Here is a 121,896-nt window from a genome sequence, read left to right as displayed (position 1 = left end):
CCAATTAATTAGCATGAAGGAGCTACGGTCAACCAATCAAAGATCAGTAGGCTTAGCATGGGCCAATCAACGTGTGAAGTGGGCGGAGCTAATGGTGGCCAATCAGATGGCTTTGGATTTGGCTTGTGTTGGCTTAGAACTGGATTGTGTTGGCTTAGAATCGGCCATCTTGGATTAGAAAAAAGAGGCCGTTATAGCGCTCGGTTCTTGTGCCGCTCGGTTCTTATGCCGCTCGGTTCTTATGCCGCTCGAAAATTATACAGTCTATATCTATACTACTAACAGCTCACAATATTGGTCCAATATTGGCACTATGCCAATTTAATTGGGCTTAAGGAGGCCAAATCAAGCCAGTGAAAAACCAAGAAATGGCGCTTTATTAGCTCTATTGATGTTATCTTTGCTAAACCGGAAGTGTACAAAACTGAACATCCATGTTAGAAAATAACCAGAATACCATTGTTATTGCAGTTTGAGGTCATGCCACCCATATAATGACGTTCTGGGGTTGCTCAATGAAAGATGGCGCTTCATTGGCGTTACATCGGTTTGCCACTAAACCAAAGTGCCAATGGAGCCAGCTTTCAACCAACGCACCTTCACTGGCACTCTATTGGTAATCCCGGGTGAAACATGGCTGTACTATGATATTTCCAAAATGCGTTATGTGAGTGAAAAAACCAGAATAGTATTAATAAAATATAACTTGTGGTCCCACGAAATATTATGGCAACAACTAGTTCTGATTTGTATGGTCCATATGCTGCTAAAAATTACTCGAGTAACACGCCTCACGTCACGCACAAAAATAATCGGGTTTATGGGCGGCGAAGCAGATAACGACAGTGCAGGCGGCAGTTCGAATAAAAAACACAATTCTTGATGGGGATGAACACTGCTGTTGTACGTTAGCGCCTCGAATAATTACAGATCGATTGTTAGTTGCTAAGACGTATGTCCCTCACCGTCGCAGGAGAGTTACGCTCCCTTTTACACCAGGTGCGGGTTATGCATAAAATTTGTTAACATTGCCATTGATTCTGTCTTACTATCTTACCACTGCGCTCCGCCGATGACAAAGTTTGAGTATCTACACAAAAATATAACAAAGTAATCAAAAGCAAAAATGACTTGTAATATGACGCGTTCCTGTCGTCGTGATGCATATTAAAACCAATTAAAACAAGGGTGGTATGGAAGTTACTATAGCTACAGATCATCCCTATTTTTCATTGGCATACAACGGGCTTGCAACATTGGACCAATATTGGCAGTTTATTGGCACAATATCGGTCTCTGTTGCACGGCCAATATTGGACCATATGTAACTTATATTGACTGCCAATGTTGGACCGATACTGGACCAATGATGGTGTGCTGCTTGGGATGTCTCGTGGTTGACAAGAAGTTTCAGTAATATTCGTTCGGTCTGCTGTCTTTTTAGTATGTTCTGTGGTTCCCACATGTAGTTTCCCCTCATTTCGACACTTCTGCAGCTCATCACGTTCAACCGTTAATTATTGTAATGATACAAGCAACAGGGAATCAAGGTAATGAAAAAAACGCGCTCTTGAGGCGTTGGAGTCCTTGTGACGTCACACTGCTCACCCTCATTTGTTAACCTATTGCGGCACCGGTTGTTGTCTTTGGTTGTTCCCCTGGAACACTTCCGATGTGCTAAAGCTCCCTAATGTGCGGCTTCTTTTTGATTCCCCTGCCCCGCGCGCTGCTGCTACTCTCTCATGCCACTTACCACCTATGTGCGCACCTGTCACTCTATCTTCCTCCAGATCCACAGGCACGACGATCTCCTGAAACCTCCCCGTAACTCGCGTCAGCGAACTTCTTTGTTGTTGATAAGCGATAACTGTAGTGAAGGTGTGATTTCTTTACTTTTGCATGGTTTGCTGGAGAAATAAGGCAGCACACGGTGCTCTCACAGAACCATCTGCACTCACGGAGCTCATAAGGTGGATGCAATAGCGAGTCTTATCAGAACGTAGAAGTTTTACAAAGTGTTGGAAAACACGATAAGCCAATCGTCCGATTCCTTTGGAGTGGCTGATGTCACGTCGCTGATACCAGATTGACTGAGAGCGATACGGAGTCAGTATGCAGTACTATACTACTGCAGATACACACTCTTAAAAATGAACTTCACCGCACAGCAAGCTCCTAGCCAACCATCATCGCGAATGATATCGTTATCTGCCCTGATTTGTTGGAAATGGGAGGTGTACGCCTTTTCTGTGACAATTATGAACAGCATAAGTGTCACAAAACAAGGCGTACGCCTCCCGTTTTCAACAAATCAGGGCAGATAACGATATCATTCGAGACGATGGCTGGCTATGTGTGTGCTATGCGGTGAAGTTCATTTTTAAGAGTGCAACCTAGTATCATTCACATAACACATAGCTGAGATAAGGACTACCTCGTAGCGAATGGAATCACAAACGTCTAAAGTGTCAAATTTGGTACCGACAGGATCGCAGAAACCAGCTTTGAGTTCTTCTTTACTCCGATCTCCTGTGAGGGCGACAGCGCGCCCTGTCAGCGGAAATTATGTCACAGCCTCTATTGTCCAATGTACACTCTTAGAAACAAGGGTGGAGCAGTTACACCTTTCAAGAGGTAATAGTTGTCGCATATGTTGTGCCTAAAAGCTTGCAAAGTTCTACCTGCTACCTCACTTTCAAAACAGAACTTCACAGCATAGCACGTTGTCCGCCAACCGTTGCCACGAGTGATAGGGTTATCGCTTCTGATTGGGTGAGCGAGGGAGGCATACGCCTTTCTGTAGCAATTTGGATATATGATGATTGCTTTTACCACCCTTTTACACCCTTTCTCAGACGCTATGGTGACCTTGGTGGTAACTACACTGTTAAAACAGAACTTCATCACATAGCACGCTCCTAGCCAACCGTCATTCCAAATTATATCATTCTGTGTCCTTATTTGATGAAAATGGGAGGAGGCGCCTATCTGGGACACATTATGCTTGTCCCATATAGGCTGCTCCTGAACAAATCATGACACAGAATGATATCATTCGGTATGGTGGTTGGCTTAGAGTGTGCTATGTGGTGAAGTTCTATTTTAACAGTGTATGGAAGTTACCACCTTTTCACACCCTTTATTCTTATAGAGTGCATGGATGTACCGCGTACTGCTCGGAAGTGGAAGCTCGGCTGCTTCTGAAATCCTCCAAGCCTGTTTACTTCTGGTAGATATTTGCACATGATAGTTTTAACTGTCCTTTTACCTTTTCTTTTAGTCTGTACACATACGCACCTGCCCGTTTGAGAATTTAAAAAAATAGAGATGCTTTCATTCTGCTGTCTCAGTTTTGCCCATAACCTCCTATAATCCATGAGTTATTTAACGAATTTTAGGTAAGTAGTCACACAGTAGCTACATACGCTATTCGAGAGAATGTTCACCAGAATGCCGTATAACCCACCGGCAATATGGTATCTATGCTGTTCTTATAGCTAAACAAAAAAAAAAAAACAAAAAAAAAAAGAACAGCCTGTATGTAGTCTGCGTTGATGAGAAGGTAGGTTACAGATTAGCTCGTGAAGTTGAGAAGGTAAAGAGCCATATTAAGGTTGAAATTTGGTAATTTGATGGCAAAGGCAGCTAAATGCAATGAACAAATTCGCAAAGATATTTACAGATAAGCTAGCAGGAACATCTGAAAGCGAACAGGTTATGGAGTACTACAGGCACGCATAGTATGGACGTAAGTATGGCGAAGGACTTCTTCGAAGGACGCTCATCCCCAGAATACATGCCAGTAGGATAGAAGGGAGTTCTACCTATCACGGTCTTTTATCTACCAATGTGAGATACCAGAGCAATGACCCTCGCCATCAGACAGCCACCTGAGCGCCGACATGCACACATGCAAAGATTAGTCATAAACAAATGTACGCTCAAGATATTTTATTATTGCCAATTGTAATACCAATGGTGCTGGGAAGAGTGCCATTTGGAATGCCAATTGAGTGAAGGAGAAAAACACAAACCTTCACTGGACAGAAACCTTCACACTTGAAAAAGAGAAAATGAAAAACACGAGACAAGACAGCACACAGTCCTTCGAGATAGCATGAATAGCTACACATAGATTTTGGGGAAGTATTCCCATTTTATTTTCGATTTACCATAATTGTAGATCATCCAAAACACATCATAATTATAGTCTAGGCATCTAGGCATCCTCTCCTGCAGACCTTCATTAACTCCATAGAAGTGGCCTGGAAGATCTAGAGAAGGAAAACATTTTCGAATGATTTATAAATACACTATCAAAGATTACCAATGTTGTGCGAGTTGGGATCCAACCACGCTGGATACAGAACGAAAATATTTTTTAAACGATTCGTAGGACACAGTATCATCGCTTACACTGCAAACAATAGCGTAAGTAGCCACGCACATCTGAAAAGAATTCACATACTATTATCCAATCAAATAAACAAATTCGCAATACATACAACTCGGCGGTGGTGACTGAGGAGCTGAAATAAGAAAAAAAATTAGACATCGTGAATGCCGTGAGAGAACAAGTAATATGCACGACACGCAAACAGATACCAAAGCTAATGAATACTATCATAATAGTTCCTTAATTAAAGCTACAAATAGCCTTGATATCAAATCATTCACAAGCAAGTAAACAATTATTCCGATTTTCACTAGAAACTTTACAAGTGGTACACTAGTGGTGTTGATTTCAGTCGAAATCAGAGGGATTCTTAACATCGAGGAACAGTCATATCAACCGAATTAGAAATTGTGCTCATCTCAACGTCGCGAGCGTCGCTCATGATAATAGAGAGTTTTTGTGCATCGTACGCTATCGCCTTTGCGTACGTAAGGGATAGCGTTGGTGGTTCTGCGCACGCGCAAGACAGAAGCAGAGCTTTGCGCATTGCGCAGAAGCACCACGCTGCCACTTATGTACGCAAATGCGATATAGCGTACGATATACCAAAACCACTAGTGTTGGTGGTTCGGCGCACGCGCAAAACATAACGACCCTCTTGCAGTGCGTAGAACCACCACGATATCCCTTATGTACGCAAAAGCGATAGTGTACGATGTATCAAAACTCTTTAGTATCGTCGTCTCTCGTCGTCTCGCACTCTAAGAAGAAAAAAAAGGCTGTGAAAAGGTGGTAACTTCTGTAGTTACCACCTACACTCTTAAAAATGAACTTCACCGTATAGCACACTCCTAGCCAACCATCATCTCGAATGATATCGTTATGTCGAAACGGTTGGTTTGTCGAAAACGGGAGGCGTACGCCTTTTTGTGACAATTATGAACAGCATAAGTGTCACAAAAAAGGCGTACGCCTCTTGCGTTGTTGCTCTCAAAGACTGTTTCCGAATGTGATGAATGGAATAGTACAATGTATAGTGAGTGCAAGTGGGATTAAATGTTCGTCATTCCGTCACTTTCTACTTTTGACATTATAAGATTCATTTTTTGTTTGGTTTACAGGTGCATGTTTGTGGTTTTGTGAATGATTATACTGTAAATACGAAAAAATCGCATTCACTCACGGATTTACGATATTGTGAGACAGACGATTGCTATCGTGATCATCGTATCGCGCTCGCTCGCTCCCGCTTCGAGTTCCCCCGTTAGCTGTTTCCTTGACACAATATGACGGCTTTCTGGAAATGTTGGTACGTTGATGTGCATTACCTTCCGTAGTAACATCACTTTAGCACAAAGAACAGGTGCAACAAGTGAGCTTCTATGATGGGAAAACATGAGTGATGGAGCAGACGTTCTGAGTCCCACTGCTGCATATGCCTTTCTCAGCTTTTTGGTAGCGAAACTGCAGTTTCGCTTCAGATCGACGTTCTAATGACCGCCGTGCATTTGTAGTTCGTGATACCTGTAGCACACTTTGCGTCGCATTCTATCACTTCGTTGTAGTTTCAGTCCAGGGATGCATGCATCTGAAACAATCCTCTGTTCCCACAGCTCGTGTGCATTTCGCGTCGGGCCCCTAGTTGCAGCCACCTGTCCGTTGTGCAATATAATGTGAAGGCTGCTCACTCTGCCTACAGTTCCGCCAGTCATACTCTGCCACCATTCTGCGTGGCGATTGCGCTAACAGTACAGGCTTGCAGTACTCTCATCGGGTCCCCAAATCTTTGTCTTCCCGATTTTTCGGAAACTCCGGGGATTTCAGGACGCGAAAAACAACCAGGATCGCAGATTCCAACACCACATGTCATCACGTGCATTTAACATTTTCTTGCAGTATCGTTAATAGTTACATTATTTGCGGTGCTTTTCATTTGGTAGAACCATTGAATATGTCTCGTGTGACCCAGTGGCTACCGAGGGGATGGTGTTCCTCAAGAACAGATGTACTGGGCACTTTCTACGTGGCAGTTTTTGCACTCTTGCTCCTTGTATACATGTATAGCTTCCCAAATAAGCTATTTACAGACGTTCCAGAAACCCACTTTTTTCAAGATGAAGTCAGTTCAATATAGCATACGCTGAAGGGAACTCCTTAAGAGGGCACCAGCAAACTCCTAAGGCAATGTCCTAATTAACTTTCAATAAATAACTTTTGAATTATAAAAGCTACGAAGTTGCCCCAATGAGAACATCTGGTCCCTTCGGTTACCTGATACCGTAGCAGTTTTCAGAACAAAAATCCGTCCGCAATAAATTCGTGAAGGAGCACAATTTTTTTCTTTATTTTGTTCATTGCGCATTTCCAGAGAAGAGTCTTCCCTTCACTCCCAATGTGAGAGGGTGAAGGAGCACAGGGCCCCCTCATGCGTCGAAGATGATCTTAACTTGCAGAAACAACAAAAACAAATGTATCCGGTGACGCTATCGAAACTGCCCTTATCTTGGGCATCATTTTCTGTTTTGCGATCTTTTTCCAGGACGCAAGAGACGAGTGTGATCCTTCACCCTATCACATTGGGGGCGAAGGAAAGACGCGTCTCCGAAGATGTGCAAAGAAAAGATGGTGTTCGTTCACAAATTTTTTGCGGACGATCTATCGAGCGGATTTTTGTTCTGAAAACGGCTACGGTATCAGGTGACGGAAGGGACCAGATGTTCTCATTGGGACAACTTCGTAGCTTTTCTAATTAAAAGTCATTGAAAGTTAATTAGGATATTGCCTTAGGAGTTTGCCCTTCAGCATATATTATATTGCAACTGACTTCATCTCGAAAAAAATGATATATGGATTTTTAAAAAGCTGTTCGCATTTAGCTGATACACCCTGTATGAACGAAGAACGTTTATGCAAGTCTATCGCGAGATTATATTTGGCACGGTAACATTTGCAGGACAACTGCTGAGCCCTCTTGCAGCTTGTCTGTCCATCTGTTTAGGCTCTGCAAAGAAAAGAATAAATTCATGTAGATCAAACGAATACTTCAACTAGTGCGCACCTCTCCCGTACGCTGTTCTGGAAATGCACAGGTGCTGCGCATTTCTGCTCCACTTCGGGGATGGTACATCATCCAGGAATGTAACCACCACGGTCTTATATATTGCTAATGAAAATATTTCGGCACACAACTGAAGGCTTCAATCCGCACAACCTCAGCTGAGTGGCATATCGTGTCATTGTCATGTTGTATAAACACTGCTTTGTCATTCTATACCAGCATTTACCGCTTCGGATCGTGCGTGCCTGCAGCGTTTCCGGTGTGGTGCTGCGCAGTCTGCAAACTTGCGACTGCGACGTGCGGAGGTTTAAATGCAGCAAGATAGCAACCTGTTAGAGGGCCATTGGGATTCTCTGTCCGTGAGTGGCACAAACGCCACGTCAGCCAGCTCGGTTCTCTTCACCGTCCCGTCTGGAAGCTTGTCAATTTGCTCCAGTGTCTGGCTGAAGCTTCCGCGACCAACCGGACAGATCATGCGACCTCCAGTCTTCAACTGCTGCAGCAGCTGTGAAGAAGGCAAAAGCACAGTTCAAGCACGTTAAACAAAACTAGAAGTCCGGCTACCTTCATGGGCAATTCCGGGGCGGCCGCTCCAACATGAATGGCATCGTAGGGACTGTCCGGAGCGAATCCATCTCGGCCATCTCCAACTGTTGGGTGACATCGACAAAAAGGGAGTCGTCAGACGCGTCGTGTCCACGTTATGATGATTCGACATGTCCGAAAGCGATGCGCCCGCCCGCAAACCCATACCTTTTGCAAGCGACGGACGGATCGCAAACGCACAGGTTCAGTGAACGCTGCTGGAAGGACGCGTTTAAACGCAAATAGGCAACGTTCCTTTCCAACCGCAAAAAGCAAATACGTTACAGTAGGAAACACTCGAGTAAATATCTCACACGAGTGCTGACAGTCAGGAAAGAGCAGCAGTCCCTGTTGGACGTTCACGTTCCGCGTATTCATATGAACGAGACTCGCCAGATATGCCCCACACTCTAAAGACTGAACATCACCGCATAGCACGCTTTGCGCCAACCATTGCAACGAATGATAGGGTTATCTCTTCTGATTCGAAAACAGAAGGAGGCTTACGCCTTTTTGTGTCAATTATCATGTACAGAAAAAAACAGAACTTCACCGCATAGCACGCTGTGTGCCAACCATTGCCGTGAGTGATGGGGTTATCGCTTTTGATTTGAAGAGAGAGGGAGGCGTACACCCTTTTGTGGCAATTACCATATATCCAAATTGCCACAAAAAGGCGTACGCCCCTCTCTCTCCTCGAATCAGGAGCGATAGCCCTATCATTCGTGGCGATGATTGGGACACGGCGTGCTATGCGGTGAAACTCTGTTTTTAGAGTGTATCCAAATGGACACAAAAAGGCGTACGCCCCCTTCTCTCTTCTAATCTAAGAGATTACCCTATCATTCGTGGCAATGGTTGGCGCAGAGCGTGCTATGCGGTGAAGTTCAGTTTTTAGAACGCAGGGGAAGATGCCCGTGATGAAGAACGTCATGACCCTCTGGCGCCGCGTACACTCTCAGAACAGAACTTCACCGCATAGCACGTAGTACGCGAACCATTGCCACGAATGATAGAGTTACTGCTTCTCATTCAAAGAGCAAGGAAGGCGTACGCCTTTTTGTAGGAATTTCGATATATGGTAATTGTTACGAAAAGGCGTACGCCCCTCTGTCTCTTCAAATCAAGAGCGATAACCCTATCATTCGTGGCAATGGTTGGCGGACTGGTTGCTATGCGATGAAGTGTAAGCGCTCAACGTCACCTGTTTTTGCGCACTGGCAATCATAGGGAATATGCGGCGCTGTCACAAGATTTTCGACAGCAGACGACACGAAAAGGCGCAGATGGTGTCGTGTGCTAAGTGTACAGGGTGCCACTCCTGATGTTCCGGCACAGTACGAATGCTCAACGAAACATGCGGCGAACCTTCTGCCCCGTGAGCAGTGTTTTTTAGCGTTTACTTCCACTAGAATGTTCCGTATCGCTCTTGTGAACACACGATTTGTGCCACGTGCACTCTCAGAAAAAAGGGTGGAGCAGTTACACCCTTTAGGAGGTAATATTTCTCGCATATGTTGTGCCTAAAAGGTTGCAAAGTTCTACCTGCTACCTCACTCTCTGCCATGAATGATAGGGTTACCACTTCTGATTCGGTGAGCGAGGGGGACGTACGCCTTTTTTGCAGCAATTTGGGTATATGATAATTGCTTTTGCCACCCTGTTACACCCTTTATCACACTCCAAAAACAGAACTTTACCGCATAGCACGCTGCGCGCCAACCATTGCCACGAATGAGAGAGCTACCGCTTGTGATTGGAAGAGGGGGGCGTACGCCTTTTTGTGGTAATTTTCATATATCCAAATTGCCACAAAAAGGCGTACGCCTCCTCCTCTCTTCGAATCAGAAGCAATAACCCTATCATTTGTGGCAATGATTGGCGCACAGCGTGCTATGCGGTGAAGTTCTGTTTTTAGAGTGCAGACGCTATGTTGACCTAGGTGGTAACTATAGAAGTTACCACCTTTTCACACCCTTTTTTCTTAGAGTGTGTTCTGTAGAACACGATGCAAAGTAACCGTTCTGAGGCTGAAAGTGAAACACAGAACAGACGAACACAACCGGTGAGTCGTTAGATTCTGCCATATTTGAACTGTGCGCGTGTTCTGTCATACTGAAATATTATGCCCGTTCGTTTGTCGGCGGAGTGTACGCAGAAAACTTCGTTGTTGACAAGGGTGAGCGTCATTTGCAGTAATTTCCAGGCAAAAAGGACGCCGTGTTATGACAACACGAATTCGCTGAAAGTGACAGTAAATTTCTCAGAATTTTGTTCAGATAATTCTAATTTTCGTACAAATAAGGCTGACATCTGCTGAAAAGATTGTGGTGGGGATCGATGTGCAGTGCGGATTTGGTTCGTAAGCAGTCGTGTAGGTGGAAGAGCCAGAACGCTTTGGCCAGCTGATTGCCAGTAAGCTTTCGCTTCGCCACAGTCGCGGTTAAGGTACAGCCACAAATCTTTACATTTCCTGGCACATTTCCCCATGTAGCACAGTGCAAACATTTACGTCAGCTCTTCCGTCTGCCTACGTCCTGAGCACTAACCAATCATCTTGATCCTCTGGGACTCGATAAGGCCCGGTTGATCCTTCTTGATGTTCTTGATAGACATGTTCACCAACTCTGGAATGTGATCGATGCCTACAACCAATCCGTTGTTGCCGATCTGGGTAGTTTAGCATGCAATGGTAAATATTTCCAACTGTCACTATAATGGCGCACAACAAACTGGAGCCTCTTCCTTCTTACGGCAGAAAATCCGGCTCACCATCAAAGCCATGCAAGCCGTTAAGTAGCCGCTGCCGGATCCGACATCTAGCGCCCTGGCACCATCGTGCAGATGATCCTTCAGGGATTCTAGTGCCTGGGCGTGCTGCATATGCTATTATGTAGCCTCTATATAGTCCATAGAAACCAATCCATACCATGTGCGGAGCGCTGATGGTAACAGCGTACCCGATTTGCTGTGGCGAATCCTCGTACGGATTGTGGCTGGTGTAGTTTCCGCGGTCCACAGATTTCATGACGCTTTCCACTCTGTCGCTGACAACTATTCCAGCCCCTGTAAAAATTATCGTAAATATTGCCCCTTTTTCTAAACCCGTCAACATTTTTCCCCATCCATCACAATACAATACAATACAATTCCGTCCAATACAATTTTGACTGCCGTTGCTACGACATAGTGAATGAGATCTATATTCGCATTGACCGCTTGCCAAGCGCTCATCTCACTACTGTCTATGTGTAAATGCCGTTGTATACCCTTGTTTTGAGAACATCAAAGTTAGCAAAATTGCAAGCTAAGACAATAACAACAAGCGCTTAGTGCGCGTCTGATACATTCTAAGGGGGGAAAATTTAGTAGACTGGGGAGCAAGTACAGCTTCTATAGTTCCCCTACATTACGGTTACTCCCCATTTTAGACATTCGGCCCTGGAGTCCTTTTACTCCTCAACACTGCAAATGACCCTTAAGGGGGGAGGAGGAGTGTCGTTGGGAGGAACCCGAGAGGTCTGCCTGCCTGATTAGGCGGCATGTTTATCGGGAAGGGAAAGGTGGTGGAGAGGAGGAGAGGAAAGGGTGAAGTGGAAGACCGAGCGGAATCCGCTCGGGGGGAGGATAGCTGCGTCCATGGGCCGACTCCAGGGGAACTGTGCCGGCATACGCCTATTACACATCTGAGGGAAACCCAGGAAAAACCCCAGACGGCACAGCCGGCCCGCGGATTCGAACCGCGGACCTCCCAGTCTCCAAGCGCACGCGTTACCGCTGCGCCACCGGAGCTGGTAAGGCCCTTAAGCTTCTCAGAGTTCCGTGCATTCTCGTGGCAACACACCTATCCACCGAAAAGACTAAAATTACTTTTCGTTTCCTTTTACGCTCTTAAAACAGCAGTAGCTTTGTCACTTTTGTGTTGAGGAAAGGGCGGGGCGTGCGGCTTTTTGTGACAGTAACAAAAAGGCGTGCACCTCCCGTTTTCGACCAATCAGGGGAGAGCGATGTCATTCGGGATGGTTTGCGAGGAGCGTGCTATATGCCGTGAAGTTCTGTTTCGGTGAAGTAGCCGTAAAACTTTACCAGCTCTTTGACCTAACATTATCCCTTCAATTAGCATAAACCCAAATTGCCACAAAAAGGCGTACGTTTCTGTCTTTCAACGAAGCAGGGAAAGGAACAACAGCATTCTGTATGGTGATTGGTTCAGGTTTTACGCGCTTTTGTTTCAGAGTGTAGGGAGCCTCCTACACTCTTAACCACCACACCACCATACCACACCACAACTTCACCACACAGCACGGTCCTGGCCAACCCTCATCCCGAGTGACATCGTTCCTTCCCTCGATTTGCCGAAAACGGGGGGCGTACGCCATTTTTGTGTGGTATTATGCAGTCCATAAGTCCGCAAAAATGGCGTACGCCCCTTCTTTTCATCAAATCAAGAGAGGAAACGTCGTCATTCGGGATGAGGGTTGATTATAGGAGCGTGTTATGCCGTGAAGCTCTGCTTTAGATTGTACAAACAGATAGACATGGACCTGTTGCGTGAAGTGTAGTCTTCCCATTGAAGCAGTTGCTACACTGATAAAACAGAACTTCACCACATAGCGCGCTCCTATAGCCAACCATCATTCCCAATGATATCAATTGGTGTCCTTAGTTGCCGAAAATGGGAGGAGGCGCCTATCTGAGACACATTATGCATGCCCCAGATAGGCTCCTCCCTCTGTTTTGAACGAAATATGACACAGAATGATATCATTCGGAATGGTGGTCGGCTTGGAGCGTGCCATGTGGTGAAGTTGTATTTTAGCAGTATAGTCTCATTCTGTCCGGTGTTGTCTCTATATCGCTCGCTGTTTTTCGCCAGAACTTCATCGCATGCCGCGTCCTGCGGCGATGCGTCGAATGATACCCCGTCGTCGCTCCAGATTTAAAGAGAGAGAGAGAGAGAGGGGGGGGGGGGCGTACGGCATTTCGTGGCAATTGAGGTAGCGTGGAAAGCACTTCGAGCACAATTTTTTAGAGCTTGATACGAACACACTACCTACAGCAACTGTCGCTCAAAATATTTCATTTGGGAAGGGCGAATTTCCTGAGGAAAATAGTTTACAATGAATGCGCGCAGCGAGCGGTGATCCCCTCCCAGCTATACACGACATTCTCGGGTAAGCACCGCCGCAACTTCCGGTGCCACGAAGACTTCCGGTCCTTCCGCGACTAAGGACGCTCGGGACCAGCCGCCATGTAGAATTATGTGGTTTGCTTTCTTGATTTGTTGAAAACGGGACGCGTACGCCTTTCGTGGCAACACGCTGTTAAAATGGAACTTCACCACATAACACGCTCCTAGCCAACCACCACACCGAATGATATCATTCTGTGTCATGATTCGTTCAAAACAGGAGGAGAGGCCTATCTGGGACATGCATAATGTGTCCCAGATAGGCTCCTCCTCCCATTTCCAGCAAATAAAGACACAAAATGATATCATCCGGAATGATTGTTGGCTACGAGCGTGCTATGTGGTGAAGTTCTATTTTAACAGTGCAGTTCGATTTGGCACAAAAAGGCGCGTACGGCCCCATCTCTCCTCAAACTGTATCAATCATGACTGTATCAATCGACACAGTGGTTGGCGCAGAGCATGTTTGCTGTGAAACCGGATGTCGTTTTGCACCAACCGGAAGCGGTGAAAACGACATGTATATTCCTCGCGGATTCTGACATGAGATCTGCGCTCTGCTGGCGTAGCTGGACGAGTGGGTTGTACTGGCCATGTCACGACGAGACTGGGAGGTACTCGGTTCTGAATCGCGGTGCCGGCACTGCGCTGTCTGGGTTTCTCCTGGGTTTCCCTCAGGCGTGGTCGGACATATGTCGGCACTGTTCTCTTAGAAGTCGGCCCAGGACGCACAATCCCGTGACGTTGCCCACCTCGGTGAGGCCGACAACGGGCGAGCTCTTTCAACAGTACCACCATCTCACGGTATGCATCCCACAGGTTGTAATAATGAGTTCTACTCCTCCTGACACCTTTTTCGGGTTCCTTCCATGGTCCTTTAACATGCATCCAAACTGACATAGAAAGGCGTGAGACTCAACTTAAAAAAAATCTGAAGAAAAAAAGAAAGAACACGATCATTCAGGATATGGCAGTTGGCTCCGAAATGCTTACGCAGTTAAGTTGTCCCATTAGAGTGTACATTGACTGTATACATCGCTGGAACATAATGCACCATATCCCACATAACATCGCCATCGTCCTGAACGAACTGTCATTCCAAATGACATCGCTTTCTTCTCCTGACTTGTTGAAAAGAGAAGGTTTGCGCGACACAAAGTTTCAAAAAAGGCGTATATGCTTCTTATTTGCAACAAATCAGGTGAAAGAACGATATATTATCGTTCTGTGATGAGTTCTGTGAATAATGTACATCAGTTGAACCTCCTATATATTGCCCGCCCGCCATCCTATGCCCGCAGATATAATGCTCGTAAAAACACACCACTAGACGGAGAGGACGCGGCACTCACTTTTTAAGTAGTTGACCAATTCATTGTTATTGAGGCCATGAAAGGATAGCCAAGCCATTGCTGGACATGCGAGAGATATCGCTAGAACGGAGGCGACGAATGCTTGACGCAGCATCGGGTTCTGTGGTTACCTGGACAGGTTTACCGAATCGTGTATTGTCAGTAAGTCGGACAAGATGTCTAAGCTTACCAAACATTCCGACGAGCGTGCGCTGAGCACGAACAAGTAACAGCGCGCGCTTCGCCATCTTGGTTGTGAAGAGTAAATAATAATAATAAAAAAGAAGAAACGAGAAGAATAAATTCAATAGTTCTTCCTGCACTTAGTTAGCCTATTGTATGTCAAAACTTACGCCCACGCAATATTATTAAATCCATATGATTGTACTGAGGTTTTTTACGCCAGACACAGCCTTTTCTGTACGTAGAACTTTGCTCTCTTCCATTGCAAAAACCTTCCTCTCTTCTGACGGTCTCGGAAACACAAGAAAACAGGATCTGCTCCAGAAATCAGGGATTATCCCCGCTCTATAGAACGAGTACAATGTTCAGTAGTGGCGACTTGGAACGACACTGAAAAACTAATTAGCTCGCACGTAGTTTATGGTTTGAAAGGACGCGAAATCTGCTGAAACTTACATGTCGCCTGAACTACGCGGGAACTTGCTCCATAGATCATTTCTCCACTCGAAGACAATACAGGCGCCTGTCTAGCCGTATTGAAGATTACCTCAGTCCGCGCTTTCACGCGGGGTGGATCGTTTCTGTTACCAGAAACCGAAAGGGAAACGGATTTCGTGCTTCACAGATTTCGTGCTGCAGGACGTCGTCACACTTTGGTTAGCTGGTACTTCTCTCGGGTTTGACTTAACCAGTCAACACACAGGCAAGTTGCTGGAGAGGTACACTACACGTCAGTCAGCATAACGAACGGCAATTCTATAGTACAAATTGTGCTCCACAATAGAACAAGACAAGAAAACGGAAGAACCGTGGCAATGAGCGTCGTACAGACGCTAACAGATGGAGAGATGACAGCAGTAAGGTGTGAGGGACAAGGGGGGTTAGTATGCGTCCTGGACCGACTTCAAGGAGATCTGTGCCGACATTCGTCTGGGAAGTCTGCCGGAAAACCCAGGGAAATCCTCGGACAGCACAGCCGGTGGTAGGATTCGAACACACCACCTTCCAGTCTTCGGCACGACCTTCGCTACCACGTATACGAGTAAACACGCAACACGCATCCAATTGCTTGGCTATTCTGTTAACTTGTTTAACTGAGTATGCAGCTATATCCGGCTGGTGCTGTATCCATAAGATGTCATATGGTGTGTGGCAAGATGTCATATCATAAGATGTCATATGAGCAGAGATCGTGGTTATGCTGAAAGCCTATGACTTTACCATATACCGTTCACAGTTTTGGAAACGAAAGGGTGAACATAAATACTGACATTCTGGCACGCAACTTAGGCAGACTACCAAGCAATGAAATACAATCCGCACAAATCCACAACTGTTGAGCGCACGCCAAAGTCGTTGCCGAAGATCAAGCACAGAAACGAAAACAGAAACGACGTACTGCTTCTGGGAATGGAAACCGGTACTGATTATCTTACAAACGAAAACAGAACCGGAAAGAAATAGCCGAGTTTCTCATGTACCAGAAACTGAAACATTACTTTCGGTAGTAAACCTTGAGAGCTTGACCGCAACTCATGCTCAGAACCAGAGTTCGAGGTAACTCGTTACTGTAACTAAGTTTCTTTTTTTGGTAACTTGTAACTTAACTCGGTACTTTTGCACCGTGGTAACTTTCAGAGGAACTCGTTCCTTTTTCAGGTAACTTTGCCTAAGTAACTTAAGTTAAGTTCCTAGTTACTTCTTACTCGCTTTTCACTCACATCCACATATTTTCTTGCTTTCTCTCCGGTTCCTTCATGGCATTTTTTGCCATGAAACGAGATATTCAATCAATGACAGTATTTTATTCAGAAAGTAAGAACCGCTGACATTGAAATGAAGCTGAACCATTGTGTACCCACGGGGAGTAAGATGCAAAGCATTCGAATAGACCTCTACCAGAGAAACGCCATCATGACATTGGTAGACAGACTGAAACCGAAACAAATCGGAAGGAGAGGGCTGGGTTCCACGAATGGGCAGTTGTTCTCTGCCTCTCATTGAAGGAAGGGGAACATATCGAAGTCGCCTCAAGACCGTGGCTTTCGCGCGCGACTTTGTTCACCTCTAGCTTCGAGCGTAGTTCAATTCTACCAAATTTGTGGCGCTCTCGAACACTATGACGTCATTTGTTTACAAATAGGGAGAGGTCTATTGTTGGACATAAACGACAACCATCTAAGCGTGTTGCACTCCTCCGCAGGCAACTCAAGCTCTAACTCAACTGCTCATGCGCGCTGCACCTGCGTAATGCTATTTTGTGTCTGAAGTAACGTGGAAGTAACTCGTTCTTTTTTTAAGTAACTCAGTAACTGCGAGTTACGTTTCAGGCTGAAGAACTTAACGTTATTAACTTAGTTACATTTTTCACACGGTAACTTAGCTTGTAACGAGTTCTTTTTGACGGGTAACTTCTCAATCTATGCTCAGAACCAACGAACCAAAATAGGAAGTGTACGCCTTCTGTATCCGTTATGCAGTGGATATCGGGAGTCACTCTGTACAACTGTCCCAACAGATTACGAGTCCTGGACTGATTCAGATAGGATGCATTAGGTCTGACCTACGCCTGCAAACGAGCTGTTTCCCGTGTGTACTGTGGTAATGAAAAGTAAATCAGTTCGGTACCAACTTGCCTGATAGCCACCTAAGTAAACGAAAATGGACACTAAGGATACTAAAACACGGTAGAAGTCCCCATAGCCCGCTGCCCAAAAGCACCATACACCACGACCACGCAAGCAAATAAATATTTATGTGCAATTACTTCAAGGACAACTTGGACAACTGTATAATTTCCCTGGCTCGTAAGAGCCCAATTTAGTTATGTACTCCTATAAAGGCCCGAGATATTGCTTGAAGCCACTCTCGTACAAAGCCTTCAAGTACAATGCAAGCACATAAAACAAGTAGACGCAGGTCACGCACGTCATGGTTGTGCTCATAATCATCACCAACAGTTTGTGGAAAGGTATTTTTGTATCGGACCGCAGATCTGTCGACGTAGATGCGTCCACATCGGACAAGTCAGTCTGTGTCGCACAGTTAGAAAGGAAGCGCAGTTCATGCGTGACCGGAGTATGTCCGGATCCCATCCCTGACATCGAAGACTTCGGTGAAGCTGACAGTGAAGTAGTCGATGAAGACTTATCAGCCATGCTAAGTTTCGATGTGCCCAGTGAGTTCTTGAAGTCACGTTCAGAAACTTCCGGAATAGTAGACAGGCCACCGGTCTGTTCCGACAAACAATTCTTATGAGTAGTGTCGCTGTCACTGGAATGACTCCTTTCTAGAAATATGAGACGTCTTGTGAAGTCTGCCGCGCTGTGCTGGAGACCGTGCATGTTCAACGGGCTTGACGTCCTTTCGGGTTTATCATCAAAGATGTTCTGCGTTTTTTGAACTTGAAGGTGTGGAGGTGGAAGTATTACTTCAGAAACGGGAGGTACTGCTGGATGGACGTCTGAGACAAGTGATGCTAGGTCACGTGATGGCTTCTCGCTGCGTGGCGCGTCGTGTTGGAAGTCCCCGACTTCTCCCACAGGTTCCGTCTTTTCAGATGCGAAGGATGGATCGATGGCCAAGTGATCGACGTCGAGGCTGTCTGGCGACCCAACATCTTCCCGTATAGATCTAGGGGTTGTAACACGCTCTTTGAGGTCGAGGGCGTGCTCTCCTGAAGCCCTAATGGCCTCGTGAGATGGTTGCCAATAGGGTTTCCAGACGGAACCGTCGTCTAGCGTCACGATGGCGGCGTCGTCCTCAGAATCTCCGTCCAGCGTAACCTGCGGAGTAGTGGTAGACATGCATAAAAGTAACACTACGTATAGCGCTTCACTGCATAGAACGGTCTTCCACGGCGTTACACAGTGCCACATGTAACATGTTGTGCTCAACTTTACGGGCGACAACTGTAACGGTGGTACACCGATCGCTTACCACTCAAATGAACTGGGAGCACGGTCTACTAACTCGCTTCCTATAGCTTTTTCCTTCGTTCTACCAGCGTCTTAACTTTAGCTGTAGTGTCCAACATCACTGGGTGCATCCCTAAACTTCACACATCCGAATTCGTGGTTCTCCATCGTTCTGAACCCCCTTTGTATTTTGTACCCCAACAGGTACTTGGCAGTCTTGGCGTTAAAACATCCCACCATCGCTTTCCAACGCGTTCTTAAAAGAAGCCGCATACTGTGTACCTCGAAGTTGCACATATTGAAAATCCCAAGAACGGCATTCACTCATCCGGTTTTGGAGTGACGTATTTGTGACGTATGAGGCACGCTTTTGCGCGCAAGTCAAATGGCTGTGATGATCCTACATGAATGCCAACCAGGAACTATAAATATTGTTTTGTACTTGTCTGAAATATTCCGCTCTGAAGTTTGGACATGGCAGAACGTGGAAGCAGCAGACGTTGACTACAAGGGGGACAGCTAGTAATAATATTGGGTGGGAATTCCCTTGAAACATTTTTATGCCGATTTCATGCAGCATAAGGAAACACGCAAAAGAGTCTTGCAGTTAGGACGCGTTGCTTTAGGCTGTGCTTCACTACCACAAGATTTACCGACATTAGAGCAGGCCTTAACCGATACAAGTCGTGCTTGGCAACACAAAACAGTCTCCGCATTACAAGTGACTGTACCTGCGACTCCTTGCGGTCATGGAACCCGAACTGTATGAGGTCCGGGAGAGCTTCAGCCACTGCCGGGTCTTCGACGGGGGGCATCACCTGAGCCATCTTGAGATGTTGTTACACAAGGCTCTAATAAGGCTGTCGCGTACAGAGCGGTGCTCCCCCACGCCCCATGTGAAGGATCTCCCTCCCCGGCGTGCCGCTGAGCAGAGAGCTCCAAGTCCGCTGTGGAATCGGGTTGTGCGTGCCTCGCGCAGGTTGGCACGCTTCGTCGTCTGCTGCGGAAGATAGAGAGCGGAAGGCGACTTCGTACAACCATTTTAAATTCCGCTCTATAATATCATCTACTTTCCTCTGAAAAGATGTTCGTGGAGAGAATACGAGTCCTTGGTATAGTGAGGAGAATTACGAAACATTGTTTAGAATAAAATGGTTCTAATGTATAACCGTGATCTACTCGACTGCGTTGAGTGTGTCCACTATAAGCAAGAAACAGAAGTTTACAGAAAGTTTTTCCAGACACGCCTCGGGGCTTGTCCTTTGCTGCCTGAAGTGGTACTATGGAACTATACGGACATGTCTTGCTCGAAGACGTGCTTCGTCCAAATTCACGAAAAGGGTCATACGAAGCTGCCATTCAAGATGCCCGCAGTACTGGATGATCAGAACAATATGGTGCATGATCCCCTTTCCAACAGCCGCTTCCCAATATCTGCCCATGCTCCATACTCTTATACATGAACTTCGCCACATAGCATGCTGCTAGCCAACCATCATCCCGAGTGACATCGCTGTCTCTCCTGATTTGCTGGAAACGGGGGGCGTACGTCATTTTTGTGGCGTAATGCAGTTCATAATTGCCGCAAAAATGGCGTACGCTCCCCGTTTTAATCAAATCAAGGGAGAAAACGTTGTCATTCGGGATGATGGTTGGCTAGGAATGTGCTATGCGGTAAAGCTCTGTTCTTAGAGCTTAGGCTTCTTCAGACGCTGTCAGAGATATGTCGGCACAGTTCCCTTAGAAGTCGGCCTAGGACGCACATTCCCCCTGAGCGTTAGTCGTGACGTTACCTACCTATGTGAGGCCGACAACGACGAGGTCTTTCAGCACCACCGCCACCGCCACCACCTTTTCTAAGAGTGCAGAATTATGAACGGCGACTTGTCAACATTCCCAACGGGGAAATAAGACGTGCTGTGTCAAAGGAGAACAACTCATCGAATGGCTGAATACCTTGAACCTAACTCTACTGAACGACAATAGTCCAAAGTTATTTCGGCCTGCAAATTACAAAAGGGGCCTGCATCTCACACTTGGCTATCAACCTTTTAACTATTGGGTGACACTGGAGCTCGCACTCGCATAGTGCATTCGTCCGCGTCTTTTCTTCTCCTTTATAAATTGTGAGCTGGCTATGCTTCTGTTGAAGAAAGCCCACTAACGCTCTGCCATCAAAGCTCTTTTGACCTTTTTGGACACCATAGGGCTTCGGTCCTTATTTTGAAAGGGTTCATTATTTCATTCCTCAGATCACTTTTCAGGCTTTTTCAGAGCCGTTGAAAAAGAAATCGAACCATCACGGACCTCCCGTCGTAATCTGGACGGGAGGTCCAACGTCTCTATGACTCTTACCACAGGTCAACAGGTCCCCGTCAGCCCTGCCAAACGCCAACGGGTAGGGAGCCCTTCCTCTGGTGATCCCAACATTCCACAGATCGTGAATGTTCCCGATAACACAATGGACACTTCGGCACCGCCAGCTCCTCAGCAGACAGATGCGATGAACGATAGCAACCTTACCACTTCACTTCATGACCCGTTCACCACTGTCACCTACAAGAAGAACCGAGCCGGCGGTATTCCCATACTGTTTCGACCAGCAACTACTGACTACTCCTTCTGGAAGGTGAATCCTAATGCGGTCGCTAGTGAGATACGCCTGCTAACCCAACAACAGGTTATGCACCACCGTTTCCACCGAGATGGTTCTCTCTTCGTCTCCGTACGGTCCGAAGCAGCCGCCCGCAACCTTTTGTCTGCTAAGTGCTTAGCTGGTATTCCGGTGATACCATCCATACCCCAATCGTACGCCAGAAATATGGGCAAGATATATGATGTTCCAAGAGAGTATTCGAACGACGACCTCGTGCTCTATCTTAAAGACGCAGGGGTTTTATCAGCACGGCGACAGGTTCGGCATTCCCTAGCAGAAGATGGCAGTGATGTGTTCACCCCGTTACGGAGCGTTATCCTGACTTTTGAACTTACAATCCGTCTTCCTCCTCGAATTGCCCTTGGGTTTCAGACCTTCACAGTCCAAGAGTACATAGAAGGCCCCATACAGTGTTATAACTGCCAACGATTTGGCCATATTGCACGAAATTGCCGAGGTTCTACACGGTGTGGCATCTGCGCCGGACCTCACCGGATATCAGACTGCAACAATAAAAGAGAGCCAAAGTGTGCTAACTGCAAATCCAGCCATCCCGCATCATTTTCTTTATGTCCTGTCAAGACCGCCGCCACCAAGAGGCACCAAGACCGAACCCTACGACTTCCGTCTGACGCTCCTAGGGATGCTAGTGCCACACTCCCGTCTCGTACAAATGCACAAGAATTTCCTGCACTACCCCCTCGATCTGCACCAGGTAAACGAGGGTCGCTGAACACAGTCGCGGCTACGCCTATCACAAGCGCACCGCCTCCTCGTTCATCAAGACAGATTACAAACACCTACGCCAGTGTGACGGAACCAGCACCCTCATCAGCCCCCCAATATATGCCTCCTCTGGGACTCTTCTCAGCGGTACTCGCTGCCCTTAAGGCCATTGTCTCTGCTTTTCCTGGTGCGTCGCAACTGCCCGAGGTTCAAGCGCTTCTGGCACTGGAGGCATTATCTTCGCATCAGCATGACGGAATTGTATAAAAACGCCCTGGCCATGCAGTGGAATCCTCGAAGCCTGCGTAACAAGCTCCCAGATTTTAAATTACATCTCCAACAGTACAAGTTCCCTTTCATAGCTATATGCGAACACGGCATGGATTGTACACATCGTGTTAGTGGATACACAATCTATCGCTCTCATCATTCCCCTGAGAGTAGAGCAGCGCTATACGTTCGCAATGACCTCGTTGCTGCACCCATCGGCTCAGTTTGTCATCGCTCTTATGATTACGTCACATGCAGGATCCGCCTTGGCCCCATGCTGTTAACGGTCGTCAGTATCTATATCCGTCCCGCGGTACAGGTCCCGTGGAGTGACCTCGAACGCTTACTTGGTTCTCTGGAAGCCCCGGCGCTTGTGCTAGGGGACTTCAATGCACATCACTCGGCCTGGGGAAGCCGAAGGACGGACAGTAGGGGAAGGAGGTTGTTAGAGGCAATGGAGAATAATAACATGTGCCTGCTGAACAACCGCGAGCCCACTTACATGCGATCCCCAATGTCACTTGATGTATTGGACCTCTCGTGGTCCTCAACCGACATAATTCGCCACTTGTCGTGCGCTACGGACGTCGACACTAGAGGTAGCGATCATTTTCCTCTATATATTTCGCACGACAGACTGCCCCTCTCAGCAACTGCTGGACTGATTTCTTTCACAAACTGGAGACGTTTTCGTGCGGGCCTCAGAACATCTGTGCACACCAGTATGTCCCCAGAGGCTCTCTCTCAAGCAATTACCCGCGGTATTCAGGACGCGGTGGTCATGTCTAAAAGGGTAACAGGCCATATCGGCCATTCCCCCGCTATTAATCACCTTAGAGCATTACGTCGCCGAACAGAAAGAACGGCTCGTCGGACAGGGCAACTTACGGACATTGTGGAATACCGCCGGATGAAAGCTAAAGTAACACGAGAACTTAAAAACGAGGACAGGAAGCGTTGGCGTAAGTTTTGCCACCGTGCACCTTTCACCGTTCGATCCGGCCACGAAGATCTGGCGGACAATCCGATCTCTGAAGGGGGCGCCCCCTCAAAAGAATCCTCTCGCGGCCTTGGCTATCGTTCAGCGTGTAGACGAGAACACGCTTGCGACGGACTTCTGTATGGTACTAACGACTCCGGCGGCTGCCTCGACCACGCCCCTACACCGCAGTTTTGTCCACAGTTTGACGGCTGAACTTCACCACGACTGGCCCCGTCCCCCGGAAGTTATGGACCGCGACTTCACACTAATCGAGCTAAAGGCAGCGTTGAAGCTTGTGAACGCCAACTCGTCCCCTGGGCCCGATAAAATCACCTATGCCACCCTACGAAACCTTGACGGGCGGTCACTCCAAGCTCTCCTTCATGTCTATAATACGTCTTGGCAACAAGGATCTTTACCACATACATGGAAGGAGGCCTTGGTTGTTCCCATCCTGCAACCAGGCAAGCCCCCAAATGCCCTATCCTCCTTTCGCCCGGTGAGCCTGACAAGCTGTGTGGGGAAACTGATGGAGAGAATGGTTTTGCATCGCCTCGACTGGTGGCTCGAAAAACGACGTGCGTTCCCTCACGAAATGGCTGGATTTCGTCGCCACCGAAGCTCCATGGATCCAGTTCTCGCCCTAGTCTCTACAGTTCAACATGCTCGAGCCCATCGACGGATCGTCCGATCGGTCTTCCTCGACATCAAGCGCGCCTATGATACCGTCTCGCACATTTGTGTGCTGCATGCCTTGCGCTCGTTTGGAGTATCCGGTCGGCTCTTCATCTGGCTCCAAGACTTCCTTACGGACCGAACTGTCGCTGTCCGTACGTCCCAAGGCCAAAGCCCTCAGCATCCTGTTCCCCAAGGAGTCCCCCAAGGAAGCATTCTCAGCCCGACACTCTTTAACGTGGTGATGGCCGGCCTACAATCAGTAATTCCTCGCAAAGTGTCGTTCTCCGTGTATGCAGATGACGTCGCCCTTTGGACAGTAGGAAAATCACGCCCGGCTCTCCAGCGCCGCCTGCAGCTCGCTTTAAACAATATCCATACGTACCTGACGCACCTCGGGATGGACCTTTCACCCGAAAAGTGTGTCGAGCTCCCTTTCACGCGTAAAGCTATGGCCAATTTCCCACTTTGGCTTGGTTTAAAGAAGCTAGAACCAGTACGCTTTCACCGCTTCCTTGGCGTGGTAATCGACTCGGACTTGCGCTGGGCTCGGCACATTAAACACCTTGAAACTAAAGTGCAGCGATGGCTCCCCGCAATCCAACATCTTTCTGGCCCAGGATGGGGCTGTGATCAGCGTTCCCTGCTCGCGGTTCACGCGGCATTGGTGAGGGCAACTGTGCTTTACAGCCTTCCTATTCTGCAGAGGATATCAACAACTTCATTAAATACGCTTCGGTCCCTGTTTGCTCGAAGCCTTCGTCGATGCCTCGGAGTTCCAAGAATGGCTGAAACACGACAAGTACTGGCTGAAGCTGGTGAGCTCCCGATTGAAGTTCTCCGTGAACGGGAAACGGCTCGGCACTACCTCCGTTTGCGTGCCCACATTCCCCGCCACCCGCTACTCAGGAAAATTTGATACCGCCCTGGAAGCGACTTCTATCGAGTAGCGCAGAGGACACGCCAGACTCTCACTGGCTTCATAACTAAGGACACTATACCGCCGGAAGCCCCCTGGTCTCTACCGGTACCGCCCACTTTTGTACGCCTCCCAAACCTTCTGCAAAGAAGAGATCAGGTCCCCCCTCAAGTCCTCCGAGCCCATTTTCATGCTCTGGTAAACGAGAAGTTTTCTACGTTTACGGCAACATATACTGATGGCGCATCCCGAAACAACAAGTCCGCCCCAGCCTTCGTCATTCCATCCGAAGGTGTCGTGCACGGAAGACGCCTTTCACATCCAACCTCCTCCACAGCTGCGGAACTCTATGCCATCCTTTTCTTTCTACAACACATCGCTGATTTTCCACCCCGGGAATGGGCAGTCTTTACAGACTCCAAATCTGCACTTCAAGCAATTGCAACTTCCGGCATACGAGGCCCATCCGCACCCCTAGTCACAGACGTGTTAATGGCTTACCACACTATCTACGCCGCAGGCCACAGGCTAGTTCTCCAGTGGGTTCCAGCCCATTGTGGTGTCGTGGGGAACGAGCAGGCCGACAGCGCCGCAGAAGCAGCACTCTCGTCTCGGAACCGGAGCCGTATTGTTCTGCTCAGAGGAGACCGCCGTTCAATTCTGCGACGTCTAGTGACACCCCTGGCTTCCCGCCAACGGACAACCGACATTCTTCCCCCCTCTATGTTGAACAGAGTTGATCCCACGCTCGCTTTCCGCATGCCACGAAACACATCTCGTCAGGATGCTGCATTAACCCACCGCATGCGCCTCGATGTGGCCTTTACAGCTCAGTGGCGTTACCGCTTGAGACAAATTGATTCTCCCACCTGCTGCCACTGTGGTGCTCTTGAGGATCTGGAGCACATTCTTCTTCATTGCCCTCACTACGAACCTTCCCGAACCACACTCTCCGAGTCTCTTCGTCAGCTGGACTCTCGCCCTCTCTCCCTACCGAAATTGCTTGGTCCCTGGCCCAATCCAGCCCAGCAACGCTCTGCGCTCAAAGCTCTTCTGACATTTCTGGACACCATCGGACTTCGATCGTTATTGTAAAGGGGCTCGTTATTTTATTCCCCCCATTCCACCACGCACTGGGGTAGAGTATCGCCTGTTGCGATGAAACTCCCCACTCTCCAAGACCGAAAATAAAGTTGTTGTTGTTGTTCCTCAGATCACCACCAGTACTGGGGTAGAGTATCAACCCTGGCGATGAAACTCTCCATTCATCATCTCCAAATAAAGTTGTTGTTGTTGAAGAAAGAACGCCGGCTATGACCTCTGCTCATGCGTCGCTACAGGCTCGGATGTAACGTGCACTCGTCCCTTTTGAGCTTCTTGATGGAAACGTCCCAAAGGTGAGCAGCGTGACTACAAGCCGACACTGTGAACAGTTCTTTAGCCCTTTAGCGGAGCACCACGTGACATATCCTCCGACCGCTACGACATTCGAGAAAACAGGAGGAGGTTGAAGATATCTCTCACATTTTCCCCCTCTTTCGATCAGCGTCACGTGACTTCTCCACCACGTGACCCGCCCACGACGCTGGCGTTGTTGCAAGGAGACGAGCGCTCTCTCCAGAACATGACATCACTGTAATTTGTGGGCACGACATGACCTCATCTGCTCCACGCGTCATCGAAACTTGTGCAGATCAGCAGATGTTCAAAAATTGTCAGAAAGGCCCAACGTTCCAAACAGGACTGAAATTTCGCATATTGAGCCCCTGAGGTATCTTCTTTTCATGGACTAAATAAGATAAACGCCGTTTTGCGAGCCTGGAGTGGCACTTCAGTGCCGACACCGCTCTATACCGCCTGAAAGCTGTCATGGAGTGTGGTAAGGCAGAATTTGCTTCCGAAAAGCCAGCGTATTAACACATGAAGCATACTTTCGGTCAGAGGAGAAAAGGTGCCGTCCAGACGCCCCGTAACCTAGAGTCACTAAATAAGCTACGCTTCAGAGTATCGACACTGAGTTCCAAGAGCGAGCATGCGCCATCTTGTTTCCGCGCCACGCTGCCCATGCGCACGCGCACAGCGCACGTTAGCGCAGGATGCCATCTATCGTGCGCAGGTGAAATGTTCCTTCTGTTTACGAGTAGCAGTTGACGGTCTTGAGCTCACCTTGACATGTTCTGGACGCTCAGGTGGACAATACATGGATTATCGCACAACAATCATACACGCTTCTCTATCCTACAGGGAGCATTATGTTAGCCATCTTTGATCCTCAAATGGGGATGATACAGGTGTGGTGCGGAAACAAGATGGCTCTCCTGCTCTCCTTTGGATCTCAGTGTCGATACTCTGAAGCGTAGCTTATTTAGTGAACAAGAAAGAAACTGATGTTCTGAGGCTGGAACAACATAGAAGGGACAGATACAAACAAGCCTCAAATGCCTAAGAAATCAACGATGAAAGATGAAAGTCACTGAAAAGATGTGGGTTCGATCCCTACAGCTGGCTAACCTTTTCAGTGACTTTCATCTTTCATCGTTATTTAGTGACTCTACCGTAACCCTATGAGACGCCCACACGGCCGCTGCATTCCTTTTCTCAAGGTCGCGTCCTCGTTGGATCTCAGGGAGTGACGTTGAGGGGACTCCGGAATACTCTCAACATCTGACGTCTGCTCTTGTCGAATTTCGTCGAATAACAGTCAGAATAGACAACAAGCTTGTTTTCAACCTTGCTTCATTGAAAGTGCGACGATATACGTTTATGATCAATAATAACCCAAGCAGCACAATGCACTGAAAGTCGAGTGCAATAGGGGTGGACGGTATGTGTCTTATCAATGTCTTTTTAGTTTCACGAGCCTGTTCAAGGCCTTTCACCTACCCGTCCACCCCTATCGAACTCGACTTTCAGTACATTGTGCTGCTTGGGAAGGTATGTCGAACGTTCTAGCCGTGGTCTAGATCAAAGCACGTACGGTTGCGAGTGGTGGGTAGTGGTGGTGGTGCTCGTGAAAAGGCTCGCCGTTGTCGACCTCACAGAGGTGGGCAACGTCACGACTGACGGCCTGGGGGAATGTGCGTCCTGGGTCGACGGGGAGTGGTGGGTGCGTTCACGTACAAAAAGACACACAGGCCCAATCGAGTAGTGAGGTAGCTGGAAAATCACTCCCTCTTTCGGTATCTGATGTCGATGTTAATATCTCGATTCCCGTTTTATTGTCCAACATAACTCCCGGTACCTGCCGTCCGGTGCCCCCTCTGGCGAAGTAGCCCGGGGCGGCTGCCCCCTCGCTCCGCCTCCTATCGGAAATTCTCTGGCGTATCCACTGCACCACGTAATGTGGCGTACGTAACTACGTTTCTGCTATGCTCGCTATAGTTCGCTATAATCACCATCAGTGGTGCAAAACCTCCCTGGTAGAGCTATCGCTGTAACACCTCAGTCGAAAATGTTTGTTTTGTTTGTTTCATTTGTTTTGTTTCATTTATTAGTGATCTGCAAAAGGGAACCAAACCCCCGTCTAGGAAGAGCCACAACAAAATACACACAACACAACATCATTAAAGCAGCACGCGAACAGCAGCAGCAGCAACAAAAAGCACGCGACCCAAGCTACTAAGAACCAGAAAACGCTCACAATATAACTTGGAGGAAGGAAAACTAAGGAGGGAGCACGACCGTTTCTTTCCGAATCACAAAAGTGTAGTGGAAGTGACGACATATAGTACGCATCATGAGGACGTCATATCGATCAGGTGACTGGAGGCAGCCAATCTGCGGTGAGACTTCACCACAACTGGGACAAACAAACTGGGGCAGCTGCCAGCGTGGATGACGTTTTGTCGCGCCCGGCGTGATGCTAGAGAGCTGGGAGAGGAGAATTGTTTGTCCCAGTTGCTTCTCCTCACCCAAACTTCCGGAATCGTGCAAAATGACGTCACACTCCCTCCTTATTTTTCCTTCCTCCATGCAATATAATAACAAACGCACTAAAACATCACGTCCCTATGCATAGACTGCAATAACAAACACATCAAAACACGACGTCCGTAAGCATACGCAGCCACTATAGAAATGCATTCCGTGCGTAAGCATACTAGTCAGATAACAGACGTTGCTTTATATCCTTGAGTGACGTGCATGAGCTGACGAGCTCATAATGTTCATTGAAAAACGACGCCACTAGAAAACTAATCTTTTGGCGTCCGTAATCTGTTCTGCACTGAGGAGTCAAAAGTCTCAGCGCATGGCGTAGACCATAAGGTGCACAATGGTCACTGATACCAAAGGTAGTGGTGAACGTATCTGGACGGTATGTGAATTCAATAAATATCTTAGTAAGCAGCTTTAACTTGAAGATGACAAATACACTTAGAATACTATACCTATGCAAAATTGGCTCAATTGATGCGTCAAAGCTGGCGCTACCTATTGCGCGGAGTGCCTTGTTCTGCATGCACTGAATGATAGAGATAGTGATCTGATAGTTTTTTGGTGTTTTGCTATTTTTTGCCTTGTGATTTTGTACATATATTCTTGCCTATTGTACCCTATGGGATGTATCACGTGCCTGATTTTCTCTTATGTTCATTTGTCTCCATTATTCTGCTATGCTCCACTCCGTCATGTTGTACCCGCTTTGCGGGCTTTGACGTACAATAAATAAATAAATAAATAGTGATGATCAGGCAGTAGACGATGTCATAGTAGACAACGAAAGGCAGCTAAAGGCGCGCGAACTCAAAACTCTTTATTTGATCTGCCAAATGATGATTTGATCAGCTCCACAGGTCTGCGGCCTCCACCTTTCTTTCAAGGCCAGAACTAGCTCACCATGCGCAGCCATGGATCCCCCTCCTTTTGGGTTCGCGTCGGATGTTAGTTTTCCTACACTCTTCCGCTGTCGCGTCCCCCCCCCCCCCCCTCAACTTATTTCTCTGCCGCATTCCTTTCCTCCGTTGTCCTATTCGTTCCTATCCGTTGTCGCTATTCATCTTACCATAACACCTCCTTGGTCACCCCCTTCCGTTCGGAAGGCATCCCCTCACGCTTTCTGCCATCCTCTCGTTTGCTCGTCCTTCTGGGCGCTGCTTGTCTCACACTATCCTTTTGTCAATAATCTCCTATACATATCACCTACTCAGCGTTTCTCATAGTGCGCTAATCTCGTGATTAAATCAGTGTTCTGTGGCCAGTGAGCTATGCTCCACGTTTCACGACAACGACGAAGAAGAAGGAGCTTGGGGCCATAACATCGTTGGAGCCCTTCTGCAGCCTGTGATGGAAGGAGTCCTCCAGATGAGGGGTTGTCAGGTACGAGCTTGTGGTTCGTCGATTTGTGCGCCATAAAGTGCAGCCCAGCGTGATGACGGTCGCAACAAAGGCTCAATCTGTGGTTATCGTCGGTGACTTGCCCATAGACGACGAGGATGTTCACGTACGGGACCCCTTTCATCTTACTATGCACTGTATGAAGCTGTAGTTGTAGGCTTCTAGAGACGTGTACTGTCAAGGACGGCCTGTAGAAATCAAGTACCTTACCAGCATTGCAAACGCGCACTGTAATGCGGTGCGCACACGGGCTATTCATGCGCAGGGGTCGGAAGTATTCGAAGTACCAAGTGCTCAAGTCGTACTTTAAGTACATTTCGAATCGTGTACTTCGTACCGTACTTAATCTACTTTTTTCCTAGTACCCTCTCAATAAATAAGTGCGCAAGATTATTACGCGGAGTTGAAGGGAGACCTGAGCCAATCCAACCAACAAGTAATCAAGTACCCAAACTTGGACGAATCGAGACAAATCACAAAATAAAGTGCCAAAAACAATTTTTGTGCCTTTAAAGAGCATATTCAAAGAGTAACATCTATTGTTGAGAGGCTTGAAATGTTGAGAAAGAACTAGTGCATCTATGCTTTTGTTAAAAGAATGGAATGCAACGACACGCACATATTATGACAGTGCAGCCGGCAGCAAGATGACTTGGTCTTGTCATTTCAGTTCCCCCAATGCACGGTTCTAGTGTTTTTTGTTATTGTTTCCTGCATTGACAACTAATAATCATTATATATCGCAATGTGTGATTGGATTACATCATGAAGCAAAGGAATAGTCAAAGAGACGCATGCTTTCGCTTTTCATTTTACTTTTTCTAAATTGGTCACATGGATTACACTGCTCCAGGCCACAGTCATATAAAAAACGAAGGTTTACATTGTGCTTCATCCTATTTTTATTTTCTCCATGTTCTTTTTTGAAACATACTGTATTTCAGAAAGCAGCATGGGGGGAAAGTTCAGAAACGTATAATCTCTGTTGGCTTGTGCTCTTTTCCCCCATCAGATTTCCTGGCACGTTATCTCCAAAGATTAGTACGGGAACATCACACTAGGCGGGTTATCTCGGATCAGTCAGGGTATTGGCGCCGAGAAGTTTGGGAATAGCCCCCTGGCGTTCACTGAACGAACCGTGTCATGGGGATATTCCCGGGCAGTATTCGCACATTGCATTTCCAGGCAAAAAACTGGACTGGTCCCAGAATGGTTCCAATTGAATCTGGACTGGTTCCAGTTCGACGTGGATGAACTCAGCGTGATCCCCAAGTGGTGTGGCTGGTTCCACTTTGGTGAAATCAGTGGTACCACTCTGGCCTCGGATGGTTCCAGAAGTTTGAACTGGAGCTTCAGTACCATTTTGCACCCAGAATGGTCAATTAACCCACTTGAGATCCCAAGCTGGCTTCCCCTTTTGAGATCTCATGGGGCAAGAGTCCACTCTTGCCAAGGTTTTGATTGGTCTACTACTTTGCTCTGTTTTTGCATATGCATGATCTTTTTTGTCACTTTTTATCCAACCGCCTCGGAGATAAAATATGTGCTGTAACTCCATTCGTGCTCGTATTCTTGGTGAATATCATAAGCACCAGCAAAATGTCAGAAGACATGTTCAAAAAATGACACAAACTATGCTAAATAATTCGGAAAAGAAAAAAGGAAGAAAAGGTAATTGCAGATGCAATAACTATGAGGGCGCCACGGTATGGCGTGCGGCTTTGAATTCAAATCCAAACGCCCAGAGGACGAAAGTGACAGTTTGAACTTGGAAGCAGCGTAGTGTCGCATCGTGTTCCAGCAAGTTGGTTTTGTCTTCTTTACGTGTATCTCTTGTGCAGTGTATGCGTGCGTTTTAGATCACTTTCTAAGACAGTGCGATGACAATGATTCCTGGAAACACATCCTCGATATCTCGGAAGAGTTCTGACGATAATACGTACTGCTTGCGACACACTTGTCTGATATCTCTAGACCCCGTAAAAGCGGGTTACCGAACCAAGTTGCTCTGCTACCGTCGCCTTCGCGTCATTTCCGTTCCCCTGGTGGCGGCGGGGCTGCACAGCGCCACCAAACGGGAGAGATGGCGATCCGATAACCGCGCGTCGTCTGCTACCCGATCGAAAAATCCATCAGAGCCAATCCTAATGGAACCATTAGGCCAATAGCCCTATCGTAATTTCGAACATCTCCAATAGGACTAAAGGTTTAGCGGTTTGATGGGACCATTAGGACCTAAGGGTCTAATGGCTTGATGGGAGCTCCACAAAAGTAAAAATAGCAGTAAAAAATTAAAATGTTTTTTTTTGTCTTTTTTCCGACACCTGCCATGACACAATTTAAACTCTCTTTGCTTCAGTTCTTTCTTTTGATTTTGTGTCCAAGACTTTTCAAAACATGCAGTGCACGAAACGTTTCAAGAAGTAAACAGAGAAAGCAAAAAAGAAAATTAGAGAAAAAGCTCTCCAGAACTGAAGGCCCAAAAGCTCACTTCGGATGCCAGTGTCCATTTCCTTTGAAGTACTGGTATCAAAGTGGGAGTGGATGCAGATAGCACAAATACTATACTTCAAGGTTGTCGTTCGTGATTTGGCGAATCCGAGAGTCCTGTTTGCTGCCGCGGTTAAATAGAAGGGGTGAGGTGTCTAAATTTATTTCATTTATTCGCACAAGCCACATTGAAGTGAGGAATGGTTCGGGGTATTAACCCAAGACTAACACAACGTTTGTGTTTCTTACTGCTTTTGGTTGAGACATTCTGTAGGTCAATCGAGAATCGAACTTTCGCAGTGCAATCGCGCGTTTTTTCTCTCTCGTAACACTCCATTCCATCAGAGAACTCCGTCAGGACCAGGAAAATTTTTTAAACTGCCGACATGCGACATCCGGCGGATATACGGAAGGGGGCATTCAGATGTGAAGCTCCCGGTCGTGTTATGGATGCCTATGGTACTGGCGCATGGCACGTGGCCTTTTATAGGCTGCGAGTGTCGCGCGATGTTTAATCGTCTTTACACGATGGGGCGTTCGCAGTGTGAGTCTCTGAGCGCTGATCAGTTTTAGGGAAGTTTTATGGGGGTCACATGTCAGGAACCATATTTTACTGAATCCTGAAGCAATATTAGAATATTCTGAGTCGCAATGGGTCAGACGGCATAAAACATTAGTAGCTTGACGGTTGGAGGTCTATCGGCCTGTCAGGACAATGCGAGCAGCTGCAATATCGAATACTGCAGGAACGTCGGCTACAGCGTTGCTGATTTATTATAACACATAGAACTTTCGATACAAACAAACACTAAAGGACAAAACTAGGACAGGACGTAGTTTCCGTTTTATCTTCCGCAGTTACGTCCTTTACGGCATCTTGCATGGAGTGTTTTAGCGATTATACGCTATGCCATATATCTGATGTCCCATTAAGGGCTCCTGGTCTACTATGAGGCATCACCTGTTTGACCGCAAAGCCTCGTTGATGGACCATTGGGTTCTCCTGTAGGGCCACTAAGCTCACCTGCTGGGCAGTTGGATACCTTTGTTGGGCCGCCAGCGGCCATCAGGTCTTTTTGTGGGGCCATTCGGCAAACCTGACGATCTGTGCGACAGAATTTGTCGGACCACCAATAGTCCTGTTGGACCTCTAGGAGTTGTTAATGGGCCGAAAAGCTGTTTTGATGGTCGTTCAAATATTCTAATGGACCATTAGAATTTCTGTTGGAGTCTTGTCGGATTCTTCGATCGGGTAGCTCCAAATGCGTCGACGGGGCAGCGCTTTCCTCGGATTGCGGAGTGGAATGGGAATTGTAACCTGTTTTCTTTTGTTCCTGTTTACTGTTTTTGAAACATAAGCGAGGAAAGCGCTGCCCCGTCGACGCATTTGGAGCTAGCAGACGTCGCGCGGTTATCGGATCGCCATCTCTCCCGTCTGGTGGCGCTGCGCAGCCCCGCCACCACTAGGGGAACGGAAGTGACGCGAAGGCGACGGTAGCACAGCAACTTGGTTCGGTAACCCGCTTTTACGGAGGCTGGAGATATCAGTTAAGTGTGTCGCAAGCAGTACACGGCGTACGGCGAAGAAACGAAAGAAAAAACGCCAAACGGACTGCACATACTGCTTGTTCTGATGTTAGCAGGTGTAAGTGCTGACCGTGATGCTTTGATTACTATTAATTAGATGTTCCTTTTTTGAAACTTAGGATGAACTTGAAGAGAAACAGGATAAGAGTCTAAAGATTCCGAACCTATGGTGAAGAGAAAGGTCGTACATGTCGCGATCTGCATCCGATGAACAACGCCGCTTCCTGCTCGGTCGGCTTGCCGGCGCCGCGACGCCGGACAAATCGCCAAAAAAGAAAGAAAAAGACGGCGCGGCCACATGACGTCAGCGGCTGGCAGCCGAGTGAGGGGGCATTTCTGCCGCGAGATTCAAAGCTTCGTCGCGCGCCAGGATTGCGCGCTACGCTAAAACTTTTTGTGCGAATATGTATCGCAGGGCTCAGGGAGCGCGCGAGGGAGCTTTAAATCTCGCGGCAGAAATGCCCCCTCTCTCGGCTGCCAGCCGCTGACGTCATGTGGCCGCGCCGTCTTTTCTTTCTTTTTTGGGATTTGTCCGGCGTCGCGGGGCCGGCAAGCCGAACGAGCAGGAGGCGGCGTTGTTCATCTTACGTCGTGGAAAGGACATGTGATGAACTGAACGCTCTACAGGCGACACGTCTGCTCTTCTTGGCAAAACCTTTTATGGAGTTGGAGCCGAAGCACCGCCAGCTTTGATTTCGAAACACGAATGTCCCGGAGACTCGTAAGTGATGCTGCTGAAGTGTGAACAAGCATTCGGATTGAAATATAGTGCTTCTTCTTGGTTACAAATGCATAGTCATGAAGACGCGGCGCAGTGGCCTGTGTTTTCATTTGAAGAGGTCGTTGACCATCATAACTTCTCCGTGTTGTGGTCAACACTATGGGCTCTGAACCGCATTGACACTGGCATCTCCGAGGCGAAAGAGCGGACCGGTGAATGCACAGTTGTGTAACATTGCGATTGCCATATCTTACTGATACCAAGAGGGCAACATCTCCACAAGCACAACAACATAGATACGAAAGTAAACTGGTAGAGTTCATCTGCTCGCGATCTATGGGAAACCGCAAAACACATGGCCAAATAAGCGTTTTCTTTTCTTTATTGGTCATACGCAGCATACAACAGTGGCACATGGAATAAATCTCCAACTGACAGGAATGTATTTAGTCGTACCATACAGGGTGTTTCAAAAAACGTGTCATTCGGACTTTATAAAAAAAAAACGGGGCGACGGAAAAATACGGGGTAAACGGCACTTGTGTGGCAACTGAATTTGCCATCTTGCAAAAATATTTTCATTTGATTTTAATTAAAATAAATTGAAGTTCTTTAATTGAACTCCAAAATTTCCCAAGTCAACCTAACGTTTTTTTTTTTTTTTACAGAATTTGAGAGCCCGTAGCGAACTTAGTCAGATCCACCAAGAAATCCGCTCGATATTGCAAATGGAACTGCCCAAAAAAATTCCCGAAATTGAGGCTTCAAAGTTTCGGGTATTCAACGGCGCACGAAATCAGACGCAACGATTCGTGGAGAGGAGGACTTGCTCCTGCCCCCATGAAAGATAGAAGGCCGAAAAAAAAAAAAAAAACAGGTCGGGAAAAAAGAGGCGGAATCATTTTTGTTTGCCGCTTATCAACGTATGGTGGAATGTCACCCGCCTTGTTATCGGCGCGTCTTGTGCTCCACGCCGGTCCGGCGATAAACTGTTATAGCTTCATGGGGGCAGGAACATGCCCGCATCTTTGCGATTATGAACAGCATAAGTGTCACAAAAAGGCGTACGCCTCCCGTTTTCAACAAATCAGAACAGATAACGATATCATTCGAGATAATGGTTGGATAGGAGCGCGCTATGCGGTGAAGTTCATTTTTAAGAGTGTGAAAACGGCTACGATATCAGGTCACCGAAAGGAACAGATGTTCTCATTGGGACAACTTCGCAGCTTTTAGACTTAAAAAGTCAATTAACGCTTTTTAGGTAATGAGTCATTTGACGATTGAACAACATATGCCCAAGAACGTCCGCCGGCCCAGAGACGATAGAAGTGAAAACAGCATGTCTCTAGCCTTATGTCTCTAGCCCTCTTATGAAAAATCTGTCTCAAAAGAAAAAAAAAAAAAAACAGTCTGTATACTTTTTAGTTCTTGACCTTTCTATAGTTAATTCGATCTTGAAAACAGCATGTCTCTAGCCTTATGTCTCTAGCCCTCTTATGAAAAATCTGTCTAAAAAAAAAACAAAACAAAAAAAAACAATCTGTATACTTTTTAGTTCTTGATCTTTCTATAGTTAATTCGATCTTGATCTCACAATGGGCGATGCAAGTCGTTTCAAAACAGTTTTGATATACAAAAACTATGTGAATATCTGATAAGGCGAAAATAGTCTATATTTATGTGCTTTTTTAGGGAGGGATTGGACGATTTTGATCTCGTTATAGGTTCTAGAGTTTGTTCTATGAGTTGTCCTCTACGCACATATCGTTCAACCGTGCCAAGTTTTGACCCTACTACCCCTCTGTCATTATAAGTACACTGCTCGTCGCAAAGGTGAGCGACACCTGAGCCTCCTAATGTACGGCCAAAACAGAATTTGTAACGTTCACTGTGTAACAACGAGGCAGTCAGAACCGCCGTGCACGCTGCCGTCGTCTCAAGTCACTATAGGGGAAGGAGGAGGGGTGGGAGGACGTAGCTCGCGATGTTTGTAGACTAGAATCGAGCGAAAGGAACTTCGAACTTTCTCCTAGTTACTTTGACAAAATTACCTAAAAAATACACGAGTTCCTCATGAAGTTACAGGTCAAAAGCAACGAGTTAAGTTAAAAGTTAGAGAAAAAAGTAGCTTAGTTACACAGTAACGAGTACCCCCAACACTGCTACGTACACGGAGACGCATTGATTATTTGTTACCATAGATTGAGAAGTTACCCGTCAAAAAGAACTCGTTACAAGTTAAGTTACCGTGTGAAAAATGTAACTAAGTTAATAACGAAGTTCTTCAGCCTGAAATGTAACTCGCAGTTACTGAGTTACTTAAAGAAAAGAACGAGTTACTTCCAAGTTACTTGGGAGTTGGGACACAAAATAGCATTACGAAGGTGAAGCGCGCGTGAGCAGTTGAGTTAGACCTTGAGTTGCCTGCGGAGGAGTGCAACACGCTTAGATCGTTTTTGTTTATGTCCAACAATAGACCACTCCCTGATTGTAAACAAATGACGTCATAGTGTTCGACAGCGCCACAAATTTGGTAGAATTGAACTACGCTCGAAGCTAGAGGTAAACAAGGCCGCACCCGAAAGCCACGGTCTTGAGGGGATTACGATATGGTCTCTTAAAGGAACGTGGCCCTCGGTCCTGCTTTTCTTTCAATGGGAGGCAGCGAACAAGTGCCCGTTCGTGGAACCCAGCCCTCTTCTTCCGATTCGTGTCGCTTTGAGCCTGTCAGCCAACGTCATGATGACGTTTCTCTGGTAGAGGTCTATTCGAACGCTTTGCATCTTACTCCCTCTGGGCGCACAATGGTTCAGCTTCATTTCAATGGCAGCGGTTCTTACTTCCTGAATAAAATACTGTAATTGATTGAATATCACGTTTTATGGTAAAAAATGCCATGAAGGAACCAAAGAGAAAGCAAGAAAATGTGTGGATGTGAGTGAAAAGCGAGTGAAAAGTAACTTGGAACTTAACTGAAGTTACTTTGGCAGAGTTACCTGAAAAAGGAACGAGTTCCTCTGAAAGTTACCACGGTGTAAAAGTACCGAGTTAAGTTACAAGTTACCAAAAAAAGGAACTTAGTTACAGTAACGAGTTACTTGTAACGAGTTACCTCGAACTCTGTTTGTTACTGCTCAGTGTATGCTTTTAGTAGAATAAACAATATTTACTTGAACACTATGTGCATTTCTACGCATTATTTTCGGCCATACATTCAGTAATCCCAGCTGCTCAGTGGTCGGATCCGGGACCATTTAGCAGAGGGGACCAGCGGATCAGTTCCACTGGTTCCACTTCAGGTGGAACTATCATGAAACTGGTTCCATTTTCAACTGGTGCCATTCACTAAATAGTCAGACATTCAAAGTGTTTCCTGTCCGATAATCCACTTTGAACTGGTCCCACTCCAGATTTTTGCATGGGTTGCGTATCAAGGCATTATATGTGTAAGAGGCTATCCAGCGTTGAACTTTCCTGGTAATGCATAACGAAAACGGCATATGTGTTCCAACTAAGTCGCATTTTCATTCCAATATGACAGCACTTGCCAAGAATGCTGGCTTTAACGTTTTGCTAAAATAGCAAGACATAGCTGCAAAACAGTAAAATGCAAAGTGCTTCAAATTAAATTGGCAGGGCACATCCTAAGTACCTAAAGTACTTTGCCTAGTACTTTGTACTGTCCCAAGTAGTACACAATATTGGACCCATATTGGCTGGTCATTGGCGATACAGATCAAAGATGGGGCCCGTTTGCCAGGATTTCCCCCATATTTGCTCAAACTGGGCAATATGGGACCCATATTGCCCAGTTTGAGCCAATATGGGAAACATCCTGGCAATATGGGCCCCATATTGCCCTTGTACACCCCATATTGACTGAAAATGCAGAAAATGGTACGTACCCGTGTTGTACAAATGCCGAAGCAGCACCGCAAGATTGGACGTTGAAGCGCGTGAAATGCCCAATTCAATACGTCGTTACATCCAACAACTTCCCGCAGATGATACACATTGTTTGAAACAGTCAACATATGTGGCAATCCCACTGTAACATTCACTACAACTCATGGAGGAAAGAAAGCTAAGGAGTGAGCATGACGTCACTCTCAGAGCAGCCCGGAAGTTTCGGCGACGCCATTTTTTATGGGGCAAACAACCTTCCCTCACCCTTCCCTCTCGCGTATTGCCCTGCGCTCCAGTTTGGTGAGCGGAGTTGTTATTTATTGTTATTATTGTTATTTATTGCAGGCGCTTGTAATTGCGTGGAGTTTCGCGTTTGTAGTTGGCAGAAATTCTTTCTCGAACGTTTCGGGATGCCCAGCTGCCTTGTGCAGCGCTGCAGATCTCGTTCTCTGAATAAGGATCCCGGAGTTCCGTTTCATGCGTAAGTATAATTTTCAATCGTGTCGTTGGCTGCGAGCAAACTGAAAGTAGTAGCGCAGCAAAGAAAGTAATGCGCCACGAATATTTTTGGATGGTTTCTCGTACACATAGGTTTCCGAAATATCAGGAACAACAAGCGAAATGGATTGAGGCCTTCGGAAAAGATGTGGACTGGATTCCGCCGAACTGGGCCAGAGTTTGCTCGAAGCTCTTTCGTCCCGAGGACCTCGACCGAACGTCAACATCTTTTGTTCGTCTTCGTCCAGGCGCAGTTCCAACTGTCTTCTTACAGGGTCCGGTAAGACGACAAATACTTTCCGGAGGGCTCAACACACATTAAACCCCGCGCGTGTGTCTACCAGGGAGAGGACGTGCGTGTATAAACATAGCGGGCAGTCTAATCTGGTCATTGTGTCAGGCAAAAGGGACTATTGTGCTCAAGGTTGTAGTTTGTTAGAAATCCAAACAACAAAGGTGCTGATGGGGCCCTTCTTGTGAGGCTGATGTGGCTATCCAAATGTTCAACACGTACATTATATTTCTTACTGTGCAGATTGAGTTAGGTGGAGCAATTAAACTGCTTTTTGCTGGAATAATTTTGACAGCAATGTCGTGACAATGTGCTCAATGTAATTTCCAGGAATCCACTAGCACGGCCCCTGTGGAGGAAGAGTTTTCACTACAGCCGGTATGATACACAAAGAAATTGTTGGCTGTATATATTTGCTGTCAAGTCCCGACTGTACACTCAAATATTTTTTGAGCTACAGGATGGTGCTAGTGGATGGCATGCTTCAGTCGCACGCAATTTCACTTTTCAGGCAGCTCTCCCATCATCATCGGCACTTTTTCAGACACAGGAACAGGACAGAAAGACAGAAGTCATTCAATTTTGCTTCACCACAACAGGCCTTGTCCTCTTGTGAGTTTTAAGAAAATTTACAAATTTCGGGGTACCTGTGGACACCTTTGGGAATCTCTCGCCACCGCGGATGTGGCAGTGCTAAGGTCCCTTTCACGTCTTCACGACTCTTGAGTGAACACTGCAAGCAATGCTTCACTAGACAACACTAGTGCTCTCTATTATCCTATGAGCAGCAACTTAGGTTGTGCAAGATCCTTAATATTCTTTTCGCTATATATGTCCTGCAGGAGAGTAGCAATACAGTGGGTCTCCTTCCCATATCAGCATCCTATATATCAGGTAAAATGCCTGCAGGCATCAGAGCAACTTTTTTTCATCTAGGGTAGAAAAAGTAATGTCTGGAGATTGTAGTTTCATAGCTGAAGGGTGATCAGCCTTCATTCGCGACTGCATTCATTTCTGCTCGAATCTGTATGATTTATACAGGGTGTTCCACAAAACGTCACTGAATTATAACAAAAAACCTACACCACCTGGAACCATGCAGTCTATGGCATTTGTTCTTATTAGGTTTGTGCCACCTCCTGATGTAGATGTAACGTATCGTATGTTTAATTATGTGAATATTTGCGAACTGGCTCGGAAATTTGCCAAGTAAATGTCACTTTTTGACCCCACCAACATGAAGACCGTGCCAAATTCGCTCAAATTCATGATAATCGACAGTTATATTCATGAGCTATCCCTTCGGAAAAAATAGGCGAAGATCATACTTTTCGGAGCACCGGACTAGAACACGTGATGACACTTTGAGCACAGTCGCTTTCAATTGGACAAAAGCAGGTTCAACGCATTGCATGATTAATGCATAATCTAGGTACTCGCAATTTTAGGTACTCGAAAAAAAAAAAGAAGAAAGTCATCGTTTTATGACTAAGAAGCCGGAGACCACCTTCCAGAGGTGTGGTCGTGTACCGAAATGTCCGTGTACCGAAAGGTCCGCGTACCGAAGGGTCCGTGTGCCGAAATGTCAGTACCGAAAGGTCCTGTACCGAAATGTCCTGTACCGAAAAGTCCTAGACCCCTCCAGGCGACCTAAGTGTCACCTCCATTGGACATCGCTTTATTATTTTGGGATATTATTTTATTTTATTATCATTTATTATTTTGAGCTATTGTTTTATTTTATAATTTATTATTTTAAGACGTTTGAAGTACGTCATCAACGATACTGTTTGTTTCTTTCCTAAAAAGTAGCGCATGAAGTATCCCGTTACTTTTTACGGGTAACGGTAGCGGTATTCCGCTACTTTTAGGTACGTGTAACGATATCGGGATTTCGTTACTTTTTGCTCAGGTAGCGCGTATCGGTATTGCGCTACTTTTTTCGGGTAGCGGGTACAACACTGGATGGAACCCAATGTACCTTGTGTCTAACGTGTATGAAATTATAGGACGTCTCTCGGCTGCTGTGGGACCGTCTTGTCAGTATGGATGTGGACGAGCCAGAAGAGGTATTCACGCTGAAATTTGTTATTAAATTTAATGAGGATTTAATGAGATTTTATTTTAATGTCCGGAAACGTTCATAGCTGCTTTGCAGCTGTAAGGCAAAGTGCTGTCTCTTTATTTATTCAAATTTATTATTATTCAAGTTTCCGTTTGATGTTTTAGGTTTTTTCTTTTCCAATGAGGTTTACGATGTATACATACTGATGTGGTGTAATTGCTGTGTACCTAGGACAGTGGTGGTTCATCTTCTACTGAGTGCCCAACCAGACCTTCCTGCAGCGAAATCTGACAGGTTTGTATACTGAGGGTTGCTCCTTGTTTATGGTGTTGTTACCCTCATAAATGGATATTGTTACACGATGACTGATACTAAATATGCGCTTGGAATTTTTTTCGATGATGTAGGCTGAGGCAATGTCCAGCAGCACTTCCCTGTTTGCGCCTTCTACGAGCGCACAATCATCACGAGTCTTGGATAAGGTGAGGTCCGCTATGGGTATGCACCTGCAAAACCGACTCAGTAGTCTAGCATGCTGGAGTCCATCAGGACGAGCATGATTATTATACTAATTGTCCTAGATGGCAAAGCATGTGTCGCTTCATTTGTAAAGATTTCCGTGCGACTACATCTGCTACTGGTTTGTGTCATAGGGTTAACTTGGTTCCAATTGAGGAGCATTTTCGTATCCTTCGGCTTCGGCACTTGTTTCAATTGTATCACTTTCATCGTAGTTGTTCGTACCTGGTACGTGGTGATTTAAAGTCTAGGCATAAACACATGCACGCCTTAGTGCCGTTCTCCGCTAACACTGACATTTTTTAGTTTTCTTTTTACCCGCGCACTATAGAGGACTGGAACAGCCTCCCACCTACGGTTGTTTGTCTGCCTAACACTTGCCATTTGTAGATGCCGTGGCCAACTCCTGTAACGGTCCACATGACGAGGACCAACAGTATGAATAAATAAATAAAAATAAATGTGCATTAATTGCTATGTGTTTGATTTTCCCTAACACTTGTTTGAGAGCACGCATGTTCCACTTGTTATTGAGAAGATTTAATTTGAAGATGATTCAGTACTGATTTCAGTAACACTTACTAATTCTGCATTGTACAATACATGATTGAATCAATAAAATGATGACCTTTCAACACAAAGCATGGCGTGATTCTTTTCCTGAATACACCAATCATGAGTATGAAGATGCCCCCATGCAAAATACAAAATAAAGTGCATATGGTATGTGGAGCGCATCAGTGGATGATGTTAATGATCAATTATGATAACAGCAGTTCAACAACGCACCATGTTCCTTCCCGTGACTAACTTCTATACTGCTGAAACATATCCGCATCACGTGATGCTGATAACGGGCATTGAAGAGTGGGAAACCAAATAAGGTTTTATAGACAACTTGCACAAAACTGGCATGGGAATTATACTAGGAAGAACAGAAAGAAGGGAACACCATAGTAAACCTAGTAAACCTAGTAAATGAATCTGTTCTAGGTTATACCTTCAGCTGATACGGCAGAAAAAGCATTCCTGAGGGCAAGAGTGAAGTGGTATACCTCATTACATATCAAAAGCAACAAGCAGATCAAGAGGCTCCAACAGGCAAACCGAAGACTAAAAAAGCGAAATGCTGATCTGAAAAATGTAATCAGGGATCTAACACGACAGAAGATACTGCTTGAAGAGAATGCATCTGTCCTCGAGAGCCTTGGTGCTGCAAACCAAGAACTTTTGAAGCGACAAGTAGCAAAGAAGACTGGGAAAGCTTTACCAACACAGTATTCACCTGAGCTGAGAGCATTTGCACTAACGTTGCACTTCTTCTCACCTCGGGCATATGACTATGTGAGGAGCGTGTTTGATACCTGTCTGCCTCATCCAAAGACACTTGGAAAGTGGTACCAAACTACTGATGGCAGCCCAGGATTTTCAAAAGAAGCACTGAAGGCTGTTAAGATGAAAGCAATACAAAATGCTGAGTCTGGCTTTCCTACGCTGGTGCAGCCTGATGGTCGATGAGATGGCAATCCGACAGCAACTTCAATGGGATGGACGGAAGTTCCAGGGATATGTGGATATGGGTGCCGGAGAAGAAGGGGATTGCATTCCACTGGCTAAGGCTGCATTTGTAGTCATGGCTGTGGCCATCAATGGAAGGTGGAAGCTTCCTCCGGGCTACTTCTTGGTTGATGGTCTTGGGGGAGAACAACGAGCAAATCTGGTTTCACAGAGTCTTGTCCACGCTCATGATACTGGTATCAGAGTTGTCTCGTTGACATGTGACGGCGCACCTGCCAATTTTGCTATGCTGAGGTGTCTCGGTTGCAGCGGGACCATGGGTGCTATTTACCCGCGACGAAGCCAACATTCCTTTGCGCGGATATACCCCTACAGAACTATGCACTCTTAAATCGTTTAAACGGCTCCCTCACGCAAAAGGGTGCCCGGGTTCGCTGCAATGAGAGTAGCACACATGAAGGTTAATACGTGACACTCATGTCTGCAAATCGTATTGTGGCGAACCCTTGCGCGCTTTGTAATCAAGGGTGTAATCAAGGGGTGCTAGGCAAATAAATTAGGAGGATGTGGATAATTCTCAGGAGGGGGTGTAGGGGCGGTCTAGATAAATCACCGACATGATCACAGGTGTTATTTATTTCATTCTTATTCAGCTTTTCTATACCCCTTTTCACCACACACACACACCAGAGTAATGGGCAACTAACATATTTATTCATCGTGATTGTGTGTTCTGTTGCACTCTGTTCAAGCTAGCCCAACACATTGGGCACAGAACCAATGTTTTCGAAGGTCCCTCTTTCTCACTTCCACACATGGCCTGCAAAGTGAAAAGCATTGAATTAGACTCTCTTAGAATTAGACATTCTCTATGCCAAATTGCCAACTTAAAAGCCAAGATGTAGAGAGCTGTTTACCAATGAAACCATTCCAGGCACTGGTCACAGCAGGTTAGCTTAATCTGGCCGTCATCCCTTTCTCTGCAGCTTCCACAGAACCACAAGTCACCTTGTTTCTTTGTTTGCATTGCGATTTAATTTAGTTGTTATGAGCGAGGCCACAGGTGACAACTCTGAACAACAGAAGCATAATGCATACCCGACGATGTAAGGAGCAGCCATGCATCAGGTGCGAAGAATTGCCTGATCCCTTCTAGTGATACTCTGTGATCTGAAAGAGCACTTGGCAAACACTCAGGCCTAACTTCAATTTCATTTTCTTGAAGCAGGTGCCCATTTTCAAGCACCGAGCGGCAGAGCTCTTCCCCTACAATACCGGACAAAATCACTGGAAAGAATCAATGGAAACAGTCAGGCAATGATTATGGAGTAGTCTGCATTATGATACTAAAATAATACACTCACATTTCTGCCGGGAGGCCTGTGACAGATGTTTAAAAGGCAGAGGCTTGTCTTTGCTCCATTGGGCTGTGACTGTCCTGCGCTGGACAGTTCGCTTGGGTGGTCGACCTCAGCACTTCACCAGGGGAAGCTTGATGTTGCACACAACGTTGGCTTCATCGGGTGAGTCACGTTGTTGGTCTCTGGGGTCCTTCGCTGGCTGTTGGCTTTCCTGATACCCACTGCTGCATGCACCACTTGCCACCTGGGAAGCTTGCACAGGCACCGGTGTTGATGGCTCTAGGATATCCTCAGGAGCACTTGTCAGGCCATAGGTCTGAAATTCATTTTCGGTAGGCACTGTCAGTCCATCTTCTGAGACTTCAGACCCCTTCAACCATGTGCTGTTGACATCTTGAAGAAAAGCAAGTCTCGTTGCAAACACCTCGGGTCGGCAATCGGCAAGGTTGTCTGCCAGTGCCTTCAGCGTCCTCATGGCGTAGTTGTACCGCTGATTTCGGTTCATCTTTGCAAGGCAGGGTTGCGAGATCTGAAGGACTTGTGGCTCAGTGGACGGTGGACCGGTATCACTTCCACTAACAGACATAAGGAAGTCTGTCATGTAGGACTTCGTCCACCGCTTGTGCACAGCCTTTGAAAGGTCAGGTTTTGTCTTCTTGACGTCACAAACAGCAAGAAGGTGACGGCACAACACGCCCATTTTTAGAAAAGTCGTGCAGCTGCAGGTTTGGTGATCCAGTGATACCTTGTGAGAGTCACTGCTTACGGAAGACACAACTTCATATTGTTGTTCGCCCAACCTCCTCACTTCTGGCCTGGCATCCTTCAACTTCAGCAATTCCTTATGCACCAGCTTGCATGCATATGGAGTAAGGGTCTTCCTGCACAGTACCTCTACATCGTCACACTCTCCGTAGGAGTAAAAGCTCCAGGGTTTCAACAAGGTCAGCTTATGGCGAGCTTCCTGTTGCATTGTTTCTGCCATGTTCAGCAGACAACGGAGTGCTTGGTGCAACTTACTTGAAGAACTGAGGACATTTTTTATCTTCGAATTGTGTGACTCTACACGATTTGTGGTATTATTGCCACCTGTGTAATGCTGATCACAGATATGTCGCGCCCACATATGGGTGATGCACCCCCAGTTCTTGTTGAAGTAATGCAATGCTTCGTTGTTTGCAAGTTCTTTAAACTCCATTTTAGCATTTTCAAACATGTCTGCTGATGGTGCATTGAGCATAGCACTAAAACCAGACATGAGCTGTTCACGTTCAGACGGTGTTGCAAGCTGGCTCACTGCACTTCTGAATGCTTTAAGGACATGGAATGCACATAGCTGCACAGCTGGGGAACTGGGAAAAGTGTGGCGAACAGCACTAATTTCGGTAAAATCCTTGTCTACCACCACCACTTGTGTTCTCCTTGTGTCAGGATTCTCAGTCACAAATAACTCAAGGAGGCTGTTGATGACATGCTGCTGCTCTGACGCAACGAATGCATATCCTGCCACCTGTGTTCCACCTGAGCCGTCTTGGACAGCAAATACGAAGAGTGGCATTTTCAGCTTGTTGGTGCGGTAGGTTGCATCCAACAAAAGCACTTCTGGAAACGACCGCAGAGCTTCCTTCATGTGAGCCGTCTGTATGAGCAGAATCTGTAGCTCTTGGTTTTCGTCGGTCACTGGTGTGATCACTGCGCTGAATTTTTCCCGGCAGTGTTCGATTTCCTTGACTAGTAGGTTGGCTTCCTCTCCTCCGCTTACGGCTTGCTTCAAGTTGTGGATGTCTTTAGCAATGACACGCTTGCCTAGAAGAAAAAACTTAGTCAGCCACCAACTACAACTAGAAAAAACAAGCAAAAACAGCCTCTGTTCGAAATCTCGGCAGCTCTCCACTGAGGCTTTCTCTCAACAAGCAAAAACAAAGCTAGTCTACGCTACCTGTGTTTTCGTACACATTTCATGCAATCATGCTTGGTAGAACCCCTAGTTCCAAGAGTGGTTGGACATATCCTTTATTTGCCACCACAACTAGAAAGAACAAGCAAAAACAGCCTCTGTTCGAAATATCGGCGGCTCTCCACTGAGGCTTTCAATCAACAAGCAAAAACAAAGCGTCTACGCTACCTGTGTTTTCGCACACTTTTCGTGCAATCATGCTTGGTAGAACCCCTAGTTCCAAGAGTGGTTGGACATATTCTTTATCTGCACTTGTCAGACGCCTGCACTCAGGATATGAACGATAAATTTCGCCGTTGATGTCGTGATTGTGGCTAAGGTCCATCTTTGTGACTTCGAGCTGCTGCGTGGCACGACGCGCTGCTATTACAACCGTCGCAGGGCACAGCTTTTTCATCGTCCTGAAGCAAAACAATGGTTCACTAAAGCAACAGCACAATTATTTGAACCAATATTTCTTCGAAAAATTGAATTCAGAAGCTGTACCTTTGATGCTGGCGAATTCCGGTGCCTGTACTCCTCGGGGCCCCACCGTGCTTGCATACGAACGTGGCATTTGCATGCTTAAGCTTTTCGTCGAACCGTGCCAAGCCAGCACTTAACTTCGCATTTGCCTCTGCGACGCTTTTCGTCGACTTCGTTACAAAAACAACATTGTGTTCCTTTTGAAAGTCTCTAAGGCGCGTCTCGAACTCATTATAACTATGAAACTTGTCACCAACCTTTAACGGCATTACTAGTTGCGGAACGGAGACACAATAATCGCGCGCACGTGCGCCGACCCGCTCAAGGAGGAGTTAAGATGAAAGATCCGATGAAAGGGAAAGCTGAGAGAGAGAAATTAGTTGTAGTCGGCGCCTTCAGATGGCGCCACGATCGCGTCGTGTATATAGCAGCTTCCGGTATCTCGGCGCACGACGTCGTGCGTATAGCATTACTCTTTAAGATAAACGATAAATAATAACGACTGTTTCACTCCTCAGAAATATGTTTACATGTGTGATTCCCTCAGAAATAAGCATACAAAAAGAAGGCTATCCCGGCAGTGCACAAAAGCCAAGCAAAAAAATAAAAAATAAAAATAATAAAAAAGAAAAAATAACACAGAGCACATCCGAAAAAACAAGACTCGAGCGATGAGTGCCTTCTCCCATCAAACAGTGGCTCACCGTATGTTATGGCCCCGTTTCTTCATTTTCGAAGTGGATCCTGTAATCACATCCGGTGGGCACTGATAAGGTGCCGTGCTAAAATTGTCATGGTGACCTGCGTGTGTTACACAAATGCATTTCGTGATATTGCAGTTTCATAAGACGTTAAAAAAGTGTCAGACTACATGCCGATCAACCCGAGCACGCAAAGCGCAAAACACATCTGATCACTGCATATAAGACGCTCGGGAGGAAAAATCTTGAACATCAAAATTACTCACCTGATTCTGTCCCAACTCCACGTTGCTTATGTTCATATCATTGCAGCTGAACCGATAACACCGCACGCGTTAGGCGTTAGGCCGCACGCGTGGCCTTCGGTGCAGCCATGTCCACGTGCAAACCGACAGTCTGTCACTTTGAGCGTTCGTCTCTATACTGACCCTTTTACACAATCAGCGATTCCGCGCAAGCGCAGACACTCTGTGTTTGGTCGCTCTGGCTAATCTCTAGAACAGTGACCTCGAAGCTGGACCAAACGCCTTTGTGCGCAGGATTAGTAAACCTCAACTATTGTCGTCGCTTGAGGGACTCCATTTACACTTCCATTAGCGACCTTGCTATGAAACACACAAATAGAAAAAAGATTCACTTGAACCCTAGTAGTGGTAAGATTACCACAGTGGTTCTACCGTTAGGGGGAGAGAGTTGAGTAAAAGGGCCGAAACAGCACAACTTCAACCTGCAGTCAGTAGAATGAAACTAGGTCGGGGAGAACTGTTGCGCTTCTACCCGTTTTCAACCTGTTTTTCTTAGAGTGAGGGCATGGGAGGATTTCAAGGAAGCCAACCTACAGAACAGTTCCTCAGGATCATCAGTAATATTTTTGACGTACTAAATTCAAGAAGCGTGCACCAAAAGCACTGGAAGAAGCCACTGTCCGCAGCCAACCTCTCTGATGTTCAAGTTTTATTCCGACATGCAGACACCTACATCTCAAAACTCAAGGAGTATGCAAATGGTCCCACTCTGCTTCAGGGGAATCGCATGACTGGGTTCTTAGGTTTCAAAATATCGATGAAAAGCCTGCTGACTATGTACGAACAACTAGTCAAAAAGAAGAAGGTGCTCCAGTATGTTGCAACACATAAGATCTGTCAAGATGATCTTGAACTCTTTTTTGGTGCAGTTAGATCATATGGACGGCATAATGACAACCCTAATGCCCAACAGTTTAGTGCGGCTTTCAAAAGACTCATTGTACAGAATGAAGTCAGGGACGTCAACTCCGGAAACTGCTTGCCACTGGAACAAATTGATATCCTCTATGTAAGTAGTGCAAAGGCAGTATCCTCTGAAGAAATCCTCAACACGACAACTGACCGCAGACAGCTCTTGCCAAGCCTTTCAAATGAGAGCAGTGGAGAGACTGCCGACCACGACTACTGCCCTGACCCTGGGTACATCTTGGAGTGTGCGGGACGAATTGTGACTTACATAGCAGGATTTGTAATACGCAGGCTACAGAAGTCTTTATTGTGTGAGACTTGTGCAAGTGCACTGACATGCACGCCCTCTCCACAGCCGTCCTACTCACTAATCCGACGAAAAAGCATGGGGGGCCTGCTGTACCCACCAGATTGTGTGGTCAGAATTGCACAGAAATGTGAGCAGGTTGTCCGCACCGCAGCTGCTGAGAACAGATTAGCTATGAAAAATATCCTCACAGTGATGACTCCCGCGGTACTCCAGCAATTCCTTGACCGTAGCCTCTTCCCAACTTTGCATGAGCAGATGTTTGATCAAACACTCCTTGAAAACCATTACGTCCATCTTATTCGATGTGTTGCTGAAAGATATATTAATGTTCGGCTCCATCACCTGAGCAAGCAGACATCACAGGATCTCCATGTCAGAAAAGTAAGACAAATGTTCACGAAGGTAACCCAGTTTAAGGGACAGTAAGGTGCTCATCGTGTGACGGTGAGAGTAATGTGAGCACACTCGTGTGTATAACCATGCAAATTGTAAAAGCACTCGTCATTTCAAGATACTCAGGTGTTCCATAATCTGTAGTGTTAATATATTTTGAAATTTATTTCTTAAGTGTTGCACTCTAGCATAAAGTAGTGATACAAGTAGTTTGTATACTACACTGTTTTCCTCCTAGCATTTCTGCGACTGTTAGCTCCTAGGTGAAAAATGCCTGCAATCCCAAGTGGTTGATTTCCACCTGAAACTACTTTGAACCAGTTTGTACGCAAGCGGTTTCAAGTGGAAATCCTTTCATAAACCATTTGGGGTTGCAGACATTTTTCACCTGGGAGTATAGCGGCGGAGGACGCAAGATGCACGCAATAAAGGATTTTACTGCTCGCCCATGTCTTTGCCAGGTCAAATATTGTAAGGAAAATAAAAAGTCAACATTCTCACACTGAAATGAACGTCATAGACGGCACGAAGAGTATCCACACAGATCGCACATCTGTCTCGCAGTTTTTCTTAGTGTCGCAACGGTTGAATCGAACTTTACGTTACACTGTTCGGTTTACTGTGTCGAATTTGCGTACTTCTGCAACACAAATCGAAAATGTAACGCACGTTTCTCGGCTTGCCGTTCATGTCCCGCGATTCCGCCATGGAGACGACCGGTTGCTATGTAGCCCCTTGTTTGTTTGTCCCACAACCTAGCAACGGGCCTCCGTAGATTGGTCATCTTCGGCCACATGACCTAAATGACATGCAAGCTGTGATGTCACTTCCAGTACATTTTTGTGTACTGGGGCCATTTGGGAGTGCTCACTCCTTAGCTTTCTTTCCTCCATGCTACAACTCAACAGCTGAACTTTCCACTCGCTGCAAACGGCCACCATCTTGCTTCGCGATGCCAATACCAATCGGCCGAACCGACTGACAGCGTGGTCGTTTGAGCGAAATCACGCGTCCTACAACTAATGTGCATGCGCGACACTTGGATCGGACGTTTCATAGGGCTAAAATGTCGCTGGTTTCTCTGAGGCAGCCTCCACACGTGGCAATTTTTTCCAACAACTACGAGCAATTTTCGAGTTGCTGGCAGTCGGCCGACACCGGCAACCTCTAGCAACTCGAGTCGCTCGTAATCGCTCCCCGATCGAAAACTTCAGAAGTTGCTCGCGCACCAGCCAATCAGCGAGGGGAGCATCGCCACGTGACCCCGATGGCGTGGAGGATTTCGTTCGCGGATTCATGGGTTCAAATCATGCACGTTCAGCTGAGAAATAACTTCTATTTTTTACTAACGTCACGGAAACATGTCAATTGCCATTTTTTTAAGGTAATAATGATCCATTCGCGCAAAAAAAGACAAAAGAATGACTAAAATTTGACAAACAGCAGCTAAAGAAAAGACCCCGCCGGTTCGATTCGAACCCACATTCTCCGGTCGCCGTAAGGTTGCTTGTGCGTGGAGCTACCGAGTTGCTACATGTGAACGCGGACTCGAAATTGCTCATAAGACGTTAGTTCGAGTTGCTGGGAAAAGTTGCCCCGTGTGAACGCCGGCCAATGACAACGGAATTGCGAAAGGTCAAGTAAAAAAACACAATGTTTGATAGGAAGGGATGTCTCTTCTTGCTTTCAAATTACTGCGAGTAGTGTGAGTTGCTGAGGCGTATGTCCCACTGTATCACTCATGACACTAGCAATGTTGATGAAACGCTCAGCTTGCGTCCAATAAATCAATCAGGTAGTTACACGCACGAAACGAAATGTCCGTTTTGTTTGCGTGTCTACAAGTGGAACGGACAGTACACAAGGTTTTTCTTGTAATGATTGTGTTTATGGTTGTCTTTATGAATTCTTATCAATCTACCGCACTCATGTGTATCTTTCAGGCAGTACAGGATGGAGACACCAAAGATGATACCGCCAGTTTCGACGGAGATTCCGCTTGTGAGTCGTTCCTGCCACCTGAACTGTTGGATCATGCCATCGGAGGCTACGAAGAGCACATTGCCGACGTCAAACAACGTGTCACCGTACCAGGACTTGCAACAAACATGCTTCATACACGAGTAATTTCGGAAAACAGCCTCTTCGCAAACTTACCGCTTGCCGTGCGACCCATCGCGTGCGAACACGTTGAAGAAGTTGGAGACATACGGCATGACATCGCTGACAACATGAAGTCGCCACTCCCCATTCGTGAAGATGCCCTTCGAGAATGCAGTCCTACAAGATTTACAGCGGTGCCGATTATGCGTCCAGCACTCTGCGAAGTCACGGTGAACGTTAGTGTTCTGAACACCGAAGCTGTGCGTGACGTCAGACTAGAAAAACAGTCGCCCTGCATGGTGCGACCTGAACCAGAAGTTCCGTTCGTCCCTGATTTACCGCGTACAAGCGGGATGCAGAACATCGTCTCGGACCTCAAGAACTCTCTCGTGCTTCGAGTCCGGGAGAGAACACCCTTGAACAACGGCAGCAGCATCGTCACGAATTCTTCTTCGGAGCAAACAGATGAAGCCCCTAAGGTAACCGGCATTTCAGAAGCCGTTTCGAAGAACTGTCGCGGGACTTCGAGACATTCTTCAATGGATTCCATGTTTGCTTCCTTGCAGGATCCGAATTCCAAGTTGGGCAATTGGAATACTGCAGAGGTGGAAAAACACGTTCCTAACAGTCAGACGCGGACGGACCACGTGCTCAATGTCTGCGAATCGACGCAGCCTGGACTGTTGCAGACTGGAATTGGCTTCCAGGAACTTCTCTCTGCGTCCGTCGGCGTTGTGTTCTTTGTGATCTACGCCTACTTATGCTTTGTGCTCGCGTTGTACACGAAGGATTTTTACGAGCGTGAGTTCCAGGACGTGCTCGAGTTTTTGTGAAAGGTAGACAACTGAACTTCAATATGTTCGAAAGTTACCAAAGTGGCTAGGCGTCCGGATTCAAATTCTGTTAAAAGCCTCTTTGCGTGCGATCGTTGGAGGTCATTGGTAATTTCATTTTGAGGTGTAGCTTCCCTTTCATAAGATGCGGACCACACGGTGACACATGGTGCTGGAAGCAGTGTTTACCTCCTCCAAAGTGCTACCCTCTTCGGTCAGAACCGAACCCGCTACTTTGAGTTCACCAGGTACAAGCTGTTGATGGCTCGTCCATTATCGACTGCAAATTGATTATTTTTATCCTAGCGGCTTTCCAGCGAACCACCCTCGGCGGGCGCAAGAGCAAACCCATGATGGGTAGCACAAAGGACCCAAATCGAGAAATCAGCTGCGGCAGACTACGAACACGTAATGCCGGTCCGAAGTGGGACCGACGAGCTCGCGCCATTCGTGCGATGTCCCCACTGGTCCCCGCTTCTGTCGTCTCCAACCAGCGCCATCTATTCAGCACGGAGATAACCTTGTCCGGCGTCCGCAAGATCATGGGCATAAGCAGTTGTGAAAAAAAAAAAAGTTCATTGTAGTAGTGCATAGTTATCACAAAGCTTTCACTGGCTTAAGGCGGAGATTTGGGCAAGTTGGTACATAACTAGGTAGAAAACAGCGCAGAGACGGGACACGAAGAACAAGAAGTGCACACACAGAGCGCTGTGTGTGCACTTGTTGTTCTTCGTGTCCCGTCTCTGCGCTGTTTTCTACCTACTTTCACTGGCACTGCAAAGCATAGAAATCATAAGGAGAGAGGATAGAAGAAAAGCTGCGAGAGAGGGTAATGGGGGAGAGCAAATAAGTTGTACGGAGGCGAGACCATCTCCCAATGTCCAAGCCCGAAAGGCGCCATGATCGAGATTTTGGATTCTACCGGATTGGGCCACCGCCTTTCCGCGTGTAAAGACCAGGCACGTTCGGCGCCATGGTATCAAATCCAACGAAAGTCGTGCTTGCTTCCGCAGGGCTCCGTGTGCCATGCCGTGTGCGAAGTGTGTTTGTTCTGTCTGCTCTCAAGTGTGCACTTGAATCGTGTCTTATTCCGTAGGGAACGAGTGTCGTACGGTTTACACCTTGTGCTGAGACACGAAAAAACTGCGCACGGAACTCGTAGGAGACACCGTTCGTAACACGCTAGGCCTTGCGTATCGATCATGGCCGCTCCCATGTTGAGATGCCCCCCTTCGCTGGCTTGGTTTCTAGTTATTATGGGAGTTCTATGCTGCAAAGGGCTCTCAAAGGCGCTCAGAGGGCTCCCTGGGCTAAGTGGCGCGAGAGAGCAGCAACGTCCAGAGCCCTATATTAAAAGGGAGTCATTGCCATTGAGACAAGTCCCAAAAAAGAGGCTCGACCTGCCAATCACAGTTGCGGGTTCCTGATTGGTTTGCTACTTTTTACGGCGGGGGTGTCCATGACACCTGACTGCCACTAAAAATGGCGACGAAAGCAAACACGGTGAAGCGGGGGTTTCGTGAAAAATTTTTTTCACAGACTAGTTTGATTTTTTACGCTGCAGATGTGCATCCTGATATACAATGTAGCCAGCCGGGAGAGACGAGGAAGAAGAGGAGTAGGTAGGATAGAATAAAGGAGAAGGTTCTGAGACCAGAACTGTTACATTGGCGCAGCCGACACCTTACGAACGATGTGGGTAGAGTTTCAACTTGGGGGAACCCCTGCACAACCACTGGTTGCTAAATGCGTCACTGGAGATGAGGACATAACGTTGCCCGGCGCACAGCCCGAGCTCATCCAGTATCTCCTCGCCAAGACAGAGGTGAGCGACGTCGACGAGTTACTCAAGAAATCTGTTTGCAAGGTCAACATGAAACTGGATGATTTTCGCCGGTTTGTCCTCTTACCACGCACGACGGAGAACACTTCGCCAACAGCCCCGGTTCCGGAGCTCCCTGGTCAGCTGGACCCAGCCACGATTCTGCAATTCATGAAGGACCAGCAGATCCAAATGGCCAGGCAGCAGCAGACACTGGTGGAACTTCTCGACTCGCTGTGCAACAACGGCTGCCGGCGTCCCGAAGACCTCAAGCTGGACACCTATGACGGACACTCCCAAAGTGCGGAGACGTGGTTGAAGCTTTATGAACGAGTCTGCCAGCGTAACGGGTGGACCCGTGATGCAGCTAAGATCGAGAACATGCGACCGTTCTTAACAGGCGTTGCAGGCAAATGGTACGACTTCTGCCTCCAAGGGAACGAAAACGACACGTGGCAGTCGTGGAGGGATAGCTTCGCACAGGCTTTCCACGATAACTTAGTGGATACGTGGAACGAAGCACTCGTCTACAAATATCGGGGTGATTCGCTAACAGACTATTTCTTCGAGAAGCTACGACTCCTCCAACGCGCGGAGTGCAATTTGCCTGACAGGTCAGTGGTGGCACTGGTACTTCATGGCATACCGCACGACATACGCCAGCTGGTTCAGATACGAGGACCGAAGGACCCCCAACAGTTGTTAAGCTGTCTGCAAGACGTGAGCGTCCAAACCAGTTTCCGTGCAACCCCTGCCTCCACATCCGACACTGCAGGACAGGCGTGACCCGCCACCAGCGATTCCCTCACCACACCATCGTCGTTCACCCTTCCAGCGCTCGGTCGCCGCTGCTGAGATTCATGATAACCAGGACAAAAAAAAAAACCAATAAACAAGGGTTGTAGTTTCCGCCCACGGACCCCAAGCGAAACTGTCTTTTTCACCGGCAACAAACTATTGTATGTCGACCTCTTCCTTAACAAAGTAAGAACGAGAGCATTAGTTGACAGCGGATCCTCCGTAACCCTTGTGAATAGCCGTTTGATTCAGCCACGCAATGTCGAATCAGGAAGGGAAGTACAAGTCAGAGCGTTCGATGGCAGCAGCAAGCTTTTTCACCACTGGGCACGGGTGAGGCTAGGCATTTCTGACTCAGAGATAGTAACGGACGCTTTGGTTATACAAGACGTCGAGTATGACGTCCTACTCTCCCGCCCTGACATGAAGAGATTGAGACTAAACATTTACTGGGACGATACTGTCTCCGTGGATAATGAGAGACCCACATGTATGGTCACCACCCCAGTCCCAACAATACGCACACAGGAGGACGTTGCTACCTATTTCCCAGAGATCCTCCCCGTTTCAGGATACCCAGGAGCAACCACTGCGCTTCAAGTACCTTTCCGGCTCGCCGATGAAGCACCGGTTCGTCGCACACCCTATAACATGAGCCGTGAAAAGAAAGTATGGCTGAAGACTGAGCTACAAGAGATACTAGCTGCTGATATCATTCGCCCATCAACGTCCACCTTTGCATCCCCTATCACCATAGCGCCCAAGGCAGACGGCTCCTTTCGCTTGTGTACCGATTACAGAATGGTCAACAGGCAAACTGAGATCTTTCCGTTCCCAATGCCTCGTATCGATGATATCATTAATGATACAGGTGGTAGCACAGTCTTCTCTACCCTCGACCTCTGCAAAGGCTTCTGGCAGGTGCCACTGACGGAAGAAACCAAGCGTTACACTGCCTTTGTTACCCCTTTCGACTTGTATGAATATAATAGACTTCCGTTTGGGTGGAAGAATTCGTCCGCGTGGTTTCAAAAATTGATGACGTCCGTACTCGAGCCTTACATCGGACAATTTGTTCATGTGTATATCGACGACATATTAGTGTATTCTCGATCGATGGATGAGCACAGCAGGCATCTCCAACAGGTACTCCAGCTACTACGAGAAGCGAACCTCACGATCAATCTAAAGAAGAGTGACTTCTTCAAGTCCAGTGTCGTTTTCCTGGGCAGGCTGTTCGACGGACAGACTAAGAGCACGAAACAAGAGTCCGTAGAAAAAATTCGTCGGCTACGAAAACCGACTGACACGCATGCGTTAAGAGTGTTCCTCGGCCTCGCCGGTCACTTCCGAGCATTTATCCAGGACTATGCCAAACGAACGCGTTGTCTGAACGTACTGCTGCAAAAGGGTACCACCTTTCTTTGGACAGAAGAGTGCGAGGCTGCCTACCAGGACATGGTAGAGACCATATCCTCGAACCCGGTCCTCTCTATTCCAGACTTTCGGCTGCCCTTTGAGCTCTGTACTGACGCGTCCCATTATGGCACGGGGGCCGTGCTCTATCAACGGAACGTTTCCAAGGACCGAGCACAGCAGCTCAGCGTGGTAGGATACCATTCTTATCCCTTCAACGAAACAGAGCTAAACTATCCGACCACGGAGAAGGAGTTATTCGCAGTGGTTCAAGCCCTCCGGTACTTCCGGACGTTCTTAGAAGGGAGGAAGTTTTCCCTATTCACCGACCACCAACCGATCACCCATATTATCTCGTCGGCAGACTTAAAAGGTCGACTTGCTAGGTGGGTCTGCGAGCTCCAACATTACGAGATGGAGGTCTACTATAAGCCCGGCAGAACTCTACTTGATGCGGACGCGCTGTCCCGACTGGGAATCGAGCAGCACACCGTGGCAGCTCTTAACGACATGACCCTTTGGGAGGGCACGGAACAACTGAGGTTTGTTAATGGAAGATTTGAGGTTCCGCAGACACTACGGCACGAAGTCCTTCGATTATACCACGACAGCCCCCATTCTGGAGGTCACGACGGCTTCTGTCGCACATACAAGAAAATCTCTAAGCGCTTTGTGTGGCCAAAGATGAAACAGGACGTTGCGAAGTACGTACGATCATGTGACAGATGTCAGCGCTACAAAATCAAGTACCGTCAACGAGTTGACAGGATGACGTTACCAGAGCACTCCCGCGTGCCTTTCGAAGTTATCCACCTAGACTTCGCGGAACTCAAGAAGAAATCCGAGGGAATAAAATGAACGCAGGCATTTCTTCTTGCGATAGACCAATGTACACGTACCGTAGCCACACGCCCTGGTGGTGAAGACGCTAATAGCGTTATTGCAATGTTAGAGCGGCGAATGTTTATGAACACAAAAGTCATTATCTGTGACAATGGACCTGCCTTTACTAGCCGACGTCTTTCAACATGGGCTCAAGAAAGGGGAATCAAAATCAAGCTCACGGCGCCGTACCACCCTGCAGCAAATGGCCTGGCCGAACGCGCCATCCGCGACATTAAACAGTTCATCGGCCTCTACCCCGACTTCCCTGGTGGATGGCGTCTGTGCCTCGAGGCGGCCACACGCCACCGCAACCGTTCCCACAACACGGGAATCGGCTGCTCCCCGCATTATGCTTCCACTAACAAACCACCAGTTCTGGAGGCTGACAAGGAGCTCGGAATAGCTGACGCACTTCAGTTGAAAGAAGCAAGGAACACATCCGTGCAAGAAGCGAAGTACAGGAGACGGATGAAGCACTACTTCGACCGTCGACACAGTGCCAGTGTCCCTGACATTCAAATAGGTGACCTTGTGTTTGTGCGCACTGGACTTCCCGGACCACAATCAGTCTTACATGGTCCTGTTCCTGTCGTCCAGACAGCCCATAAGCAGGGCATACTTAAAACGATTGGGTACACACACACCAACGGACAGTTTAGACTTGCCACTATTGCCAATGTTTTTAGATACCATCCCAGGAGGGATGAACCCGTGACCCCCCGGCCCTTGTAGCCAGCCGGGAGAGACGAGGAAGAAGAGGAGTAGCTAGGATAGAATAAAGGAGAAGGTTCTGAGACCAGAACTGTTACATACAATTCTCCGAACTCAGTTTCAACTGAAGCTCCGCTATGGATATCTAACTGAAAATATGTTTTCTCGGCGGTGTTAGGCCTAGTGTACACGGGGATCACAACGAAATCATAACAAAAACGGCACTTTGCTGTACAATTTTAAATTTATTATCTGAATTTTATGGACATAAACATTCTTGCCTTTGTTATTCTAACTATTCATGTAGATAAGTTACGACAGGATGTGTACCAGCAGATAGTTCTGCCGGCAGCGGTACAACGACGGCAGCAGCAACAATTCCCGACGTGCCTTGCGCAGCCTTGGTGGCGTTCATCAAATTTGCACAAACAATCCACTAGCTTTGCAGATCGCGAGGGATATCTGTTTCAATCCCATCCAATCCACTTACCATTCAAATTGGCGCTGCCCATGTTGAATAGGGGGACAAATACTGAGGATAGGTTGACGGATAGTGTCGCATATTTCAAGGCGTCATTGGTCAGAAAAGTGAAAAGAGTGGAGGAAGCTTCAGATATGGGCATGGCCCATTAAATGGCCAAATTCCCTTGTAACTGGGGCTCTGGCAACGTTAGCGCCCGAAAATATGAAACTCCCTGCAGGTTAGTAGACGACGGCTGCACGTTCAGATATGGTCTCGAGTTGTTTGTACTTGGCAAGGTGTACCTCTTTCGCAGCGATAGCCTGTGTGGGGGAAATTGTTTGTCAACGACGGCGTAGGTCCTGACTGCTTACTTAGCACGCCATTGGTTGGCGCAGCACCAAATCGGAGAGCACATGAAAAGCCGCTGTTAGTACGTGACGTTTGGAGCGCGCCAACATAAAAAGAAAAACAATAACGAACGCGGTATCAAATGAGCCTAACTGGCATGACTTGGATTGGATCGGATACTAGGAGTGCAGGGGCACGGTCGACTTCACGGGCGGTAGCAACGCCACCACATACTGAACCTGGCTGAGGGCCGTGGCCTTATCAGATAGTGGCCCCTTTGTTTCCTCCATACCTCTCTCACCTTATGATTTCTATGTGGCAAACCATGAGCTCTGCTTACTGAAAGTATCAACGTGAACTGGAATGAATTTACACTGCGCGCGAAAGCAATAAATGGACAAGGGCAAGCAGGATGTTGGTCAGAGCGTGACATTGAACTCATGCATGATACTGTCTGGCTTCATTCGACGTCTTCATGGAACGGCTTTTCACCCTACGCTGTAATACCTTGAACAGGAGGGGTGATAGCGTCGTGGCCTTTCCAGCTACGTCCTGTCCCAGGTTGGCCTCTGTGGCGCCCTTGATGTCATCCAAATCCTCTTCAAAGCGACGAGATCTGTTAGGCGGAATTTGGCCCCCCGTCGACATATGTGCCGCAGTAGTTGTTGTAAGGATTGCTCTAGAGCTTAGCAGCAGCAAAGGCAATATAATACATGCACAACAGTATAAGCAATAGCAGCCAATAGTAGCTGCCGCAAATCCTATAAAACCCATCAAAAGTTCATTTCGAGTGTTAGAAGGTTGCATTGGCACTTGCGCAACGGCTACCGGCATCGGTTGCATTGGTTGTATCGGCTGCATAGGGTAAACTTGTGGACCCATTGGCCCCGGAGCCATTGCTGGCGGTTGACCTCCAGGAAACTGGTGCGGTGAAGGTGGCATCATTACTCTGGGTTGTCCAGGGCTTGGTTGCCCCACTGGAGGCGGCGGTTGCATGTCTCCTTCTTAGTCCGAAGGTGTAACTTTACTGGAAGCGCACTGACCCACGACCAACAGCAACACTACTGTACAAATTACGTTGCGGTTACCGTCTCCTGACCTGTGGTTATCAGGTGATGCATCTACTTCTGCAACACACCCATTAGCTCGTGCGCTGTCGGAGTTCACATATGTCACGTATGGCTATTGCACATCGGGAATCGAGCCGATGTGGCTCTCCCGGCAGATACAAGATGGGCTGAGGTGATCCTCTCTTCTTCTTCTGCCTTTTGCTCCGTATATGGCCGTTGTTCATCGACCAACTGTTCTTGTTGGTTTGTGGCGTATTATCGACGACTCAGAGGCTCCATTACTATTTTACGACGTGGTGGCTACGATGACGGCATTGAACGCCGAGACTGGGGGGTGACCTGAGTTCGGGGGATGGGGCTTTTAAAGTGGGACTCCGCAACATAACCACCACAAAGGTTGTGGCATATCCGTAACCTAATGGGATGTCAGGAAATATCTCGTTCCAAAACCGCGCAGACTTTATACAAAACAATTTATTACGAAGCGAACGCTTCGCCACTGTGAAGCGAGAGGGCGCTGAAAGCGACACACTGCTGACGTCATCCTGCATCCGGCAAGGGATAATGCAGGTTGGGAAGCATACTACAATGCTGGGTGACGTCACGGTATCCTTCTCCGGACGAACCGCTCTGTTTTCTGCTATTCCCCTTTCAGTTTGCTATTGTCATCATTTACGAATTAATAGACCTTTCCCTGTTTGTAAACTGTCAAAGTGTTAGATAGCCCCACCAATTTGGTAGAGTTGAACTACGCTCGAAGCTAGATGCGAACAAGGTCGCGCCCGAAAGCCACGGTCTTGAGGGGATTACGATGGTCCCTGACAGGGAGGCGACCTTCGGTCCTACTTTTCTTTCAATAGAAGGCAGCGAACAAGTCCCCATTCGTGGAACCCAGCCCTCCCCTTCCGATTTGTTTCGGTTTCAGTCTGTCTACCAACGTCATGATGACGTTTCTCGGGTAGAGGTCTATTGTCGCGCAAAATGAATGCGAATGTTGTATTCAGTATCGAGGGGTTGGTTCGTGTTCGGTAAGATGCTAGGCTAATTGCTTTTTTTTTTTTCGAATCCCTGCGAAGTCTCTCTTTAAGACAAATGCCCCACAGTGCCCTGTGAAGTCAGCCCACATCGCACAATTTCCCTGCGATTGTCGTGACGTTGTCCACCCCAGCGTGGTCGAGACTAATCAAATCAGTCAATAATACAACTACATTATTCCTATGCCGCAGTCATTTAGTCGGTCCTTTGTATTTTGTACTGTTTTGAAGTTAACTTCGTCCTACTATTACTGCTGTTACGCGACAGCTGATATTAGAGCCCTCCACGGGCCGACTTTTCCGGGCCCGACCCGGCCCGGGCGCATCGAAAAGATGGCCCTGCCCGACCCGGGCCCGGAAAAGTCGGCCCGTGCAGGGCTCTAATATCAGCTGTCGCGTAATAGGAGTGACAGTAATTACATATTGTCCTTCCTAGTTCAATGCGATCCCGAGTCTCCCTTATTTTCTGTCTTCCAGACCAGAAAGTATAAAACAGGTCCATTATACCTCGTCAGTTGAAGCAACATTGGTGAAAGTAGTAGGCCACCTCGAGCGCACTTTCGACGTTTCGGCAACACCTGACAGGCAGAGCGCTCGTCGATGGTGGTGCTGGCGATGGAACTGTTTGACGTAGTCGGCCACGCTCGGGTGGACAAGAAGAGGAAACTGCGGAGCATGTCATATTGGCATGCAAAGGTATTCTGCCGACGCGGGGTGATGACCACTGGGTTTCCGAAACGATATGGACGAACCTTCATGTTTTTATGCGGCCTGTCCCGGCCCGATGGCACCGTGAATAGAGCCCGGCCCGGCCCGGTGACTCAGCGCGTAGATCCCGGCCTAGTATTTCCAGATGTGACGTAGGCGTTTCTTGCGACTTATAACACAAATTTGTAAGTAAATTTATAGGAAAAGGAGACACGGACACAGACATACAAGAACTGTCGGTTTGACACCACAACAGCACGAGACCAAATTAAATCCAGGACGCACGCGGGCAAGCGCGTTCCCGTTACACTACAAAGTTTTTGTGGATGTAGAGGATGCCGTCGACAAACTCCTCCCAATCCTTACCCCTCTCACCAAGCTTTGAGAACGTGTTTGTGAAATACGTGAGGAGGCAGCAGCAATGTAAAAGGGCAATGTAAAGGCCGAATGTTGTAGAGGATCGAATCATACGCATAATGCAGTGTCCTTTGCTTGCTTTTGCAAATATGGACAGGAATGACGCAAGCACGTGATGATATGAACTAATAGTCCTCTATTGCATGGAATTAGCTGCGTGACCCCGTCCAGCCTGAATCTCGGAAACATGTTTGTCGGGCCGGGCCCCTCTATTGCGTGGAATTAGCTGCGTGACCCGGTCCAGCCTGAATCTCGGAAAACATGTTTGTCGGCCAGGGCCCGGCCCGGCCCGCCGTGCTGGCGTCTTATGTTGGGTCCGGCCCGCGATGTTTGCGTATTTTGTCGGCCCGTGGCCGGCCGGGAGCACGCAACCAATAACAACCCCGGCCCAGCCCACGGGCCGGGGGCCCGGGCCGGTGTAGGGCTCTAGCTGATAGTCTTCTTCGTCTACCTAGGGTGGCACACAGCCAAAGGCATCATCTTTCTTCCAGGATACATGCCTGTTACGAAGGCAGACTGTCGTGATTTGGATGTTAGGGTATCCCGGGGGACCAAGCTAGAGGTCCCATTTACACTGGACATCCAGGAGACTAGGATTTCGGCACTAAATACACGTCGCAGGAATGTCATTGTAACATAAGTTTTTCGATATATGACGAATATGGGAGGTTGTTCAACTGCCTTTTTAAGTCAACCATTAAATGTAAACTGGACCGCACATACAACTGTCACTAACCCAATTCTGCTACATGAATGCGGCAGGAATGCCAGCTTGGTTGACCACATCCCGTTACCAAAATAGCACTTCCTTCGCCCTAAAAACGAGGAGCATGCATGTGCTCATATGACGATCCCCGTTTCGGTGTAAGATCTAAACCACAGCGCAACGCAATCATTCGCACCCATCGTTAGCCGCACATACTAGCTACTATGACATACCGGTTGAACCATATACTGAAAGGCAATGAGGGACGCTGAGAAAATGTAGTAAGGCGTAAAAGCATATCCAACGCTGACGAGAATGCTTCTTTGTAAATAACTTAAGTCTGCAACGACGCCCAATTAATCGTTTAACATATCTGACATCATCTCTGCCTATCATACACTGTGTTTTTAATCCAAGATATCGTCTATACCCAGTCAGCACACATTGTTGGTAGAATGCAGAATTAACGTTGAATGTTGCTAAACAATGTAGAACGCAAAACGCGAACATTGATTCCGCGCTGATTTTACGTAGTCAATTCAGCATGTCAAATCTTTTACGTGAATATACCGTGGATTTGTCGCACGCAAATTAACAGTAGACTGTCATTCGGGAAAACAGCGTCGATAACTGTAATGGGAAGTCACAGAAGGACAGACGTCGAATGTACAAAGTTGCTTTTGCGAAAATTTTGCCTCATGCCTTTAGCAAAAAACAGGCTCAAACAATGGATCTTCCGCGCAGGCCGTTCAACAGCGCTTTACCAAGGTTGCTTGTGCGTGGTTCTGCTACTGTTAACATTGCAACAGATTGTACAAAGAAAATATTAATATGGTAGTACTTCCGTACGTCGGAAACCTACATCTGATGGAAAACCAGGAAGTGCTCACCCAGCAATCCAGACACGGGTATTTTATAAAATTCAGAGCATCTTGAAAACCCTGCCCATAATCAAATTCAATTCATTTAAAAGAAAAATAAAAGTTTGGGCGTTTGAGCCCCCTTTTCTCTTCCATCCGCCTTCACCCCATCTCCTTAAAGGTGTTGTGACAGTTGGTTTCCAGCTTTCCCAGATAAATACGTGCAACTATTCTATCACCCGACATCATCCCATATTCAAGTTTTCAGGTCCATGACGTGAGCAGGTACGGAGAAAAACGGCCCCGAAGAAGCGACATTGGTGACGTCACACAGGAGCAACGAGGGAAGACGCGCGTCCCCCAAGCCAAATGGGGGAGAGGGTTCGTGAGGTCACACCGTGGGCCGTCGTTTTTGGCTGCGCCTATTTTCAGAACCAATCTAGCGAGAGGAAAAATTCTTTTTTTCAAGGTGTTCTCATAATCAGTACGATGCATATACAGTCAACTCTCGATTTATGAACCTTCGATTTATGAATTCCCTCGTTTTATGAACACTAGCACGAGGAACCAAACTTTTTACATGCATTTTCCCCTCGTTTTATGAACCTCGATATTCGAATAATGAATTCTGGGAACCAACTAGGAGTTGCCCAGCGATTTGCCCTCAATTTATGAACGCATCGTTCCGAGGCCAACAAAAACCTTCAAAGGGATTATTCGTGGTCTTATGAATGACGCCTGAACAGACAAAACGTTTTCCAAATATTGCACCCTGGGTCTTAATCCCTCGAAATCCGGACAACAAACGGGTTTTTGCAGAAGCGTTCCTGACCTCAATTCACGAATAAGGTGTCCGCTGTCACCCGGAGATTAATAAACATAGGTTAAAAACCCCAGAGGAAGTCCGAGACCAGTTGAGTGCGAACGTGCTGACATCTCTTCTTTCCTAGATTGATACAGCAGAAGGCATGGTCGAAAGCAAAATTACACAATATATTGCATTATAAACACAATACCAACTCGGAAATACTGTTCCATTTGCTCGATAGTACTCACTTAACGGAATTTTCGATTTATGAATCCCTCGATTTATGAACGATTTTTCGAGGAACCGAGGGTGTTCATAAATCGAGGGTTGACTGTATATTATGCTTCAACACATCAGAGAAAGTGTCGCAACACCTTTAACTCTTCCCCCCTGCCGTCTGAGACCCCCACACCACCGTACCACCGCCATGGCGCCCGGCGAGCCGGTCACAGACATAAATCTGGGCAGAAGGTGTATTTTTTCGTCAGGCGCACAAGAGAGAGTCACGTGATGCCCTAGCCCGTTGCGCCAGCCCTCCTCAGGTACCCGCGGACGCGGCTGTAGAGTATGTACTATATGTCCCACTGAAGCCCATACACCATGTTGCAAGCCCATTGGCCTTGACTGTGCGCGTGCTCCGATTGGTCGAGAACGTTTTGAAATCGCATTCTGTACGCGCGCATGTGCGTACAGCGTCTCGGCCGTTTCAGCATAGTTTCGAAATACACTCTTAAAAATTAACTTCACCGCATAGCACGCTCCTAGCCAACCATCATCTCAAATGATATCCTTATCTGCCCTGATTTGTCGAAAACGGGAGGCGTACGCCTTTTTTGTGACAATTATGAACAGCATAGTGTAGCATGGCCGGCATGTCGTCCTCCTGTGTTCGGCGGTGTCAATCGACAGAACAGTTTGCAGAAATATATTCGCGGGTTTATTCGTGCGTCATTGTGAGTCTACGCGTGTTGGGCTGTTTCTGGACACAACTATTATCCCACGAACAATTTGTCAACTGCGGTACCGGAATGCTTCATGAGTTCGAGCGTGAAGAACAAGTTCGGGCGCCGTTGGATTTCGAGGACTGTCAACAAAGACAGGATTACGTGCCACACAAGCGTTTTTCGCTTCGCTATAATGGATGCACCGCAGGCAGCGAAAGAAGATGGTCATCATGAAATGGTACGCACTCATGAGACTGGCTCGGTATTAGAAGTTGAACGGTGTGCTAGTTCTGCTTCATGTTCGAACTTTGACCCAGTTTGTCAGTGGGCTTTGTACGCACAGTGCACCCATGTATCAGATCTTTGAATTAGTGCTTTGTATCAAATACATTTTTATTTTACCCCAAAATCGCTTTAGTTATTTTGAATACCGAGTAGCGGCGGCAGGCCTGAAATCAAGTAGAAGTCGATGGTAGCCAGGACCGACCGAAAAGCCAGCCAGACATGGAGGCTTCTGATTGGCCGACTGGATGTGCATAATATCCACTACGTCGCAATTTCATTTGTCGTGTGCCCAGTGTTGTGTGAATTATCTCAAACTATGGGCTCTATGGGGAGCTGTCGGAGCCTGGTTGCGCCGTTGCAGCGGTTAATTTCAAACTGTTCGAGACGCCGCCAGAGGAGGCACACTAAGCGGGTTTGCTGGGATGAAGCGGATGGCTTCTGCGACTCATCACGTGCTATATATGTGTATAATAATATCTACTTTCTCCAAACCGAATAGGTTCCCTTAGTCACGCTTTCTGTTGCTCGGCACTATTTATTCTTTATATTCTTTATTTATTCTGCAGTATTCTGTAATAATCGTGTAGATTTACTTGCATTCAAATGTTGCCTCTTGTTTATATGTTTACCGTGTCAATAAATTTGTACATGTGAATTCCTTCGTCTTCTGGATTTTCATTTTATGCTTCCCGATAATATTAGCAGATGGCCTGGCGAAGCGCTCGGAACAGGGGGGGGGGGGAAATTCGAGTGAGAGCGTGTGGAGAGGGCACGCAGCGCACATGCGCAGTTCGATCGGCCAGCGCGTGCTTTTTGGCGCGCTTTTCCGGCTACTTTGTCGTGATTCGTTACGGATGATCACGTGGTCAAGGGGGGCGGTGGTTTTCGTGGCGAAACTGTGGAAGCTACAGCTGCACTCCACTGACGTCGCTGGAGGATGGAGCTGAGGAACATGACGACGTCTCGTGTTTTATTTTGTTCCTCATGCAGTTAAAGGGACTATGAAATTTCCCGAACCCCCATACTTTTTTTCGCTGGAAACTGTTCTTCCCGCCGAGAAACTAATATGCCATAAATTTTTCCGGACGAAATCGCTCCACTCTGTGAGGAGCGCGCGCTCGAAATGTCTCTTCCGCGTCCCTCCTCTCCCGCGCACATTCTCCCGTCGATGGTGTAACTGTACAGACCGCGCTTCTGTTCCCGTTACGTCACCGGTGTTGCGCAATGTCAAGTAATGCTGCGAGCGCGCTGTGGCTGGCGCCGTCCAGTCACACATAGAAGGTCACAAGGTCTCTGGTCGCGTCGGGGGGGGGGGGGTTGAAATTGGAGCATTACGTTTTCTTGGTTGGAGGCGTTCGGATAGCACGCTATAATGAACAGCTTTTTGCGTGTGAATCGTTTGCTACAGTTGAGCTGGCAAGTATGACATGTGAGCTGTACTTTTTCATCGAATGTATTCGTCCTCTGCTCTGCGCCCGTTCACAACAAGGAACTCAAGTACCTCCGTGGCTTTAAGAGTTTCGCTGACAAGTTACGTGGGCCTCTAGCGATTCACCGCAACGTGTATTGGTTGTATCGCCGTCACCAATGGAAAGTGTCTGGTGGTTGCTTGGCGTTGCAGTTATGTTTACGTCAGTTGCAGTTATGTTTACGTGTTGGCAATCTGACAACAAAGGAAGTGCGTAGTGAAGTGTGACTGCGATATTTGGAAGATGCCTCCTTTGTTGCTCGATTTGTTTGCACAAATTATCGTAAAAGACTGGGTGGTCTAATGTTTTGTTTTACTTTGTTTCAACTCGTGTTCTTCGTCATCATTACTGTTATTATTCAAAGCAGCTTCGAGTGTTCAGGCGATTTTGATTTACTGTGCATTTATTGTTCTACAGATGGCTGTATTTCCTTCCTTCATCATCTTTGCTTCGGACAACAAGGACTTCTTGTTTGCCTAAGATTATGTTTCATACAAGAATTTATTAATGAGCACGTCACGTATTCTGTATTCAATGTTAAGCACGTCGTAAATCTGAACATCTAGCATTGCCAACCACCATGCCTACAAAACTCAGCTGTAGCGTATTGTGTAAGAGTATTCTGCACATCGTCACTGCACATCTGATAAGTGGTTGTCGTTTAACAAATTTATTGTTCAACCAGGTTTCCAATACTGTGTAATACATCCCTAAGTCTGGGGGACACAATCTCACGACACCAGTTCGTCTGCTTCATGCCCTCTTATATTATTGTGTTACGTAAGCTTGAAGTCCCCCCCTGTTCCGAGCGCTTCGCCAGGCCATCCGCTAATATTATCGGGAAGCATAAAATGAAAATCCAGAAGATGAAGGAATTCACATGTACAAATTTATTGACACGGTAAACATATAAACAAGAGGCAACATTTGAATGCAAGTAAATCTACACGATTATTACAGAATACTGAAGAATAAGTGAAGAATAAATAGTGCCGAGCAACAGAAAGCGTGACTAAGGGAACCTATTCGGTTTGGTGAAAGTAGATATTATTATACACATATATAGCACGTGATGAGTCGCAGAAACCATCCGCTTCATCCCAGCACAACTGTCGAATTTTCTGGTGACAGGGGCCACATGCTCGCGGATCGCAGGGCCACGAACAGCTGTCAGTGTCTGAATGAAAAAAAAAAAGGAACCTGTTAATGATATGGTAAACCCGAGCACAGGCAACGTTAATTGGCTGAATACGCTCTGTAAGCCATGCTATCGTTACGCGCCTAATGTCAACTAATGACAAAATTCGAGGAGCCCTGCGTACGCGATGCACGCTGTTTTCCTTTTCATGCACACCAGTGTATTAAACATCACACACATTCAAATAGCGGAACAAAACGCAACAAGTAACGCCACGCAGAATCATCAACCAGATCATGACTGATAATCGGCAGAAAGGGATGTAATACGGGACAAGGCGTACCTCCATGCACACAGTTAGACGACAGTATTAAACGTCCGATCACTGACATGCATCATGCATTTGTCTGCTTACCTTTCATTCAGGCGTTCGTCCATGGCTTGAAAATCTTCGAAATCCACGAAACGAAATCACCGTCTGCTCACATACGTAGACGCCAGCTACACAACGGTCAGACGGGTCGGCGCCTCCGAGAAACGATCGCGGGCGAATCCACCGGTTAAAGGGTCTCTGACCAGAACCTGGTCAATGTCTTTGTTTGTATGGATAACGAACCTACATGGTGCCTCTAAGTTACAACTGAAACGTTTCGTCTCTGCGGAGCCGCGAACTATTCCAAACAAGGAGCCGAAAAACGGTTTCGATTTCTGCCCTGAACTCGTGCGATCAGCGCAAAACTCTAGCTATTATGCAGTGGTTTTCCCATGTGTATGACGCCAAACGCCCGCGACGTTTATTGGTGGAAAGTCCACACCAGAAGTTCGGGTGGTTTCCGCAACTTCCGTATTGCTGGGCGTTTTTTCAATATGGACGTGGAAGCACAGCGGAGTCGGCAACTCAGCTTTTCAGCTACCTTTCAGCAGCTGAGAGGGACCTGCTACGTGCAGCAGAGTTTGGAGACCATGCTTTTGAAATGTTGAGCCGCGAATCGACTTCAGCATGAAGAGGAAGTTCCAACGACAGACTGTTAGATGAGCTTTCAGCATCCATCATGATGAAGGCCATGAACAGTTTGTGTAAATTTCGTGTTCGACGGCGCCGTGTAAAGAGGCCGGAGTGGTTCATGCATATAATACCGAAAGAAGTCGAGTGCTTATGTTGCAAGGAGCTGCTCTTAAAGTAGCATATTTACAACTTCGAGGGCAGCACAAACCTAGCGCTCATATTCACAATTAAGAAGCGTCTCTCAGGCACAATCATGCTGGTTGGTTTCAACACAAAATAGTTATTCTGAGCTTTTCGTTATTGTTCGTCACTTATTCAGAAAGAGTGCAGCTGAATTAATACTCGGCGTCCTACTAGCTTTAGCTTTGTTCAAAGCTTGCGTGTCTCATACAGGAAATAGATACACTACATACCAACATATCGTGAGATGGGTGTTGCACAAACTTGGAAAAAACAAGAGAATCGTTATACCAGTCTGCGCGGTAAACAGGATACGCAAAGCCTTTCCCATATTAACTGCTACATGCTTTAAATACCCAAGATACTAGGTGGAAGTACCCCCTCCAGAGGGTGCCCTTGCAATTTCAGCTGTAGACACATGTTGGTAATGATGTAACTATAATAGTGACCCCCCTCCACACAACTTTTTTCAACACCCCTCCATGCTTGGGATTCTGGATAAACCATTGTGCTGATCCCTGGCACAAAGCACCATCTCATCAGCCTGCTCCGCCTTGTAAGAATTACATTGGGCTCTCAATTCCACCAGACACAAATCCAATCCTGTTCTGACGCATCCTTTTGTCCACCCATTCAGTCAGTATGTCGTAAGTGTTGTTCGAACTCTTACTGTCTGATAGCACCCAAATAGTATTGTTTAAGAACCTCAAGTATTTTAATGGTCGTTATATGTGGAAGTAAATCAGACTGTTATGCAGGTTGCCCTGTGTGTGACATCCGGTTCCTGCTCTCAGTCCTCCAGAAGTGCTCACTACACAAGTTAACTATCGAAAACCTAAATATTTCTTTTGTGTGCAATGTGCGCACCCAGTTAGAGTAGGATGTAGACCTTGAGGAACCAAGCTTTGTATCTTGGGCTGCTTAAATAGGCATGTTGTAGTCAAAGATGATGTAACATGAAATGTGGTTCATATAGTTTATTGTGGCACTCAGATAATATCTTCATAATATGTCTGCAGAGATTGTTCAAAATAGCATATGTGATGCAGCGTCATACATTATTGGGCTTCTGGGAAAAATCATGATTCACCTGATACAGACGGCAGCCTTTGTAACGGTGTTTGACACGTTTTTTGCAGCCACTGTTTTAAAATATGAATTAAAAATGCTCCAACTATGAAAGTATCACGAAGTTCTTCATTTCATTTGTTTACTTTAAAGACCCTTGTGAAGGGATTTACATAAAGGGGGGGGTTTGTATCCAAAAACGACAAATACCAAAATGATGTACACAAAAATACGCAAAATTTGTTCACTCACCACAAAGAAATTCATTTAATCTGAAAATGATCATAGCACTTGGAAATAAATGACGATATATTTTGTTCTGATGCTACGTGGACAGGAAGGTCATTCCAGTTTGACACCGTCAGCTGGTGCGGAGAGTAGAGGAATTTTTTTGTTTGTGTAGCTGGAGCAAGTACTTTGTGTGGGTCATCAAGTCTTGGAAGTAACTTGTGAGGGGATTGACAGTAAGTGGGGTGGGGAGGAGGGTGACCGTAATATAACTTATAAAGGAATGTCAGGCCTGATACCTGATCTGGTAATCAAAGGAGTAAGAAAGGGTTGGGCTTTAATGGCTAAGACGCTGGAAGAAGGATGATAATCACGAGCAACAAACCGTGCGGTTCTGTACAAATTCTACTTTGTCGATTAAGAGATGTTGGGATGGGTTCCAGATTGCAGAGGCATATCCCAGTTCTTTTGAACATGGTAGTTGATGTTCTGAGACTGGAACACATAGAAAGGACAAATCATCAAGTGCGTAAGAAATGAATGATGAAAGAAGGCAGTCACTGGAAAGGTTAGCCAGTAGTAGGACTTGAACCCACATCATCTGTATTTCCGATCCAGGGCTCTTACCAATTGAGCTAAGCTAACACGCCTCTCCAGTGACTTCCAAGGGTGCGGATGTACCCTAGGAATCGGTTTATGGGCAGAAGAACATTAGTCACTGTTATTATACAGGCATAGCTCTCTGTCCAGTATGATCACCGCAGAGCACATTTGCAGGAACTCACAGGCACAAAACTTTCATAATAAATATGTAATAGCCTCAAACAGCTACTATATATAATAACTAGGACATGGAACTCCAATAGCAGATGGTCTGGCAGTACAACACAGGTAATCTTGCCATCACTATATATTTCCCAAAATGCTGAAAATAAATCGATAGAATTACTGCAATGAACTGCTCAGTTTTTCACCTCAGATATATTTTTAGCACTCTGTCTTTCATGTTTCAAAATATACATGCATCGAACCTGCAGAAGCTTGTGTGTGTAAGTAGAGTCACACATCTCATGTGCAACAGGCAGGTCTAAGTTGTATTGAGATATGTCAAGTCCTTACGCGTGCTCACCACCTGTAGATTCCTTTAAAGGGAACAAAAAAACTTTTTGTTAGTAACAACTTCACGCTATATACCACATTTATAAAAGAAATTGGTCCCGTACCTGACGGACAACTGTCATGACCATTGCAGATGTCTTCCTCTCCTGTTCCTTCCACTTCCATGAAGTCATTACCCTAACATTGTTAAAAAAAAGCCATATAAATTTATGAGGATCTCATTTCATAGAAAATTAAATGAGCCTAACTGGCACGAAAGGCATCAGCCTGATGGGGTGCCTAGCACCAATACAGTGTGCGATAACTGATTATTACCACTACGAGCATACAGCAGATCACAACCACATAAATAAAATACACAACTGCACCGAGCTGTGCATATTTTCGCACACACGCACACACATAAATACATAACAGAGTGGACTGTCTCTAATAAGACTTCAACAAGTTTGTGTAACTCTGTTTTGAAACTGGACACAGGAAGGCCATTTCCAATCAGCTGAAAAAATTTGTTCGAAAAAAGAATGGTTTCTGCTGATTTCCGTAGTTGGTCTGTAGCAGTGGAACCTTGTAAGGTGGTACAGTGATGGATTTCATACCGTAATGGCAAGTGTTTGAGATGGCAGTAAAAGATCCTGAATTTGCAAGGCAATTTTGTATAAATGTCTGATTTGCAAGTGTCACTGTGTCACAAGTGTGTTGCGTTGCGTTGTGTTGCAAGTGTCACAAGTACACTTTGTCTACTGTATTTTGCATGTCTTGAAGGAGCTGAGGGGCTGGATGGATGGATGGGTTGTAGTGGCACACCTGGTGGGCCTCTTTGCAACGAGGGTCCAGCACATTGCACCTGTAGACATGGTTGTCGTACACCAGGCCTTCTTTCTTTTCTTTTTTTTGTGCACTGTAATTTTATCGTAGTTGCCCTCTGTGGTGTTTCCCCAGATTAGACAACAATAGTACAGCTTGGGGTAAGCTAAGGATTTCAACTGCGTTGGTTTAGAATCCAGAGCCCTTCTTTACTATGTGCAGTATGCTGCATATTATAAAGAAAACAAATAGAAGAAAACTTGTACCTGATCCCTGCCTTGTATTTCCAACATTTGGTTCCACATCTTGTCCAAGGAAGTCATGAACTACATTGGTGCACACTGCTGTGACAATTAAAATGTTACACCTAGATGCGGAATACATATCTTCATTTTACGTACTGTAGATGTTGCTTACTGCAATGGCATGGCTGCATTCTGAACAACACTCGGAATTGTACAGTATATCTTTTGATTTAGTGCGTAAACTTCAATTTTTTTAATCCTTATTTTTTTTTGTTGCGTAACTGGTCTCCTAACATCTGCATGCCACAACGTAATTCTCAAAAGGAGAGTAATCACTGTATAAATTACACAGACACTAACCTCGTCACGTCCAGATGCAACAGTCTTGGAAGATAGATTCAAGGAAAGCACTGCGGACTGCTGTAGGCGGAGGTTCTTTGTACTCAAACTGAGGGGTCGGTCTTATAGTCTGCATTCTTCAAATACGATTGGCAAAATCCGCTGCCAACCATACCTGCCGCTGCGGTTGAACGCGCAGTATCGTACGGCAGTCGAGAAATCTCGCTTTGACGACACAACCGAGGCATGTCAAATGAAGTCTGTGTACCTCGATATATTGGTCGTTGTTCCAAAAGATATAAATAAAGAAAACTTGGAAATACACACACTACACTAACGCTGTGAAACAGCGCGCTGGATCCCGAAAGTCATAGTAGCTCGTAGCTAGTTCTTGTTTCCACGGGAGTCGCTAACTGGATTATCGCAGTTATAAAACAGGTCGCAGATTTCGAAGTATATACATACTTTTTATTTTCAGACATTGTGACAACAGTATATCGGTGTAAAAATGTTGGTTCTTGCTGAAAGTTGCTGTTGTAGTGCTCGATCACGTGACAACATTCTGCGCGCTGATTGCATGGGCGATTGATGTCATCCCAGTGGGATGACCAGATGAGTTTTCTAGTTTTCTATATATGCGTACGTTTTCTTGGTTTGACGCTAGGTGTGCCAGCGTCAGCGTGAACCGCGATGTTCAAAATTCGAGTTTACGAAAACTACGAGGTGTTGAAACATGCATTTTCGTATGTGAAGTTGCTTTTGTGTATTCTATCGGTGGCCACTGCGGAAAAGTCTCTCCAGCTTCTGGTCAGAGACCCTTTAATACCCTAGTTACACTAGCTTTCTCAACCACGGTTGAGTCGACTGCAGTCGAATGGCTCAACCACGGTTGAGTGAACTGAGCAACGAAATCAGTTACACGGGCTCAGTGGCGTAGCCAGACCTCCAAGGTAGGGGGGCTCGATCGCCGCTGATCCTGGGCGCGACAACATACACATACTCGTGCACGCCGCAAAATGCGGTAAAAAAAAAACAGAACGAAAATAATTGATTTGGACGTGCACAATACGATTACATGTATAGGCTGTCATGTCCAATGAGGTGGTGTCACGAGATTGGAAGGATTTTGAAAAGCTCATACTTTGAAAACCATTCAAGAGTGCTGCTTAGACGCCATGAACTGTAAGAACTTTCGCGATCGTCACACTGTCACCCCCCCCCCCCCATATATATATTATTTTCTCCTCGGATTTGCACGATTTCCGTGGGTCGGTCCGTGGCAGGTAGGGGGGGCTCGAGCCCCCCCTAGCCCCCCCGTGGCTACGCCACTGCACGGGCTTCTGCAGGCTCAGTTGAGAGTACTTGGCCTTCGGGAGAGGAAAACGGAGGAAAATGCGTAGCGCTAGCAGCGTCGCCTGATGAGCAAACAGAGAACCCCCAGAACACATAACAATTTTAAGTATTACGTCGTCAGAAAAAGATAACGCTTTGGACGCTTTCCAGAGGTGTATAATGCCCCAAGAATGTGTGTTACTGTGTATTGGAGGGATTTCGTACGCAACTCGACATTTTTACTACTGTTTCGCATTTCCAAATTTACTTTTCAGCCGTATCGCGAAATATGTTCACAACACTAATTCGCACGAACGCTTCTGCTGTACTTCTGCTCTTTCGTGCGTCGCCGTGCATTTTTCTTATCCGCGTTATTTAATCTTTTATTTTGTTGTACATGTCATTGTCCTTGTTGAGTTCTACATATTTCGTGTAAATATTTCTTGTGCTGCCGTGTCTGTACTGTGCGTGTACGCTCTGTTGGACAAGCGATGTGTTTGAGCAAACTGAAGAACGACGTGGTGCGAGAGAGGGTCAGGAATGTTTTTCTGTACCTCCCCTACTTCTAGTCTCGAGTGAGGAAACAGAGTGTGAGCTGGATGCTGTGCGCGCGCGATAGATAAGCGACGAAAGCGGAAACCAGCACGGCAACAGGTGAAAATTCTGACAGCAACAGCCCTGCGATTGTGCACAAGGGAGAAGCAACTGCGCAGCTATCGACGGCCAGCGTCTTGGTCGGAAACCACACTGCCCAACCTCGCTGACGAGTTCTTTAAACCGAAACGGGACTATCGCGTCACCTGTGCAACGTTCAGCTACATGGTGGGCGTTTGCCAGAGCATAGCTAGGCGAGACACGGACATGAGGCAGGCTGTGCCTTTGCAAAGAGTGGCAGGTGCCCTTTATCGCCTATTAGCATCTGCAGAACAGCCTTTTTGGTGTCAGCAGGCATTTTGTAAATCATGTGTACTGGGAGTTTTTACTTAGTGATTGTACAAACTACAATCCCAGTTTGTGAAGCTCACAACACCAGCAGAGCCACCTACGTCGGTTTGACGGAGTAACAGGACTCTCTCAAGATTCTGGACATATGCCACATTGAGATGTGCTCTCAAAGAACAAAGGCTCAGACTATTACAACTACAAGGGCTGGTACATAGAGACAATGCAAGGGTTCACCGTGGGTCTAGTCATCCTATGTGACCAAGCGTTTCCTTTGCAGCCGTATATGATGAAGCTATACTCTGACGCAATTTAATGCTTGACTGTCAGATGCAAGACACGTGGTTGAAAATGCCTTTGGGAGAGTGAAAGCACAACTCTGCATCTTTCTAAAGGGGATTGAATGCGACATCAATAACTGTGACATGATAATCATGATAGAAGTTGCATTCTACATAACATGTGCAAAGGCATGAATGACAGTGCAGGACTGAATGCAGGACTACCGCCATCGTGTCAGGGAAATGCAGGATGCCATCGCATTGCACATTTATGGAGCAACGCCTTCACTAAATCGATATCTAGCGCATCACCCCCACACCAAAAAGGGCCTCGAAAAGAGCAACACAATTGTATTCACCAAAGGACATCTCAGCATTAAACAAACCCTGCTTAAACGCTAAGCATTTGCTTCTGAAGTAAATTATTAAAATGCCCATAAACCAGTTAGATTGATTAGTATAGCAATGATTTTAAATGAGAGATGCTGAAAGCACCCATCATGCTTCAATAACATTGACGATTCCTCTCCCTCGTCAGGAAAAGCCACCCTAGCTCTACGAGTTGGGAGATTGTGTACGTGTACTTGTTAAAGTTGCAGCCAAGGGCAACTGTGTGTCCTGTTGTATGAGGTTCGGTCATGTCCGTTGCACTTAGCTGCAACTTTAGCAAGCAAAAACTGTCCATCATAAGAAACAAATGTCCACATTATCAAATACAAAAAAAAAAAGAAGAACGTAACACCAATGACATTTTACAGTCTATGTTTATTTGAACTCTTATTTCATTTACTGGACACATCCATCAGGTGGACCCTGTTTGTTTTTTGGTTGTTTGTTTTGCATGGTTTTTCTTCTTTGCCTCTTCATCATCTTGAGGTTGGTTTTTCTACTGTTTTCTATTCACGAGTTCTGCAGTAGCTGACCCGAACACCTCCATATTTTTTAAAATCTCAGTCAATCAAACAACGTTTTACAATACTATGACAGCATATTTATTGCGGGCAAGTACATTTCTCTAAAGTAGATAATTTTACTGTCATGTTTCCTTATATGTAGATTTTATAACTATGGTAATATGCCTATGTTTTCTTGTGTTTTTTTTTTTTTCACCAATGACCCTTTTTCAGCTTAAGTAACAAAAGCCGAAAATCACTGGCATAATACATTACACATATACATTTAATGAGGCTTTGCAAGGACAATGCACTGTTATAAAGCTAAAAAACAAACTACGTATGAAAGATTTCGCTATTATGAAAAAAAGAAAATTATTGTGGTGGCGATGATTGAAAAATAAGTCTGCATCGAATGAAACATTTCTTTGAAGGAGGAAACATTTCCTTGAGTTTGAGGAACACACAATATGAACTGAAGGAAATGTTAGCTCTTTCCACAGTGCACCATCTCGCTTGCACCATTTTAATTTGCTTATCGAAGCATTTCTTGTTGCATTCTATTAACTCCTTCCTGCAGCCTCAGTACATTTCTTTGAAACCTTCGTTCCTTTTTTCAGCTTTTGTAGCTCTCATTTCCACAGCTTTTTAGAGCTCTAGACCTGCATCATCACAGTCTGGTTTTTGGGCTACTTTCTCTGTGAGGTCTGTGCAGGTTCCGAACTTGTCTCTTGTTGCTCAGTTGTTTGTTCTTCAGGCTGGGATGCTGCAACAATGGTTTCCATCTGACTGTTCGTGCACAATTGGAACCTTGAAGATACACAAGAATGTGTGAAGCATGCAGTGAGACGACATATTACTGAGGAAGATGCCTCGATGTTTCCTCACAGTTTTTTGTTTTTGTTTTGTCACTCCTTCGAAGTTTATCGGGACTACTTCCAACATAGCATGCTTATAGTGCATCACATACACATACACAGGGGATAAATAGCATGCATAACAAATGACATACAATACACACAAGCTACTGTTATTGTCTTTTCTTGTTGCACATAAACCTCCTGACTATAAATCCCCATCCGCTAGTTGCCTTGCTATGCTTAGTAGTAATATGCATATGATTACATGCAGCATTGCCAGCACTGGCACTGATTTCCAGCTTAGTAAATGCTCATCCATATTTATCATTTTAGTGACTTCAACACTGTTGCGCTTTTATTTTTTACCACTTAATAATGCCTTTACAAACTATTACATGTTTTAAGCACATGCTTGGTTCACAAGAGTTCAGAACAAGCAGTGATATACTAACTGCAACACATATTCCAGCGAAGAGGACGTACACACCCCATTTCCATAGCCACACATCATATCAGCACACAGATTCAGATTGCAGCTGTGGTTATGCTCACCAATCATGACATCACTGTTTCTGAAGTAGTCGTTTTGTAGCAGTGCGAGACCGTGCAGTGTGGCTGTAGTTTTCATAGGTGAAGCTGGAAATTCAAGTATGACATGTCATCAGTTGTACCAAATAGTATGAAACATCGAAAAGGACACCAAACAGCATGTACATAATACGCGCTCGCAGGAATGCGACGAAAACGCCACTGATCGCACGGAATCATCTACCAGCATGTTGTGGTAGCTGGATAAAATAGGCGTAAGTATCTATGACATACACAACAAAGCAAGCAGAAACAAGAAATGAACTAACTGAGTTTCCTACCTCTATTCCATCGTCAGGTTTTCTATTTTAACCCGCACTTGCTTCCCGACGAAAACCGCAGTAGCTGTCTCGACGCGGTCGTATTCGGCGGCGTTTCTTTTCTGGCCTCTTTGGTCCCCGATACGGCTACACTGTCTTCCCAGGCGTTTATCAAGCGCATCGTCATGGCATCTGACCAAACGAAGTGTGTTTTACTGCACGGCAGCTCACTTATTGCTTCCGACGACACTACAGTAGCTGAAGTAGAGTCCGCCATCTTGCTTTTCAGTTGACCGGACTGTGGTTGAGGAGCTCGGTCGAAACTCAACCGTGGTTGTGCAGTCAACCACGGTTGGCGCTGCAGTGTAACACCAGGCGCCCACAGCTCCCCATAGAGCCCATAGTTTGAGATAATTCAGGCAACACTGGACATGCGACCAATGAAAATGCGTCGTGATGCCTAGCAGCCAACCAATCAGCAACCTCTCAGTTTGGCTCGGCTTTCGGCCGGCCCTGGCTGCCATTGACTTCTACTGGTTTTCATACCTGGCGCCTGTTATTCCAAATTAACTAAGACATTTTGATAGGCGAAATACATATTTATTGATGCAACGTATAAACTCAAATGTTTGACTCATATATTCACCGTGCGTACAGGACGTTTCGTTCCTTGAATAGACAGCAACCAAACCAAGTTCGAACTTGCAAAGCACACATACAGTCTACTTCTGGAGGCGAGCGAAGTCCACGAGTGCGTGCGTTTCACAGATGAGCATCTTCTCATTCTGGTGATGCACCGTAGGTCACACAGTCACGGGAAATACTTTTGTCGTTACGAACACCCTCTTCTTAGTCACTGCGCATGCGCCTCGATGTGGCCTTTACAGCTCAGTGGCGTTACCGCTTGAGACAAATTGATTCTCCCACCTGTTGCCACTGTGGTGCTCTTGAGGATCTGGAGCACATTCTTCTTCATTGCCCTCACTACGAACCTTCCCGAATGACACTCTCCGAGTCTCTTCGTCAGCTGGACTCTCGCCCTTTCTCCCTACCGAAATTGCTTGGTCCCTGGCCCAATCCAGCCCAGCAACGCTCTGCGCTCAAAGCTCTTCTGACATTTCTGGACACCAACGGACTTCGATCGTTATTGTAAAGGGGCTCGTTATTTTATTCCCCCCATTCCACCAAGCACTGGGGTAGAGTATCGCCTGTTGCGATGAAACTCCCCACTCTCCAAGGCCGAAAATAAAGTTGTTGTTGTTGTTTAGTCACTGTATTTGAAAATGCGACAGCGCTCGAAAGTGTTCCTCAGGCGTCAGCTCACCAAGCATTCCAGTTCCGACCCGGCAAGAATGTCCGTAGGTTGACACTTTATCGGAGATCAGTACATGGCCAGAGTCACTATAGCTCACGAACAAACCCGCGCGTACACTTCCTCTTTGGTCGTTGTGGTCAACCGACATCGGCGAGCCGCGGAGACGCAGCGACATTGCTTGGAGCTGCCCGCCTGGCCGACTGCCCAGACTGCCCGCGAAAAGTGAGCTGTCAGATATTTCGAAACTTTATCAACCAATCCCGGAGCGCGCATCCTCCTTTGGCCAATGGGCATCCGTCACGATGCCTGACGATGTAATACCACGTGACTGTGACGTGATTTTATTTTTCTACTGCCGCAAATGCGGGGAACTGTGGAGGCCTGTGTAACACTCTCAACCACGGTTGAGTTCAACCGTGGTCGACTCAACCGTGGTTGAGAGCGCTAGTACAGTGCCCTAGAAGAGTATAGTGGAAAGAGCGGAACCGGTTTCAGCCCGATAGCTGAGGAAGGACGAGCGGACGGCCACTGCTGGATCTCCTGGCGCTGCTGTCGAATTCCCGAGGAGAAACTGTGAAGCGCCTATGTCCGCTGCAGCGTTTTTGCTGTTTTTGCGTGATGCTTTGGTGACTCCGAAAGAAGGCGATGTGTGACGCATCAAAATAGTGAAGCTTCCTGTAAATTTTGCTGGTATTTGAGTGTGCTAGTCCTCGATGGAGAAGAAGAAAAAGAAGTTAGAGACACATTGCTTCGCGCCCCGTTGCAAGACTGGCTACCCGGGCAGCTTTCTGTCTAGCTTAAAACAGCTGTGGGCTTAAGGGTCACCATTGCCAGCACGCTATCCTTGATGGACTACTTAACAAGGCACGTCGGGTATAAGTTCACCGTGACATCACGAAGTCAAGATCCGCTTGACAACGTTTTTGGCATCGTGAGGCAATCTTCAGGCTGTCACATCCAACTTCGCAACAGTTTTTGATAACTGTTTCTTGCCTTAGCTTTTATAGTATGGCAAAATCTGTTGCAAATGGAAATGCGGAGCCTGGTGTGTTAGATGCTCTGCTCAGTACAAACGGCATAGAGGAATACAAATGCGTAAAGCAGACTCTGATAGACAAGTTCATTGGAGATGGTGACCTCAGCAGCGCCGAGCTTGTAATTGAAAAGTCAACAGACCATGTCGCATATCCTCAAGAAGCGACCAGAGACTAATTTTTTATATAGCTGGCTATGTCGCCACAAAATTCCTGTCTAAATCAAGGTGTGACATGTGTAGAAAGTTGTTGCTTAGCGACAAGAATGATGTACAGAACCTGCAGGCAGCTCAGCTGACTCAGCCGAAAGATAAGGGGGGCCTGTTGTATCCATCAGGCTTTATGCTTAGGTTCGTGGAAAATTTGGAAAACGTGTTTACCAGCTGCTTCAGTACGCAGGAACTTCACCATGAACGCATTATGGACGTCATTGCACTTCTTCATAGAACTCGACAGGATGCCATTGGTTGCACTGAACATAGCAAGCAACTGAGTGCTGAAATTATGGCATTTTATGTCACCACTAGGCTTCATTTTTTTGTTAAGTCGCTGAATCGAGCCAAAGCACAGAAACGCGACTGTGCAAAATATCTGAAGCTCAGTCGCTGCACATAACTTGTCATTTTTACCTGCCAGTAATTAATTTTGTACTTCACATTATGTGCATCCAATGTTGCATTTAATTGCAGTTTCATTGTTTTTTATATATTCATACTCTGTGGTCGTTATAATCTTGTGTCTTGTACTTATCAGCCAACTTTACATCGTCATAGCCTGCGATCGTTCCATACCTGAAAGCATAAACCTGTCTCCCTCATTGCGTGTGCTTCCTGTTTTATGTGGCATATGCCGGTAGACTGTGTCGTTTAGTAAAAGTTTTTGAAAGAAGTAACAAGGAATAATTCACAGAGAGACACGCACACACAAATAACAATCCTAGGAAGTGCGATAACCCAATACGCCGGCGCCAGTTTCTGCTCGGGGTAACTACGCCAGCGCCCCACAGCGGCATCCGCCTCAAGAGCCTCACAGAGGGAGCCGTCGCATTTTCCACTACAATCTTCTAGGGCACTGTAGCGCTAGTGTAACTAGGGTATAAATCAGCCTCAGCCAATCATGATCGAGAAAGGTCACGTGGGGGACCGGAGCCAATGGAAAGTAAATAGCCGGCATTTGGCGGGAAATGCCAGCGGCGACACTATTTTCGCGGCGGCGAAACCCGCTCACTGTGCCTCCTCTGGCGGCGTCTCGAACAGTTTGAAATTAACCGCTGCAACGGCGCAACCAGGCTCCGACAGCTCCCCATAGAGTCCATAGTTTGAGATAATTCACACAACACTGGGCACACGACCAATGAAATTGCGACGTGGTGGATATTATGCACAACCAGTCGGCCAATCAGGAGCCTCCATGTCTGGCTGGCTTTTCGGTTGGTCCTGGCTACCATCTACTTCTACTGGATTTCAGGCCACCCGCCGTTACTCGGTATTCAAGATAACTAAAGCGAGTTTGCGGTAAAATAAAAATGTATTTGATACAAAACACTAATTCAAAGATCTGATACATGGGTGCACTGTGCGTACAAAGCCCACTGGGACAAAGTTCGAACATGAAGCAGAACGAGCACACCGTTCAACTTCTAATACCGAGCCAGTCTCATGAGTGCGTACCATTTCATGATGAGCATCTTCTTTCGCTGCCTGCGGTGCATCCATTATAGCGCAGCGAAAAACGCTTGTGTGGCACGTAATCCTGTCTTTGTTGACAGTCCTCGAAATCCAACGGCGCCCGAACTTGTTCTTCACGCTCGAACTCATGAAGCATTCCGGTACCGCAGTTGACAAATTGTTCGTGGGATAATAGTTGTGTCCAGAAACAGCACAACACGCGTAGACTTACAATGACGCACGAATAAACCCGCGAATATATTTCTGCAAACTGTTCTGTCGATTGACACCACCGAACACAGGAGGACGACATGCCGACCATGCTATTTCGAAACTACGCTGAAACGGCCGAGACGCTGTACGCACATGCGCGCGTACAAAATGCGATTTCAAAACGTTCTCGACCAATCGGAGCGCGCGCACAGTCTAGGCCAATGGGCTTGCACATGGTGTATGGGCTTCAGTGGTACATACTCTACAGCCGCGTCCGCGGGAACCTGAGGAGGACTGGCAGGGCCTCCATAGCTCCCCGCCTTCGCGGCAGTAGAAAAAGAAAACACGTCATAGTCACGTGGTATTACATCGTCAGGCATCATGACGGATGCCCATTGGCCGAAGGAGGTTGCGCGCTCCGGGATTGGTTGACAAAGTTTCGAAATATCTGACAGCTCACTTTTCGCGGGCAGTCGGCCAGGCGGGCAGCTCCAAGCAAGGTGGCTGCGTCTCCGCGGCTCGCCGATGTCGGTTGACCACAACGACCAAAGAGGAAGTGTATTCGCGGGTTTGTTCGTGAGTTATAGTGACTATGTCCATGTACTGATCTCCGATAAAGTATCAAGCTACGGACATTCTAGCCAAATCGGAACTGGAATATGCTTGGTAAGCTGACGCGATGAGGAACACTTTCGAGCGCTGTCGCATTTTCAAATACAGTGACTAAGAAGAGAGGGTTCGTAACGACACAAGTATGTCCCGTGACTGTGTGACCTTCGGTGCATCGCCAGTATGAGAAGAAGATGCTCATCTGTGAAACGCACGTACTCGTGGACTTCGCTCGTCTCCAGAAGTAGACTGTGTGTGTGCTTTGCAAGTTCGAACTTGATTTGGTCAGGCGCCCACAGCTCCCCATAGAGCCCATAGTTTGAGATAATTCAGGCAACACTGGACATACGACCAATGAAAATGCGTCGTGATGCCTAGCAGCCAACCAATCAGCAACCTCTCAGTTTGGCTCGGCTTTCGGCCGGCCCTGGCTGCCATTGACTTCTACTGGTTTTCATACCTGACGCCCCCCAGCAAACCATCAATATCCCACAGACCTCCCAAATTGGTCTCACACGTCACAGATGTCACGCGTATCCTCACAACGTCCGCTGTATATCCACCATGAGACGTCACAAATATCCCCCAGTGAATATTCTGTGGATATACTACGAATATCACAACAATGACATTTCTTTACCTTACAAGGATGTAAGGTGTACTTAATGTACATAATACTTGTGTGACTTCCCCCGTCTGGACGCCTAAGCCTAAGTTTTTTTTTATTGCGTGTTAGCGCCGCGAAGCAACTGTGGCTACGAGCGGCGTACAGATGTGGACAGACGGAGAGAGGACAGCAGGACCTAAGCCTAAGTGAAGATGCGCATTGTTTCGCGGACTATTTTTGACCAAAAGCTGTTGGCAGCGCATAAATGCGCAGAGAAACATTTAGCAACATTACATCTTCCACAACTATTGATACAAATGCTTGAAACACGCGTTTCATGCGCATAATGTAACTGGGTACTAGTAAACGAAGTTAAGATTTGCACGAACAGATGGCGTCCCGCTTGATTTTCCGTATCGGTGGGCCGTTCTCGGTGACTCTTCGTCAGCAAACTAAAACTGCGGACAAGCGCTTTACGAATCATTCCCACCGACTCGTGAGTCGTATCTGTTTTTCCGAGATCGTATCGATTGGCGTGTTATCATAGTGGGAACTAAAACTCCCTATTGTCAACCTTTATCACGAACGGAAAAGTCGCTGCGTCTTTACTCAACATACTGCGCACCCAATTTGTTGAAGGCCTGTTTGATGTGGTACTTATCTCACTTTTTCCTCGTAATAATAATATTTATTTGATACCCTCATAGCCATAATTTTTGTAATCATATTTGTAACGACTCATCACGTATCGCACCATAGTCAATCATAGTCATAGTCATAGTCATATCCTCCTTTGGCCAATGGGCATCCGTCATGATGCCTGACGATGTAATACCACGTGACTGTGACGTTTTATTTTTTACTGCCGCAAATGCGGGGAGCTGTGGAGGCCTGGTTTGGTTGCAGTTTATTCAACGAACGAAACGTCCTGTACGCACGGTGAATATATGAGTCCATTTGAGTCTATACGTTGCATCAATAAATATGTATTTAGCCTATCAAAAATGTCTTAGTTATTTTGGAATAACGGGCGCCAGGTATGAAAACCAGTAGAAGTCAATGGTAGCCAGGGCCGGCCGAAAGGCGAGCCAAACGGAGAGGTTGCTGATTGGCTGGCTGCTAGGCATCACGACGCATTTTCATTGGTCATATGTCCAGTGTTGCCTGAATTATCTCAAACTATGGGCTCTATGTGGAGCTGTGGGCGCCTGGACTGGCGCAACGGGCTAGGGCATCACGTGATTCTCTCTTCTGCGCCTGACGAAACAATACGCCTTCTCCCCAGATTTATGTCTGTGACCGGCTCGCCGGGCGCCATTGCGGTGGTACGGGGGTGTGGGTGTCTCAGACGGCAGGGGGGCAGAGTTAAAGGTGTTGCGACACTTTCTCTGATGTGTTGAAGCATAATATATATGCATCGTACTGATTATGAGAACACCGTGAAAAAAAGAATTTTTCCTCTCGCTAGAGTGGTTCGGAAAATAGGCGCAGCCAAAAACGACGACCCACGGTGTGACCTCACGGACCCTCTCCCCCATGACTATTCTCTAGAGATCTGGCCTAGGATTTTCCCTCTCCCTCGCGCGCCCCGCCCACCCGGAGCGCGCCAATGGGAGGACGCGTGGGCGGAGTCGACTTTCATTGCCATCTGGGGGCAGAGGTTCGAACGTAGACGGAGACGTGCTTTTCGCGATGCGCGATGCTACGTCCACTGGGTCGTTCCATTCACCATGGCCCTGAGTTGGCCCGTGTTCCATAGATTGCGCTGCTCGATCTGTGAATCTAGGGACGCGCGTTCCTTGGGACCACGAAAATGGTCGGCGATAAGTACTGCGTCTGAGCGATGCTCGCGTTTGTCTGTTTGTTTTTGCTTTTAATGAACGTTTTATGATGGCTTGTTTTTGCTTTTAATAAACGCTTCATGATCGGTGTGTCGCTTCATCGTACGTGTTGTTACTAAAGGAATTTGATAAGATTCCATGCCCGTGCCGTTTTTGTGCGTACGTTTAGGTAATGCCGACAGAAGACTCTGGTTCTTTTCCCCCTTTTACTGAACATGATGACACACGTTGTTACAGAAGGACTTTGACGAGACGTCCAGGCCGTTTCTGTGCGTATGTTGGGTAATGCTGGCTAATAACGACAGAAAACTACTGTTTTGGTGGTTTCTTTCATTAAACTTTGGTGGCACCGTACCGCTGTCAATCGACTGGGCGCGCATCATCTTTCTATGTGAAACCAGGAGACGCATGCAACTGACCACAGCGGGCTGCGAAATTAATGCACATGACATTTATTGCAAGGAACTGCATGGACAGGCTTTTGTTGGCGATGACAACAGTACATGGGGTTGAGGGCTGTCCTCTGAAACCCTGTTGTCACACTGTTGTCAGGGAAGGCACACGCCAAAGAACGCCCTACTATCACCCAAACACGGGCGCAACGATTCCGCGGACGTCTTATCAAGATCATTCTAACAACGCGTGTTCCATATGTTTAATAAAGCAAACAAACGCGGGCATCGCCCAAGGACGCCGATCATGAAGCGTTTATTAAAAGCAAAAACAAGCCATCATAAAACGTTCATTAAAAGCAAAAACAAACAAACAAACAAACGCGGGCATCGCTCAGGGATGCCGATCATGAAGCGTTTATTAAAAGCAAAAACAAACAAACGCGGGCATCGCTCAGAGACGCCGATCATGAAGCGTTGATTAAAAGCAAAAACAAGCCATCATAAAACGTTCATTAAAAGCAAAAACAAACAAACAGACAAACGCGAGCATCGCTCAGACGCAGTACTTATCGCCGACCATTTTCGTGGTCCCAAGGAACGCGCGTCCCTAGATTCACAGATCGAGCAGCGCAATCTATGGAACACGGGCCAACTCAGGGCCATGGTGAATGGAACGATCCAGTAGACGTAGCATCGCGAAAAGCACGTCTCCGTCTACGTTCGAACCTCTGCCCCCAGATGGCAATGAAAATCGACTCCGCCCACGCGTCCTCCCATTGGCGCGCTCCGGGTGGGCGGGGCGCGCGAGGGAGAGGGAAAATCCTAGGCCAGATCTCTCGAGAGAATAGTCCGCGCGTCTTCCCTCGTTGCTCCTGTGTGACGTCACCAATGTCGCTTCTTCGAGGCCGTTTTTCTCCGTACCTGCTCACGTCATGGACCTGAAAACTTGAATATGGGATGATGTCGGGTGATAGAATAGTTGCACGTATTTATCTGGGAAAGCTGGAAACCAACTGTAATAACACCTTTAAGGAGATGGGGTGAAGGCGGATGGAGGAGAAAAAGGGGCTCAAACGCCCAAACTTTTATTTTTCTTTTAAATGAATTGAATTTGATTATAGGCAGGGTTTTCAAGATGCTCTGAATTTTATAAAATACCCGTGTCTGGATTGCTGGGTGAGCACTTCCTGGTTTTCCATCAGATGTAGGTTTCCGACGTACGGAATTACTACCATATTAATATTTCCTTTGTACGATCTGTTGCAATGCAAACAGTAGCAGAATCACGCAAAAGCAACCTTGGTAAAGCGCTGTTGATCGGCCTGCGCGGCAGATCCATTGTTTGAGCCTGCTTTTTGCTAAAGGCATGAGGCAAAATTTTCGCCAAAGCAACGTTGTATATTCGACGTCTGTCCTTCTGTGACTTTCCATTACATTTATCGACGCTGTTTTCACGAATGACAATCTACTGTTAATTTGCGTGCCACAAATCTACGTTATATTCACGTAAAAGATTTGACATGCTGAATTGACTACGTAAAATCAGCGCGGAATCAATGTTCGCATTTTGCGTTCTACATTGTTCAGCAACATTCAACGTTAATTCTGCATTCTACCAACAATGTGTGTTGACTGGGGAGCCATTTTACGAAAGGCACAGGAGTAAAAATATTGAGAGGTGCCTTTAAAGTGTTATATATATTATTAACTGCCCGGGCGCTCTTACAGAGAAGAACATCAAAGGAGAAAGGTCCATAAAATCTAAAAGTTCCGTCACGCGTGGAGTAACCTACATTGATGATTCGTCTGCAACGTTCCAGATTGGCAAGGTTGTAGGACAAAACGTGACGTATGCTCCGCCCCCCCCCCTCCCCAACCATCTCGCTCATGATCAGAGCCGACAATGAATGCATAACGTTTTCAAATTTCCAAGGTTCTCCAAGAAGTGGCATGCAGTTCAGAATTTGTATGACTATAACTCAACCGCATGTACACCCTGTGACAATAGTTCACGGCACTGGTGTTTTTCTTCATCGGAGCAATCCCCTGCCAACTACCAGCAAGAGGTCAAATAAGAAACGGGTCACTATCTATCCCTTAGTATGTGTGTCCGCTCTTGTTTGATGCTAGGATGTCACTCCAATGGAGAAAGGTGACACCATGCTGTTCCGAAAACTGTATATTTCGCAAAATATCAACTGTACATTTTGTCCCAAGCTGTATATTGTACAACCCCAACAGCTAACAAACGTTGCTGGGTAACATGAGATAACTGTTGTTCTGAGACTGGGACAACATAGAAAGGACAAGTGCACAAAAGCCTCGAATTGCCAAAGAAATAAACGATGAAAGATGAAAGTCACTGAAAAGGTTAGCCAGCTGTAGGGCTCGAACCCAAATCTTCTGGATTACCGGCCTAGGGGGGGGGGGGGGATATGTTTATTAAGAAAAAATAAAGGAAAGGTCCAGGGCTCTACACTCTAAATCCAAAAACGCATACTGTGCAGCTTGCGATGGAAAAACGCCTATTTAAAGCGTTTTTCCTATCAATTTGTAGGCGATACAAGCCTGTACGTGTCATTTTACTCCTAATACGCGGCACAGATCAAGGTCTAACGCTTCATGAGAGGAAAGTTGTCCACCGAAAGCAATGTGCGGCCTATTTGTGCCGGGCAAGTCAAGACGTGTCTGGCTTTTTGTTTCTTTTGTTTGCTTAGTTCCGCTCCTACCTGCGTCGCCAACCGTCTCACTCTCTCGCATGGCAATTGGTAAGTGATAACCACCATAACTATAACCCCAGAACGCGAGGACTCGGGGTTAACTGTCTGCCTACGCTTGCGAGACGAAAATCAAATGCGACGTAGTATTGTTGACAGAATTTATGGAATTTGGAGTTCAGGAAGTCTCTCAGTCAATCAACATCGACTACTACGAAGCGGCAAGGAGGGCCGGCTGTCATCTCCAAAATGTGTTCCAGAAATGCAGTGTAGTGCACAATTACATTTGTGCTGGTCGCGTCAGTTTCGTCAAGTACGTTGTTGACATGACACGCTCAAGGTGAGCAAGTATTTATGTTTTACGGGTATCAGCATTTTTACGGGTGTACCGAAAAGTGAATAATCATTCAGGGGTCAGCCATGAGAAAGGGTTACATGTAGAAGCTTAATGTTAGAGTTTTTTTTTATAAATGCTCGTGCACGTAACAGAGCAGAAATCTTCATTGCCGAATTCTCTTTGTGTACACTGTGATTATTCCCAATAGCAGTTGTACTAGAGAAACTGATTATGTATAGGCCCATAGACCCTCAGAGCGTTATGATTTCATGAGAACTAGACGTGGAATATGCCGTGTTCTAGGCTGTTGTTTATGAATGCGGTCAACTAAATCGGGAGGGCTACGATATGAATCAGTAACTCGTGATATGGCCGAACGAAATGTGCGTGGCATGCATAGCGATTGGGAAATGAAGAGGATGTGGCAGTGACTGTGCCGATTTTGACTCACAAATGCCACGTAACAGAGAAGCTCGGAAAGTTCCGTGGGGGGATATGTATAGTTCGATCGGAACTACATGGAAGGCCCACTCATGTGTTGTAATCAAATAGGAGAGCTACCTCATGAAGGGGGTGGGGTCTTTCCTGCATGCACCATCCCATAGTTCATGCTATTCTGCGTAAGAACTAAAATTGGTTGTTGCATCGTGAAATGAATTTGTGGGTATGCAAATAGGTTCATATTTCTCCTTATTTGTTTCGTACAGATGTGCTAGAATAAAGCAGTAGCCCACCACACACAAGTTACGCTTCAAATGAAGTTTCGCAAAGTGCAGCCTCCCTGAGCAGTAAGTTCTGTTAAAGGAACGAGCGAAAGAGCAAAAAAAAAAAAAAAAAAAAAGAAAAAGGAAAAAATATCTAGAGTTATCTTATCGGGCTTCTTGTTTAACATTGGATAGTTATGTTGGTAAAGTGCAGGCGCGCAAAACTGATATTCCCTTGCCTGCGTTCAGTATTTTCCCGCAGCATTTTTGTCAAACACATAATTTTCTTGCAGAGGTAACTCCACAAGCAGCGTGTTAAATTTCGATGGTGTGCCATATCACTAAACGAGACTAGACGTCAGAATCGTCAGAACGTCACAAACCAGACGCTGACTAGAATAAGTCAGCGACATCTCTCATAGTCCCAGCCACTACACAATTTGAAAAACGCGTGTGTCCTTCAAACAACCCAGCCAGCACGTCAGGAAGTGAAGCACGGACACCACAGCCTCCTACGGCAGCAACTCCCTCAACCATCATTGTATATCATGGGTGCTCGGGGTATGCATTTAGAAGCATATTCTTCAGCCGGTTTCGGAGTCATATAAGGACTTCAACGTTACCTTGATTTTCATTATCTGCCATGCAAAATGCCGGCTCTGCATTGTTTTAGAAGAAAACGTCCTGTGATATTTACTGTTCTGTGATATTGTCGTGAGATTAATGCTTCAACTTTTGTACAGTGCTTGCTTTGTTGCCGGAATCTAGGTGTCTTGACATAAATAAATATCTGTTTCGTGCCTTTTGTTGATCACTAACTGACTGGAGACGTTTTCAAATTGCATTACCGGCTACTGTAACACAACCAATTGAGACTTTGCAAAAGAAATATCACATATCGGTGTTGAGCTGATGCTTCTGGTGAAATGATGGCTTGAATGTAACAAACACACGTGAGGTGTGTTTGTCCTGTCCTTCTAATGGTTATCCACGCTCAGGCTTTGCACATGATGAATAATGATCCCTGTAGTGTAAAACTCTTATTTCGCGGCCCTAAAAGCTCCTCAAAGCTGCTTCTTCTCGAGCTTTCCTCCTCCTCTGTTTTGAACTATTTGCATGCCCATAAGAGGGCATACCAGCTCTCCGTCCCAATGTATTTCCTATGGAACAGTTTTTATGCTTTCTCTCGGTAACCGCCGCGCAGATTTTGACGCGGGTGGCTTCACCATAAAAAAGAAGACGAGATGAAGAGCATTACGCTACCAGATTTCTCATATATGTCGTATGTATTTTACGGCGACGTCACGAATACGAAAAAAATTCACAATTTTTCTCCTCCCTCTTTGAACAGGTTTAATTAAACTTCTATAGACATTTCGAAAAAAACTTTCCATTTACTTTCTCTGGAAATATTTCAGGAATCGATAGACATCAAATTTATATGTCTACCACTTTCCGTTTTTATAAAAAAGCATAAAACGTGAGTACGGATAAATACCGTCTCAAAGCCCCGTAAACCGCGTCATTCTGTGTCACCCTCTAGCCGTAGCAGAGGAAAAACCGCGCGGAACATTTTGACCGTATCCATCCGCCGACCATGCGGCGCGCACGCGCGCTGTAGTGCTCCCTCTCTCCTCTTTCCTTTCATGGACAGCGGACTCCTTGGAGACCAGAACAAAAGCTTACTTAGCTGCTCGTAAAGGGATTATCGTCAGCCAGCTTTGGGGGGGGGGGGGGCGTTGGGTAGACGGGCCAGCATTGTCGCGGCCCGTGTAAGAGACCACCGAGACCAATAAACCTCTTTTTTCGGTGCGCTTATAGAGAACAACTTGGAACCCGAGAAAGGGACAGAGGAGGGACGACACGACACGCTCTCGAACACAGAAAACCCTTTAAAACCCAGCTGGCCTGCACCCTTGCCCTTTTGCGCTTATAGAGAAGTGGGATGAGTTTATTAGCTTAACATGAAACGGTAACGTTCAATAGGACTGCCCTGTAATGTTTGTAATGTTGAAACAGCCGGCAAGCGGATTACACACAGATAAATGTTTCTTAGGATAACGGTACTTAGAACTGCAGCTTTATTTGTTGTTTCTCTTTCTTTCTTTTATTGATCGATTTATTTTTATTTTTATATTTATTATTTTACTTATTTATTTCCATGAATGCTCCACGTGAACCAATAAGAAAAATCGATCAAGCGACCGCTGCTAATTATTTACGCCCACGCAATGTGCAACAGTCTTTTCCGGAACACAAATTCACGTTCGCGTAGCAAGGAAAACCAACGACAACCAGCGACAGCGACGGGTGAGGGGGATATATTTATTAGACGAAAAGGAAAAAAAAAACAAAAAACGGGCTAAAGGTCAGCCAAACGGGACGTCGGCTTGCTATTCCAAAAATAAATAAATAAATAAAATTTCAGAAATAGGAGATAAATGAAACGGACGCGACGGAACAGCACGTTAGTTAGTTGAATATTAGGTTAGTGAAAGTTCGGTGTTTGCATTTTCATGTTCAGGTTAGTCTAAGTGGGCTTTGGCAGTTTCCGCGCAGAAACAGCCAGATAACATTTATTTACAGTAGTTTATTTTGCAAAGGGGACTTCGATCACGTTATTTTGAGATACGGCCAATTTTTCGAGACCGCTTCCCTGGATTTTCCATCTTTCGACAATCCTTGCTAGTTGCACGTTGGATGACCCAAAACCTGTACCCGTCTGTCTTTGGACGGCGAACAAAGGGAGGCCTTCTGAGGAAGATAAGGAAAAGCTCCGGGTCAGTGGGGGTTCTCCGCTGAACTAGTGTCTACGCGAACGAAAGGTCGGGTGTAATGTGAAGTACCCTGTGAAAACCAAGGGGCGACGGACATCTCGGTGCAGGACAGTTCGGTGCAGGACATCTCGGTGCGGACATCTCGGTGCAGGGGCATTTCGGTGCAAGACATCTTGGTGCACGGACATCTAGGTGCACGGACATTCAGGTGCACAGACATTTTGGTGCACGGACATTTCGGTGCACGGACGTTTCGGTGCACGGACATTTCGGTGCGCGGACATCTCGGTGCACGGACATTTCGGTGCACGGGCAACAGGGAAGAAAAAGACGAAAAGTGTGTTGGGGCTGTGTCGATAGCGCTGAAAGTGATGATTTGCGTGGTGTCTCTAGCAAATAATTATTAGTGCACCGGCAAACATACATTGCAAGCATAAAGACAACTATGCAGCAAGTTTTGCACAGTCGTAAAATGTGCAAACGCAGATTCGATATTATGACGTCTAAAAGTACTAAAACAAAGACGAAGGACGACACACACAGGTACCGCTACCTGTGTATCTCCGATATTGTACCGCTACCATAATCAGTCAGTACAGGCGGTAGTGAATTGTGAAAACAATAATTGTAGCATAAATATATAAGAACAAAAAAATAAAAATAAAGTACTCATGTAGCAATAGGAGATAAGCAAAAGGACGTGAATGTCTCGAATCGAACTGCGGACCTTTCGTGGCAAAGTCCGACACTTTACCACTCGACAAACAACGCAGAGGGCGGGGGCCGCCTTAAACTCGCGAGGTCAACCATGCACAATGGGGATTATTTCGGGAGTCGGAGGCGAACGGCGTGATAAGGACGGCGAGCGTGACGCCATCTAGAATCGGGAAAATCGTGAATCGGAGTTGCTCCCCAACTGGTATGGCCTCTTACTGAAAGCTCGCGAACTAAAAGGGTTTTACCTATCTTTATCCTATAGCCACACGCGTCAAAACGCGCGTCTGTATTCGCCCCTGAATTTGTAATTGCATAGTTTTACATACTGCACTTACCTTTTGTTATCATGACAGAAACAGCGTGGCTTTGAGCCAAAGAACGCCGACGAGACTATACGGACCAGAGAACACACAGCAGACTCATTATTGTATCCTTCGTGTGTGTGTTCTCTATCAGTTTTGCTTTGTAGCTGTCCTCGGGGTCAGTCATGTTGTCTCTGTCATGTGGCACAAAATAAAAGGCGCGCGACGCGGCACGTTGGGCCGCTTGCTGTAGGCGGTTTTTCGTGCTGCATACCCAGGAAGCACAATGTAACTGGTATCCCATGCGCTACACCCTATCCACGTGTTCAAGCGGCACCGTGTAACACGTGCACCACGCGTTACACTGTAGACCTTTGTGTAAAGAATACACGGTGACGTTTGCTCTAGGCGGCAATTTTTTTCAAAAAAATGCCTGTTACTAAGTGTTACATGAATGTGATTATCGGCTGGATGCTGCTGTAATGCCGATATCTCTCTTCGTTTCCTTGAAGTGTTTACGTAAATATTTTGTACATACAGCAGCACGCGAATGATACCACTATTTAATGTCCTTACTTATTCCCCATACTTCATGTTCTACAAGTTACATTTTTGGCTTGCTATTATATCCCGCATACTTAGGCCTATTACTCTAGACCCAAAGATACTCTTACACTCGTATACCATTACATACATTACTTATTTGCATTACTTACATAGATTACTCCCATCACATACTCCATGTACCTACATAGAATCATTAAAAAAATCAATTGAATCAGATTTATTGAACTTATTTCCCTAAAATGAGTCATTCTTCTTATTGTAACATATCCTGTGCTCCATGTCCAGGAGATGTCTCAGGGATGTACAAGCTACGAGTATCTACAGGGTGTCCCACCGAAAAAGGGCCAGGGGCTAAAGAAAAAACGGAGTGCTCTACACAAATGGAACCAACTGTACGTGCTTGGCAGTTGTGTGGTCTATCAAAAAATATTTTTTTCCATCGCCTTCTTGTCAATTAATTAGCGGTAATTAATTCTCTAACTTTTTTATTATCGGTATTAGCTCTCAGATGTCAACGAGGAAGTTGTAGTACATGTCGAAAAAGACACAACTGAAGTGGTGCGAGGTCGCTATGGCTTGTGGTTTCGTTTTTTTCTCGGGTCTAAAAGTTGGTTTCAGATGCCGGGCGGACCGCAGATCGCTGCCCACAATTCGGCACCCGCGCGTGACGATTCCAGCGCCCTGCGGCGTACATTGACTTGGAGATTAGCACTTGGAGACCATCCTTGGGCCACGTCAAACAAGAGGATGATATTTCACCTGTTTCACGGCACACCTATCACAGTGCACTGCAATCGTCGCGCGCGGGCGCCGAATTTTGGAGTGCACTCTGTGGTGCGCGCGGCTTCTGAAACCAATTTTTAAACCCGGGAAAAAACGAAACCACAAGCCATAGCAACCTCGAACCACTTTAGTTGCGTCTTTTCCGACATGTACTACAACTTCCTCATTGACATCTGAGAGCTAAAACGGACTAGAAAATTAATTACCGTTAATTAATTGGCAAGGGGCGATGAAAAAATATTTTTGGGTAGACCGCACAACTGCCAAGCACGTACAGTGGTTCTATTTGTGTAGAGCACTCCGTTTTTTCTTTAGCCCTTGGCCCTTTTTCGGTGGAGCACCCTGCGTAACGTCTCATTGTGTAAATGCGTGCAACATTCGTGTGACGTGCGGGACGTATTTGACGTTTGCGACTTTTCTGGGATGCCTCAGGGATATGTGGTGTCCACTGGGATCCTTCCTTCTTTTCATTGAAACACGCAGCTCTACCAGGTTCCCGCATCCTTCTACGTCTGTGGTTATCAGGAGGGTGTCAAGAAGGCATGCCTGGTATATTTTACGTGCAGGGCGTTTTTTGACCAGAGAGTTTAATGTTTGCTACGAAAGCTGCGCCGTGTGTTCCCATTTGAGGTGTGGGATACTCAGGCTCGCGATACCATGGACATTGATCGCGTCAAGGCACAGCTACAGGTACAGGCAACCTCCCAACCTTCGAAATCTAAGAAGCAATAGACCAATGCTATAGATGCAATAAGATGCTATAGACCAATCTCAAAACCAGAAATCCTGCTTCTCGTGTGGCAACACAACTCTGCATCCTAGAACGAAGTGTCTGGCGTCAAAGACAAAGTGCAATAAGTGCCGAAAGATGGCTCAGACGAAAATTAACGATGTGATAGACGAAAATGAACTCCGTCCTGATAATGATAAAATTCGCAGCATCTGGGAGACGCCTCCACCAATCAACATATAGCAGAACTGAAAATGTCATTCCAAGCGAATGACTTTCGCACTGAATGACATTCGTTCTGTGTCACACGGTGAAACCAAATGGCAATACATGTGAATGGCATTCGCCTAGCGAATGAGTTCGGGGAACTCATTCTCTCTCTCTCTCGCACTAACTGCGTACCCTTGCAGTGGAGAGGTAGCAAAAACAACAGCGAGAAGCCATTTGAAGAAATCAAAGACGATTGGAAAGTTGCACTCCAATATATTATCATGAATTTGATAACCTTTGACACAAAAGCCCTCGTTTCCAGTCGCTATGATGCATGTGCGGAGCAGATAGACTAAGTGTCGTCAAAAACGATTTTGTAAATTTCTAATGTTTCACAAGATTCAAGAGCAGCATTCCGGGACACCCCCCTCTGAAACCCGGCTTGACCTGATAGCAGAGGACTACGCAAGGAAGCGCTTGAGTACGTGAGGAGGAACAGATTTGGGCAGGGACAGGGGGACATATCTGAGGCGAGCAATTTCCTTTTCGCGCCCTGACCTGATAACTGGTAGTCAAATTCCCCCCCCCCCAAAAAAAAAAGAACAATCAGAAGCGTTTCTAGCTCAGTGTCCAAGGTTAATGTACGCACCAGGACTGACCTCTACTTCGCTCCCTTCCTATGATAGGAGGAGGGGTCAGCCCAGGTGGGACAGTTGACACCTTGTGGCATATTTAATATGTAAATATCCAGGGGGGTTTCTTCATTGGGGCACGTAGTGGGGGAGAGGAGAGAGGGAAATCCAATCTATAAACTGACTTTTCTGGGGGCGGCGATCGCCCAACCGACCCCCCTCCCCCAGATTTTGACGACTGACTGACGACTGAGTTTTTAACAAGATGTTACTAAAGCCAAATAACCAGTAATGCATTTATTGTTTCATACAGCAGGCACTGTAAGTTGTGAAATAAATGTGTATTCCCTTGAGCTTTTCAAAATGTTATGCCTTCTGGACACCTTACCTTGCCCTGTTGATTTGACCCAAAATGCTCAAAAGGGCCAATCTTTTTTTTCCCCCGTCTTATGAACATTTGGGTGTTCTTATCACTTGGGCCTTACGCACACTCGGGTCATATGAGATGATACCTGTGTGTCCAGCCATCATCAGTGTGTACTGGTTGTTTCATTCCCCAAATTCGCTATCTTCAACGTGTGGGCAGTAAAGTAAAAGCCGGATACAAACATAGACAGGAGACATGATCAGCGACTATGTCCCTTCCTACCTTTATCGCTGCTCAAAAAGCCATATAGGTGTGACCCTGACTGGGATTGCCGCAGAGAGGTAGATAATCCTGTGTTTTCTCTGTGATACGCTACGTATTGCTACTTGATAGATTTGTATCGCATAATCCTCATGCTGTAAATCAGCACAATGTTACCATCCAAACTGCGAAGAACGAAGGATCAGACAGAAGTTGGTCGCTCGGTTTTGCTCAGTTCCGCCTCCCCAGTTAGCGTAGTCATTCTGTAAGCAAGACCCAATGAATTATCACTTCAAGCCGTTCGCGAAACGCTCAGCAAAGTTGCAAAGCTATGAGAAACCAATCGAGACGATGGGAGAAGCTGAGCCACACGCCACATCTGGAACACGCGCCGCGACGAAAAACGATAAAAATATAGACAAATATAGGAGATAAGTACAAGTAAGTACAAAGATAGGAGTATAACGATACGTGAATCATAGTTCAAGGTCAAGCCGGTCATGACACTCAGTTCTCTCATGTACAACCGGCCTGCTCTCGACGGCTCCGCGCTTACGAGGAGGAAACCGTCACCCCGTCACTTCCATAAAGGAGAGCAAGGAGGGTGAAAAAAAGCGAACCATCAAAATTTCTCCCGCGCGCCATCTAGTGAAAGAAGAAGACGTCCCAATGTGCCCACAGACGTGAGGAGCGTTTATAAATGAACTACATCTTGGTCCTCCACTCGATCTTACCCCGGGTCCTCAATTTGCATCGGTACAATTTGACGAGATGGGTACGCATATTTGTGGGCTAGCCCATTCCTCAACACCTGGTCCTGACCGCGTATCCGTACGTTTATCGAAATCCCGCCTTAACGCTTCTAAGAAGGGTTGAGGATTGGGCTAGTTGGTAATGAGACATCTGAACTGAGAGCGCAAGATACACGGACAAAGAACGGAGAAATAGGCAGGACGGGCGCTAACTTCCAACTAAGTTTATTGAAGAAAATGAGCCAAAAATGCAGAAACCCCCTCACAGCACACGTGTCACTTTCTGGGCGCACCGGTTCTGAGCACACCGGTTCTGAGGAAGATCAGTTCCTTTTCGGTTAGAGATACAGAAGGTGTGCTAACGCATACATCTTAATGGTTATTTATCTTTTCTGCTTCTATTATTCCCCTTGTTAGTTTAGTCTTGTTTCTTGCGATGATATGGCAATCTCGATAGATAGCTTATCATTGTAACACTCATGGATGTGAACCTAACTACCCCTCTTTTTTTCTTGTTGTTCACATTCCTGTCTATTTCTCCGTTCTTTGTCCGTGTATCTTGCGCTCTCAGTTCAGAAGTTAACGCTTCTAAATACATCATTCTGTGGAGCGCCAGCTTTCGTTATCCGCTGCTTGTGTCCAGTCCACGATGACGAAGTGGAGTGGAATGAACCGTTGATAATGTTGGAATCTCAGTTCTGTTACGTTGCTGTGTTCACACGGATCCGTTCATATGGGGTGCAACGAGAAAAGTAAGAGATGCGGACTGTGCTGTGGAGCTAAAATCAGTGACTCCATACATGTAGGGTGCCAGAAAACAAGTGATAATTTGTATGTTCGATCTTCGCGTATGAGAAGATGAGTATGAGGACGATAGTCGCTGTTGGTTTAGATGCATGGGCCACTGCAGTGCCAGGATAGCAATTTAAGTATTGTAAGCGCTTTGTCCTGTCTACTTCTTTTCTGTCTATGTTCCCGTTGCGCCGCACCTGAATATAAATAACTTTACTTTCTAGTGGTGCTGGTTGAAGGTTCACTCACCCCAATGAGCATAGTGTTGTTTTACGCATTACTGCTTTTGGAAGGCTTTTATGCACCCAACTGCCCACACCTTCCATACTACATACAGTGTGTTCTTCACTAACGCAATAATCCACAAGTAAAAATTAAGTAATTCTCAAAGCGTAAATATATGTGTTTTGTATACGAACTACGAAGTCCCTATTTTACTGGTTCAGTGGGGCTGCTTCCTGCATTACGCATAACAAAACAATCGTGTAGAAACGATCTGTGAAGATCGGCTACATCTACACCGTGGAACCAGTGAGTCACACGTGTGCAAGTTTTCGTTCCGCTTTCTTTGTTTCTTTTACTTTGAAAGGTGCGTAGAGCAGTTTGGAAGGATGTTAGTACAGCCTGTTAGTACAGCTGGACCACTGTCCACTGTCCTCTGCGCAAAAACGTCGGATTGGGCCTGTTGCTATAGGGCATCATGAAAGTAAAAGCTCTAAAACCAGACGAAGAGACGAGATGTGTGTTCTCGTCTCTTCGTCTAGGGCTTCCAATTCCACTGTCATTTGCAGTCAGAACACGGTCCTTCCGAGGGACTGCTGGTTTGCATTCTGCCTAGGGCGCCCGCAACTTGGTGGCAGGGCACAAGGTGCTTTGACACGCCGTCTTCCGTGAAGGACAGTAAATTCTGCGTGCCGTGTTTGGAAATTTTAGCAGCACACGTTAGAGAACCCTCGAGTGAACAAAATGAATGCACAGAACGACCTCTGTGGCGTCGCTCATGATCACAGCTGTTTCCTGATGTACAGCCACGAATTATTATTAGTAGTACTTACCGAGGGATTGCCCGCCTCCGCGCCTTCAACCGCCCAATGTCTAAAACATGCACCGGAAATAACGACATTTGCCCTTCCACGGCTTGTACCCGTCACTACGAGCTGAGGCAGAGTACATATTAGCCAATATTATGCTCCCCTGTACCTCATTTTTCGCAAATCCTACGCAACAGCCACGAAACATGCCGAACCGCTGCGCACATATTCACGGTCACAACGAGAGGGTGCTGCGCATAGCGGCCTCTCTCCAAACCATAAACAACGATTCGGTGCCTACAGCGTCAAGCAACACCATAAGCAACACCGTCGGTGCCTGGAGTATGCGACGCGTTCGGACACCTGTCTTTCTTAACACCGTGCCGAAAGCATTAGCGTGATTATCTGAACTAGGATTGTCACTCTGCGAAACGAAAACAATACTTAAATGGACAAGTACAAGCGCGTCGTTGGTCAGAGTTATATTGAACTCATGCATCATACTGTCTGGCTTCATTCAACGCCTTCGTGGAATGGTTTTTCACCCTGCGCTGTACCACCTTGAACAGGATGGATGACAGCGTCGTGACCTTGCCAATCTCATCTTGTTCTATGTAGGCCTCTGTGGCGAGCATGGTCGCGTTCAAATCCGCTTCGAAGCGACGAGATCCGTTAGACGTGGTTCCGCCCTTCGAGATATGTGTGGTTGTACTTGTGGCAAAAGCTATCGCCAGCATAGGCACTATGAAGCAAAAGAAGCAGTAACAACAGCAACAGCAGCAAGCAGCAACTATCCCAAGTCCTGCAACTCCCATGAAAGCCTCATCTTGATAGTTAGGAGGTTGCACTGGCATTTGTGCAACGGCTACTGGCATCGGTTGCATGAGCTGCATAGGCTGCATAGGGTAAGGTTGTGGACCCATTGGCCCCAGAGCCACTGGTCCCATTTGTCCCGGTCCTATTGGTCCCGGCCCCATCGGTCCCGGAGCCATTGGTCCCATTTGTCCCGGTCCTATTGGTCCCGGGCCCATCGGTCCCGGAGCCATTGGTCCCGGTCCCATTGGTCCAGGTTGACCTCCATGAAACTGTTGCTGTGGAGGTGGTAGCATTGGTCTCTGTTGTCCAGGGCTTGGTTGCCCAGATGGATGCGGTCGTCGCATGTCCCCTTCTTAATCCAACGGTGTAGCTTGACTGGAAGGGCTCTGCTGTTCCACGGGAACAAGTTACTTTGCGGTTATCGTCTCCTGACCTGTGGTTACTAAGTGACGCATCTACTTGTGCCCCGCAGCCATTAGTTCGTGCGCTGTCGACGCCCAGAGATCCCACGTACGCCTTTTGCACATGAGGGAATCGAGCGGCCGTGGCTATCCCGGCAAATATTGGCAAGTCAGCGTAATTCTTCTTCTTCTTCTACTACTACTACTTAAAATGGTTGGCGCATAGCCCGAAGGCAATTGGCCAGGGAGACGGGTGGGTTTACTCAGAGGCTATGAGAAGCGCTGAGATGAAGAGATGAACGAGATGACCGAATAAAGAATTGAGCGAGAAAAGCGATTATGGATGCGGTCAAGGACAGAATAGAGGAAGAAGTGACAGGGGTCCTATGAGCACGAAAAGGCGGAATGTTTTTATTAAGAAAAGAAGAGGCATGAAAAGGAATGGCAATGAAAGTGTTCCGAAGCGACGCGTAACGAAGACACAAGAGAAATAAGTGATCAATGGTTTCCTCAGGAGCACAGTGGGGGCAGCTGGGTGAAGGAGCACGCCGTATACGGAAAAGAAAGAAATTTAGGGGAGGGACGCCTCAGCGGAAGATCATCAGTAGGATCTCCATCCGACGTGAGCTGCACAGTAAACGGGGTCAGGGCGAGATGAGGTGAGACCGCTCAGGGTGAGAAAGAAGCTCACCAGCCGAAGAAGACCTGCGGAGAAAATCAAAGAGCTTAAACATGACGTAGAAAATTTAAGGAACAGAAAGAAAGGCAGCAAGCTGTGCAGATGGGAGAGCCGTCCTTGCGATGGCGTCAGCAGCCTCATTGGCGGAATGCCAACGTACCCTGCCACCCAGGAAAGCAAGATTTCGCGGATGAAGGGGGGCAGAAATAGGAAAAGAGTCGAAACTCAAGAGATGCATTGTTCGAATCCAAACATGTAACCAATGACAGGCAGTCAGAGAAGGAGATATATTCGCGCCGTGATTCGGGGCAAAATGCCGAAGGGCAAAGGGAATGGCAAGGAGCTCCACAAATTAAACCGGCGTGTAATTAGGGGTGCGTATGCTTTTTACGGACGTTCAAGCGCGGGAAGAAAGTTCTGACACCAGTCTCTTGAGAGGAAAGGAAAAAGAAGGGGGCTAGCACGGAGGCAGGACAAATAAGCGGGTGAACGATATTGGCGAGGGATGTAACTGAAGGAAGAGCCGCTCAACAAACCAAAGCTGAGAATGTACGCGGGAATCCACGAGAGATTAGAGAAATACGCAACGTTGAAGATGCGGAAAACAACGCGAAGAAACTAAGGACTAGAGTAGAGAGAGGAAAGTGTGTCGTTAAAAGATGGAATCTGATGAAAAGAATGGTGAGACGACCTTCCGTGTATAATACAGGAATGGGAGTGCAAATAGGCGCCCCCAAAGAAAGGCGAAGGGCCTTGCGCTCGAGTAGCAGGAGAGGGCGAAAGAGAGGCTGCGAGCGGCCGGAAAAAAGAATACAGCCAAACACAACTATGGGACTGACATACTGTTTATATACGTGCAGGAAGGCAGGCCGGCGAAGACCAGTCCGCCTGCTGCTGAATGAAGCAAGAAACCCAATGGTGGCGTTCGTCCGAGGTGACGCCCCCTCTTTTTCTCCTTCCTTCGGCCTCATATGGTCGTTGCTCAACGATGAGCTGTTTCCGATTGTTTTCTCTGTTGCTTTGTGGCGTATTATCGACGACCTAGTGGCTCCATACTCCGATTACCATTTTACGACCTAGTGACTACGATGATGGCATTCTACACCGAGACTGGGAGGTAACCGGGTTCGAATCCGGGAACCGGCTGCGCTGCATGGGTGTTTTTCCATGGCTTTTTCTCAGACCCTTTAAGACAAATGTCGGTGCACAGCAAGCTGTGAAGCCCAGACTAGGGCACATAATCCCCCCACCCCACCCCGTGGTAGTCCTGACGTTCTCTAGTCAGGAAGATGGACAAGGAGACCCGGGATCACATTGAACTAGGGAGGACAATGTCATCACTATTACGCAATAGTTGACATTGCGCGGTATCGTCTTCCTTCCTTCTGTTTATTGAAACACGGCTGCTCTGTAAGATTTCCACATCCTGCTACATTTATGGGTACACTTTACGTGCAGGGTGTTTTTACAGCGGTACCTGTTAACGGGAAGGTTCCAGGAGATCGCCGCGCAGCGTTTTCCATAGTGCCATCATCGCGTCCCTGCAAGAAACTGTTGTCGGAGACGCTCCCCTTCTTTGGAATCCACGACTTCCTGCGTGACCGCTTCTTGTTTGTTCGGACCACTGAGGGGTATCTGGGCGTGGTACTCGACCGTGACCTTTATCTGGTCTCGTCACTTTAAGACTGTCACCACCAAGATCAACATTTACGTGGCGGTTCTTCGTTGGCTCGCTGGTCCCCGACGAGGCCCGTCCTTCTTCGACCTCCGCCGTGTTCGCCAATCTCTCGTGCTGGGTTCTATCCGGTAGAGCCTTCCTATATATTCCGATATAGGCCTCAGCCGAAACAGAAATCGAGATGTCCTCTTTAACCAAGCCAGGAGTCTCCGGGTCTGCTTGGGAGTCCCTTCGAGAACCAAGACATACTGTATCCTAGCCGATAGGCACGCCAACCACCGATCTACGTCCTGCGGGACGGCGCAACACTCCGCGTTCTCGCACGGTACCTTACTCGGCACCCTCTTCACGACCTTCACCACGTCGACGAAGACTGCCCAGCTTCTGACTCCGGTCGTACTATCGTTCGGCTAAAAGGGTCCGTCCCTGCACAGTTCTCCCTGCCCTTGCACGCCCCGATGATGGAGATGCTTCTAGACCCAAGGTCTATGCCAGTGTTCCCGACCTACAGAGGAAGAACGATGAGCCTGTGGCAGTAGCCCGTCAGCTCGCGCTCGAGTATCTCAGCTCGGCCTATCCGCAGAGCCGCGCCCTGATCGGGCGGTAGCGAATGGTTCATCAGCGGCGGCCTTCTACGTCTCGCAGGAAAACCGTGACCTCGCCCTCCGATTTCCCTATACAGTGTCCTCCACGGATGCGGAGCTGCTCAGTCTGCTCGCCACTCTGCGGCATATCGCAGGATCTGTGCCTGATGCGTGCGTCGTCCTCACAGACAGCAAGGCGTCCTCGGCAGCCCTGTCAGCATACCATCCGAGCGTCGTGAGTGATCTGCATACCATGGTACTTCAGGAGTACGCCCGCCTCTCCTCGGTCGGCACCGTATCTGCTTTCAGTGGGTACCCGGGTATACAGAGCTACAGGGAAACCTGTGCTGACGCGGCTTCGAGACGCGCCGCGCTTGATTCGGCCACGCCGGTGCCCTTACTGCCGCTCCCAGTGTCTGCGTGTCGCCTGCTAATACGGCGCCTCCGCCAGTTTCTTGCAGGCGCTATCCGACATCATGCATTCCTGCAGTCCACCGACCACTCACTGGAGTTTGTCATCGGCAGCCGCTGTACCCGCGAAGAAGAGTCCTTTCTACATCGTCTTCGGCTGAACGTTGCCCTCACTCCTTCACTCCTGTTCAAAATGAGTCGCGTCCCATCTCCCACTTGCAGTGCTGCGCCGTAGAAGACAATATCTTCCATCAGCTCCTCCACTGTCGGCGTCACCTTCATCATCGGGCTGTGGCAACGCCTCTCAGAGCTTGGATGCACGGACGTTTCCCTCGCAACACTCCTTGGCCCCGTGCAGCGAGCTAGCCAGTTGACTGTCACAAAGGCTGTGCTTCGCTTTCTGCGGGATACGGGACTCCTGTGCTCCCTGTGAGCCGGGTTTCTTTTCATGTATTAGTAGTAAAGGGGGGGGGGGTGAGAATCACAGACAATGAGATTCAGAGACATGGACCCCTGGACCCTGCCCTGAGTCCTTCGCGTATCTTTTCTCGCGCGGCGCGTGTGCGGAAAGTTGTCCGCGAGGTTTAACATGCATAGACATGCAAAGAGTAGTCATACACAAAAAGTACAAGTTGAAATATATTTATTAAAGCCAATAGTGCTGGGAATTGTGCCAACTGTAATGCCAATTGTGATGCCAATCAGGTGAAGTAGAAAAACCCAGCCGAAAAGCCTTCACGCGGAGGGTTGTCCGCGCGCTTACCGGCGGGGGAGGGCTGCGCGTGCGCTTATCGTAGCGTTTTCCACTTGGGCCGACTTCCCTCAGAAATTTTTTTCCGGTACAACAGGTGTGCAGTGGGCGGTTTACATGCAAGTATAGACATGCAAAGGATAGCCATACACAAAAGTACAAGTGAAAATATATTTATTAAAGTCAATAGTGCCAGGAATTATGCTGTGACTCTGAGTGGAGGAGAAAAACCCAGCCAAAAAACCTGAAGCAGAAGAAACACAATACAATACATGTAACAAAGAATATACTTATTACAGGTACGATACAATAGCATTGAATAGGTATCACAGATCAAACACAATATTTTTTATTAACTCTAATCATGCACACAAGTTTTCAATGAATCAGAATTAAAATGTAGTAGCACATTTAATCAAAGAAGATATTCTTAATCAATACGATTACAATCAAAATTACAAGTTTTATTATAAAAAGTCTGAGACGTGAGAACCTGCTAGATGTAAGTAATTTCGAGCACAATATGGAAGCTAAGTTTAATATTCCAACATGACACAAATTAAATTAATTCATTTCTTATGAAGTGAATAGCGCAGACATAAGGAAATAATTTAAATCACCACGATCAACACATAGCATTGACATAGAATCTAACCGACATATCCTCCAACATGTAGGGAAATAATAGCTACGCAATATCATATCAGAACGAGAAACGGTCACCACATTTAATCAAAGAAGATATTCTTAATCAATATGATTACAAACAAAATTACAAGTTGTGTTATAAAAAGTCTAACATTCCTATGCGTGAGAACCATCAATGCAATAGCGGGAAGTCCTGATAGTTGTATGTAATTAACTACGCACAGCAGAGACCCTGGAAGACCATGGGACTCGAACGACACGAACACAAGAGAAAATAAAATCTATACCACTACAAAGAAGTCATTCTTAATCAAAACAACAGAGGAGAATAACCTATCATTTTAACTATCATAAAATCATCCTCGTGACATAATCTAATCGAACACTATACAATTTTCATTCTAAGAGACACTACAAACTTTACTTTGGTTTATGAATCCAACACAGAAAATAGATATCTTAAAAATGAACTTCACCACATAGCACGCTCCTAGCCAACAACCAGCTGTGATGATATCTGCCCTGATTTGTTGAGGACGGGTGCCGATAGATGTATGTAATTAATTGTGAACAGCAGAGACCCTGGAAGACCACGGAACACAAACGACAAGAACGACACGAACACAAGAGGAAATAAAATCTATACCACTACAAAGAAGTTATTCTTAATCAAAACAACAGAGGAGAATAACCTATCATTTTAACTGTCATAAAATCATCCTCGTGACATAATTACGGTATGGAAGACCACGGAATACGAACGACCCGAACACAAGAGGAAATAAAATCTATACCACTACAAAGAAGATATTCTTAATCAATATGATTACAATCAAATTACAAGTTGTATTATAAAAAGTCTAATATTCCTATACGTGAGAACCGTCATTGCAATAGTGTGAATATCTGTCGTAACATTTCGAGCGCAATAGGGAATCTAAGTTTCATATTCCGACATTACACAACTTTTAATTAACCAATTTCTTATTAAGTGAACAGCATAGACGTAAGGAAATAACGAGAAACAACACAATCAACAGCTACAATTAATAAAGAGCCAAACCTGCGCACCATCCAACACATAGAGAAAATAGCTAATCAATCTGTCAAAAGGAGAAATATTACAAATTTAACACTGTAGCACAGACTTGAAGACGGTGAAGAACAGAGGAACACTCTAAGCGGCGACACGTAAACAACAACAGAGGAAAATAATCTATCATTGAATCATCATAAAATCGAACAATATACCATTTTCATTCTAGCAAACACTACAAACCTTGATGGAGGTATCCAAGACATAGAAAATATGCACTGTTTTCATCTCGGTTTTCACTCTTTTTGCACAAAGCCGGGAGACTGTATGTCTCTATCTATACGACCAAAACGAAGCAACTCCCATGATTTATCACTGAAAGGGTTGGGGGCTATATTCCTTCGTCCAGCAAACAGGGCGCTCTAGAGGTCAGATAAGATAGTTCAAAGGCGATATATTTTATTGTGCAGCGCAAATAGATGCCGATATTATTCGCGGGGATCACTATCTTTTCGCATCCTTTCCTTGAAATGGAAATCTTTCGTCAAAGTGGATGACAAGTCGGCTAAGTTTGTACAGATGGGATATTTTTATTGAACATCTAGAGAAAGTCCAAATTATTAAATGATAGCAACAATACTCAATGAAAAACGAGAGACAAATTTAATTACATCAATTTTTGTAATATCTTGCAACAGAAAGTTCTCTATATATATATGAACCACACAGAAATATCAAATGTGAAATGCAACTCAGAGATATGAGGCATTCCCATCTTAGAGATTATTTTTACTTATGTCAATCGAGTGAACAATTGAAACAAATACAAGACAATAATTATTTCAGGCAGTAACTTCACAACTCACAGAATATCAGTCGAGTGAATACTTGAAACAAGGTCAAAACAATAATTCTCACGACAGGTGGATATTATAGCATTCTAAACCAGATAATAAGATTTTAATCAATAAAATGAGCATAGATGTGCTTTTAATTAAGTGTATACGCGCACTTGATAACAGAAGAGACAATTGCTCTACATTGAAGAGATGGACAGATTTTGTACTCGCTACCATAAGTCATTCGAAGATGTGATAAAAAAGTACTTCGAAAAGCAAGAGCCGCGAAACGATTCCATTATCGCTGCATTTCAATACGTCCTAGACATGGTCGTATTTGGAGATATGATACAAACTACAGAACTGAAGGTGCAAGAATTTATATGCCGAATCTACAATACTTATAAAAATATCTGCACATCAACGTCGGAAGGGCCACTGGGATTGATGGCGGAGTTTTTGAGGTTTGCTAACGAATAATTGAAATACACTACACCAGATGTAATTGTAATCATTGCAATAGGCATTGCGTTCATCAAGAAAGCGGTCAGATCAAATTATCATATATATATATATCATATACAAGGGGTCTATATCGCACGATTCATTACGGATTTACTGAAATTACACATATCTCAGATGGAAAATACATAAAATCTTATCACATGATATGTTCCACTACCACGGCAATGCAATTATTTTCTTCTACCAGTCCCTGCCATGATGTCGAATGAGGAGAAGTTCAATATTGTTGTCCAAGGTCTGATGTCTCATCACTTATTGAAACTCAACGAACATATCAACTGCGGTGGACCACCGCACGATTTTCGTCTAATACTGTCTTGTACGGCATTCAAGAACATTCATACAAAGAAAGGAAGAGATTGTGCAAGTTCGTCGCAACAAAGTGCAAGTTACTGAAGCGATACAAATGCGGCGACAACGTATCGATTGCATTAATCAACGCTGGATTCAAGCGACCGATAATAAGACATCATTATGTAATACATTCCGAATTCATCAATTAAGACAACAAACGAAAACTCCAAATATTGGAATAGGACAATTGTAATTTATCGGAATAAACAAGCATATAACTGAAACAATAAATGTAATCTTTGTCATCATTATAATGAATTCTACGCATCACAATGAAAAACACTTTGCATTTAGCATGGCTAGACTGAGAACAGTGATCGCTAAGAAAACGAATATTCCACACTGTGTGTAAGAATTCTCATATGGAATCAGAGCTGACCATCAAATAGGTTTTACCCGACTACACTCTGTACAAGTTCAACACCCGAAGGATAGAATTGCCGGAGAAGCATCGGTCATTGAAATTTAGAGGCATGACACATCAGTCTATGATTACATAAAAGGATCACTAATCTCTTGTGAAAACTTATCATATTTCATGAATTAAATTCCACAGTGCATGTATGCTCTGGTCTCCCTTCAAATCCGCGTATTGATCTTTCGATCTATCGCGGTGGAGGGAGGCGAAAGGGAGCCGGTCCTTCATATTTCGAGAAGGGCCCCTTGATAACGCGGTCCGCCCCCGGGTGGGCCGTGTCTTGGAATGCGCGGCCCGTAAAACGGTCGTCGGGGCAACATCGCTTGCGGTGTTGTTTCCGGGAAGATTTTTTCTAAAGATGTATATTTCTCAAACAGTTGCACTAGCCCAGACGTAGTAAAAGAAGAAGAAAAGGCGTCTTTGACAAGCAACACGATTGGAGTGCGGAATAAATATTTTCGTCAACACAGTTGTCCATTTGTATGACTGGATAGCAAAAATGAGCCGTCCAAGATACGGCAAAACGGAAAATAAGGCAAGGTAACTGATTGCGGCGGGATAAGTCAAAGCGTTCGCGACACAGTGTTATCAACTTTTACAACTGCATTCGGATTCAGTGCCTGCGAGATAATACGAAGCCTTCGCGAAAAGCGAATCTATTATCAAATTGCCGCGATGCAAATGGCGGATTTTACAATCACGATGTGCAGGCGAAGTCTAATCACGTAATCTTCGTAACACACGGCACACAAACGTATATGAAATAATTTCCAAGTGGCAATCAGATTTTGGGAGAAGCGGATCACACAACCGCCATCAGAAATGCTTAACCAATATACAATGAAGATGAGCGTTATGCATAAACACAATGGAAGATATGTTATATTAATTATAATAAGTAGATCAGCGCAGGTCACACATAAACGTAGATCCAATTCACAAAATATACTCGAAATTTCCCGTAGCCATACAGAAAAACTATCACATTATTTTAGTGTCATAGCATCCGGGCACTACAAATGGAAAGGCCATACTTTAATTTTAAAGTTAATTTTATAACCCCACACTAAGTATCATTTCCTTTATGGAGGACAGAACAAAGACGTCTAGATGCGACGAGATCAGCTACGGAGCTGATCGTGATTTTAATTCGGCCGCGAGCCTTGAGCTCACTTTCTCTTTCTCGCCACAAAGGCTTCCCCCCCTTAGAAGGGACGGAGTCACTCGTAGTCTTCAAATGTGAAACTGGAGGCCGAGACGTCGGCTTCGGTAAAAGCAGGTTTGAGCCGCTCGATCGATACGGTGTCTGGTCTCCCGTTGAAGTCGATGGTGAAGTGCTTGGGCCCGTGCTTCAGGACGGTGTAAGGGCCCGAATATGGAGGTTGGAGAGACTTGCGGACCGCATCCGTGCGAACGAAAACTTTCGAAGCGGAGCGGAGGTGCGGGGACACGAAAGTTGTTCCGGGTTGCTGAGCACGTGTTGGAGTCGGACGCATCCTTGAGAACTGCTCACGGAGGCGGGACAAGTACACCGAAGGGTCGACGGGAACCTGCGAGGGGCTGTCGAAAAACTGGGCCGGAAGGCGAAGAGTCGTACCGTAAACGAGCTCAGCAGCCGCGCACCCGAGATCTTTCCAAGCGGACCGGATCCCGAGAAGGACGAGGGGAAGGGAGTCGTGCCACCGGGATGGGTCTTCTCGCGCCATGATGGCTGCTTTGAGGTGCCGATGAAAACGTTCTACGAGCCCGTTAGCTGCCGGGTGATACGCGGTCGTACGGCAGCGGTTGGTACCCAGGAGCTTCGTCAAGGCCGTGAAAAGGCGAGATTCGAACTGTTTTCCCCTGTCGGTTATGATTTGGGAAGGGGTACCAAAGCGGGCGATCCATGTTGAGACAAAAGTGCGGGCGACGGTGTCGGCGGTAATGTCCTGCATCGGGGCTGCCTCAGGCCAGCGCGTGTACCTGTCGATGCATGTCAAAAGGTAACGATGGTTGTTCGAAGGAGGAAGCGGCCCGACGATATCGATGTGGACCTGGTCGAAACGCGTAGTTGGCAATGGGTATGTGGACAAGGGGGGAACAGTGTGTCTGTGCACCTTGGCTCGCTGGCAAGACGCGCAGCACCTTGTCCACACGCGAATGTCAGTGTTCATGGACGGCCAGACGTAACGGGCGCTGACGAGGCGCTGCGTAGCCTTGATACCCGGATGGGAAAGCCCGTGGAGGGCTGCAAAGATTGGGCGCCGGAGGCTCCTAGGAACGAATGGTCGCTCCGAACCCGTAGATGTATCACAGAAAATAGGCTCCGAAATTCCGTGATAGCGTACTTCGTGTAGGGTGAGGGAAGAACGTCCAGAGAGAAGGTGCTGCAGCTCCTGATCGTCGTGCTGACGCTGTGCGATCTCCTCGAGGCTAATTGGGTTGTGGTGAATGGAGGATATGCGGCTAAGGGTATCGGCGGGGATGTTGTCAGCGCCCTTGACATGCTCGAATGTTGCGTTGAACTCTGCCAAGAAAGCGAGCTGACGGATTTCTCGAGGGGAGTAGCGGCTACTGCCGGATTGATAGGCGTATACGAGTGGCTTGTGATCAGTGTAAACGATGAATTGCTTGTCTTCCAAGAAATATCGGAAGTTTTTCACTGCGGCGAATGCAGCCAGAAGCTCACGACCGAACGTGCTGTATTTTTCCTCTGCTGGTGAGAGTTTCTTGGAAAAGAAAGCTAGTGGATGCCAATGGCCACCGACGTGCTGCTGCAGGACCGCTCCAAGTGCCTGACCGGAGGCGTCCACCATTACAGACGTGGGAGCTTCGCAGACAGGATGGAATAACGTTGTTGCTGATGCTAAGCCACGTTTCGCTTGGTTAAACGCGTCGGTTTGCTCCGGTGACCAAACGAGACCCGAAGGCTTACTGCGGGCATTCTTAAGGAGCTCCTCGAGTGGACGGAGGATTGTCGCACAATGGGGGACAAAACGCCGGTAGAAGTTTACCATGCCAATAAATCGTCGGAGTTGCGTACTTGATGTTGGGAGGGGAAACTCCTGTACTTTAGTGACTTTGCTCGCGAGTGGTGTAATCCCGCTGGCATCGACCCGATGACCCAGAAATTCGAGCGCGGGGACTCCAAATTCGCATTTGTCGGCGTTGATAAGAAGGCCGTGGTCGGCAAGGCGGTGGAATAACGTACGGAGATGATGTGTGTGTTCTTCACGGGAGGTACTGGCCACAAGGAGGTCGTCAAGGTAAGCAAAAACGAAGGGCAGGCCCCTCGTGATATTATCCATGAAGCGTTGGAACGATTGGGCTGCGTTTCGCAGTCCAAAGGGCATTCGGAGAAACTCGAATAGGCCGAAAGGAGTCACGATTGCGGTTTTGGGGATGTCCTCTTCTGCCATGGGTATCTGGTAGTATGCCTTTGTGAGGTCAATCTTTGAGAACATCTGGGCTCCTGATAGACTCGCTGTGAAATCCGATATGTTGGGTAATGGATAGCGGTCGGGAACGGTTGCCAAGTTAAGTGCACGGTAGTCTCCACATGGCCTCCAGTCGCCAGTTTTCTTAGGAACCATGTGGAGTGGCGATGACCAAGTGCTGGCTGATGGGCGAACGATTCCGACGGCTAACATATGATCGAATTCTTGGCGTGCAATTGCCAGCTTTTCGGGACTCAGCCGTCTGGCCTTAGCGAAAACTGGCTGACCGGATGTGGATATGCGGTGGACTACGGGGTGTTTGACGGGCTGGGTCCAGTCACACTGCGACGTTAGGGACGGAAATTCCTTGAGGGTCGCGGCATAGGTCTCATCTTCCGGAAGGAGAGTGGCGAAACCCATTGAAGGAAGGCTTGTGGTCACTCCGTTGATGCTAAGGCCTGTAAGAGCGTCAAGAAGCCTTCGCTGGCCGACGTCAACCAATATGTTGTGATGCGCCAGGAAGTCACTGCCCAGAACGCTGTGCGTTGTGTCGGCAACAAGAAAAACCCAGTGAAATACTCTTCTGAAACCAAAATCAAGGGTCAAGGAGCGCCGGTAGTAAACTGGAATACGTGATCCATTTACTGCCCGAAGGTACATAAGTGGCCGTCGCTTGCGGTCGGCAACAAAGGCGGGGAGGACGCTAACTTCTGCCCCGGTATCTACTAAAAACTGCTGCCTTCCGATCCGATTCCTGACATAGAATAGGCGACATTCTTGCCGATGGTGATGGGAATCGCTCGTCGCCGCTAGCGATCCCCGCGGAAGTTTTCCTGCCAGTCGCAGGGTGCCTCACAGCGCCTTGCGCGATGGCGAAAACGGCTATGGTACCAGCAGAGGCGTCGAGGTGGGGGCGATCGGGCAAGCTCGGAATTTGCACGGTTCGGGCTGCTGTTACGGCGCGGGCGGGAACGGCTCGGAGGGCGAGGAGAGAAGGAGCGGCTGCGTGGAAGGTTGCCGAAACGAAAGTCCTCCATAATGTCCGCAAGTCGGCGCACCTGCTGACGTAGAGACGCGAAGTCTGCCTGGCCACTCACAGAGACTGCCGCCTGACAGGAAGCACCGGGGTCGTTGCTGGGTGACTGGAGCGCAGAGATACCAGTTGCAAAATCATTGCTTCGCCCTAGCTCCATGAGTTTGTCCGCACGCTCCGCCAACGCCTCAAGGGTGGTATCTTCGGAGGCGGAGAGGACCATCTGGACCGAAGGTGGAAGCTTCGACAGAAACATTTCGCGAAGAATCCTGGTGTCGAGGAGCGGCGGGGGGCCACTGAGCAGGTACCGTAGTCTGCGGAGTAGTTGGGAGGGTTTGCGGTCCCCTAACGGTTCATTCGATGTCAGCTCGCGCAGACATTCCCGGTCCGACGGAGAGGCTCTGCTAATGATAGCGTTTTTCAAGGCCTCGTAGGGGTCGTCGGAAGGAGGGGAGCTTAGGATGTCTGCGACCTCGATCAGTACGTCCTCGGGTAGCACTGACATCACGTGATGAAACTTTGTTGTTGGTGATGTGATGTGGCCCAATGTGAATTGGCATTCTGCCTGGCTAAACCACAGATCAGGCCGAGGGCGGATGAATTGTGGTAACTTGATCGCGAAGTGCGACAGAAGAGGGGCTGGTGCATTGTCGTCCATGGTGAAGAACGTTCGGGTCACCACTATGGAGGACAGAACAAAGACGTCTAGATGCGACGAGATCAGCTACGGAGCTGATCGTGATTTTAATTCGGCCGCGAGCCTTGAGCTCACTTCCTCTTTCTCGCCACACCTTCTTTAAATTTTCAAAGTCAAAACTGCACGCTATTTCTTGCATTTTTTTTAAAGATATAGATTAAAAAGTTGTGCATATAGTCACATACTATACAAGGTATTTCATTGTGGCTTAAATGCTAAAGTTTTCGTTTGTTGTCTTAATTGATGAATTCGGAATGTATTACATAATGATGTCTTATTATCGGTCGCTTGAATCCAGCGTTGATTAATGCAATCGATACGTTGTCGCCGCATTTGTATCGCTTCAGTAACTTGCACTTTGTTGCGACGAACTTGCACAATCTCTTATTGACGTTTCCTTTCTTTGTATGAATGTTCTTGAATGGCGTACAAGACAGTATTAGATGAAAATCGTCCGGTGGTCCACCGCTGTTGATATGTTCGTTGTTTCAATAAGTGATGATACATCAGACCTTGTACAACAATATTGAACTTCTCCTCGTTCGACATCATGGCAGGGACTGGTAGAAGAAAATAATTGCATTGCCGTGGTAGTGGAACATATCATGTGATAAGATTTTATGTATTTTCCATCTCAGATATGTGTAATTTCAGCAAATCCGTAATGAATCGTGCGATATAGACCGCTTGTATATGATATATATATATGATAATTTGATCTGACTGCTTTCTTGATGAACGCAATGCCTATTGCAATGATTACAATTACATCTGGTGTAGTGTATTTCAATTCTTCGTTAGCAAACCTCAAAAACTCCGCCATCAATCCCAGTGGCCCTTCCGACGTTGATGTGCAGATATTTTTATAAGTATTGTAGATTCGGCATATAAATTCTTGCACCTTCAGTTCTGTAGTTTGTACCATATCTCCGAATACGACCATGTCTAGGACGTATTGAAATGCAGCGATAATGGAATTGTTTCGCGGCTCTTCCTTTTCGAAGCAGTTTTTTATCACATCTTCGAATGACTTATGGTAGCGAGTACAAAATCTGTCCATCTCTTCAATGTAGAGCAATTGTCTCTTCTGTTTTCAAGTGCGCGTCTACACTTAATTAAAAGCACATCTATGCTCATTTTATTGATTAAAAATTTATTATCTGGCATAGAATGCTATAATATCCACCTGTCGTGAGAATTATTGTTTTGACCTTGTTTCAAGTATTCACTCGACTGATATTCTATGAGTTGTGAAGTTACTGCCTGAAATAATTATTGTCTTGTATTTGTTTCAATTGTTCACTCGATTGACATAAGTAAAAGTAATCTCTAAGATGGGAATGCCTCATATCTCTGAGTTGCATTTCACATTTGATATTTCTGTGTGGTTCATATATATATATAACTTTCTGTTGCAAGATATTACAAAAATTGATGCAATTAAATTTGTTTCTCGTTTTTCATTGAGTATTGTTGCTATCATTTAATAATTTGGACTTTCTCTAGATGTTCAATAAAAATATCGAAGCCGACTTGTCATCCACTTTGACGAAAGATTTCCATTTCAAGGAAAGGATGCGAAAAGATAGTGATCCCCGCGAATAATATCGGCATCCATTTGCGCTGCACAATAAAATATATCGCTTTTGAACTATCTTATCTGACCTCTAGAGCGCCCTGTTTGCTGGACGAAGGAATATAGCCCCCAACCCTTTCAGTGATAAATCATGGGAGTTGCTTCGTTTTGGTCGTATAGATAGAGACATACAGTCTCCCGGCTTTGTGCAAAAAGAGTGAAAACCGAGATGAATACAGTGCATATTTTCTATGTCTTGGATACCTCCATCAAGGTTCGTAGTGTTCGTTAGAATGAAAATGGTATATTGTTCGATTTTATGAGGATTCAATGATAGATTATTTTCCTCTGTTGTTGTTTACGTGTCGCCGCTTAGAGTGTTCCTCTGTTCTTCAGCGTTAGGTCTGTGCTATAGTGTTAAATTTGTAATATTTCTCCTTTTGACAGATTGATTAGCTATTTTCTCTATGTGTTGGATGGTGCGCAGGTTTGGCTCTTTATTAATTGTAGCTGTTGATTGTGTTGTTTCTCGTTATTTCCTTACGTCTATGCTGTTCACTTAATAAGAAATTGGTTAATTAAAAGTTGTGTAATGTTGGAATATGAAACTTAGATTCCCTATTGCGCTCGAAATGTTATGACAGATATTCACACTACTGCAATGATGGTTCTCACGTATAGGAATATTAGACTTTTTATAATACAACCTGTAATTTGATTGTAATCATATTGATTAAGAATATCTTCTTTGTAGTGGTATAGATTTTATTTCCTCTTGTGTTCGTGTCGTTCGTATTCCGTGGTCTTCCATACATCTATCGGCACCCGTCTTCAATAAATCAGGGCAGATATCATCAGAGCTGGTTGTTGGCTAGAAACGTGCTATGTAGTGAAGTTCATTTTTAACATATCTATTTTCTGTGTTGAGTTCATAAAACAAAGTAATGTTTGTAGTGTCTTTTAGAATGGAAATTGTATAGTGTTCGATTAGATTATGTCACGAGGATGATTTTATGATAGTTAAAATGATAGGTTATTCTCCTCTGTTGTTTTGATTAAGAAGAACTTCTTTGTAGTGGTATAGATTTTATTTCCTCTTGTGTTCGTGTCGTTCTTGTCGTTTGTGTTCCGTGGTCTTCCAGGGTCTCTGCTGATCACAATTAATTACATACATCGTTGGATTCATAAAACAAAGTAAGATTTGTTGTCTCTCTTAGAACGAAAATTGTATGGTGTTCGACTAGATTAAGTCACGAGGATGATTTTATGATAGTTAAGTGATAGATTATTCTCCTCTGTTGTTTGGTTAAGAATATCTTCTTTGGTTAAATGTGGTGTTATAGATTTTATTTCCTCTTGTGTTCGTGTCGTTCTTGTCGTTTGTGTTCCGTTGTCTTCCAGGGTCTCTGCTGTTCACAATTAATTACATACATCTATCGGCACCCGTCAACAAATCAGGGCAGAAATCATCACAGCTGGTTGTTGGCTAGGAGCGTGCTATGTGGTGAAGTTCATTTTTAACATATCTGTTTTCTGTGTTAGATTCCTAAAACAAAGTAAAGTTTGTAGTGTCTCTTAGAATGAAAATTGTATAGTGTTCGATTAGACTATGTCACTCACGAGGATGATTTTATGATAGTTAAAATGATAGGTTATTCTCCTCTGTTGTTTTGATTAAGAATGACTTCTTTGTAGTGGTAGAGATTTTATTTCCTCTTGTGTTCGTGTCGTCCGTGTCCCATGGTCTTCCAGGGTCTCTGCTGTTCACAGTTAATTACATACAACTATCCTTCCCGCTATTGCATTGATGGTTCTCACGTATAGGAATATTAGACTTTTTATAATACAACTTGTAATTTTGTTTGTAATCATATTGATTAAGAATATCTTCTTGGATTAAATGTGGTGACCGTTTCTCGTTTTAATATGATATTGTGTAGCTATTATTTCCCTACATGTTGGAGGATATGTCGGTTAGGTTCTATATTAATGCTATGTGTTGATCGTGTTGATTCAAATTATTTCCTTATGTCTGCGCTATTCACTTCATAAGAAACTGATTAATTACATTTGTGTCATGTTGGAATATTAAACTTAGCTTCCATATTGTGCTCGAAATTACTTACATCTATCAGGTTCTCACGTCTCAGACTTTTTATAATAAAACTTGTAATTTTGATTGTAATCGTATTGATTAAGAATATCTTCTTTGATTAAATGTGCTACTGCATTTTAATTCTGATTCATTGAAAACTTGTGTGCATGATAAGAGTTAATAAAAAATATTGTGTTTGATCTGCGATACCTATTCAATGCTATTGTATCGTACCTGTAATAAGTATATTCTTTGTTACATGTATTGTATTGTGTTTCTTCTGCTTCAGGTTTTTTGGCTGGGTTTTTCTTCTCCACACAGAGTCACAGCATAATTCCTGGCACTATTGACTTTAATAAATATATTTTCACTTGTACTTTTGTGTATGGCTATCCTTTGCATGTCTATAAACTTGCATGTAAACCGCCCACTGTACACCTGTTGTACCGGAAAAAAACTTCTGAGGGAAGTCGGCCCAGGTGGAAAAATACGCTACGATAAGCGCACGCGTAGCCCTCCCCCGACGGTAAGCGCGCGGACAACCCTCCGCGTGAAGGTTTTTCGGCTGGGTCTCCTTCACCTGATTGGCATCACAATTGGCATTACAACTGGCACAATTCCCAGCACTATTGGCGTTAAAGGTCAGGTATGCCGATATCCCAAATAGTCGAAACGGTTGTGATATTCTTAGAGCCCACATCCAGCTCCCCCCAAAATGCACCTTCATTCTCTCAGTTCGGTACAGTACCATGTCAAAAAAATAGATAATTCATTCCGAAACACACATGGGCGCAGCCATTTTTATGACGTAGATGCACCCGAACGGGCATTGTGACGTGTACGCGCCTTCGTACTCGTCAGTGGATTTCAGGTACGGCGGCTTCACGTATCTGTGCTTGAAGATGGCGGACAGCCGGGTTCCACCGTTCTGCGATAAGTAAACAGTGCAGCAGCTGCGAACTCATTCGCGAACCAACCTCTGTGCGATGTTGTGACTGGAATTCGTCGTTTGTGTTTTGTGAGCACGTACAATTTGTATCAAGTCGCGTCTGCGTTAGCCCCTTTACAGCACTTGCCCATTGTAGAGACTGAGTTTCGACAGCCGTGTTAGCAAGAAAATGCCGACAGTGTTTTATTCCTGCAGGAAAAAATTGTGCTATGTATTTGAGAAACCGCATACTGCTATGGGACAAGTTTTACGTACGATTTATCAATGTGCAACAGCGTCGACGATGGTATGTAACGACGAGAGACGTAAAACGTAATACAAATCACACGTGAAACTTTTTGTGGGATTCTGTGCATTTTCCAGAAGCTTTCTTTGAATCACACCCCCACGCTGCGTTGCGTGGCACGCTACAAACTACTGCATTTTATGTCTAACATCTGGATATTGTTCGTAATGAGCACCGTCGCACAAAAACATGCACACGAAAGCTCCAGTAGCCATGTGGTTGCACACTATGCAGACGCAAAAGAAGTACCAGAGCACATATTGCCCTTTAGGAATGGTGTTTTTAGAAATGTGGCGTCTGAAGATTTAGGGCATAGCATAGATCCTAGAAATCAGGTGCACCTTATCCTTCTGTAGAGTGCTCTTTCAATTCACAACTCAGCCCATGGGGTGTAAAAGTGTTAGAGGCAATTATGTGACTTGTCGTCCTGGGTGACATCACTGGCCAGCCTCGGAATTAATTCCGTGCTCAGGAATTATTGTACAAACCACTTTGTATGTAGGACATGATAAGCAATATGTAAGTTGCAACCTTGTCTGCAGCATTCTCAATGGCCTATTACCTTTACAGTTAGAGACACGTTACCAAACCATTTAAAAAGGGCCCTCTTACAGGGGCCGTGTAACTTGAGTTTTTAATTTATAAAAATATAAGTATACAATATGTAATATGAAATTTATATAAAATAAAAAATGACATTTATAAAAAGAATGTATAAAAAAATAAAAAGGCTTCATGGAAGCAATCCGTTAGCATACCCATTGCACATGAAGCACAATTATATATGCTTGGACATCATCTAATTAATCTTCTGAACCATATGTGTGGCTGCATACGAAATTTTTTATGCGCATGCTCTACCTTCCTATTCCTATTTCCCGCTTCGTACCCATCCGGGAATCTGCATGTGCACACGAATAACAGTGAGTATATGTGAAGTGGCAAAAAGCACCGCTAGACTCTACCATCATTGCGCCCCTTCAAATTTTCCATATTTATTTCTGGTGAACAGGGAATATCTCACTAGAAAAGAAGACATTTGTGCATTGTTTGGCAAACAAATAAATATATTTAGTTATATTTTCCATCAATCAACAATGTTGTGACCTGGTGCAAATATTAATGTCAACAAGGAAAGTACTTACAAATTATTCCTATGTGCTCAAATGCAGATATGACAATTCTGTCTTTGTACCTCAGCACAGTACAGTTTCAAAATTAACAAACTGCACAGCATCAGCAATCTTAAAGTATCTCAAGAGGGGAATCACATAAAGCTCCAATAATAGACTGTGCAAACAAAGCTAAAAAAAAAACAAAGTACTTCAAGAAAAATCTGAATAATCGGTTGCCGTTGTGATATGTACTACTATGCACAATTCATGAATGGAACATGTTACCTCATTGCATTGCCTCCAGGTGAGCACTAGAACAGGGAGCTTTTTAGGTCGCTCTTTTCGTGTTTTTCTATTGTCTTTTTTTGTTTTCTGTTTTTGCAATAGCAAGCATGGCCATAGTGAAACACAAGCAGCCAAGGACAGGATGAGACATCTGCAATGCGACTGCTAGCTCTAAACTGATATATTTATTAGCAGACTCTGGAATATACACATATATGCTGCTAAGCAAATGACAATTTAACCAATAGAATAACAGACAAGAAAAAAGGGTTATATATCTTCCCCTCTCCTCATTCTATTTCACAGGCAGCCCTAGTATCATTCTGAGTGTGTCCGTGCGTTCCCTTTGAGATAACGTATCTCAGACAGAAGCAAATCCAACAGCGGACTGCTTACACCTGCAACTGTCTTGTATTTCTCTAACCACTTGTTATTTAACCGCTGCCTTGAGCTGTGTGTTCTGGAAATTTAGGCAGCATCCAGAGTCCCTGCAATGTGTTGCCATGTTTCTCGAGGGCATCAAAAGTCTGTCCTTGGCTGCCTGTGTTTCACTATGGCTCTCAGATACAAACTACCCCATTTCAACACAGTAGAAAACACAGATTTGTAAATAGCATCTGTTGATTGCACTGAACATACCCCCCATATAAAAGATCATAGTGGATACCACATCTCGTGCGATAATGTCAGGAACACAAAAAAGCTAGATTTGAAAGCTCTTACGTCGTAGTAGT

At 46.2% G+C, this 121,896-nt stretch overlaps 5 protein-coding genes and 2 long non-coding RNA genes across 9 annotated transcripts; 1 reads left to right on the top strand and 6 right to left on the bottom strand.

Annotated features, from left to right (window-relative positions):
- Positions 1-4,132: 4,132 nt before the first annotated feature.
- LOC135398062 (uncharacterized) lies at positions 4,133-6,589 on the bottom strand. The gene is made up of 3 exons (XR_010423979.1): positions 4,506-6,589; positions 4,417-4,449; positions 4,133-4,274 (listed from the first exon to the last, which is right to left on the bottom strand). It is a non-coding gene; the product is annotated as an uncharacterized LOC135398062 (long non-coding RNA).
- Positions 6,590-7,287: 698 nt separating this feature from the next.
- On the bottom strand, positions 7,288-14,828 carry LOC135398061 (protein-L-isoaspartate(D-aspartate) O-methyltransferase-like). The gene is made up of 8 exons (XM_064629498.1): positions 14,773-14,828; positions 14,583-14,713; positions 10,969-11,105; positions 10,812-10,916; positions 10,589-10,709; positions 8,019-8,104; positions 7,784-7,959; positions 7,288-7,397 (listed from the first exon to the last, which is right to left on the bottom strand). Exons 2-8 carry the CDS (start codon positions 14,695-14,697, stop codon positions 7,391-7,393), a joined length of 747 nt encoding a protein of 248 aa, XP_064485568.1. The 5' UTR covers positions 14,698-14,713; positions 14,773-14,828; the 3' UTR covers positions 7,288-7,390.
- Positions 14,829-17,503: 2,675 nt separating this feature from the next.
- On the bottom strand, positions 17,504-19,680 carry LOC135398060 (uncharacterized). The gene is made up of 2 exons (XM_064629497.1): positions 19,414-19,680; positions 17,504-18,550 (listed from the first exon to the last, which is right to left on the bottom strand). Exons 1-2 carry the CDS (start codon positions 19,507-19,509, stop codon positions 17,600-17,602), a joined length of 1,047 nt encoding a protein of 348 aa, XP_064485567.1. The 5' UTR covers positions 19,510-19,680; the 3' UTR covers positions 17,504-17,599.
- Positions 19,681-30,125: 10,445 nt separating this feature from the next.
- LOC135398058 (uncharacterized) lies at positions 30,126-53,272 on the top strand. Of its 3 annotated transcripts, XM_064629494.1 has the most exons (12): positions 30,126-30,226; positions 34,441-34,502; positions 34,949-35,042; positions 39,297-39,432; positions 39,543-39,729; positions 40,072-40,119; positions 40,253-40,353; positions 41,751-41,810; positions 42,038-42,100; positions 42,214-42,288; positions 52,188-52,826; positions 52,914-53,272. In XM_064629494.1, exons 4-11 carry the CDS (start codon positions 39,362-39,364, stop codon positions 52,369-52,371), a joined length of 789 nt encoding a protein of 262 aa, XP_064485564.1. In that variant the 5' UTR covers positions 30,126-30,226; positions 34,441-34,502; positions 34,949-35,042; positions 39,297-39,361; the 3' UTR covers positions 52,372-52,826; positions 52,914-53,272. The 3 variants fall into 3 exon arrangements, with proteins under 3 accessions (XP_064485564.1, XP_064485565.1, XP_064485566.1); XM_064629495.1 differs by lacking the exons at positions 34,441-34,502; positions 34,949-35,042; XM_064629496.1 differs by lacking the exons at positions 30,126-30,226; positions 34,441-34,502 and having other exon boundaries at positions 34,881-35,042.
- On the bottom strand, positions 45,314-47,895 carry LOC135397455 (uncharacterized protein ZSWIM9-like). Its single transcript, XM_064629059.1, has 3 exons — positions 47,648-47,895; positions 47,330-47,562; positions 45,314-47,010 (listed from the first exon to the last, which is right to left on the bottom strand). Exons 1-3 carry the CDS (start codon positions 47,893-47,895, stop codon positions 45,314-45,316), a joined length of 2,178 nt encoding a protein of 725 aa, XP_064485129.1.
- A 24,900-nt stretch (positions 53,273-78,172) lies between the features above and the next one.
- On the bottom strand, positions 78,173-79,493 carry LOC135398057 (uncharacterized). Its single transcript, XR_010423978.1, has 3 exons — positions 79,232-79,493; positions 78,915-78,998; positions 78,173-78,312 (listed from the first exon to the last, which is right to left on the bottom strand). It is a non-coding gene; the product is annotated as an uncharacterized LOC135398057 (long non-coding RNA).
- A 34,442-nt stretch (positions 79,494-113,935) lies between these two features.
- Positions 113,936-114,817, bottom strand: LOC135398638 (uncharacterized). Its single transcript, XM_064630022.1, has one exon. The coding sequence runs from the start codon at positions 114,815-114,817 to the stop codon at positions 113,936-113,938; it is 882 nt and encodes a 293-aa protein (XP_064486092.1).
- Between the last annotated feature and the right edge of the window lie 7,079 nt (positions 114,818-121,896).

This window comes from Ornithodoros turicata, chromosome 6 (genome assembly GCF_037126465.1).
Source record: "Ornithodoros turicata isolate Travis chromosome 6, ASM3712646v1, whole genome shotgun sequence".
Taxonomy (NCBI): Eukaryota; Metazoa; Arthropoda; class Arachnida; order Ixodida; family Argasidae; genus Ornithodoros; species Ornithodoros turicata.
Note: the sequence above shows the minus strand (reverse complement) of the source record. Positions and strands in the feature narration are given on the sequence as shown.

Coding starts and splice junctions, on each gene's coding strand:
- LOC135398061 (XM_064629498.1), bottom strand. CDS start 14,697: ATGCTGCGTCAAGCATTCGTCGCCTCCGTTCTAGCGATATCTCTCGCA. Junction 11,106..14,582: donor ATTGGTCAACTACTTAAAAA/GTGAGTGCCGCG, acceptor TAATTTTTACAG/GGGCTGGAATAGTTGTCAGC. Junction 10,710..10,811: donor CGGCTTGCATGGCTTTGATG/GTGAGCCGGATT, acceptor TAAACTACCCAG/ATCGGCAACAACGGATTGGT.
- LOC135398060 (XM_064629497.1), bottom strand. CDS start 19,509: ATGGCTCAGGTGATGCCCCCCGTCGAAGACCCGGCAGTGGCTGAAGCT. Junction 18,551..19,413: donor ATGACCGCAAGGAGTCGCAG/GTACAGTCACTT, acceptor ACTACTCCGCAG/GTTACGCTGGACGGAGATTC.
- LOC135398058 (XM_064629495.1), top strand. CDS start 39,362: ATGCCCAGCTGCCTTGTGCAGCGCTGCAGATCTCGTTCTCTGAATAAG. Junction 40,354..41,750: donor ACAACAGGCCTTGTCCTCTT/GTGAGTTTTAAG, acceptor ATGAAATTATAG/GACGTCTCTCGGCTGCTGTG. Junction 42,289..52,187: donor CATCACGAGTCTTGGATAAG/GTGAGGTCCGCT, acceptor TGTATCTTTCAG/GCAGTACAGGATGGAGACAC.
- LOC135397455 (XM_064629059.1), bottom strand. CDS start 47,895: ATGCCGTTAAAGGTTGGTGACAAGTTTCATAGTTATAATGAGTTCGAG. Junction 47,563..47,647: donor GGAATTCGCCAGCATCAAAG/GTACAGCTTCTG, acceptor GTTTTGCTTCAG/GACGATGAAAAAGCTGTGCC. Junction 47,011..47,329: donor AAAAGTGTGCGAAAACACAG/GTAGCGTAGACG, acceptor TTTTTCTTCTAG/GCAAGCGTGTCATTGCTAAA.
- LOC135398638 (XM_064630022.1), bottom strand. CDS start 114,817: ATGGACGACAATGCACCAGCCCCTCTTCTGTCGCACTTCGCGATCAAG.